At 42.5% G+C, this 144,179-nt stretch overlaps 3 protein-coding genes across 11 annotated transcripts; 1 reads left to right on the forward strand and 2 right to left on the reverse strand.

The window, feature by feature from the left end:
- Positions 1-1,956: 1,956 nt before the first annotated feature.
- Positions 1,957-74,919, reverse strand: Fyco1 (FYVE and coiled-coil domain autophagy adaptor 1). Of its 8 annotated transcripts, none has more exons than XM_057766978.1 (19): positions 74,825-74,919; positions 66,695-66,773; positions 61,940-62,073; positions 59,142-59,248; positions 57,330-57,455; positions 53,556-53,662; positions 52,149-52,292; positions 49,860-49,950; positions 46,423-48,789; positions 38,316-38,408; positions 37,833-37,951; positions 35,045-35,212; positions 32,818-32,967; positions 31,995-32,206; positions 28,571-28,715; positions 12,492-12,587; positions 9,491-9,701; positions 6,714-6,823; positions 1,957-4,947 (listed from the first exon to the last, which is right to left on the reverse strand). In XM_057766978.1, the coding sequence occupies exons 3-19, from the start codon at positions 61,992-61,994 to the stop codon at positions 4,872-4,874; spliced, it is 4,377 nt and encodes a 1,458-aa protein (XP_057622961.1). In that variant the 5' UTR covers positions 61,995-62,073; positions 66,695-66,773; positions 74,825-74,919; the 3' UTR covers positions 1,957-4,871. The 8 variants fall into 8 exon arrangements, with proteins under 8 accessions (XP_057622961.1, XP_057622963.1, XP_057622964.1 ...); XM_057766980.1 differs by having other exon boundaries at positions 66,627-66,773; XM_057766981.1 differs by lacking the exon at positions 74,825-74,919 and adding an exon at positions 74,390-74,480.
- Cxcr6 (C-X-C motif chemokine receptor 6) lies at positions 17,629-22,577 on the forward strand. The gene is made up of 2 exons (XM_057766986.1): positions 17,629-17,683; positions 20,819-22,577. The coding sequence occupies exon 2, from the start codon at positions 20,824-20,826 to the stop codon at positions 21,847-21,849; it is 1,026 nt and encodes a 341-aa protein (XP_057622969.1). The 5' UTR covers positions 17,629-17,683; positions 20,819-20,823; the 3' UTR covers positions 21,850-22,577.
- A 3,886-nt stretch (positions 74,920-78,805) lies between the features above and the next one.
- Positions 78,806-109,153, reverse strand: Xcr1 (X-C motif chemokine receptor 1). 2 transcript variants are annotated; one of them, XM_057768230.1, is made up of 3 exons: positions 108,840-109,153; positions 85,708-85,813; positions 78,806-80,902 (listed from the first exon to the last, which is right to left on the reverse strand). In XM_057768230.1, exons 2-3 carry the CDS (start codon positions 85,727-85,729, stop codon positions 79,875-79,877), a joined length of 1,050 nt encoding a protein of 349 aa, XP_057624213.1. In that variant the 5' UTR covers positions 85,730-85,813; positions 108,840-109,153; the 3' UTR covers positions 78,806-79,874. The 2 variants fall into 2 exon arrangements, with proteins under 2 accessions (XP_057624213.1, XP_057624214.1); XM_057768231.1 differs by lacking the exon at positions 85,708-85,813.
- Between the last annotated feature and the right edge of the window lie 35,026 nt (positions 109,154-144,179).

Below are 144,179 nucleotides of genomic sequence, written 5' to 3' on the forward strand. Positions count from 1 at the left end.
ACACACACACACTCACACACTGACTAAGTGACAGTGCTATGCTCATTTTCCCCACGACTCTGCCGACAGCCTTTCTTCAGGAGTTGTCTTTAGCAGAGCTGGTTGGTCAGTGTGATCGTTGAAAACCATTTTGCTAACCTAAGGCATTGGGGGGACTGACTAGGATCTTCATTGGTGCAGGACTTTTTTTAGTCCCCCTTTTTGGGAGCTTATTGCTTCATATGGTGGGGGATGATAAAGATGAATGTGACAGAGTTCCTTGTCCTCAGGGGGAAAACCAAAGAGTTATAGAAAATGTGAATGATTCAAGTAGCAACCATGAGGAAATCTAGGGTAGGGGAAGACTGGAGGAATGGCCTGGGACAGGTGCCTGGGGTGTTCTTTGAGGCATGGGACACTCAAGAGATGGGGGCTCTGGTCAACTCAAGAATTCAGGTACTTAAGAGCTCAGACCGTTGCTCCAAATTGAGTCTCTGTCTCTACCTCGATCCATCGCCAGATGAAGGTTCTAAGGTGATATGTAAGATATTTATCAGTATAGGATAGGGTCATTTCAGGTTCCCTCTCCTCAGTTGCCCAAGGTACCAGCTGGGGACATCTCCCTGGACACCTGCGAACCCCTCTAGAGTCAAGTTTCTTGCCTACCCTAAGATGGCTCCCTTAGTTAGGATATATACTTCACTGCTCCCGTATCCTCCCTTCCTATATCCCAACCATCCCAATCCCCCGAGCTCCTCCCATCCTCCCCTTCTCATGTTTCTCATCCCATTTCCCCTTTGCCCCTTGCCACCTCACCCGCAAGTTCCCAGTTATTGCCCTGCAATCTTGTCTACTTCCCCTCTCCAGGCGGATGACTATATGATTTTCTTTGGGTTCACTTTCTTATTTAGCTTCTCTAGGATCACAAATTATAAGCTCAATGTCCTTTATTTATGGCTAGAAACCGATTATGAGTGAGTACATCCCATGTTCCTCTTTTTGGGTCTGAGCTCTTAAGGTCCAAATGAGGAGCAGAAGGAGGGAGAACATGAGCAAGGAAATCAGGACCACGAGGGATGCACCCACCCACTGTGACAGTGGAACTGATTTATTGTGAGCCCACCAAGGCCAGCTGGTCTGGGACTGAATAAGCATGGGTTGAAACTGGACTCTCTGAGCATGGCGGACAATGAAGGCTGATGAGAAGCCAAGGACAATGGCACTAGGTTTCGATCCTAATACATGAACTGGCTTTGTGGGTGCTTAGCCTGTTTAGATGCTCACCTTCCTGGACATAGATAGAAGACCTTCGTCTTCCCGCAGGGCAGAGAATTTGGACTGCTCTCCAGTATCGAGAGGGAGGGGGAATGGTGTGGGGGGAGGAGAAGAGGAGTGGGGATAGGGGGAGGAGACTGGGGGGAGGGGGCAATATTTGGGAGGAGGGGAGGGAAATGGGAAACGGGGAGCAGGTGGAAATTTTAATTAAAAAAGAAAAATAAAAAAAAAAAATTCAGGTACTGAGCACCAGTTCAGGACAGAGCACGGGAGAGCAGCTCTCACTCTCTTGGCCTGTTGATAGCCCCCTAGCGGCTGAGCAGAGGCAGCGCACACACTGGTGGAGTGCTGTTCTCGACCTGCAAAGCATCAGCTGAAAGCTATCAGTGGCCTTTTTCATTATTTTGGCAGGTTAAAAAGTTTGTTCTTTGAGCACTCTGAAACCATTAGAGAGGAGCTGGAGCCTTATGAATGACAGAGGAGGGTAGGTGGAAGGTGTTGCAGGCTTAGGCAAGTCTCAATACTCCCCCTCCCCCCCCAGTGAGGACCAGGGAGTACGGAAGGCCAGAACAGGTCCCCTACTTACAGTCTCCTCTGCAGGGTTCCTGTAAGATGCTCTGCTTCCTGCAGGGTAGTTCTGTCACTCATTTAATGACTTATTCTTGTCAGAGGAATGAAAGACAGTGTTACTCCAAATGCCACAGTGTTTGCTTTATTTGAAACCTGAGGTTAAAAAACATTTCCAAATGGCACAGCAGACACTGTTAAAGGAGACTATTCAGTGATACCAAAGTTTCATCCCTTGTGCAGATCAAGTGCTGGTGTTTGATGTGCTTCTGAGTAACTCTTTGGCAGGTAAGAATGAGATGGGTTCCCTGACCCATTATCTCATAAGGCCACACAAAATGAGGATTAATGAATTAAAGTGCATTCCAATCATCACGCCTTCCCACAGAGACTCAGTGTCACTGCAGTCACCAAAAGCAGGGCATCTAGATTAAACACACCTCAAAAGGGTCTAAAAACACCCCTTGATCAGAGAAGTCTCCTGAAATTTAAAAGGTGTTTGAGAGGGGAAAGGAAATTTTGAATTAACTTTCTTGTGAGATGAGGAAATTGTGCTAAGTTTCTACCAAGTAGTGTTCGTTTATGTGAATGTGAGCAGCACTCAATGGTCTTTGTATTGCATTCCCTGGTTCTGAGCACCAAAGATGGCTCCTCTCTGCCTCCTTTTCCAAAACCTTTGAGCCAAGAATGTTTTCTGAATATAAAGGATACTCACAGGTAGAACCACAGAGTCTTAGTTTAAAAACAAAACTCCATGAATATCAAACTAGAGCTGCAAGATTTCTTTTTTGGCCAGGAGTGGCTTGATACTTGATGGACAACTGAACCTATTCAGAAATAACATCTTTATTTATATATGGTTCTTCGTTTCCACTTCCCAAACCGTATGGAGAGTTTCAGTTCCAGATTTCTGCTTGAGAATTCCTTTGCCTTCTTGGCCCAGAGCTAGCTGGAATCTAGGGTACTTAGTTAGCAATGCTCTCCGAGTCTACTGAGACATGGAGGGCCCCATCTCTGCCTCAGACATCCTTCCCTGTGTCTGGGTAGCTGGTTTGTTTCTTGGGTGAAGTCAAGTAGTGGCTTCAGTGTCACTGGTAAACAGGCAGCTGGCAACACTACTAACATGGCTGTTATGATTCCTTATAACATAGCTGAGTCATTACAGGAGAAGCTGTCCTTAGAAAAAGAATGACCCAGGATCTCAAGGATGTTTCCTTATGATTTGTAGTATAATTAAGTCCAGCTGGGCCACCATCTTTCTCAGTGATTCTTCAATTGTCATTTGCATTTTTAAAAGTTACTCCAATGAACTACTTAAAATAATAAAGCTATGTATGAAAGGCACACGTACACGGGGCCAAATGTTCTCTCGTAACCTAGTGCATGAACTGTGAGCTGGAACATGAACAGTGAACTAATATATCATACAGAACAAAGTCCATTCAGCACAAAACTAAATATACTATCAAACACAGAGAGTTGGTAAGTGCCTACCGGAGTACTGGGCAGTCAGCACTGAAGCCTCTCACCTCAGTTATGAGCTGGCCTCACAAGAGCTGCGTGGGACTCCTGGTAAGTGACAGAGGTTCAGGATTAAGTCAGATGGAAGGCCCCAGACCCCTCCCAGGCCCCTAACACAACAGTAACTCAGTGAATGGTCACTCTTGATGCAGACGGTGACAGTGATACCGGCAGAAAACCATGAGCTTGGCCAGTGTCTCCAACATACCCTGGAAAAGCCAAGTAATAAAAATGAGATCCTAGTTGGTGCTGGATCTGTTAGCCTCGTAAGCAAGCTGGCTTCAGTCTTCCCTTTGAAAGAAGAAGGTTCAAAGGTAAGATGATTTGGTCTTCAGCAATCTCAGGCCACATACAGACCTACAAGGAGCCCTGTCAGTCTTCCAAGACTCAGCTATATACGCTGGCCTCACATGGCAAAAAATTTCCAGCAAAGGTAAATTGGTGGTGGGAGTAAAAAGGGGTCACAGAGAACAGAAAGTTATCTAAGCTATCTGTCCTAAAAAAGGAAACAGTACGCTGTCTGCAGCATCAGATATGAGCTGATGAGCAAGAGGGGTGGCGGGCAGATGGAGGCCCAAAGGAAGTTATGCCCTGCTCTTCTGCTACATTGCTTCTTCGTTACCAAAGACTTTTTAGAAAGGTTCCAGGTATTCAAAGTGGTTCTTAATTGACTCTACTCACGAGTAAACAACTGTCTGCAGGTGAGACAGAAGCTCTGGTGTTTACAAACAAAGATGGGCTATGGGCTGACACATGAGCTCTGAGGCCAACCTGAGTTCACTGTATTTCTACTCCTACCACCCATATGCAGAGCTGAAGCCTTCAGGTAGTGGCTGCTCTTTCTTAGACCTCTGGTTGGTTCGTGTGTGTGTGTGTGTGTGTGTGCGCGTGAGTGTGCATGTGCATGTATTGTGTGTGATTTAGAGCTGCTGAGTGGCCAGGCTGAGCAAAGGCCCTGAATAGACAAGGGCTCTGAAGGACAGCACAGTTCAGCACCCTCCCCCAAATTGCTGAGAATGAGAAAGCAGCCCCTTCTTATGGATAAATTAAGAGATAGGTGCATCTCCTACGTGATGGCCCTGTGGTCTCCTTCTCTTGGGACTACACAAGGATTCACAAAGGGAATCCTTTGCCTGAAAAATACCACAGCAGACTGTTACCAACTATGATCCCAGGTAGAGGCCAATGGTGTTTCTAGAGTACAAACATTTGGCAAAGTGTCCCTTTGGGTGAGAAGATAGCTGAGTCTCACATCTGGTCCTTAGGAGCCCTGGGAACTGACAGTGACAGCTTCACGTAACCAAGCACATTGTGAATCTTGGCAGAGTAGTTTCTAAGGTGCAGTACAAGGCTCTGGCAGAGCTACAGAGCTGGTGAGCTGGGGTACAGCTGATTGCATTTCCTTTGTTTCTAATTTTTAGTTTTTAAAATTTTGTGAGTGAGTGTGGGTATATATGTTTAATGAGATGGGTGAGGAGGAGTAGTGTTTCCTGTGGATGATAAAGAGCTTTAAAGTTCAGGTACTGATGCTATGGGATATCGCTTCCATCGTAGATCACAGGCCGGTCAACAGTCAGATGGTAGAATACTTTTTTGGAGATAAATCTGAAGAAATAAAAAAATGGAAAATGCAGGTGTTACTTTTAGTGAAGACTGAGGCCTCGTGTCACTGACTGGGCTTTGCTAGGTGTAGAACTAAAGTCTCCAGAGAAACAGCTTCTGGGAATTGGGCAACTCATGGACCATTTTAGTGTTCCTTGGCTCCCTATCCTCATCTTCTGCCTGTCTAGTCTAGTAAAGTTCTCTCCCCTCAGAAGGTCCAAGTACTGTCCATCATGGGCTTCCTAGGGCCTCAGTGAAGGGTGGGGCTATAAAGTGCCAGTGGTCAGGACTGCATGGGAGGACGGACTAGGTGCCATAGGAGCTCACGGCAGAAGCCAGAATGTATGTCACACACACTGGACATTTGTGTCAGTTCTGATCTCCATGTACCATAGACAGAGATAATTTTCCAGAGCACTGCACTACCCTAGGTTTTCCAGGAGCCTGAGGCTGCATGCGGCCCTTGTTACACCTCTTTCTGGACCCACAGCCAGGCTCAGTGAGGCACTGACACTTCTGGATCACTACAGAAAAAGAAATGGTTAACTAGAGATGCAGCAGGAAGAACAGGGCTTGGCTACATAGACACTTCCTAACCCTGCTCCCTACAGCTATTGCTGCTCACCTAGATACGGACCACAGTCAGCTCCCTGGGAAGGCTGAGCACACTCCAAAGTCCTACAGAATTAGGCAGAGTTCTATTATCCAGGGCAACACAGGACAAGTGGGAAGGTCTCTTGCACGGTAGACAACCCTGTCCACAGGCCTGAGAGCTCAGGACCTGAGGAGCTGGGGTAGGGTATGGGAACACCTTTGCCTAGAGTATCCTAACAAGTTACTCTGCTAAAAGCCAAACACTTGTGATGAAGGGAGACAGCCATAGCCAAGACAGGTCTATTTCAAGAAAGAACCCCAGTGAAGAGGCTCCCTGGAAACCAGAAGCCTTCTCTAGGGACAAAGGTCTCAACTTGTGCATGTGACAGATGTTGTCTATCTGGCTGTTCTGCCTGTTCCCTTTTCTAGCCACCTGCTTACCATCCTTTTTATATTCTCATGATGATTACTCCTGAGATCAGACCCCCTAGAGCCTTTAGTTGACCCTCAGTACTGCCTGAAGTAAATGGAGAAGTCAAGATGGCAAAGACTGCTCCTGTAACATACAACATGGCTGTTGTGGAATATTAGTTTAAGACTTGAGTGGTTAGTATACGGTAAGACACGGTAAGTGTTGGTCCACCGCTGCAGCTTGAATAACCCATGTCCCCCACAGGCTCACATATGTGATCACATGGTCTCTGGTTGGTGATGCTGTGTAGGGAGGATGTAGCATTTTCAGGAGGAAAAGCTTTGCTGACAGAAGTATGCCACTGGGAGTGAGCTGTGAGGATTTGTAGCCTCCCCTACTTCCTGTTTGCCCTCGTTGCTTCCTGCATGTGAATAAAGATGTGACCTGTCAACTTCCTGTCCTGGCTGCCTGCTGCCATTATGGACTCTCTTGAAACTAAAAGTCAATTAAACTCCTTCTTCCTTTAGTTGCCTTTAATCATGGTGTTTTATCCCAGCAACAAAAAGCAACTGACAGACCTGCTTTATAAAACCTACCATGAGCAGTGAAGGCAGCGGAGGAGTGTAAATTATAGAATCACTAGCAAAAAACTTTGACAACGAAGTCTTGATTCTGAGTGTCTGCCTCAGTGCTAGAGAACAGGAGCAGTGATGCATAAAGACAGGTGGACCCATGAAATACCATGAACAACTTAGGTACCTACCTGGAAAAGGTGTTGTCAAAGATAAGCAAGTAGATACCAGGGGTTCGGACCTTTAGCTGGCCCCGGATACTCTCCTTGTGGGAATTGCATCGGGTAGTGGGAATGAGGACCTGGCGGGGAGAGCAATAAGGTGTCACAGAAGCTGAAGGCTGTGAGTCCTCTAGGCAAGCTGAATGAGGTCACAGCTGTAAAGGCTGGGACGAAAACTCAGCTCCAGCAAGGGTGGGGTGTCAACTATCCCACTCACTGTAGGCAGATGGTGCTTATGCATTTCTTCCACACTAGAGCCAATCTGTCCCATCCCTTGGAGAAGCTGTACTTCTATGCTTTTAGGAACATTCTAAGTGCCCATTTGACCAGCTGCCTCACGTAAGTCCTAGTGCTGTCCTTAGGACACAGTCCTCTTTCCGGATGATGACATTCAGGCTCTCTATAAAGCTCCTGGCCCTGCCTCCTCCAGGAAAGACAGCCCTAGCTCCACCCATGGCCTCTCACAAGGCATCACCACAGGCCCTTCTCTTGGATAGGTCCTGGCAAGTCCACGTGATTTTAATCTTTCCAAGCCTAAATCTTAGCCTCCTGTTTATTCTTTCAGAATCACAAATTTATCCCCTAAGTGCAAATCTGGGCATATAGTGTATGGATCAGAGCTAGTCCTTGCATGGTCAACCTCATCCCCATAGGGGCAAGGCCTTCTACCTGAATATCAGCTAAAGCACAGGCCTAAACTTAAAACTGAAGTTATATGAGCTAGCAAAATGGCTTGGTAGGTAAAAGAGCTTGTCTTGCAAGTCTGACAAATTGAAAACCATGTAAAGAGGTGAAAGGAGGGAAGAGACTCTATAAAAGCATCCTCTGGTCTCCATGTACATGCCATGAATTAATTCATCCCCTCCCCCAATGATAAAGTGAAACAAAACTGAAGGTGTGACAGGAAGAGACAACCAGTATTCTGTTTCCTTCCTACTTTCCTCCATCTTAGAGAGTCTTGTCCCCCATCCCCCAGTGCCTTACACTGTCTGCTTAGCAAAACCTATGCATAAAGGGTTATATAGATCACCAGCTCTGCAGAGCACTCTGAGCTCCTAATATAGCAAATGACATCAGAAGTGACTGTTTTTATCTACCCCTCTTACCCTGCAATGAGACAGTCTCAGCGTGGCCTTCTCTGTAGACACAGGAGTCCTTTTCCAGTTGTGCCTAAATTGCCTACCTACTCATATTGTGATTTCTAGTTGGAGTCATAGGTCTTTATTTCTCAGAACTCTCTCTCATTCAGAACGCTTCAACAACAGATTTGGGTGTCATCCTATATCTCTTTGTCCCAGTAGACTCTACAGAATGTGGGATACAGCAAGAGCTCAGCTTTTAACTGTTCAAGGATCCAGCAAGGTTCTCATGTGTTGTTATGAGATATGGCCATCTGTTTTCTGAAAGGCCTAGGCTGGTCAAGAGCTGCTCAAGAGCATATGAGAAGTCCCCTGGATAGGTACTAAACATGGGGACATAGAAATATGCTGTCTAGGCTCATGACTTTTCAGGGGACCATTGACAGAGAAAACAGCACTCTTCATCGCTGACTGCTGACCTGGGCCTGGAAGGGCAGAGGAACACCTAAATATTCTAGACATGGGCTTTTTCTGCCCCACTGTGTTCACTGTGGGAAAAGACAGTGGTGGTCATTAAACACAGGAAGGGCTCCTTGTAAGTCTGAGACAAGGATGGCTGAACCAGGCCCCTAAGCTCCATCTGTCATGAGGACTGATGGGTAGATCAAGGAGCAAGGGTGATGTCCACGCTCAGAGATGCTTATGGAGCTAAGGGCCTAGCACCTGACGCTTGCAGGACTCTGACAGCAGACGATCTCAATGGCTGGTGCCAAACTCAGAGAAATTTGCTGAAAATAAACATCAAAGAGCCATTTGCCTACTCATATTTGATTTCTAGCAAGGTAAAGCAAAAAGGCCCCTGCTAGTTAACTACCTAGGAAAATTAACTGCCTAAAATTCACTTTTTGTTGCAACCTCCTGTGTCTGAGCTTTTTTTTTCTCCATTCTTTTCTCTCATGATTCAAATACAATCTGCATTTCTACCCTTCATTCCTCCTCTCTGCCTTATAAACATGGGAACTAAGCTGCTGGGCACGGGAATCCCTCTTTCTCACCCCACAGTGAATCAGCATCCTGCGAGCTTCTACCCAGCCCTTTTGTGGCTTTGAACTACTCAATTTGGGCTGCCCAACGGAGTTGCTGAGGGTTGCCTGCACTGTATTCCTGATACCCTGATTTAGTGGTCTGGGATTTGGTTTTAAAGTCTCTCCCTGGGTTTCTAGTGTATAGCCACATGGTTGAGAACTGCAGTTCTTCATTGCCAACATTTTACACCTAGAATAGCCTGGATGTTATAAAGCTCAACTGACCATGTCATACTGGGGCTGTCTTTGCTGTTGTCTTTGCAGGTGACATTTGGGACATTCAAATTGAATAACTGGAGGAGCCCATAACTCCCAAGGTATCCCACCCTGCTCTGCAGAGTTCTGTGAGAATCCTATCTCTTGCATGTCTCTGAGATTTACCTACAGATCTATCCCAAGGTCAAATGGAATACGCGAGGCACAGAAATAACCTTCAGCCACATGAAGATAGTTCTCCTGAACTTGACTTCTGGGTCTTGTTTCCCCAAGGAAATCAAGTCTTGGATGCTTTGCCCACTCTGGGGAAGGTTTGCTCAGGCACCTGGAGCGTGTGATAAGGATGCTGGTAGGGAACCTGGCCTACCTTGCACTGGTCGAGTGGTGTGTCTTCTGTCTCTTGGAAGACCACACTGAAGGAGATGCTCTTGGGGTCAGAAGAGAAGACCCAGCAGATAGTGAGGCCAGGCTCAGTTACGGTGATAGGGATCAGGCTGTAGGTACTGGACCTCACAAACAGCTCCCTGTTACCCTCCCCAAAGCTGATGATCTCCTCCACTGTGAGGGGTAATTTGATCCTAAAATAAAAATGCAAAGAGAAATCTGGTTCAGTGGATTGTCTGAGGCCTTGAGGTAACTGGATATTTGAGACTCTTTGTAGGTTAAGCATGGGTACCCCTGACTGACATGTTTATAAGATGCTCAGCTCAGACAAAAGCTTTGGTTTGAGTGCTTACCACACAGCTGGCATAGTTTTTGCCAGCGAGTCAGAGCTGTGAAAGATACAGGGAGTCCTTGTCCACATGGACCTGAAAGCCCGTGGAAACTATGGGGACAACTGACCTGCTCTGAGTCTCTTATGGATAGGATTTGAGTGCACATCTGTGAGGCTGGTCCAGCCTTTATGTTCTGCCGCCTCCTCTCACCCTATTAGACACACCTCCCACAGTCTCTCCGCAGATTTGTGTGAGAAGGGGTGGAGGGGTTGAAAAGTCAAACCTGAGAGAACCTGTGTCAGATTTCACAACTGTCTTGTTTTATTTTCCAAATCTGTAGAATTGAAATGACCATGTTTTCTTCACATGACCATTGTGGTAACACTGAAGATTGTGGAGCTGAGGGAGGCCTCTGACCTCTTCCTATAGCCAATCATCCTTGGATCCACTTTGTAGGGGGACAGTTGATGGAGGAAAGTCATTGGTTAATTAATAAAAAAAAACTGCTTGGCCTCATAGGTTAGAACATAGGTGGGTGGAGTAAACAGAACAGAATGCTGGGAGGAAGAGGAAGTGAGCTCAGATGCAGGGCAGCTCTTCTCAGAGCCAGACGCGATGCAGCCAGCTGCCAGGTCAGACATGCTGAATCTTTCCCGGTAAGCTCACCTAGTGGTGCTACGCAGATTATTAGAAATGGGCTAAATTAATACGTGAGAATTAGCCTAGAAGAGGCTAGATATAATGGGCCAGGCAGTGTTTAAAAGAATACAGTTTGTGTGTTGTTAATTCGGGGCATAAGCTAGCCAGGCGGCCGGGAGCTGGGTGGTAGGAACGCAGCCCACAGCTCCTTCAACAGACAGTGCTGTGACAGTCTGAGGTTGAGGCACAAATACTGCATGAGATGACATCAGAGGTCGAGGCTGACTGTGCGGGAAGCCTTGCTTCCACTAATCCCCAGCGCCAACCAGCTGAGTAGATTTCTTCTTTCCTCAGTCACTCAAAGGCAGCAAGTTTAACCTGGGATTATGGTAACAGAACCTTCAAATGGAGCTGAATACCTTGGCTTAGTTTCTTACCATGAAGCAAGGCTTTTCCTCAGCTTCTTTTTTTTTCTGGTTTTCAAGACAGGGTTTCTCTGTGTAGCCATGGCTATCCTAGAACTTGCTCTGTAGACCAGGCTGGCCTCAAACTCACAACGATTTGCCTGCCTCTGCCTCCCAAATACTAGAATTAAAGGTGTGTACTACCACTGCCCAGCTAAACAACAAGTTTTAAAGGATATAAATTATGCTTTAAAGATAGAAAGTACAAACTGAAGTCCTAATGCAGTTAAAATAGACATCAGGGTTCAAATAGAGAGGCCTAAAACACATGGGAGGGGTAGAGCCAACCCGATCACATAAGGGGAAGGACAGGGCTCTGGGGAAAAGAGTCAGTGTCTGTATGCTCTGGCTGGTTCCCACGTCCACAAGGTCCTGCTGGAGGATATACTCAAGGCACTAGTTGGTTCCTACTCCACACAGCCCTATGGGGGACATACGTAAGTCTCTGGCTGGTTCCCACTTCTACAAGGGCCCAAAACTCACAGCGATTTGCCTGCCTCTGCCTCCCAAATACTAGAATTAAAGGTGTGTACTACCACAAACAAGTACACCACAAGTAGGTGGGGTTGGGATGTAGCTCAGTGGTAATATACCTATTACGCATGAGACTCTGAGTTCAGTTCTAAGCACTGCCTAAAACAACAAAATAAAACAATCCCTACAAATTGAACAAAGAGAAGAGTTTTTTTTTTTTTTTTGGTTTTTCGAGACAGGGTTCCTCTGTGGCTTTAGAGCCTGTCCTGGAACTTGCTCTGTAGACCAGGCTGGTCTCGAACTCACAGAGATCCACCTGCCTCTGCCTCCCAAGTGCTGGGATTAAAGGCGTGCGCCAAGAGTTTAACGAACTACCAACAGACTCCACCAAGTTCCGAGGCCAGCAACACCTGTAAAATCAACAACTAACGGACTAGCAGCCAAAAGACAGCCAAGACCAACAGTTAACAAAGCTATTCAGAGATGAACAGGAAACTTTGTGATTACTCCCCTGTGTGAGCAGCATGTGAATGAAGAGCACACGATCATCTCCTCAGTTGGGTGAGGAGACTATGCAGAGTTTGGGATTCTTCAATTGGCTTGGCCTGTGATATGCTCAGGAAATTAGCCTACGCCAATTGAAATCACCTCAGTCTTGTCTAGTTCCCTACTACAAGTCCTGCTCCCAGAAAACAGCTGGATGTTTTTTTTCCTTTCTTAGAACTCTTCCCCCTTTCTTTTACATTTTCTTACTTTTTGTTAACTTTTCTTAAGAAAGCCTGCTTTTGCTTTACTTACTCCTATATGTGTCTGTGTCTTTAACCATTACCCATTTGGCTGGATGTCTGTCCTTTGGTTACGACTGACTGGCATCTGAGTCTTTGAATCACATACATCTAGGCTGAGAAAGGCCCCATTGCCCTCAAAGATTTGCATTATTCCACTGGTGGTAAAACAGAGCACTGGGCGGGGCCAGCTCCTGTTGTGATTGGACCAGTGTCCCTCCTCCATACTCCATTCTCCTGGGACTCTTCTCCACTGGCACAAGAGGCCCACTCATTAGCTTGGCACTTACATCAGCTCTCCGGACTTCAGCAAGCAGATTTCAGCATCCTGCCCCACTGGCATGTCTTCAGTGTCTTCAGGGGTTAGTGAGTTTGATGTAGTGTCCCTGAAACATCATAAAGGAGAACAGGCCGTTAGTTATCAGCACACAAAGTTATATAGCTTGAGGCCTATAATGAAGTCATGTAAGGATTTCTGGGGACAGCAGAGGGAAGACAAAAGGGCTGCAGGAGTGCCTGGAAGGAGTGTGAGTATAAACACCGATGAGTCACTCTCCCCTCCCGCATCAGTAAATCCTTCTCTATGCTTAGGGGAGGCAGGCATGATACCAGCACCACTGCCTCTTTCCTCCTTAGTACTGGTCCTGTTGGTTCTGCAAAGCTGGTTCCAGCATCAGATACCCTGACGCGGCTCAGTCGGTACAAGAATAGGTCTAGGCAGAGATGGGACAAAGGGAATACTTACCTTTTCTTTCCTTCCTAATGTACCACTAGGAGTACAGAAGGAGCTGCTTTGGAACTGGGGCTGTCCCAGTCTCCAAAGTGTGCTCTGTGGACAACCGATACACAGGGAGCAAGGGTTACATACATCTCTCTCTTAGAAAGTCAGTTAGGCAGTTGTCTAGGTGTTTCTTCCTCATTAAAACATTCCCTTTCAGATGGAGAAGAGCACTCTTAAGACTCAGTAAGCTAGCCGGGCGGTGGTGGCGCACGCCTTTAATCCCAGCACTTGGGAGGCAGAGGCAGGCGGATCTCTGTGAGTTCGAGACCAGCCTCGTCTACAAGAGCTAGTTCCAGGACAGGCTCCAAAGCCACAGAGAAACCCTGTTTCGAAAAACCAAAAGAAAAAAAACTCAGTAAGCTAAAGACAGAAGTGCATAAAAGTTATAGAACTCAGTTTGCCTGGCATGGTGCAGCCTTCAGCACTTGGGAGGCCAAGGCAAGTGGATCTCTAGGAGTTCCAGGCCAGTCTAGTCTACTGAGTACTCCAGGGCATCCAGGGCTAGCTACATGGATAAACCACATCTCAAAGGAAGAAAAAAAGGAAGGATGGAAGGAAGGAGGGAGAAAGGTACAAGATTCACAAGTCCCATCCCCCTACTCCTCCACCCCCACCTTTAAAAGCAGGAATTACTTGCTGGAGAGAGGAGACTCTCTTCAGGAAGCTAACTGAAGGCTGTACAGAAAACTCCAGAAATGCAGCTATTATGAGTTCTCACCTATTCCAGGGTGTGCTTTTTGGTGAGGCAGTTCCCCATTTTACCCATACACCTGTAAGTAACACTAATTAAATTCACTGATTCATCAAGCTAGATTTGGATGGAAGTTTCTTTGGTTGTTAGTGTCTTATCTGGCGTGTTCTTGTATTTATCTGACCATGGAACATTATGAACACCTGCAAAATTACTGACCCTCAAAACACATGGGCAGATAAAAGTTCCTGGATGGGGACTTGAGTCCCAGCTGTTTCTCCAAAGCAGGATTCTTGCCAGAATTAAGATAATCTGACTGCAGCTCAGTGTGTTTCCATCCAGGACTCTATGCCCAGCCTGGCTAGTGGCTGTTAGGGGTCTCACAATCCAACCAACTTCAGCTGACAATTATGCCCAAGAAGACACATAGGCCCACGAAAGAAAATAGCTGGCTCCCACGCGACGGCCTTAGGAAGGTCTCCTGCCCAGGATGACCTCTTCCCCGGATGTTGTAACTAGTCTCAAGAGTTCTGGAGGACTCCTGAAATATCCCATGGGTATGGTCAGTATGTCTCAAACTTTCCTCTCACCAAAGGCTCCTTTCTGCCTGGACACCAGGCGCATTTACTACAGTTTCACAGGGTTTCAAAAGCCTTGCATCATTTTTGGGAAATTTGGTCTCTCCTAGGTAGTCATGTAAACGCATCAAGGGGTAAAGCAAACTTGAGAAAGGCAGGAAACATAAGCAGGACCACTAGAGGGCACCCTATCTCCTTCTATAGCCAAGTCCTTTCTTTCCTATTGAAGCAGTTTTCTCAGAAGGGAAGTCCATAAAGTCAGTGTTCTCAAGTGACCTCGCTCCAGCAGTAGGGTCTTCCATTAGCTTCTCTGACTTCTTAGAGTGACATGCCCACCGGTCCATTGATATGCTCTTCCCTCTAAGGCAGTGGCTCTCATGTTCCTAATGATGCAACCCTTTAATACAGTTCCTCATGTTGTGGTGACTCCAACTGTAAGATTATTTCACTGCTACTTCATAACTGTAATTTGCTACTGTAATTTACATGTTGAGAAACATGGCTCTTAGGTGATGATCCCAGTGTTCCTAGGAATCTCACTGCACAGTTGAAGCTTAACAAATGTCTGCATTATGAGCCTCAGTGTAAGGGACTTTCCCATCCCAAATGCTATCAAAGGTGCATGTAATCAATACTCCAATTTACTAAAGAATAAAAATGGCTCAAAGATTAGCAGTGTTTCCTATTTTTCCAAAGGACCCATGTTCAGTTTTCAGCATTCATGGTTGAGTTAGCTGTAACTCCAGCTCCAGGAGGTCCAACACCCTGCCTTCTTTTGGCCTCTTTCGGCACGTGCACTCACATGCACATGCACACACAGATGTACCTAAATAATAAATCTTTGAAGTTGGAGAGATGGTTCAGCTGTTAAGAGCACTTGCTGCTCTTCCAGAGGATTCAGGTTTGGATCCCAGTAGCCACATGGTGGTTTACAACTATATGTAACTTCAGTTCCATGGGATCTGACACTCTTTTCTGGCCTCCACAGGCACTGTATGCACATGGTGCACATACATGCATGCAGGCAAAATACCTACACACATAAAAAAAATCTTATGAAAAAAAGGAATAAAGAGGTGCAGAAATAAGGCAGAGGTTAAGGGCCCTACCCCCAAAGTGATCAGAAGCTCATACCTCTCTGGGCAAGGAGCCACCTGGGTACTTCCTGTGGGGCCTCTAGCATTTCTTTGTCACAAGTCTAAATATTGTAACTCACTTTTCATTTTATTATAGCTCTCTAGGCTACTGAGAACAGAAGCTCCACTTGAGGAATGCCTAGCAGCCGGTGATGTCCTGCTTATGGTCTTCCTTGGAGGTCTCTCTCCATTTTGTCAGTTACTTCAGTGAGTCCCAGGCTCCAGCAGGGGACTGGGAGTCTTCAGTTCAGACTGCACTGTCCAAACTTACACTAATCAAAATCAAATAAACTAGGATTTCAGATCCAAATTATTTGCACTAGCTATCCTTCAAGGGTTCAGTCCCCACACAGGCTGCTAACAGACCACGTGGCATAGGACACATCTACCATAGAAACTGACTTCCGTGCTGTAACAGCGAAACTAAAAACACTTCTAAGATGCTGGTTCTGAAGACTTAGTTCTATGGTCTAATCACAACACACAAGCCTTCAGGACCACCCTCGTGACCAGCAACAAGTGCCAACAAAGCAGCCACTCCTGGCTTATTTGTAAATGGTGGTGGCTATTCCCTCTGGGATATTCAACCATGAATTTGTCCTCCACAAGTGCCCTGTGCTAACCTCTTCTCCCACAAACAGTAGGAAATGTGAAAAATCTTGGGTCCTAAAAGTGATATCCCAATAGTTCTGGCTTGAGAATGCCAGGTTTCTAGAAAAGGTTAGCACAAAGTGACTTCTGAAGTAAGACTGCAGCAAAAGTGCCTACAACTTCCCTTACATTCTTTTCTCAATTCTATTTTAGATATTCAAATATTCCAGAGGAATGCAAGGCAAAGACAATTGGGCACTTATTCTTGAGAAGTTTAGATCTTTGATTCAAAGGAATTTAAGGACCTTGGGACAATTATACTACAGATATAAATAGTAAAGGGTTTGTGTGTGTGTGTGTGTGTGTAAAGTGCTCCCAAATGAACTAGTTCCTTGAATTTAGTTGAAAATCTTTTGTTTTACACAGAACTTTTCTTTGAGTGCTATGACAAAAGAACCACACATCCCAAATACACACATCCAATCTCCTTACATTCACCCATGCATGTTCCTATAGATGTTCACGCACAATCACAAAGGGTTGAGATGGGACTCTGTTCTCACTGGGGAAAACAAATGACTTCTGAGAAGAATATAGCAGAGCTGGACAAATCTCAGGTCATTCAAACAGTGCCCTGTAAGTGCAAATCTCGGTCTTCTGCAAGAACAAGAAGTGCTCTTTACCTGCTGAGGCATCTCTCCAGCCCCCAAAGTGTTCTTTCAGGAGAGGTGCTTCAACCATCTCCCTCTTGGTATTTGGAGAAGCCTATGCATCTATTCACTGTTCACTGCATTACTGAGGAAGTGAGGAAAACCCATTAGTTGTACATGGAAGCCTCTGGCATACCTGTCTTAGAGCAAAATTGATGATTAGCTTCTAGATTCTGGTCCTACTCCCAGGGTAATTTCCCAGAGAAGTTAGCAATACTAGCTCATGGGAACTAATAGCCAGACCACATTAAGATCATGTCTACTACATGGGGAAGGTCCAGGAGGGCAAGCCCAGGCAGGTTCTAGACAAGACAAGCCGGATAGATGGGCACTGCCTGCAAGAGGCCTGTGGGGCTGAGTGCAGGGCTGTATCTGGCCCTCCAGCACAGCCAGACAGCTAAAAGCGGCCTGGACCACTGGTCAGGGGATGACCAGAAACCCGAGCTTCTAGCTCTGAATTCATCAGTTATTTTGGCTCTGGTTTCTATGTTCTCATTTATAAACCGAGTCCCTAGGGCTGCTGTGAGACATCTGCGGTACATGTTGGACATTTGCACAGAGCCTAGTCCATAGCATGGACTTTGTGTTGGCCTAGACCCAAAATGTTTCAAAGATATGAGTGACCAGTAAACAAGGTAATTTTAATGCACAAAGTCCACCATCGTCAGTGGACAAAAATCAAATCTACTTACTGCCCGTCTTTAGGAAATGGAAACCTATCAGCTTTTAACAGCAGGATACATGCCAAGCCAAGAAAAAAGGAGCACGAAGCATCTGAATCGTGCTTCATCTTTGACTCTCAAATTAAGTGGGCGGGCTTGTCAAAACTGTCATGTGGATTCTGCCTGTAGGATAGAGAGAGGGGCAGGTCACTCACTAGCTGAAGGCTTTTAAGTATTTGACGGAAACACAGACCACACATCACAGAGAAGCAGAGGAAGACCTTGAGCGAGCACACTTCACTCTGGAACAAAGCTACTGGGGTTTCCCTATTGGTGAGTCATTTGCTTTTGTTGGTTGTCTCAGATTCCTACCTTCAGCATGACTTGTATAGAGGGTGCAAGCTACTGAATTCGGCTACACACGAAGCCCTAGAATTGCAGACTTTCACTTATTTCTCAGTGAAGGTCTACAGCTTTAATGAGATTCTCAAAGAGGTTTGTGATTACAAAGGTTTGGAAGCCAGGTGTGGCAGCGATTCCAAGTGGGAGGTGGAAGCAGGAAGATCAAGGCTGACATCTATTTGTTGTAACCATAAGAGCTCATACTTTTTTTTTGCATGTTTTTCTCATATTTGCCCTGTTTTCAGTGATATACTGAAATTTCAAAAATAATTAAAAGTACTTCTTAAATATTTGAGTTAATTTTATGCTTCAGATATAATTATGGTTTATTATAAGGCTTTTACATTATGTCCAAAGTTTTATTACTTTTTCATTTTCATAAATCAACATTTGATTATAGATGAAATATTCTTAACTTTTTATATAAGGGGCAGTGATTTTGTGTGTGCGCATACATACTTGTGTATTTATGGGTACATGTGCATGTGTAAGCAAATGTCTTTCCTCAGGACCTGTTCACCTTTTTTGTTGGCCTGGAACTCACCTCATAGGCTAGTAAGACTGCTGTGGCCAGTGAGCTCCCGGAATACATCTCTACCGCCTCGTGCTGGGGTTACAAGTATAGACCAGCATGCCCACTTTTTTTTTTTTTTAATGTGAGTTTTAGGGAACTAATTCAGGTTCTCATGGTTGTAAAGCAAGCACTTTACTGACAGCCATCTATCTCCCCAGTCCAATGATTTTCATTCAATACTCTATTTGTATGGTCAAGTCCCTATCTGCCAGCATAACACTGAATATGAATCTGTACATTTTCTGAAGAGTCATGCTAGGGTTGGATCCAGAAAAAATAGGACAACAAAACGGCAAATATAAGTCAGAGAACAACAGAGAACTAGATGACACTCTTAGGAAAGCAAAGCTGTTAATTTTTCATATTTTAAATGATGAAAAATAAATTGTCCCTATGTGAACCAATAACATATGCAACAGTATCGAACCTTATGTTAGCACCTCAGAAAGCTGTGGAACAGGAGGCCCAACTTCAGCCTATCAAGACTGGATAGCCTCGAGGTCTAGGCATGGGACTATGAGCAGCTTTACGGAGGTGAGAAAAAGCATTATGCCTCTAGGGAAGGTAGGGGCTGTAGAACCATCAGAGTGGACACTGTTTCCTCCTAGGACTCAGCTTCAGGGCAAGAAATGTTCACGTGGATTAAAAAGGGAGGATGTCGTCAACTCTCACATGCCCTCTTCTGGACTAGGGAATATTCTGTCTTGGTAAATCTTACAGAGGTTCTACCCAAACACTTGCTCATCTTAAGGCATCTTCTAGAACCTACACTAGTGGGATATGCATCCAGGACACTGGCAAGGTTAGCCTGGCTCCTGCAGTTACCCTATATCCTACCCGTCCTTGGTAAAGTGAGAGAACAGGGCAGAACAGGGTCAGAGACATGACAGTCAAGGAGGATGAAGTCTTGGGTAAGAAAGGCAGGCATGTGGTCATTGCTGCAAACCTATTCAGCAGCCACCCTACTTCATGCACCACTCCAGTTCTCCAGGATCTGAGGCTCCAGCACAGATGCCATAGACTGACAGAGATGATAAATGGGAAAGTTTGGTCTGGAGAGTCAGGACCACACCTTAATTCCCCAGTCAGTCAAAGTTCTGGGCACCTATGGGTTTTCTCTCCCTTGTTTCCTCATCAATTGCCCTTCACACTATTCAACTCAAGATGAGTAAACAGGAAGAATTCCCCAGTCAGACATAGTTCTTGTCATTCTCCAAACTCCTAAGGATATCAGTAAGGAAGCCTCCTAGAAGGATTTGACTTGGCTTTCATGGTTTTTAACACCAAGTGGGCCTATATTAGTTAGGGTCTCTGTTGCCGTGATAAAACATCACGACCAAAAGCAACCTGGTGAGAACATGTCCTGACATCAGTACATCAGGGCAGGAACTGAGAGCAGGAACCTAGAGGCAGAAACTGAAGCAGAGACCATGGAGGAGTGCTGCTTACTGGCTTGTTCCTTCCTAGCTTGCCTGTCCTGTTTTCTTATAGCACAGAGAACCACCAGCCTAGGGTTGTCCCCACTCGCAATGGGCTGGACCCTCACACCTCAATCACTCCTTAAGAAAATCCATTACAGCCAGGCAGTGGTGGTGCATGCCTTTAATCCCAGCACTTGGGAGGCAGAGGCAGGTGGATCTCAGTGAGTTCAAGACCAGCCTGATCTGCAAAGCAAGTTTCAGGACAGACAAGACGGTTATACAAAGAAACCCTGTCTTAAAAAGCAAAAAAAAAAAAAAAAAAAAAAAAAAAAAAAAAGGTTTAAAACAATGAAAATGCACTACAGACCTTCCTACAGGCCAATCTTATAGAGGCATTTTCTCAAGTGAGAGTCCTTCTCAGATCTATCTTGTGTCAAACTGACATAAAACTGATCAGCACAGGGCAGAGAGTGGTAGGCACCTGCTATGAGACCGAAGCAGACGGAGGCAGGCCTCCCTGACAGACAGCAGTCTGGAGAGATAGCTCAGCAGGTAAGAGTACCAGACAGTCTCCAGAGGATCTGGGCTTGATGCTCTGCTCACAACCGCCTGTGACTCCAGTCCCAGGCACTCTAATGTCTTCTGGCCTTGGCGAGCACTATACACACAGAGCTTACAGGCAGACTTGTAGGCAAAACATTGATGCGCATGAAATACATAAACACAGAAAAAACAAAACAAAATAAAACAAAAAACCAAAGGGCTACTATGTCCACTTGATTGTATGGTATTATTTTTTTTTCTTAAACAATTGAGCATAGTGTTTTATGGGACATGCATGGGAGGAGTCTGAGATTTTTAGGGTTAATGAAGATTCCCTCATACTGGGCGAGCAGTTTCCCCTGGGAAATGGCCACCTTCAACACACTGCTGTTACCGAGCAGAACGAGTGGGTTAAAGATGACAATTTGTTTCCTAAATGCAGTCAGTAATTAATAAGGGGACAGTGGGAAGAAAGAGTGTCAGTCACTTGGACAGAACCAAACATAACTCTTGGGTTTTGACTCACAGACGCCATGGACGACGAATACGATATAGATCCCTGGCTCTTCAACATTTCCAGTGATGACAGCGAGGAGCACGAACGTTTCCTAAAGTTCAAGGGGGTCTTTCTGCCCTGCATGTACCTGACGGTGTTTGTCTTTGGACTGGTAGGGAACTCCCTGGTTCTGGTTATATACATTTTCTATCAGAAGCTGAGGAGTCTGACAGATGTGTTTCTGGTGAACTTGCCCGTGGCTGACCTGGTATTTGTCTGTACTCTGCCCTTTTGGGCCTATGCAGGCACCTATGAGTGGGTCTTTGGCACAGTCATGTGCAAAACTCTTCATGGCATGTACACAGTGAACTTCTATGTGTCCATGCTCACTCTCACCTGCATCACGGTGGATCGTTTCATCGTAGTGGTCCAGGCTACCAAAGTCTTTAACCAGCAGGCTAAGTGGAAGATCTGGGGCCAGATCACTTGCTTGCTCACTTGGGTGGTCTCCCTGTTGGTCTCTCTGCCACAGATCATCTATGCCAGAGTTGAACGTTTGGACACACACGTCTGTCAGTATCACAGTGAGGCCATTTCCACTGTGGTTCTTACCACGCAGATGACCCTGGGGTTCCTCTTGCCATTGCTTACTATGATTGTGTGCTACTCAAGTATCATCAAGACCTTGCTTCACGCTCGAGGTTTCCAGAAGCACAAATCTCTAAAGATCATCTTTGTTGTAGTGGCTGTGTTCCTGCTGACTCAGACCCCCTTCAACCTTACCATTTTAATCAGGAGCACAAGGAGGGAGTACTATAACATGATCAACTTTCAGTATGCCATCATAGTGACAGAGGCTATAGCATACTTTCGGGCCTGCCTTAACCCTGTGCTCTATGCCTTTGTTGGCTTAAAGTTCCGGAAGAACCTCTGGAAACTTGCGAAGGACATTGGCTGCCTCCCTTACTTGGGAGTCTCAAGTCAGTGGAAGTCTTCTGAGGACAGTTCCAAGACTTGTTCTGCCTCCCACAATGCAGAGACCACCAGCATGTTTCAGTTGTAGTAGGCCTGGCCAGACTTGGAGAAGCTAGCATCGGAATTCTCAGGAGCATGGCTATGTCCATTGGATGCAACAAGAAAGGCTTTGCTTACAGCATGTGGACTCTCGTGGAGTTGTCACTGAAAACTGTGGTGGAATACAAAGCTTCTCAGATAGAAACATACCCTGTTCTTAATAGCTATACCTCAATGCTCAGAGGAGAATGTCTTGAGATTTGTAAGCACTTTTTCTTTTCCATCCCCAAGAATGCTAACTCTAGAGATCTCAGGTTCCCTTTTACCCAGTCTGGGGCTAAAAGTTGAAGAGGAGCTGCATCAACAAAGCTGTTGATGGCAGGTAACATGCAGGGCTCCTGAGTTCACAAGATTCTTCTATGGCAAGTGGTGGAGAGCTGAGAACCCTCCCACACAAGTGCTGGTCTATGTGGCTCAGACCTCACCAGGCACCTAATAGGGATGAGACCAAGCTCTGATTCACCCAGGGGGGTCTGACTTTTGTATTTATTGGTGGATGCTTATATTTTCTCAGATTAGTCTTTGAAAGTGCAGCATAAGAGACTGAAAACGGGCCAGAATAAACAGCTGAATTTCAGTGGTCCACATAATGCTAGAAAAATGTGTAAAAAGGAGCTTATGACTATAACAATTCTAAGCAAATTACAGGGACTCTGGTGGCTTTGCTCATCTTAAAAAAAAACAAAACAAAAAACAAAAAATGGAACTTTCCAATGCCTGCCACACAAATATATCAAATATTATGAGTTTCATAGCTAAGAAATAAAACCTTTATACAAGTTTTCAAACTGCTTTCATCTTCTACATTACACTTTAATTTGGTATACCTGGGACACAAAACAAATTAAACTCTCACAAATTGCACAAAAACAACCCAGTTAACTTCTAGCCTTAGAATAAAGGAAATAAGTTAAAATTATTTGGGGGCAGTGGTCTATGAAGGAAATAGACTATACCAATGGGAACAATCTTGTTTTCACAGTGGTTTCCTGCTCTTGCCCAAGATGTGGGGTACATTTGTTTAACTCTGTAATACTGCTCCAGGATGAGGTAATTTTACATGCCAGACTGGACTGATGCTGACTAGATCCTGATAGTCAGGTGAACAGCCCTATAGGTGCTTGCTGGGTGTTTGTACCACTAAATCACTTCCCTAAATATGGACATCTACTTAAAAAGGCTGACCAGAATGCATGGGAGGTTAGCTAACCCTGGGCTCAGGGGCTGGAGAGAGCAGGCTGCCTTTCTGCCCTTTACCAGGTGAGACTGGGAGCAAATCAATCTCAGCCTCTATTAACATGCTTGCACTCACACTATAGGTTCCCTCCTTTTTCTCCTTCCTTGCTATAGACCAGCCTGGCCCTGAACTCACAGAAATATGCCTGCCTCTGACTCTCAAGTGCTGGGTTAAAGACACAGGCCAGCATACCTGACTTGAACAAATCTCTTAACCTCTGCCCATTTCTTTTTAATGAGATAGCACAAGTCTCTCCGTTGACATGAGGAGGACTTGAGATAACACGTTTGAAACAGCTGGCACAATAGACTGGGGAGGAATCTCAGTTGGTAGATGCTGGCCCAGTGTGCATGGAGTCCTGGGTTTGGACCTAGCACCACATTCAAATTGGGCATGGTGAAACACACCTACAATCCCAGTGTTTGGGAGGTCAAGGAAGGAGTATCTAAAGTTTAAGGTTATTCTCATCTAGAGAAAGTTTGAAGTCAACTTAGGCTACATGAGACCCAGTCTCAAGATCAAATCAAATCACCCCACAGCACAATCTATTTGTAAGTGAAAGGTCCCCAAATTAGCAGCAGTCATTTCTTAGAAGATCTAGTAGTGGCTCCTTATGCCGTCCATATGGGTGGGTGTAGTCACATAGGCTGTTGTGTACTTTCTCCTGGACATGCAGGGCATGCCACATAAATCCTGGCTCATCAAAATGTGACCACACCTTGGAGTACCCATATGGTCTTTTGAACCGTTTTATCAAACACACACATAAGGACTACAGTACACTTCCTTGCTATGTAAAGTGACATGCAAGATCAAGTGCTTAAACAACTAGCCTGCTCTATGCAGGGTGATAAGGCTAACAACCTTAAGTGATTCTTCTTTATTTGCAACACTGCTAATGGATGGGACCCGAGTCCCTGATTTCCCTAATATTCCAGCTCAGGAGATATAGGCTCTAAATGGGAAGCAAGTTGACTCAGGTGAAAGGGCCCTGTAACTATCTACACAGGTATTCTGGAGAGAGGCAGGATTGGGCACTTAGCACTCAGAGACAGTGTCACCCTAGGTTAATCCCAGAAAGCATCTTCAAGGCCTGGCTCATCATCTCTCAGTGCCAGGTGACAAAGCTCCCTGGGCCTTCCCTGACCAACTGTCTGCCCAAATGAGATGTAAGAACCTGCTGGATCATGCCTTCTTCTAGGTTCCCCACAGAAATGTTTATACTTGGACCTTTCTTCTCATGCCTCCTAAGCCACTATTTGCCCCATTCTCTGGTCATCTACCTATTCCACCTGGGGCATGTTTCTATCTCTTTCTGTATCTATACCACCATTAGCAATAAATACACCCACCCACACCCACACCCGACCCCAGCATGTGTTAGTTAAAGAGAGCTTGTGTCTGACCTGCACTATGACCCAGGAGGGCTGTTGCTGTAGGCTCCCTTAGAGGTGTTAGAAGTCTCAAGCTCTCAGTGATCTCTTTTTTCTCACCTCTGACTCCCATTCTTGCTCAATAGCAGCAGATCCTATCAAAGGCCAGGGTGCTACAGTGGAGTTGGGGGAAGAGCTGGATGAACATGGACCCGGCTTGAGTCCAGACTGTCCTAGATATGCTTCAGAGCCTCAGAGCTAAGGCTGTGTGCTCCCCTCCCACTGTGTTCCTCATTTCTGAGGATCATGGACGAGCTTATGGGCTCTGGCTTCAGTTAGACATATGAAGGCCATGGCTATGTCTCCAGAGAGGTGAATGCATGTGACTCTCTTCTAGAGGCCATCTGGTCACCTGGGAATTCTTGGTGTCTTGGATGAGGAGATGGTGCCACAAGAAAGCAGAAGTGGGAACACAGAACCCAGCTCTCGGTTAATCCGGCTTCCATACAGCCTTCAAAGTAGCACCTAGGCCAGATGCTTAGTTAGTGCTGCCTTATAGGCAGCTTGGTACTGCTGTCTCCCTTTCTCAGAGGAGAAGTGAGTGAGGACTGGTCCTTGTTAGCAGCTTTTCTTCCCCCAAACACTGGCCACAGAGCTTTCAGGCAGGTGTGATACCACACAGAGAGCCTGCCTGCCCTGGAATCCTCTGCAGTCAGACGTCCTTGGTTAATACAGGCATAAGGTGGCTTTTGAACTTTAACCATGATCACCATATCCTGTCCTTGTTTCGTTTCTGTGACAGCAGGCATCAGATCTCTTGGCTGGTGACCACACTTCCTGCACTAAACACTCTGACCACAAAGCCCTGGTTCTGAAGCGATTGCTGGCAAGCAGACTCTGAGGGTAGGTTTCAGATCATTTCGTGTAATCTGGGTACCTGAAGGAGGCTTTTCTGGTTTTTTTTTTTTTTTAAGAAAAAAAAAAGATGAGGCTACAAGTTGAAGGTACTGAGGAACATGTGAACACAGAAGATACGTACATCCCAGGCTGACATCAAAACTCAGCATCAACCTGTCTCCACAGGAGGTTTCTGGCCCAGGCCCTATCTTCAATTGCCTTTCTTAAGGAGGGGTAGATTCTAGGCTCTCCCAAACAGCTAAAGGAGCTCATTTAGAGGCTGCACTGCATGGCCACAGGGCACGGAGCTGAAGTTCTTCACCCTGAACAGCCTGTATATCTCGTACTGAGAGAGGAGGCCAGACTGTGGAGACTTTGGCTGTATGTGAGCTGGGCAGAGGCCACGGGAGCCAACTACCTATCACCTCAGTTCTGAGAACAACTGGAAATCTGGGTAGTGGTGTCTAGGACACAGGGAGAAAGCTTGTGAAGGGCATCTATCTGCTACAGGTGAGGCTGCGTTCCTAATAATTATCACCAATCAAGATAAGATAGGAATGGGGGAAAGGCAGCTGCCAACAGGAGATCCTGTTAGGTTTCCCTGTGAGAGTGAAGCTGGATCTGGAGACTTTTCCTTGTTCTGCCATTTTCAGGAAGGGTCAAAGCTTAATTCCTCTTTCATTACTTTGTTCCTCAGATTGAGTACCTTTCCCTCTAACTTTCCTGTGAGGGGTACTGGTGCAAGTGTAGGGCTTCCTTTCCCATACTTTATCAGACTCTTGGTATCTTGGAATGCTAAGGAAAAACTACCATACATGCTAACACACACTCTATAGTGTAGAAAGGTGGCTCTTCATTCACACAGGTGAGATACAAGGACCACAGGTTCCCATCAGTCAATCCCAGATCTGTGTGGATGGCTGCAGGCTAACATATTGGCAGTTTTCTTTCTCTGGAACAGTTCCTGATTTCCCAAGACCAAAAACTACACATACTGGTCAGCAGTCTAGAAGCTTTTTGTTTCTGTTCCTACCAGGAAAGAGGAAGGTGAAAGATGAGGGAGGAAGCTTTACGCAGGTTACAGGTGTTTGTGCCAAGACGCTTTCAAGTCCATGGCATCCTTCTGGGTTCCTAGCTCCTGGTCTACTCACCTTTCTGGCCATGTAGCTTTCCAAGTACCAAGGACAGAATATAGTTTATTGCTAAAGGAAGAAAAGACATCTTGGGGACCACTGGATCATGGGGGTCAGGGTGAACATTGATGATTACTGACCAGTACGTCGGAGAAGTGTTTAAGGAAGGAGAGAATTGGTCTAGAGTCACAGGAGCAACAGCGAATAGGAGCCATCTTAGGTCTGACAATGAGAGGGGTTTGTCCATGAGCTGAGTTCAGTGACTTTAGTAAGAGAACACACCCGTGTAGAGATACACTTAAGCCTAAAATCTAGGCTAACAGCCTCATGAAGATTTAAGTTCACCCCTCCCATGAGGCAGAAATTAACACGATAAAGATAACAGTTAATTCCTGGTTCTGTTTTAGACTCTGAGCAGGAGAAAGAGATCTCACCGTGAGTCAGCATAAGCTCACAGAAATCCTTCACCAGAAGAAAAGGTGACCAAGCAATTTTGAGACTGTATTTGCTACTTTTCTCATTGCTATTACAAAATATCTGACAGGCACAACTTAAGAAAGGATTTATTTTGGCTCAGAGAGTATTAGTCCATCATAGCAGGGAAGGCATGGCAGAGAAGCTCCATTTAGACTTATTTATATGACATTGGGCTTGGAAGCAGAGAACTCATGCTGGAACCAGGGATAGGTAAAACTTTCATAGGCTGGTCCTCAGTAATTTCTCTGACTTATACTTCCACCAGTCAGGCTATACCTTCTAAATGATCCATAGCCTTCAAAGTAGTGCCACAAGTCTAGGATGAAACATTCCAAACAACCTTGCCAGGGACATAGGATTCAAAACATAACATTTAGTCCTTGACCCCTTTGGGTCAAGATGGCTCATTGCCATCTCACAACACAAAATCTACTTAGTTCAGCTTCAAAGTTCAAAGTCCCTTTTGAGAACTAAAGGTATGCTCAATTGTGAGACCCTGTAAAATCAAAATTTAAATTATATACTTCATATAAACATTCCCATTCTAAAAAGGCAGTATGAGGGTAGAACAAAGAAAGACATGACAACAGTGAAAACGTTAAATCCGAGTTTCATGTCTGGCATGAGGAACACATTCGATATTAGGCCTACCTTTATGGGCCTTCTTGCCAGTTACACATATAGGGTCACTTTTGGACTGGTTCTACTGGGTGCCTGTAGCTTTCCTTGGTAAATGTTCTACATTCCTGGTATCTCCAATATATTGGGGTCTCCGCTGTAATTTACCCTCAAATTTTTATGCATATCCCACTAATGGACTACCAGAGAATCTGACCCTACTACATATTGCTTGGCCTCCCAGGCCGTTCTCTAGAATCTTGGTACAAACCTCCATGACCTACAGCTCTTACATCTGCAATGCCTACAAAGACTGTAGACAATGTCAAATTCTGCTGCCAGCTTGATAAGTACCAAGTATTATCTTATCCAAGGTAAGTATTCTTGGATCACAGCTGAAGTAATGGAGTATCTGTGTAGCTAAACCTGGAAAAATACTTTCTAGGTGATTATTTCAGAGAAGACCATTCCTGTGGCTCTATCTTTTCAGACATTCTCTTTTTAAAGGAAAGTAAAATGCATTTAGATTTTCATATTCGGAAGCCTTTAATGAGAGGGCTCTTTTCCCTAGAGTCCCTTTCCCCTACTGCACCAACGCAAAGCAGCTATAAATGGTATTAATCTTGAACAGTTTTAACTACTTTGTCCACAGTTACTGTGGTCTCTTGCTGTGGCAGCCTGAGCTGGCTGATACAGTTACCTAAGCCAAAGACTGACTTTAGTGAAGATGTTGAATCAGGGCACCACACACACACACTTCCCAGGAACTTTCTGATACAGTACCTTCCTGAATGTTTCCTAAGCATTGTCACTTTTTAAGAGCCACCTGACTCTGAACACCGTTCTGAGGCATCTTCCCTTGGTAGAGATAGTTGATCCTAATTCTAGCATCTTATTTTCCTGGTCTTTTGATGAGGAAGTGCAAAGGACAGGGACTTAGTGAGTAGTTAGGAAATGGAGGTAACATCTACTCACTGCTCAGCCATATTTGGGTCCAATGAATCCGTTTCAGTGGGTGTTTCAGGCAAGGAGGAGCCAGATTCTTGAATCTGGCACAATTCCTCATCAGTGATGATGTCAAACACAGCATCGTCTGGTGGTCTGCAGACTGAGTTTGCTCCTGGGTGGTGGAGGCAAAGCAGGAGAGAAAAAGACAAACATACCATTAGGCATAAGACTAGGGATAACATAGGGAAGTGAGGGGTGCTGCTATGGAGAACAAGATGGAATACATTTTAAATGGTCTCTTAACTGATGCTATTCTATCTAGGTATAAGAGAAGAATATTCCAGGAAAACAGAGGGACTATAGAAAATTTTGAATATATAGCCTCAAGACCTCTTTCAAAGGCAGAGTAGAAGTTTCAAGGACTACCACATTCTCTAGAATCCTTATTTAGAAGGAAAAAAAAATCTATCAAAACTATATCAGATAAGAAACTAACAAAGAAAATCTATTGATCCAGTGAGGCCTTGCTCCATTAAACACAGTCAGAAATAATCTGAAACAGGAGATTACTTGACTCATACCCCCTCTTCTGGTCCACTGTTGGGCAGAACAGAACCTCTCTTTGTTCAGAAAACCGCAGGAGGCATTGAGTCTTGTGTTTGACCTTGACCACTCAACTGGCAGGTAACTGTGCCAGTCACCTACCCATAAACATGTTTCATATTTAATATAAGGGTAGGTCTGAGGCAGAAGAAAAAAAAGAGCAGACAGAAAATGAGAGAAATCAAATCAAGCAACCTCAGCACATAACACTGTTATCACTTTGTGTGCTGAACACCCACTACTGAGAGAGGGCAAGGGAATCTGGCTACTTAGTAAGAACAGTTTAGCTGTCCTCGGCTTTAGAGGTAATGTTTTCCCTCTCAAGTTTCTGTAAAATAGAACTAGAAGAAAAAAAATGATAAAAAGGACCCAGTTACACTCCTAAATCTGTTTTCTGAGGCTGATAAAGAGATGGGCAAGAGATACACAAAAGAATGTTTACCAGAGTAAATGGAAGCCATATCATGTTCATGGATTAAAATGGACAACACTTTATTAAGATGTCAAATCTCAGACAGGTAGTGGTGGTTCACACCTTTAATCCCAGCACTTGGGAAGCAGAGGCAAGTGGATCTGTGTGAGTTTGAGGCCAGCCTGGTCTACATAGCGAGTGCCAGGACAGGTTCCAAAGCTAAACAGAGAAACCCTGTCTCGAAAAACAAAATAACAAAAACCAACCAACCAACCAAAAAACAAAAACCAAAAAATATTAAATCTCTCCAAATTGCTCTCCAGGTCCAATGAAATCCCAATGAAAACCTCATTATGGTTTTCATTGGGATTTTTAGAAACTGAGAAACTCATTCTAGAATTTATATGTTCGATGAAGAACAAAATTGGAAAGCTTTCTTTGCCTGTCAGTCAGATGCATTAAGAATCTATTGTAAACAGCTAGACATGGTAGCACACACCTTTCATCCCAGTACTCAGGAGGCAGAGGCAAACTCATCTCTGTGAGGTCAAAGCCAGCTTGGTCTACAAAGTGAGTTCTAAGATAGCCAGAACTATTTCATAGAGAATCCTGTCTCAAAAAACCAAAACCAAACAAACAACCTACTCCCACCCCACAACCCAACAACAACAAAAGATTCTATAGTAACCATCTGTACATGGTGGCACATGTCTTTAATTCCAGTACTTTGGAGGCAGAGGCAGGTGGATTTCTGTGAGTTTGAAGCCACTTGGTCTACATAACGGGTTCCAGGACAACCAGGGCTACATAGAGAAATCAATTCTGTCTCAAACAACCAAAAATACCAAAAACCAAACAACACCACCAAAAAAACATAGAATCTATGGTAATCATACAGTAAGAACTGATGGAAAAGGCACACAGATGAACAGAATGGAGCAAAGATACAGACTCAAATATATGAGGTCAGTTTTTTGTTTGTTTGTTTGTTTTAGTTTGCTTGCTATTTTCAATTGGCTTTTTACAAATATACAAAAACATTGTGTGTGTGTGTGTGTGTGTGTGCACCCAAATGTGCCACTGGGAATTCAATCACTAGATTGAATTCACATGCAAAGCAATCACTCTAACATTGAGCCACAACTCCACCCTACACAGAAAGGCAATTCTGAGGAAAACAAAATAGACTTCAACTAATGATGTTGCAGCTCTAAACAAGAAGTAAAAACTAAACTATCCAATACTCTATATTATCACTTTACCCCCAAAACTAACTCAAAACAGGTTACACAGACACACACACTATCCTAAAAAAATAATAAAAACTAGAAGAAGCCAGATGTGGTGGCATGGTGGCACACACCTTTAACCTTAACACACTCAGGTGTTGGAGGCAAGCAGATTTCTGAGTTTGAGTCCCAGTCTATGTAGAGTAACAGGACAGCTTGTCTACAAAGTGAGTTACCATCACAAACAAACCACTCACACAACCAACCCCCAAAAAACCCAACCCAAAACTTTTAGAAGAAAAAAAACCTTTTGAGTACAGGTGTAAGCAAAGTTAGATACATAAAAAAAACTGACACATAGAACGTGATATAAATATTACTTTATCAAAACTACAGCTTCTGCTCTTCAAAAAGAAAAGCTGTAAATTGGGAGGAAACATTTATAAGACATGTTTGTAAAGAATGCATATCCAGACTATGTAGGACTTGCAAACTTCAGTACTGAAGAGACTGAGAAAGATTTGAAGACCCCAATGCTATGTCTAAAAAAGCACAAATCCCATTCCTGAGTGGTAGGGCCCATTGATCTATTTAAAGAAGAAAGGAATAGGATTCTGGAGGTTTCTTAGCCTGCATCCAGGCTGAGATCAAAGGAGAGTTCACAAGGTCTAACTGTAGCCAGCAGTGATGCCTGAACAGAGAAAAGCCCCATCTCTGCCATCTCTGCTCTAATCCTTGGCTCTACACCTACAGTGTAGTAGTGTCCAGTAGAGAGCCTGGGTCACCTATTAGGGTGGATGCAGAAGTAACAGGAATCAAACCCTTCGTCTGTTTCCTGGCTGAGTTGGAGGACGAGAAAGTGAGAAAGATGCTGACTATTGAAGGTACAACTGCTGGTCTTATGTTACCACTGGGCAGATAATGGATATCAGAAAGGAAGTCCTGGAGGACTGACTCTTCAAGGTACGGGGTATATTCAACTGGTAGTATGTGCGTATACACACTCATATTAAATCACAATCACGACAGGAGAAAGTTACTTGCTTACCCCAAAAATATAAGAAAGTTTTAGGCTGGCGGTAGTATATATTTAGCAACTCTTAGACACCTAAGTTTGGGAAGCATTGAATGAATGAGTCTTGCTCAAGCTAACTGGCCATAGTGAGAAAGCAGTGACATCTATGAACCCGAAAGGCAGGGGCCTGACCTTGGTTTCCTATGGCCTGGGGGCCTGCTTTAGCTGGTGAAACTGTGGGGCTGGGCTCTCCCTGGCTAGTGCTAGAGCCACTGCTATCAGGGGATCCAGGGCTTTCACTGAACTTCTGGAAGCAGGCTCGGCAGCAGCGTTCCTTCTTGCCACTGGGCTTAGTCATAACATAGTTGTTACAGCAGTAGTAACAGAAGACGTGGCCACATATCCTGGGAATGAAACAACAACAGGCTTTGAGAATGGTGTACAATCGACTGTGCATCATTGAGATCTGCTAAGCACCAGAACAGGTCTCTGTGTTGGGTTTCTGATGGCCCATGACTCTCCAGACCTCGCTCTGTCCTTAATGTAGAGTGTGCTGTAAGCCCATTTCATAAGAGTTCAACAAAACCATCATGGTGAGCTTAGCAGAGAATGACTTACTTCTGTAGGTCCTCGAGGCAGGGAGAAAATGTCTGACTAACATCAGGCTACAGGTGTGCATTTCACATTTACTGTCAGGATTTTAGGTAAGCTCCCAATCTGCCTTTCTCTTCACCCATCTTTCCTAGGTGTGGAAGGATCTGTGTTCTCTGGCACCGTCTACATCCCCCATAGGCTCAAGAGAAGCTAAAGGGTTGGTGTTCTCTGAGTGTACCACATGCCTGTGAGTCCCCTTAACCCCACCCACCCACATTTCCTTTCAGGGGGCCTTCAGTGTCCTGCTAGGACCCCAAATAACACACCCTTCTTCCTCTTCCCTTGGTAGATAGCTACAGCACCCACACTTGTCTCAGATCCCTCGTCCAGCTTCCACTCTGGTGAGTCGCCTGCTGCTAACCTGCAGTGGTGCCGCCGCACTATCCAGCTGAACTCCCGCTTGCAGTCATGGCAGTTGCTGGCTTCCATGTCCCCAAGACATTTCTCTTCAGCACTGAGCTTTTGCTGGAATTCCAGTGCATCGGACTTTTGCCAGAGAGCATCTTTGTCCCTGCAATAATACCACATTTTAAGAATCCAAGAGGAGCAGAGGATGACCCTGCTTCATTTCAGAAAGCTGATATCAAATGTTCCAAACCATAGAAGCTAAATAACTTTCCTTGTAAATGCTCTCTTCTCAGCTCAAGGTTTGTGCTGACCTCTCCAAAGGAACCCCAAACATTGATTGATTCTTTGACCCCATGTACGCGAGAGCATATACGAGGCACATGATATATACCAAAGGCTGTGTCATCCACAAGGAATTGCCAGCACTGATACATCACTGAGAGATCTTATACTAAAAACAAATTACTAATGAAAGTAGTATGCCACCAGGTTGATAATGGACATGCTATGAGCGTGCATGCAATATGCAGTTTGCTGAATGTATTGACTGTGTACCATGTGTGTGCAGTGACCTTGAAGTGTGAAGAGGGCATCTGATCCCCTAGGATTGTAATTAAAGATGGGTACTGAAAATTGAACCCAGGTCCTCTGGAAGTGGGTAAGGGTTAGGAATATAAAGATGACTGACTTTTTTCAAGGATGCCTAAATTGTAAGGAGACGGGCTGACTCATCTTCTGGTCCAGCTTGTTCTTCAAGCTAGTCCACAGCATCTGACCAATATGTCCCTAGGAAGCCAGATACTCACACCCTGGACTGTGAGAATGCTAGTTGGTTTCTCTACCACATTCCTCAAGAAGATACCTGGAATTCTAACAAGTGAGTAGATATAGGCATATTACAGTCATGACTCTCCCACCACAAATGCAAGTGAGTAAGATCTTATCTGCCTTGGGTTTTATCGATTGTCTCTTGACACATTCATTTTTCAAGGCGTAGTTGTGTAAGAGCTCTTGTCTTGGAAGCTGGTGTGATAGCATACATTTTTTAATCCCAGAACTCAGGAGGCAGATAGGCAGGGAGATTTCTGTGAGTTTGAGGCCTGACTTATCTACATAGGGAGTCTCAGGTCAGCCAGACTACATGGTAAGACCCTGTCTCAAAATAAAATACAGCCAAATAAAGCAAAAATATTTATTGACTTGGAAAGTTTGATATGGAATATTCATAGATAAAGTAATACTTTGTCTGGGTTTTGCTTCAAAGCAATCTAGAGGTGGGAAGATGTAAGTGGCCATGGATTGATTCCTGTTGAGGTTGAATGAAGTATAATTATTATGACTTGAGTTTGAAATAGCCCCTCATGTGTTTGATCTCTTGGCCCCACAAAGCTAGTGATGCCATTTAAGGAGGCCATGGAACTTTTGGGGGGAAAGGCATAGCTGGTGGAGGTGGGTCATGGGGAGTCTCTACTTTCTTATCTGCTAAGACATGGAGTATTATTACTACTGCCTTAAGCTCCTACTGCTATGGACTGAACCAATCCCACTGCCATGCCTTGTCTGCCAATACTGACTGAAACTATCTGGACCCCAAGTTCAAAAAAAACAAAAAAATCTTTCTTCCCTTAAGTTGCCTTTGTCAAGTGTTTTGTCACAGAAAGGAAGGGAAAAAGGAAGGAAGGGAGGGAGGGAGGAAAACAGTTATAATATTTTATCTTCCATATTTGATTCCTTTAAGAAAAAGTTAAAGTTGTGAGTGACTTGCATGCATTTACCACCAGGACATTTCACATCCCCATGTCTGTCTTGGAAAGTAAAGGCTGGTTTTGAGTGGCAAGAGTGGCACATACTGGGACCCTCAGAGTCCCCTCCAGTTTGGTTCCCACATGGATGCTGCTGCTGGGTCCCGACAGGGAGCCCCACTCTTAGGAAAGTGGGACAGTACAAGAAAAGGTTCACTGGAGATAGGCAAGGGATGGGGAAATGACCAGTTACTAAATGTCATTTTACTGTCATCCTTTGCCAGGCACTCAGAGTTTGAACATAAACCCACATCCACACAAAAACCCAGGGAAATCCAGCCTTCAAGAATGCCAAAGCCTAGTGGGATCCTGCAGGCATATGGCTCCCTGACAGCACACCATTGGACAGACCTTGAGGAGGAGGGTCCATTTCCAGAAATGTATTTTTTCCTAAGAAAAGCCAATCATAGACAGGGTCTTCCACTGCCTCACACTCACCTGAGCAGCTCTATCAGCCGTTCCTCAAGGTATTTCTTGGTTCTGTTCAGGTCGTCTAGGTCTGCATGCATCTTCTGGTCATTCCTTTCCCTGTTTGTCACCTCCTGGCAGAGTTTGTTATAATATTCTTGGATTTTTGATGTGGCCTTTTCAAGTTCCTTCTGAGTTCTGGGAGAGGAGAAATGCATTTTCCTGGTTAGTTCTGACATTCAGCTTCCTGGAATCTGTGGGCTCTTCTGGCCTTCAATTACAGGTCCTGCCGACCTCTTGGCCTTTCCCTCTCATGGTGAGACATGACCTCTTCACAGGTTATGCATTATCCCAGAATCTGAGACTCCCCCTACCTCCCTGTCAAATATGAAGGGGTATTCTGGAATGGCGGAGACATTCCAGGATGTTAACATACTCAGTGAGTGAGACACGGCACTCCTGTAAGGATTTCTAGATAGGACTTGAGGCTGGAAGGAGCCAGATGGGAAAAGACTTATGAAGTGGTGATGGATGATGAGCAGGGGTGATGAGTCAGGACATAAAGTAAAGGCATGGTGTCTCAAAGGTGGTTATGAAGAGGGTCCTTGCTCTCAGGTGTCTTTGGGACTCTGCTTTGAGGAGGGTGCTGGGTCTTTAGCAGGCCTTTTACCCGGTAAGTCCTCCAATCCCCTGAAATTCTGTTCTAGGCCCTGTGGAATCTTAGCATACAACAGAGGGGGCTGGTGGAGCTGGCTGTCTGCCCAATCCCATGCATTCCACATGCAGCTTAACTATCCCCTTAGATGGTAGTTTCTAAGAATGTTACAAACCCCAAGATCCAGCAAGGTGTTTGTAAGAACTCCATTAAACAGAAATTCTATGCAAAGAGTACATTGTTTGCATGCTTTCCAGCTAAGTCTTACACATAGCTATCAGAGCTTATTAAATAGTCAATGTCCACAAAATGATTTCAGAGTACACAACACAAAACATCAAGGGAGTCTAATCCTAGGAAGATGAACTATGCAATTCTGAGCAGCTAAAACAATCCTCTGAGATCTTCCATATACCATTCTTATAGCATTTGGCTTTGTTTTTTTGAAATAGGGCCTCACTATGTAACTCTGGCTGGCTTGGAACTTGCTATTTAGACTAGGATGGCCTCAAACTCAAAGAAATTCACCTGCCTTTTGCCCCCCCCCCCCGAATTCTGGGATTAAAAACATTTGCCACAGTAGAGTTGACCCTGTTGACAGGCCTGCAGGTGATTCTCCTCACCACCCCTGAAAGTGTGTGGGTGATCTGACTTCACCCCTCCCCTGCCATATGGTGGAGTAGGTGAGGAAGAGAAGAACTTACCCTCCCCTTGCCACCTGTGGTGGTGAAGAGTTGGCCCTGGGGTCATGAGAGCAGGAGAACCGGCCCTGCTCCTTGTTCCCTGCTGCACTGGGTGACTAGCTGGGGCAGTGCTGAAGAGCTCGCCCTAGTGGTGACAATGAGGGAAACCTGGCAGGCTGACCAACCCTGCTAGCACCTAGTCTCAGAGACAGGGCTATGACTTGGTCCATCCAAACACCCACGTCATTTATAAACTGCTGGAGGGGCTGGATCTACAATTCCACAAGACAACAACAGAATATCAAGAAGGAGTTCCACTGTATCTACAGAGTAGTAGAAGCCAGAGGCCTTGACCAGACCAATGATCCATTGCAAAGAACACTTGTAAGTAAAGATGTTTGGACTAAGGGGTGTACTGTATGACTCACTGGTACATACTATAGCTTCTATGTCAAAATTTTCTTTTCTTTCTTCTTTTTTTTTTTGAGGCTATACTTTTACATTTTTTGGGGGGGGTGGGTAGTCAGTCACAAAGGACAGAGAACAGAGGAGAGGAGATGGAGAGATGAGTGGGGCTGGGATGTATGATTTAAAGTCCACAAAGAATCAATAAAAAGTTTTAAAAAATGTGGCAGCATACCCAGCTTTTATTCTTATAGCCTTTAAAAATACCAGTCCAAGTGTGTCCTCTGTTTAAACCACATGACCAAGACCTGACTAGGAGCTGTAAGAAATGGGCCAATCTCTAGGCTTCACTGAATCCGGAGTCAAGCAGGAAGGCAGGTGGCAGGAGAAAAGGGATGGGTACAGGCTAAGGACAATCTGATATCCTTGCTTTTTTGGTGGCACCCAAGGGGTCCTCTCCTTGATGAACTTTTCTCAGCAGGTCCTAGCTACACTAGTTTGGGCCATCTGCAGAAGTGGGCTCAGTTTCACAACTCCACATGGCCTCAAGCTGAGAGTGATAAAATGGGGAGGAACTAACCCCTCTCACAGGACTGTTAGGAAGACTCAATAGGTAATTACAGGTTAAACATTCCTAATTTTGAAAATCTGAAATCCAAACTGCTCTGAAATATGAAGATAACGCCCTTCTGCTCTCAAGCGTCCAGCTTAAGATGTTCAGCCGGCAAAGCTGCATTTAGAACATGCCACACTGCAAGCAGGACTCAATGCTTGTTCTTATTCCCGTTATTTTCATGCTCTAACTATGCCTGCTTTCAGTTTTTTGGAAGTATGCAGTTAGTGTGTACCTTGCTGGAGATATAAAGCTGCACCAGATGGAAGGCACCTTGCCTCCTGTGAACTATGGCAGGAAGACAGCTGCTTTTTCTGTGCAAGCTTCTGGCCCTGTGCTTTCTGATGGCATGACTTTTGCTCGACTTCCTCATCTAGTACAAGTGGCTGACTTTCTAAAATGAGTGCACCTACCCACTCCCTGAAGGTCACCAGCGGCTGTGTGGGTGATCCGGTGACTGACCTTTCTAGGCTTTTTCGAAGAGTCGTGCTTTCTTCGTCTTTGTGCTGCAGAGTGGCCTGGCACTCTGCAAGACGGCTGCTGGTACAGTTCAGTTTCTCTTCCATGGCTGCCTTGGTGACCTGGTATAAGATATCCGGGAGAAGACACAAAGCGTACAAAGCTTACCCTCCACGGAAGAAGAGACTGGTATGCTACTCACACATCCTGACAGGGCCACTTCTAAGGGAAGGTTTTGTGCTGAAGTTGGAGTGCAATGGCACCGAGTGAGGCTACGAGTGGGACCAGTGGCACTAGAGAATGCCAACAGAGGTGACTAAGAACAATTTCCTTTTAGTTCAAAGTCTAAAGAGGGGAAGGGAGTCAACTGTCTGAACCAATGACTGTCTCAGTTTGAGAACTGGCAGCATTATGAAGAGCATCGACATCAATTCAGTAAAAGCAGATCAGACCCCCTTTCCTTGACAGCACACCTGCCAGGCCCACCTTCAGTTCGTGCACAGCCTCCTTAGTCACTTGCAGCTCCCGGCTCTGCTCTTCGAGCTGGACCCTGAGGCTCTCACACTCTTCATTGGCCTTCTGGAAAGGATGAGGAAGCATCGTAAGAGAGAGGTTCTTGCTCTGAGACTCCTTCATCTTTATCACCCAAAATGATTTCTAAAAACATAACTGCACTGTTTCCTGAAGTGGCTCCTCAACAAGCTTCTTCTCTACTGCTAACAAAATACTTGCAAATTTACAAGGGAAAGTCTCAGCTTATTCCAAGCAGAATTAATTTCTTTTTTTTTTTCCAGAGCAAGTGGAACTTTTATTTTTTATTTATTTATTTTTATTAATTAATTTATTTAATTATTAAAGATTTCTGCCTCTTCCCCGCCACCACCTCCAATTCCCCCCCTCCCCCAATCAAGTCTTCCTCCCTCCTCAGCCCAAAGAGCAAGCAGGTTTCTCTGCCCTGTGGGAGGTCCAAGGACCACCCACCTCCATCCAGGTCTATTAAGGTGAGCATCCAAACTACCTGGGCTCCCACAAAGCCATTACGTGCAATAGGATCAAGAACCCATTGCCATTGTTCTTCAGTTCTCAGTAGTCCGCATTGTCCGTTATGTTCAGCGAGACCGGTTTTGTCCCATGCTTTTTCAGACCCCGGCCAGCTGGCCTTGGTGAGTTCCCGATAGAACATCCCCTTTGCCTCAGTGTGTGGGTGCACCCCTTGCGGTCCTGAGTTCCTTGCTCGTGCTCTCTCTCCTTCTGCTCCTCCTTTGGATCGTGAGACTTCAGTCCAGTGCTCCAATGTTGGTCTCTGTCTCTGTCTTCTTTCATCGCCTGATGAAGGTTAATATTCAGGAGGATGCTTATATGTTTTTCTTTGGGTTCAACTTCTTATTTAGCTTCTCTAGAATCACGAATTATAGTCTCAATGTCCTTTATTTATGTCTAGAAACCAAATATGAGTGAGTACATCCCATGTTCCTCTTTTTGGGTCTGGCTTAACTCACTCAGGATAGTGTTTTCTATTTCCGTCCATTTGTATGCAAAATTCAAGAAGTCATTGTTTTTTACTACTGAGTAGTACTCTAATATGTATATATTCCATACTTTCTTCATCCATTCTTCGATTGAAGGGCATCTAGGTTGTTGATTTTCTCCAAGAACCAACTTTTTGTTTCATTGATTCTTTGGACTGTTTTCTGTGTTTCTATTTTGTTGATTTCTGCCCTCAGTTTGATTATTTCCAGTCTTCTACTCCTCCTGGGCGCGTCTGCTTCTTTTTTTTCTAGAGCTTTCAGGTGTGCTGTTAAGTCCCCAATGTATGCTTTCTCCTTTTTCTTTAAGTGGGCACTTAGTGCTATGAACTTTCCTCTTAGCACTGCTTTCATCGTGTCCCATAGGTTTGAGTATGTTGTCTCTTTGTTTTCATTAAATTCAAGGAAGACTTTAATTTCTTTCTTAATTTCTTCCTTGACCCAGGTGTGGTTCAGTAGTTGACTGTTCAGTTTCCATGAGTTTGTCAGCTTTCTGGGGGTAGCATTGTTGGTGCCTTCTAACTTTAATCCGTGGTGATCTGATAAGACACAGGTGGCCACTGATATTTTTTTGTATCTGTGGAGGTTTCCTTTGTTTCCAAGTATGTGGTCAATTTTCGAGAAGGTTCCATGAGCTGCAGAGAAGAAGGTGTATTCTTTCCTATTTGGGTGGAGTGTTCTATAGATGTCTGTTAAGTCCATTTGATTCATTACCTCCAACAATTCTCTTAATTCTTTATTAGTTTTCTGTCTGATTGACCTGTCCATTGGTGAGAGAGGTGTGTTGAAGTCTCCTACTACTAGTGTGTGTGATTTGATGTCTGCCTTGAGTTTTAGCAGTATTTCTTTTACATAAGTGGGTGCTTTTATATTAGGGGCATAGATATTCAGGATTGAGACTTCATCCTGCTGAATTGTTCCTGTTATGAGTATAAAGTGTCCCTCTCGATCTCTTCTGATTGATTTTAGTTTGAAGTCAGTTTTGTTAGAAATTAGTATGGCCACACCTGCTTTTTTCTTAGGACCATTTGCTTGAAAAACCTTTTCCCAACCCTTTACTCTGAGTAGATGCCTGTCTTTGTGGTTGAGATGAGTTTCTTGCAAACAGCAGACTGTTGGATCCTGTTTTCGTATCCAATCTCTTAGCCTGTGCCTTTTTATTGGTGAATTGAGACCATTAATATTAAGTGATATTAATGACCAGTGGTTGTTACCTCCGGTTATTCTTATTGCTTTTGGTAGAAGAGTTTGTGTGTCTCCCTTCTTTGAGTTGTGCTGTGATGGAGGTGGGTCATCTTTCTATCTGTTGTTTCATTGGTTAAGTAATAAAGAAACTGTCTTGGCCCCTTTAATAGGACAGAAAATTAGGTAGGCGGAGTAGACAGAACAGAATGCTGGGAGAAAGAAGCTGAGTCGTGAGTCGCCATGATTCTCCCACTCCAGACAGACGCAGGTTAAGATCTTTCCTGGTAAGCCAGCTCGTGGTACTACACAGAATATTAGAAATGGGTTAGATCAATATGTAAGAGCTAGCCAATAAGAGGCTGGAACTAATGGGCCAGGCAGTGATTAAAAGAATACAGTTTCCGTGTAATTATTTCGGGGCATAAGCTAAGCCATGCGGGCGGCCGGGTGCCGGGAACGTAGTCCGCCGCTCCTATTACAACAGAGTGGCATCCAACGTGCTAATGAACTCCACGTAAAACCTGAGAGGGCTTAAAAAGGACACAGAGAGAATTTAAGACAGCTTTTTGCTGTCTGTGGGTTGCGTGCGGCAAAGAAATTGTCCTGACTCAGCAACAGGAAAAAACTGGCTGTTTTAAAATTGCCTGCTTTCTGGGCTGTGCCGCCACTGCGATCTCTGTCTGGCTCCTGCGGGAGACAGAGTCTTTGAATGGATCTTTTGGAGTAAAGTGCTATGGCTTGCTTGATGGCAATGTGGACTGCTTTGTGCCTGGAACTGTGTGTGGCTCAGGGGCACCAAATGGCTCTGAGGCAGGAGCGGCTCAGCTCCGCCATGCTGAACTGTGCTGGTCTCAGGCAGGAACTACCATAATTACCATAATAATGGCGCAGTTAAGGTTTGGACTGAGCAGGACACAGGCGGTACCGTATTATCTGTACATGGTGCAACTTAAGTTTTTAAGAAGTGCTTAACATTTTAAGAAATGCTCCTGGATAGTAAAAAAATTACAGATTCACAATAGAACTGATTCAGACACTGTTGGATGAATGTACGTAGGCTTGAGAGAGAGAAAATATATATATAAAGAATAAAGTTAATGTCTTAAAAAAAGGGTAAAGTCTTTAAAGAGACAGTACAGATAGTTATAGATTAAAAGAAATAAAGAAAAATAAGCCACGTAAAAATGGAAAATTCACAGAGAGTCTGGATTCTTTGTATTATTGTGTTTTCTTTAAAATTTTTGACTGTAAAGGAGCTAAGTGCAGAGAGACATTTCATTATATGGGCTGCCAAGCTAAACCAGAATGGATATAAGGGTATTATGATTTCAGAATATGGGTCTAAGGATATGATGCTTTGGAGAGGGTCTTCTTTTGTTTTCACAGAGGATAAGACTCTGTGGATTGCGTCTATCCCAATATGGTATGATAGACCACGCCCTCCTGAAAGGTTGCTGTGAACACCTTCAGAAAATTACTTCACTCAACTGCTGACTGAGATGACCCTGACACACAGGTTACACCATGAAAGATCTGAATACAGCGCCCCCATTCAGCAGGAAGCAGTTTGGAGAAAAAAACTGCGCCCATGTTCCCAAATATGGTTTATAAATGTTCTTTTACATTTAAAGGGGGATATGATATAGATATGAATAATTTGCATTGGTATAGATTTTAAGGTCAATTTTGTTATATGTATATGTATTTCTAATCTTGATTAAGGTATTGTGATTGTATAGTTCATTTAAAAATGTAATGTATATAGGTTGTTAATGGATAATCATCGATAATTGTCAAGCTTTTAGTCATGTTAGTTAGATTTTCTAGATATATAGAGATATATTTCAGATAGGCATTCTTCATATCTTTCAAAGGCTACAGAATATGGCATTTAACTGTTTTAATAATTTAGGGCTTTTCATGATAATGAGACACGTCTGCTCCTGGCAGCACCAATCTACTTCAAGAGGAAGATGGGCACCGAAGAGGCTCCTTAAGGAGTTTGATAGCCATTTGGGCAAGAAACTGCTCTTGCATGGACGGATGCATAAACTGGATACAAAGAACCCGCAGAGAGAGGACTGCTGAACTTGCCTAAAGGTGAGATGGTCTTTCGGGGTTCCTGACTCATGAAAGAGTCTACGAGACATTCTGCAGGACATAGCAAAAAGTGACTGAACTGTCTTTGGAATTTCCTGCTTGATGAAAATGTCTGCTGGATACTATGGGCCTGAAGGCCAAAGATGGATGCCCCAACGGTACAAAAGAACTTTGGGTGACTGTCCAGGCAGCGAGATGTCTCTGTCATTTCTAGAGTTTGAAGTTTCTTATTTCTTGTTTACTTAGGTAATATTATATCCTTCTGGAGTCTTTGATGGAGTTGAAGAATGGATAGATAATTATAGTTTTCCTTAGTTATGATAAAAGATAAAATAGATATAAATATTGTAACTGTAATTCTTGCTTGATAACTGTTTTGTTATATGTAATTTTACTATGTCAAAGTGAACGCCTTTCTTTTTTGTTTAAACAGAAAAAGGGGAAATGATGGAGGTGGGTCATCTTTCTATCTGTTGTTTCATTGGTTAAGTAATAAAGAAACTGTCTTGGCCCCTTTAATAGGACAGAAAATTAGGTAGGCGGAGTAGACAGAACAGAATGCTGGGAGAAAGAAGCCGAGTCAGTGAGTCGCCATGATTCTCCCACTCCAGACAGACGCAGGTTAAGATCTTTCCTGGTAAGCCAGCTCGTGGTACTACACAGAATATTAGAAATGGGTTAGATCAATATGTAAGAGCTAGCCAATAAGAGGCTGGAACTAATGGGCCAGGCAGTGATTAAAAGAATACAGTTTCCGTGTAATTATTTCGGGGCATAAGCTAAGCCACGCGGGCGGCCAGGTGGCGGTGGGAAGCAGCCCTGCCGCAGATATTACAACAGTGCTGTTGAAGGGTCGCTAGATGCCTGGGTTATTGTAGGCAGTGTTGGCAATGTTGGATTCCTTGGGTTGTGATTTTCCTTCTATTACTTTCTGTAGGGCTGGATTTGTGGCAACGTATTGTTTAAATTTGTTCTTATCCTGGAATATCTTGTTTTCTCCATTGATAGTGAACGATAGCTTGGCTGGGTATAGTAGTTTGGGTTTGCATCCATGGTCTCTTAGTTTCTGTAGTACCTCTATCCAGGACCTTCTGGCTTTCATGGTTTCCATAGAGAAGTCAGGTGTAAGTCTGATCAGTTTACCTTTATAAGTTACTTGGCCTTTTTCCTTTGCAGCTCTTAATATTCTTTCTTTAATCTGTATATTTTGTGTTTTGATTATTATATGGCGAGGGGATGTTTTTTTTTGATCCAGTCTGTTTGGTGTTCTGTATGCTTCTTGAATATTCAAAGGAATATCTTTCTTTATGTTGGGGAAGTTTTCTTCCATAATTTTGTTAAAAATGTTTTCTGGACCTTTGAGCTGTGCCTCTTCTCCTTCTTCTATCCCTATTATTCTTAGGTTTGGTCTTTTTATTGTGTCCCATATTTCCTGAATGTTTTGTGATGAGAATTTGTTGGTTTTGGTGTTTTCTTTGATCAGTCCGTTTATTTTCTCTATGGTGTCTTCAGAATCTGAGATTCTTTCTTCTATCTCTTGTATTCTATTGATTATGCTTGTTTCTGTAGTCTCTGCTCGTTGACCTATATTTGCCATATCCAGCTGGTCCTCAGTTTGTGTTTTCTTCCTTGCTTCCATTTCAGTTTTCAATTCTTGGACTGTTTCCATTACCTGTTTGATCGTTTTTTCTTGGCTTCCCAGGGTATCATTTACGTATTTACTCATTTCTTCAAACTTTTTGTTATACTTCTCATCCATTTCTATGAGGGCGTTTTTCACATGTTGTTTAAGGGACTCTATTGCTTTCAAAAAGTCAGTTTTTTCCTCTTCTCCTGTGTTAGGGTGTTCAAGTCCTTGTGTTGTAAGATCATTGGGTTCTGGTGTTTTCATGTTGTTTTTCAGATTGTTGGGTGAATTCTTGCCCTGGTGTCTGCCCATCTCCTCTTACCGATGCAATCTATTGGGTTTGATTTAATTGTAGCGGGGCAATCTGCTCTCAGTGCGGGCTTCACTGTTTCTTGCCTGCACTATCCTGCATCCAGTGCCTCCGCCACCTGGGCCCGCCTGCCCGCCGGTGCCTCCGCCGCCCGGACTTGCCTGCCTGCCGGTGCCTCCGCCGCCCGGGCCTGCCTGTGCGCCGGTGCTTCCGCCGCCTAGGCCTGCCTGCCGGTGCCTCTGCCACCAGGGCCTGGCTGCCGGTGCCTCCGCCGCCCGGGACTGCCTGCGCGCCGGTGCTTCTGCCGCCTAGGCCTGGCTGCCGGTGCCTCCTCCACCCGGGCCTGCCTGCCGGTGCCTCCGCCGCCCGGGCCTGCCTGCGCGCCGGTGCTTCCGCCGCCTAGGCCTGCCTGCCGGTGCCTCCGCCGCCCGGGCCTGCCTGTGCGCCGGTGCCTCCGCCGCCCGGACTTGCCTGCCTGCCGGGCCCGGGCCTGCCTGCGCGCCGGTGCCTCCGCAGCCCGGACTTGCCTGCCTGCCGGTGCCTCCGCTGCCCGGGCCTGCCTGCTGGTGCCTCCGCCGCCTGGGCCTGCCTGCCGGTGCCTCCGCCGCCTGGGCCTGCCTGCCGGTGCTTCCTCCGCCTAGGCCTGCCTGCCGGTGCCTCAGACACCCGGGCCTGCCTGCTGGTGCCTCCGCCGCCCGGGCCTGCCTGCGCGCCGGTGCCTCCGCCGCCCGGACATGCCTGCCTGCCGGTGCCTCCTCCACCTGGGCCTGCCTGCCGGTGCCTCCGCCGCCTGGGCCTGCCTGCGCGCCAGTGTTTCCGCCGCCTGGGCCTGCCTGCTGGTGCCTCTGCCACCCGGGCCTGCCTGCCGGTGCCTCCGCCACCCGGGCCTGCCTGCGCGCCGGTGCCTCTGCCGCCCGGACTTGCCTGCCTGCCGGTGCCTCTGCTGCCCGGGCTTGCCTGCGCGCCGGTGCTTCCACCGCCTAGGCCTGCCTGCCGGTGCCTCCCCAGAATTAATTTCTGCAAGTGAAAAAAGTGGCCCATGAGGCTCACATGGCCTCATGGGCTGGAGAGGGCACTTTTAGGAAGGGCAGAAGAGGGTGCAGAGGAGGCTGAGAGCACAGAGGCAGGTTCAGACCCACTAGGGCACACACTGGGAATCACAGTACTGTGTCTACTTGTCATTGTTCTTATCTACCACTCTTTAGCCTCTTTTCTTCATGAGTATCAAAGGCTCATGGTCTATCGGAGGGGGAGAGGTCCTCAGATTTGTCTCCTTTAAGGGCCTTGCTTTTCTAAACTGAGCCAGTTCCCGGAGAAGCTGACTATTTATTAAGGACTAGTTAGGACTCAGGATGTCACAGACTGGTGACCAGATGGATGATAGGGCTCCAAAAGAAAGGGCAAGGGTAGAGGCTGAAACTTATGTGTGGAAGGGGCTGTACACAAACACACAAAAGGGGAAGCAGCAGAAGGGTGTGACACTCTTTGAGCTGCTGCCCCGTGCAGCCTGGTGGGGACATGGAATGGAGCTACTAGACCTGCTGAGAATCCAAATGAAGTCACAAACCTGAATTTGTGTTCATTCTGCTCTGTCAATGTTGACTATTAATTGTTAGAACGTTCTGTGTGGGCCGACATCTGCCACGGTCAAAGTGGAGGTTTCTAGGTGAAGCCATTATGCCCCATGTTCTACCTGATGTGCTTGTGTTTCTGCAAAGAAATGTGAGCTTTTCTTTGCTCACATTCAACCAAAGTTGAATGGGATCAGGACATTTCTTGCTGCAGGGCCACCTAATTGTGGAGCCACCCAGGAACACCTGGAGAAATGGCTAAAGCTGGGCTTACCTTCAGTCTGTTCTGGTGGCCCATGATCTCAGCACTTAGCTGGAACTTGAGGGCATCTCGTTCCTGGTGTGCAGCCTCTTGGAGGCTCTGGGTCAGCTGCTCAGCCTGGGCCAGTTGTGACTGTAGACCTGAGCACGAACTAGCTGCCTCCTCAGCTGCCTTTAGTTTTTCCTGTAACTCCTCCTTCTCTTGCTGTAGTCCCATCACTCGGAGCTCCAAGCCCTTTCGTTCCCGCAGTGCTGCCTCTTTGGAATCCTGGAGCTCCTGGGCCAACCTGGCCAGGGCCCCCTCCAACCGATCCTTCTCGGCAGTCAGGGCACAGACCTGGATGCCAAGCTCAGCTGTGTCTGTGTTGGCTCGGTGTAGCTGGTCCTGCAGCTCTGCCTGCTCCAGGTGGGCTCCCTCAGAGCTGCACCTCACCAGTGACAGCTCTGCCTGCAGGGCTTGCAGCTCTTGTTCCTGCTTCTGGACCTTATAGAGGCTCTCCTCCTGCAGTACTCCTTCTCGCTCTGAGCACAGCAGCAGCTCCTGGACATGGGCCCTGTTAAGGGCTTCATTCTGCTCCTTCAGTTGTTGCACCAGGGTCTTGTGCTCCCTCAGGACTGTCTCAGCCACTCCTAGCTGGCTCTGTAACTTGTCCCGGTCACCTAGGGCCACCTGGAGCTTGGCCTGGAGGTCCACCACCTCATTCTGTAACCGCTGGGCTTCCCCCTGGTGAATTTCTAGCTGTGCTTGAGACAGGGCCAGTTGGGTTGTGTTGACTTGGGGTAGGCTGAGTCCCTGGTGGCCTTTTTTTGCAGAGAGGGCCTCAATCAGCTGAATCTGCTGCTGGCACTGGTTCTCAAGAGCCCTGAGTTCCTGATCCTGGGCTTCTGTCCGAAGCCGGCACTGATCTGCCTCTTCCTGCAGCCGCCGGCACTCACCCTCCTTACTCTGCAGGGCAGCTTCCTTCTCTGCTACCTGGGCCCTCATGGTCTCTTTGGCTTTCCTCACAGCCAAGAGACTTGCTTCCATCTGGTCTCCTAGGTGCCGGATGCTGGCCTGCTCAGCCTCCAGAGAGGCTAAGGAGCCCTGGATGGCTGCCTCTCGCTGCTGCAGCGCTGTGTAATCAGTTTGCAAGGCTAGAAGTTTGCCCTCTAAGAGCTGGTTGCGCACAGTCATGTTCTGCAGCTCCTTCTGTAGCTCCTGGTTGACCTTTCGCAATTCCCTCTGGTCTTCCTCTGGCACTGTGGTATCGTTTACCTCTTCTTTCTGGAGGTGTTGCTGCCCATCTTCTGGCATCTCCCCAGTCTGTGGTGAGACAGAGCTCATGGAGGCCAGAGCCCCCCTATTCTTGCTGGCCCCATGCACTTCACCTAGCTGCTCTAGTGTGCTCACTTTCTGGCTGAGATGATCTCTGTCCTGTATAAGCTGCTTCTTCTGTTCCTCCAGGTCGCTCACAAGCTGGCTCACCTGTGTTAACTGGGTCTCTAGGAGCTGCAGCTGCCAGGTCAGAGACTTGGCCTCCTGCTCCAGCAGCTGCTTTTCTTCTCGATGCTGCTTTTCCTGCTGCCTGGCTTCCGCTAGCTCTTCCTCCACAGAGCTCAAGTGGGCCAGGGATTCCTGTAGCTGCTGTTGGAGCTGAGCTGACTCTTGCTTCTTCCCAGATAGCTCTTTCTGAAGTGGGGTCACATCCTTCACTAAGAGCTCTAGGTCAGCCCGGGCCTTCTCCTTTAGCTGAAGTTCCTTGGCCAGCTGCTCTAGCTTGATACTCTGCTGTTTGTTTAGTTCCTGGGCCCTGGTGTTCTCTCCTTCTAGGGCTTCAAGTTTCCCCTTCAGTTCCTGGAACTTCAGGGCCATGTCGGCAGGAACTGGCTCTTGATGAAACTTTGTGTCCAGAGCTGAATTTGCCTTCTTCTCTGCCCTGGCCAGGCAATCTGAGAGGCTGGCTAGAAGCTGATTTTTCCTACCCAGGGAGTTTCTCACAGCCTCAAGTTCCTGTGCCATGGTCTCAAGCTGCAGGGTTGAGTGGCTATTTTCTTTCTTGTCTACATTCAGCTCCAAGGCCTGCAGACATGTCTGAAGCTTCTTCACTGTGGCTTGGGTGATCTCCCCCTGCTTCTGGAGCTCTGCCACTAGGCCCTTGAGGCCAGTGTTATCCTCCACTGTAGGGTATCCCCTCTCCTTCTCTGCCTGAAGCTGCTCCCCTTGCCTGCTGATCATCACTCGAAGTGCTTGGTTCTCCCTGTCTAGTTGCTGTACATGTTCTTGAAGCTGTTTCTCCCGAACCTCCAACTGGTCTAGCTCCAGTCGCATCTCATCAAAACCTTCTAGTGCTTCATTGTTTAGAGGGCTGTTTAGGTCAAAACTGGAGGCCATCTCCTGAGTCTAAGGGGAAGTAAAAGACAGGAGGCTTTGGAATTAGGCTGCCCAGCTATTTGGATAAGTTTCTGCATTCTATGAAAGTAGAAGTAAAAACAAAGGGATTACCTGACCTAAGTACGGTAAGCTTTTAGAGCGATTCCAAGATTAGAACCTTTATGTTCCAAGCACCTACCATAAGGTCCAAACACATGCAGGGCCCCACAAGCCCCACTAATAAGCAGACTCACATCTCTAGTCAGCCTCCATCAGCTTTATGAGTTTAAAGGATACTGGTTCTTAGAAAATTTAAACTCAGTTACACTGAAATTATGGTAAACCCACTGTATTATATACACCAGTAGTACCATGACATGACAAAAATCACAAAATGAGGTCAAAGAGTAGATCTATCTATCTATCTATCTATCTATCTATCTATCTATCTATCTATCTATCTATCTATCTATCTATCTGTGTTTTGAGACAGCCTTGGTTGGAACTTGCTATGTAGGCTGGCCCCACAGAGATCTGCCTGCCTCTGCCTCCTGGGTGCTGTGACTAAAGGCATGTGCCACCATGCCCGGCTCATTTTTTTTTTTTTTTCTGTTTTGAATGCTCTTTGTACATAAAGAGCATTTTTGTACTGCAAATAAATTCCTATTATATAGTTACAATAGGTTCACATTTTTAGTACTTCCATTTATAGTTCTTAAGCAGCTTTTCACTTGCTCCTCCACTGAGGACCGGAATGATTTTATTAACCTCTATTATAGAAAAAAAGAGTTGAAGTTTCTAAATCAATTTCCCCTTCATTGGATGCTGGTAGGTAGCAGGGTCAATTCTATCTAATCTCAGTGCTAACCTAAATCTTGTAAGATACTTTAAAACTACTTCAAGATTTTAGTTTTAAAAGGATCTAAATTTTATCTGACTATAAAAATCTAAATTCCAGGACATAGAGGATATAGCTTGAGGGGTTATATTACTCTGCTTAGAACAACAAGTATTTGAAAGGACTACTCTTGAGTTGCTAGGGAAAAAGACATACCTTGGCCACCCTAACAGTCTGCTAACCCCAGCCTTCCCGACATTACCTGCAAATAGTTGCTCACTAAACTGCTCATGCTGGAACTTCGGCTGGGAGGTTTCCACATGTAAGCAGAAGAGCTGGTGGCCAGCGTCCTCCTGTGGGGGCACAGAAGAGACACACTTGTATTCAGATAAGAAAACACACACACACACACACACACACACACACACACACACACACACACACACACACAGGCAGTGGTGCTGACAGTTACTAGGCAACCATGTGACGGTAGGATATGGTCTGGATATCACTTGAGTATGTCTAATAAAGGGTTCTATGCTGGCCCTTACAATGGTGGTACTGAGAGATAGTGAAACCATTAAAAAGTTTGGCTAACATAAAGCCTTAGATCAATGCTATTTGAAGGCACTATGGGACTCTAACCTCTTACTATTTGGGACATATGATCTCTTACTTCTGCATGCAATACACCCCATCTCCTCTTCACAGGCCACCTACTCTGAAATGTTAGTAAAGGGGATCCCTTGCCAGAGCCTGGACCACGTTGTTCAGGCCTTCCACCTCTAAAACCGTGAACTAAACCAGTCTGCCCTCCTGCACCCAAAAAGAAGACTTTCAGACTCTTTTTTTTTTTTTTAATTTAAAGATTTATTTTTATGTGTGACGGGGAGGCAGAAGAGGATACAATATTCTCTGAAGAGTGGTTGTGAGCCGCCTGACATGGGCTCTGGGATCTGAACGTGGGTCCTCTGGAAAAGCAGAAAGCATTCCTAACTGCTGAGTCAGTCATGCCCCCAGACTAAAAATGTCTTTTTTTTATAAAGTTAGTCTGCCTCAGGTTTTTCATTACAGTAATCAATGGATGAATCCTAGATGGAGCATCTAAAGAGCAGATCTCCATGGGCTGGTGGCAGGTACTCCATTGGCATGGGAACGAGAGATGGTCTAGCAGTTAGGAATGCTTGTTATGCAATCATGGAGACTGGAGTTTGAACCCCAGCACCTATGTGACAAACTATGGATCACAGACATGCCTGAAATGCCATCTCTAAGAGAGGTGAAGACAGAGAGATCACTGGGGTTTTCTGGTTTCTAGCTTAGAGGAGAAAACTTGAACCTTAGTTTCAGGGAGAACAGGTGTAAGGTAATAGAGCGTAACTGGTGCCCTCCTCTGACGTCTCTTTACATGCACCCACATGCACACAAACAAATGGATCCAAATACTATAGTTTCCTTTCACTGTCAAAAAAAAAAAAATCCCCAGTAAATACAATTTCCAATTTTTAGTTCAGTTCATAGGAACATTGCAATCTAATCTCACTTTTACCCTCCAGAATTAACCTATAGTTATTGAACTGTCAAACCTATCAGTCCCCTCAACCTAGCAAGGACCTCAGTCAAGAGTGCCGCACAACCACACGTGTGTGTGAGGTAGGAGGGAGGATGGGGAAGGGACTCCTGGTAGATTAACACTGCGGAAAGGTGGGACAAGCCCACTCCATCAGAGCTGCCACACCTGGTATGGTTATTCAAGGAGTAGAATAGTATACACCGTGGGTCTGTTAGGCTGTAAATATTTTCAGCTTGTGAAATAAATAGTCTATATCACAACTACTCCTGCATGAAATCTGTCACAGAATATGTAAAGAGATGGGCAAAGTTGCTTCACATAGTGCTATGGTTTGCTTCTACCCCACAGCCACAGAATCGCAAGTGTAAACACAAGTAAAACTAAACAATGTGAAATGAAAAAAGGAAGTATGAAATAATAGCTTTCTCATGATTTACTGTGTATAACATTTTGAAAAAAAAATATAAAACATACTATCATAAAATATTCATGAATATATATACATATAGTGAAAAAAGCCTTGCTATTGACATGCCTCAACCATGGCGCTGTGTTTACTTTTGGAAAGGAAGAAGGAAAAAGATAACATCAGAAAGATGGGGTCTTAGTTAGAGCTACAGTATTTTGTTTCTTTAAAAAAAATAAAATATCATACAGAAGAAAGAAACCCTACATGATTCAGCCTGAAAGTTTTCCCTTTGGAAAATATGGTTAAGTTAAAATCAAAAAATAATGACAGAATGTAACCCATTGAACAACAACAAACCAAAACCAAACCAAAAACCCACCACCAACAAAAAAACCTCATGAGTCAATTCTGAGATAAATGAATAAATAAATAGGGACAGCAGAAAAAATAGTTATGAAGCTATATGTAATTTACTGAGTAAGAACAATTTCTGGGCAGATGGGTGACTGTCTTCAAAACATTGAACATCTCTTTCCTTTTCTTTTCAAAGAAAGCAGTTCCCAGAGTACCTAGCGAATGTTGGCCAGGCGGCATCCAGGTCGTAGCCCCTTGATGCTAGATCAAACTGAACCTCAGTCAGCTCATACAGTTGGCCCACAATGTCAGAGCTCATCTTTGGCTTCAGAAAAGGGCTTCTTGCATAATACCAGTCACTGTAGAAAACATACACTGTGTGAATTGAGGAGAGACAAGGATAAGCAAGGAATAAATCTACTCAAGACCATCCTGTGTGGTTCTGCCTTACCAAACCCAGTAACTTGTGGTACTAAAATCAAAAAACAAGCAAACCATTTTTTTCTTTCACTGCTGGACCACCGGTTCTTTAAATAAGCTTTCTTTGCTTAAAAGAAACTATTGCAATGATCTAGATGATTATTATTTATATAATAGCTCTTTCCTCCAAAGAATTTGAGATACTTAAATCTTTGCGACTTGCCAAGAAAGGGCGACTGTAGGAGACAGGAAAATTCCTCTGGGAAAGATAACCTCAGCTTTTATTCCTTTCACAGAATCCAACAAGACACACTGGGCTCATTTCTAACTTCTGTTCAGACATTAAAAGCAAAGGAGTACATGTCTATCCAGAAATGTTATATGTACATTGTTACTGTGGTTTATCCATCTCACATGAAGCAATAAGAAGTTAAAAAGATAGTACTGATGAGTTTAAAGAATCACTTGTTTCATATTTGTGGTCTGTGATGCTGACTTGTTTAAGGCAGTCTTTACAAAATGCCTACAACAACATACTCTTCAAATCAAATGTACAAATGTTTTTAACTCACAAGTCTGACACACTGGTAAGAATGTAGATCAGTCTTAAAGGTGACAAAATAAAGCTAAACATTTGACTGTTATTTTTTAATTCAAAAGTCCTTTCTTTCATTAACTTAAATCTCTAAGGAGAGGCAGAGCAGAAATAGAAAAGAAATGCTGGGCAACTCAACGAGGTTCGGCTGGTGAGGCCCCGTTCAGCAGCAACGACCCTGATGCTCCCTCACCTTCACTCACTCAGGACCACCTCTCTCCTTTTCTGACTGTTTCCTGGTGAGGCTGCAGACTTATGAGGTGCAAACGCTGAAAGAGGGGCAACCTGGATTCACAGCAGTCGCCCTTCAGTCACCAGGGAGCCTGGCTCTGTGGTAGGTGGGAGCCCAGACTGAGTAAAGGAGAACCACACCGGCAATTCTTGTGGGAGAAACACAGGAACACTGGCTCCAAGCTCCAGGATCCCAGTTGAGCATATGAGAGAGCTAGAGAAATATTCCCCCTCATCACTCCTTTTACCCCACATGCTCAAAGACTGGTAGGAAATACAAAGAATAATGACTATAAAAGAAACTGGAGGCCACTGACTGACATAATTTCTGTTCATTGGTGCTATGGGGTTAAGCGCAGCACAGTCTTGCAATTACCTGGTCACTTTAGCGTTCATGAAGCACTGCTGCAAAGTGTCTGCCAACCTCTGGTGCACCAAAGAGTAGCGAATGAAAGCTCTGCCTTTTCCCAGAGATGTTCGGAGCTGAAAACATAGATCACATCGAGATGAACACTTGCCTCACAAAGGAACAGCAAAAGCCACACATAGGACAAAACATGCCGTCCGACCCTACTCCGACACTGGTAGCCCTCATACCCATCAAAGGCCACAAAACATGTGGCACTGTCAGTCTAGAGTAAAGCCTGAAGTGGGCGGGCTTCTCCCAGGCCTCTATCTGAGAATACTCTGCAGCAAACATGTGAAGAAAGACATATGAATAGAATCAAACGCCTGTACATTGAATGGAGTCACCCTTGTTCTTCTTCCTATCATTATCTCTGAGTCAGACAGGAAACTCCTTGATTTAATCTGGAGTAAGGTGTGGAATCTGGAGGTAACTGAATGGCTTCTCACCCAGAAGCTACACAAGGAAGGGATGGTAAACTTGGTTGGTACAGGGGTTAAGGTTCTAGGGGGTGAGGCTCATGGAGAGAGGGGCCTCAGGAGCTTGGTTTGAACATGAGTAGAAAGGGGAAGAATAGACAGGGTGGAGTGGTGTAAGTGGAGCTCTGTAAAGGCTATGGCAGATATATAACAGTTCCCTTTGTTGCCAAAAACCAAACCAAAACAACAACAACAAACCAGTTTCCATGTATCTGTTTATGCTTTCCTAATTGGCTGGTTTCTTTTCAGATAACCCAACTCACTGCATTTAGTCAATGTGTTATGGATGAGAACAGGGCTTTCCAGGAAGTCCTGTCACCAGGAGTAGAAGTCATAGAAAAGCCCAGGTATCCACACCTCTACAATGACTTTGATGACAAAACCATGTAAAAGCATGAAGGGATCCATCTGAGGTTTAGTCACTTACAACATGGCATGCTGGGCAGACTCTGCAATGAGGCTGCAATGCAGGGCCCTACTAGCTGTTGGCACACGGCAGCCAGAGCAAGTGGATTGAAGAGAGCTGCCACAGAGGTCACCCGAGACAGGTTTGAAAATTAAGATTCATAATCCTAATATATCAATCCCAGAAGTAGTCAGGCATTCAAAATACACTGAATCTACCATAGGTATCTTGGCTCTGCGTAGAGAAAGCAGGGCCGACACTCAGAATGTGGTAGGAGAGGAATGACAGCAGTCTGGTCAAACAGGTTCTTACTGTTCTCTACTGGATTGCGAAAGGAAGTATGCGGCACACCAATAAGGCACCAATAGTGCTGTAAACATCCCAGTAGCAGCTAACATCTTTAACTCAGAGGTATTTCTTACTTTGAATCGTTCTTACTGATGACTCAAAGAAATAATATGAGGTGATTTTAAAAGACATGAAACCTCATGAACGATGGACGTCATAAAACATTTCTCCATGTATCGTCACATGGCTTAAACAGTGGCAGGCAGAAGACTGACCGGATATAAAGCACTAAGGGATGCTTCCAAATAGTCACCTCAATCGGTGTTTAGAGGACAACCTCGATGCCAACACCATGTTCACTTTCTCCTCTAATGAGTTAGATGACAACAAAGTGCTTAGTGGGGACAACTGGGCAGCCAAAGACAGCTGGCAAGGTGGCCACCCACATACACCAAAACTGGAGTAGTGGTGGAATCTAATCAGACCTCTGCCCTCAAAACTACTCCTGTCTGTAAGCTCTCCGAGCAGGAGTGAGCCCTTATTCCTCCTACATGACAGCAAAACTTCTTAAATGGTAACATTTGAGCTCATTAGCAGAACAGATGAATATAAAGGGAGCTAGCTACTTACTTTAAAGGGACTTTATAAACGTTCTTCAGGAAAAGGAATATTTCCTTTGTACTGAAAATGAAAGCAACTACAAACCCCCTTTAAAAAATGTTTTAGATCACAGGTCAGCTTTTATTACTCAACTCGTGGCATTCTTGGCATCCCATATATACCACGCTGAAAAACACATACAACAGCAGCACAGGATGGGAGACCTGCAAGGAACATGGCTGCCTCTGCTTTAAACCAGACCACTGTGCCATGAGCCTGGAGCAGAGCTGGCCCACAACACCTCTAAAACCTGCATGAGCAATCCAAAGTCAGCACACAGCTTTCTTAACTTCTTTATATTCTATTTGCGTGGCCTCAAAAGGTCTGAATGCATTATGAAGAGAGGAAAAAAAAAAAGCAGCTAAAAAGTAGATTGTTTTAGAAAACACTTCATGACCCTAGGAATGAAGTCTATCTTGTTGTTAGATTTCACTTGCCCAAAGTCATACAATTGAAGGCTTCAGTGATGACAAAATGGGTGAGGAATGGGAGAAGAGGGTGAAGTGGAAATCTTTCTAGATTTCTGATAAATTACACACTGCTCTACATCATGAACTTGGGTTTCTCACCAACCTCACAAGACCAAACCACACCACAGTGACATTAAAGACACAAGCAGGACAAACACTTCAGAACTGACATCTTTCCTTACTTGCCTAGAGTCAGAAAGTGCAGCTGGCAGAAATCACTGAGCCTCTGACGTTGCTGTGCTTAATACTGTTTCCATCCATAAGAACAAACACACCTTTAATCCCAGCACTTGGGAGACAGAGGTAGATGGATCTCTGGGAGTTTGAGGCCAGCCACAGGGCCTGTGGGCTGACTTTAAAGTGATTTCATACTTGGCAGAGATGCTAACAAGACAAAATGCACAAACTTTTCTAGCATTTCTCTAAATTTCGGGTCCATAAACCATGTATGTGTGTTTCACTTCTGGGTTGACTGGGCTGATGAGAGAGGGAGTCACTGGGATGGGGAAAGGAAAGAGGTATGAAGGAAACCATCTGAGGTTTAGGCACTCACAATACTCACCACATGGTGTGCTGAGAAAACTCTCTATGGGCCTTAACAGGATCTTCTAGTTTCTGGGGCAAAGCACCCAAGATAAATGGAGTAAAGGGACTGCCACAGAGGTCTCCAGACAGGACTGCAAATTAGGATCCACAAAGGAAGAAGGGTGTGTAGTGTGGTGTGGTGTGTTTGTATTTCTTTAGAAGTTTGTAGTAAGACAAACCCAGGGGATAAAAGAAGTTACTTAGCAGCTCTGCATGCTAAGACCCTACCTTACTCTCCTCACTTCAAATCTAAGTTTCCTGACCAAACTGCTGGAAAAGTAGTAGCCCGGAAACTTTAAAAATTTTCGAGCTTTCATTCATTCATTCATTCATTCATTTATTCATTTTGTGTGTGTATGTGTGTGGTATGTGTGTGTGTGCAGGTCATGTATGTGTCATGGCACACGTGGGGAGACCAATCTGCAGGAGTCTGTTCTCTCTTTCAACCATGTGAGTTCTAGGGATGACACTTTGGTGGCGAATGCCTTTACCTAAATAATTGTCATGTAAGTCCCCTGACCTAGCAACTCTAGAGAAAATGATTTTTTTAAAAAAGGGAAGTAGTGTTGCACACTTCCACAGGGTGCCATGAACAGACTTTCCAGTGTGGATAGCCCAGTTGGAAAGTAACATTGGAAATGGACCCAGCCCATTTCTGCTTAGTCCAATCTCAAGTAGTTTCCATGAGTCTGAATCATTTAACAGGCACCCAGTGTGCTTTGACGAGATTTCTTGTCTTCTTGGCCACCCATAGACTTCATGCTACATCTAGCTATTTATAGAAGAGGTGTCCACAAAGAAGGTTTAGGCAGGGCAGTGTTAAGACAGGTGTTCTTCTCTTCATGGCTTAGTGTACCTCAGAGATGGACTTGACGAATCGGATCCCGTCATTTGCTCCCTTCACCTTGGCTAGGCACGCACAGAAGTAATCCCAGTAGTCCTTCTTGCTGCCCAGGAGGCTAGCCTTCTCCTTCTGATCAAACTGGGCAAAAAAGGAACAGAGAGGAAGTCTGAGCCCACAGCTGTTCATGCTCTATTAACACAATAAATAAAACTAGTTTCCCGGGAACAGGCACTGAGGGAGGTCTCTTGGTGGTCTTACTTTAATTTATTGGCAAATCAGAGTATGTCAATATCAAAACAAGAGTATTTTAATTCGCCAACTTTAGATGTGTAAACTGAGGCTAGTAAATTTACCAGCTCAAGGTTATATAACTAGCAAGATTCAGGAATAATAGTTATCCCAAAAGATTTATCTCTTGGTACTTGCCTAGCATAGACAAAGCCTGAGTTGTGGTTCCAGTATAGCAAGCTAGATTGATTAATAGAAAAAGAAAGGAAGGGAGGTAGAAAAGAAGGGAGAAAGAAAAGCAAGAAGGAGAAAAGGAAAGTAATAAAAGGCAAAAATTATCTTAGTTTGGTAGAAAACCTCCAATATGATAAGGACATTCAAGTGAAGAGTCTTTTGTTAACATTCAGAGAATTAACTGTGCTGTAACTTAGGGAACTGAGGCAATGACATTTTACCCATTACTGAACTCTCAAGAGCCAATACAATCTTAAAATACATGGAAAATTCAAATGAATGTCAGTGTTGAGTACTTTCAAATTCAAAATCAAAATGGGCTTACCTGGAAAAGAAAAAAAAAAAAACAAAATAAAGTGAACTCTCATAACCAGCAGGTGTCAAAGAAACAGGTGGAGGCATAAAGTGAGTCCTTCCATGCCTGTCTTTATTCCTAGTGGCTCTCTCACCCTATGTCCTTTGGTGGGATGTGATACTACAAAGTATGGTAGCTATCTTTCTATACCATTTATAGAATTTCTCCCTGGTTATGGAGTAAGATTCAAATCTAGGTAATAAAACAAAACCCAGAAAAAAATAGTAATGCCTCATACAATTGTAAAATAACTGCAGGTCCATTTCTTTCCTGCCTATTTCAAAAGTATGTGCTTCCTAAATCAGCAGAGCTGTCTGGGTCAAATTAAGCAGACACAAAAGTCACACCATGAAAATGTTGAAAGAATGTGGCCGGGCAGGTGTTGGCACAAGCCTTCAATCCCAGCACTTGGGAGGTGGAGGCAGGTGGATCTCTGTGAGTTCAAGGCCAGTCTGGTCTACAGAGCAAGTTCCAGGACAGGCTCCAAAGCTACACAGAGAAAACCTGTCTCGAAAAACCAAGAGAGAGAAAAAAAAGAATGTTTGCCTGACTAATCCTGACTCGGCCAGCTCCACAGTAACCATGCTTGAGGAGCAAGGCTCTGAAATGGGCCTTAGATGGTCTTCCAGAGTCTGCACTCTTGGAAATCACCTTTATGCCTGGCTCGTGTACATACATTGTGTCTTCTATAAGGGTGACACTACAGGGTTCAACAGGTTCTCAGAGGGTGTAAGTAACCCTACCCTACAGTTAAGAGCTTTGTTGGACGGGCCTGTTACTTGTTTTAACATGGTTTAAATCTTAGGGGAATGTTTTCAGTTCCCAGAACGTGCTGACTCGCACAGGAGGACTGAGCTCTGACGACTGCTCTGACTCTTGGTCTTACCACAAGGGCTTAATCGCTCCACTGTGCTTTCTGAACCACATCCTGGAAACCAACAGAAGTCACTCACATAGGGAACAAAAGACTACTGTGACAAAACCAACACATGACAGATGCCACTTACTTGCAGAAGATACTCAAGTTTATAGGAAAACTTGTGCAAGCTGGTGCTGTCATCTGTGATCGGTTCTCCTCCTTCTTTAAATTCATTGCTTAGTTCTGTCACTGCATCTTTAAGACAACAGACAGAAACATGTGACTAGAGAGACATATATGTTTACTTTACATTTCCACAGTCCTAAAATTAGCATGCATCTGAGATGTACTGAAAAGTAAGTCTGAGAAAGCAGAAATAACACCAGGAAGCACTAGGATAAGTGGTCAATGGTGGTCACCTTAGAAACACACAGGGTTTGTAAATACTCATCCCCGTGAATCCACCACCAAGCTAGCACTCACTATACGTATACACAGCCAGTTACCAAACGGTTGCTATGTGGATTAATCAACTGCAGTGTCACAAAACAAGACAGACTTGGGACAGTGAAGGGCAAGAAAACGGCCAGGATAAAGTCTGTTTTGCTTTGTGATTAAAAAACAAACAAACAAACAAACAAACAAAAAACAACAAAAACAAAAAAAAACAAAACAAAACACCCAATACTGGGTATTCACAAAGTAAAAGTATTTATTTAACATTTTAGCAGCTCTGGATTGGGATTCATATTATATGTGTTGAAAAAAAAGGCAATACTTTCTATGCAATGATGCATTAAATGAGAAACATACCTAAAAACAAGGTATCAGTTTTGGAGGTTCCAAATGGTAGCCTCTGGCATTTAATAGTGTGACATTCTGTTTTATAACTTGCCCCCACAGGAATTAAATAAATTAAATTAATTTAGGAATTAATACCTAAAAGACCGCTCTTTGAAGACAGCATTGAGTTCTTTTCAGGGTGGCCATGACTCAATCAACCTGTCACTAGACCCTAGAAAGGTTCCATTTCTCTTCAACAGTGGGAGCCAAGTTTCTAGCACAAACCGCAGCATTCACTACAACCCTATCAGCACAGGTTAAATGCAGGTTTCAGAGCATCAGCAAGTACAAGTAACAGTAACAATGGGTGCCCAAGAGGGCTCAGACCTTTACATGTATTCTTCATCAGTAGAGTGTCTGTCTTATTTCAACAAGCCAGAGAAGTTATGCAATATGCATTCTAATTTTAGCACTAAGATGAAAAAATTAAATACAACATAGAATCCAGGAAATCTCTTATTATCACCCCCATTTTACAGATGAAGGATCTGGCTGGGGAACAGCAGAGCTCTAAGCAGACACTGGTCCTTTTACCTCTCCAGTGTGCGGACTGCTTCCTTTGTTTGTTGGCTGGGTTTGATGACAGGATGTAGGTTTCAAGACTATTGAAACAACTGTGAAATTTCAGTGAAGCTAATACAGATTCATAAAGCTTTCTTTGAAAACTAGCCACTGTGACGTAGAAAAGACCATTTTGTGATGAAACTTCTAAGGACCAATGGCAAACACAGATTTGCACAAACTGTCATTTATTTTCTCTGTATGTCTGTATAAATTAAACAAAAGAAAACAAAAATGAAAGTCTAATGTGGTCACGTGCTAAGACTGATGGTGTATAATCCCAAGCTTTGTTCTGTACTGGTTCTGTGATAGTAAGAAAGTCAGATACTCCACTGTGCAAAATGGTAGCAGCAATGGCGCCTACCTCATAGGACCAAACAAGAAGATTTCGTAAGTTACTCCCAGTATCATGTATCTGTACTCACAACGGTGTCTTATGTAGATGAAACACCATTCAAAATATGACTCAAAAAATATTGGATTTTAGTGCATTTCACTTATCAGAGTTTTAGATTAGGGATGTTCAACCAGCATAGTGTTCCAAAATTGTAAAATATCCAAGAAAATTACAAAATATCAAAATCAAAATCAAAATCTGGAACACCTTTCAGATAATGGACACTCAACATGAATCAGCCATGAGAGGTCCCAAAGCACTGTAAAGAGCAAATCTGAGAAAACGGGTTGGACCTTGTTGGGTTTTAATCTCAGATGCAAACTATGGACTGCACTGAGGCTATCCCAGACCAATAGTCTTTACTACAAGATTTCTACTCGTTTGTCAAGTTCAAGCAATCAGGAACCCGGACTTCTAGGCTGTCAGGGAAGTGTCACTGTGACCTCTGCAGGCACAGCTTACGGTAAATGTGCTGGAACTCCAGAGGCTTACAAAAATCAACCCTGGCAGAGTGGGGGATGAGACACCTACTAAAATCTGGTCCTTGGGAGACCATCTGAAAGGGTAAAACCTGGGTTTCTGCAATCCACAAAAATGCTGTTATTCTGCCAAGGTCTATCTAGCTTTAGGTTTGTCCGCTCCCCTCTCTTGCCTTTCTCCAATGGGGAGAGCCACAAACCCAAGTGGCCCCCTTAGGAGTCCCGGAGGTAGGAGGCCTGGTACTAAAACGCATGGGATAATGGCCACCAGCGGCCAGGGCTGGTGTGGGGAGATACAACATGAAACCTTCAAGTACCTCATCTGCCTTCCTGCTTAAAGAGAGAGAATGTTCCTTTCCCTAAAAGCCTAGCTCACCAAAGCCCAACAAAGGCAACTAAGCAACATAAAGCACCAGTAACTGAAACCAGCCCCAGTCCCCCTAGTGTTATTTGATTTTGTTCACAAACCAGAGGTGCTGCTCTGAGAGGAATGTGAGGTGAGCCCTCCCAGCTGCACAGAGGCTGGATATCTGAGAACCAAATATTTCAATACGATGTATACTGTGTGTGGAAAAGAGGAAAGGGCTGAATTCTGACCATCAACAGTCAGGGCACAGGTCCAAGTTCCTTAAAACAAAGCCCAGTTCACTAGCCACTCAACCAGACCTTGAAGATCACGGATGATCCTCTGGAGCTGGGTCTCAGCACTGCTAGAAGCCATGGTGTCCCCCTTTCTTGGATGTGTAGGTCCAAGACAGACTATCACTTCAGTCAGCAGTGGTCAGACTCCATGCTGGCACCTGTACAGGGAAGAGGCCACAGTTTAAAGAATGTAGAGAACCTTTTTGTGTGAATCTTGTTAGAAGGCACGCTCAGGTCTGCTTCTGACATACTTATATTCTGACACCATGACATGCTCTAGGTTGTTCTGATTGGCTTTTTTGTCAACTTGACACAGCTAGAGTTATCAAAGAGGGAACCACAAGCATGAGAATGCCTCTAATGACTGCCCTGTGGTCAAGCCTCTAGGGCATTTTCTTATTTAGTGATTGATGTGGGAAGGCCTAGCCCATCCTGGCCCTGGATGGTGTAAGACAGCAGGAGGAACAAGTCACGAGGAACAAGCCAATCAGCAGCACTCTTCCATGGTTTCTGCTCCAATTCCTGCCTTGACTCAATGTCTGGAGAGTTTTAAGATAAAATAAACTCTTTATTCCCCAAGTTGCTTTTGGTCAGTCTTTATCACAGTAATAGAAATCCTAACCAAAACACAGACTTACCAAGAAGCAAGATCGACTTAATAGCATAGCTGGTTCTCTCTGAACTGCCCACCATGTCTCTTGGGACAGAACTGCCTCATATTTGATCCTCAGAAAAGTCTCCAGTGGCTCCCTTACCACTTCCCACAGAGTTCAGACCTGCTTACTTCAAGTTCTGACATCCCTAAACCCTGAGGAGCCAGCTCTGTTCAGAGCCATTTTTTTTTCTTATTTCTTTCTAAGGAACACTCAGAAACTTCTAGTCAGGCAATGTTGAGAGTTGGAGGGGCAATGGGTAGGGATGCATACCTGAGGGTTGGAGGGGCAATGGGTAGGGATACATACCCTAGGACTTCTGACAGGGACAGTCTGGCCTGCCTAGTAGAATGTAGCTCCTTCACTGTCAGCACTTTGAGCCTCTTCTGCTCTGAGTTCCGCTAAACCCGAGGGTGATACTCCCTGACCTGTCTGTCACCCAGGAGCCTACATAGCCCTCCCTCCAGTCCAGGGACAAGGTACTATTTTAAGCTCATTTATAGTTTTCTCCAGCTGGAGAGTCCCCTACTTAAGCAGCTGTTAATGTCATTTAAGGACATGGGAGTGTTTGAAGATTAACAAAAAGGAATGTGAACACCTGAAAGGAAGTTATGACCATGCATTTGGACAAAAAGGCTTTTCAGAAGCTTTAATCCACCCTTTAGGTATCCTGTGTGAAGGTGCAATGTCTGCTGTAAGGACACTAGCTGTCACATTACTGACAGACTGTCCAGGGCTCTGGTTCATATTGTACATAGAGCACTTACTTGTGAAAATCATTATGGTAAGGTAAATACCTTTCCTGTTTACAAAGGAAAATCAGATGTTTTGTAACATAAGGCCCAGGGTCACTGAGTAGAATTGACTTGATTAATGTTCTATGTATTTCAAACCTGCTGAACCCTTAGGACATAGCACAATCATCATTGCATTACAGAAAATGACGCAACACTCTACCAGCTCCTAGGAACCATCCTGAACTTCAGTGCTTCCCAGTAACACGGCACCCTGGTGTCTAACATGTGCCAGCTCTCTCACTCATTCAGTGCTATGGCTTCCTTCTGCTTCAGGAGGTGGGGCAAGGAAGCCCTGGAAAGGAAATGGCCCTAGTCATAAACAACTCCAAATATTTATAAGCATTCTAGTGACTGGTCAGGTCAGCATAGGCTTGTCACTCAACAGATGCCTAGGGTCTATTTTTAACTCACAAGCCAACACAGTTGTGACTCAGTGGAAACACACAGAGCTTCTCAGGCCCAAGAAGAAAGAGCCAGGCACCCAGCTAGACCACAGTCTCACTAATGCACGAGGGTCAGGGTTCAGGAGTTATAGAAACACTGTCTATAAAGGCCCCCTAAAAGTACTGGTACCGTTTATCAAGGATAATAGACTGGGGACAGGAGTGGTTTATGAGAGGCCTGCTTTCCATCCCAATGTTTTCCCCAGGTCCCATGCTGAACACAGAGACCAGGTAGGGAACAGTCATAGCATCAGAGAAGGCCAGAGCCTATGCTCAGTCAGCCTCTTCACACAAGGCCCAGGCAGACAGACTGAGACTCTGTCTTAGTTTGCTTTCTATTACTGTGATAAAACAGCAAGACCAACCTGGGTTGTAGTGGCCCACACCTTTAATCCCAGTATTGAGAAGGTAGAGGCAGGTGGTTCTCTGAGTTCGAGGCTAGCCTGGTCTGTAGAACGAGTTCCAGAACAGTTTGAGCTACACAGAGAAACCCTATCTTGAAAAATCAAAAACCAAACCAAACCAGACCAGACCAGACCAAATCAAACCAAACCAAACCAAAAACCCCTATCAAGACCAAAAACAACCTATGGAGGCAATGGTTATTTCAGCTTACAGCTGCAGTCTATCATGAAAGGAAATCTGGACAGGAACTTGTGATGGAAATCCAGAGGCAGGAACTGAAGGAGAGGTCATAGAAGCACACTGCTTACTAGCTTGCTCCTCATGGCTTGCTTAGCAACTGCTTTCTTATTCAACCCAAGACCATTTGCCCAAGGGTGGCAACTGCCTGCAGTAGGCTGGGTCCTTCTCGCACCATTCATTAAGAAAATGCTCCTATAACTTGCCTCTGGGACAATCTGATGGCGACATTTTCTCTATTGAAGTTCCCTCTCCCCATGTAACTCTGGCTTGTGTCAAGCTGACAAAACAAACAAAGAAACAGAAAATGAACTCTAACCAGGACAGTTCCTAATGGTGAGGTAGGGATGACTGTATCCTCCCCATTTACTTGTGGCCCTATCATCACCCTTTATTAGATGCTTTGTGAAGGCAGAGAGCCTCACAAGGTACAGTCTAGTTTTGTTGAAGCTGAGCTATTGTGCTGGCTAGTTTTACGTCAATTTGACACAAGTTAAGAGTCATCTGAGAGGAGGGAGTCTCAAATGGGAAAATGCTCCCATAAGATCAGGCTGTAGGAAGCCTGTAGGACATATTCTTAATTAATGACTGATGTGAGAAGGCCCAGCTATCTGTGAATTACTGGTGCTGGGTTCTGTAAGAAAACAGATGAGCAAGTCAAGAGAAGGCAGGAAGCAAAACTTCTCCATTGCTTCTGCACAATTTCCTGCTTCTAGCTTCTTGCTTTGCCCAAGTTCCAGTCCTGATTTCCTTCAATGATGAACAGTGATGTGGAAAAATAAGTCCCCAAGTTTCTTTTGGTCATGGTATTTCATTACAGCAATATTAATCATAAGACAGAAACTGATACCTGGAGTGGGGTTACTGTTTTGCCCATGCTGTTTTGGGGAGGTCTGTGGAAGGACTTTGGAACTTCGGGCTGGAAAAGTCATTGACTGTTGAGACTTCAGTGGGCTGTTCTGTAGGACCTTGGAAGACAATGCTGATGATGGAGGCTGTTAAGGACTCTATTAATCCCATTTGCTATTTTGAACCAAGAACCTGTGGTTCTAGTCAGCTGGGGCTGAAGTATTGGCTGTGATTAACAAGGGATCATCTGAGAGACTCAATTTAGAATCTCAATTTAGAAAATGCCTCTATAAGATCAGGATGATGACAGATTTTAGGGTATTTTTTAAATTAATGATTGATGTGGGAGGGCTGCAGGCATTGTGGATGAGGACACTTATGGGCTGGAGTTCTGGGTTCTGGAAGAAAACAGGATAAGCAAGCCAGGAGGAACAAGCCAATAATCAGTACCTCTCTGTGGCTTCTGCACCAGCTCCCACTTCTAGTTTCCTGCCCTGCTTGAGGTCCTGCCATGACTTCCTTTGGTAAAGGACTATAATGCAGAAGTATAACCCAAATAAACGCTTTCCTCTTCAAGTGGCTCTTGATCATGGTGAAACACTATAGCAATAGTAACCCTATCTAAGAAGCTATCTACCAAGGAGAACAAGAGAAAAACATCTGGTATCCTGACAGAATACAAGTGGCCCATGCAGGGCTATGGATAACAATTCCTGGATACTTGGCAATAAAGAGAAATGAATCACAGAAATTACAACCAGGCATTGAGCCTTCAAGGTGTTCTGAGTTTAAAGAAACCCCTAGAAAGGCTAAATATTTTATGCTTATGTTAATACAATGTTTTTGCAAAGAGAAATCAGAATACTTGTTGCAGAAAATGGGGAACAAATGGGTATAACTGCAAAAGGGTAGGTGATGGTAGAGGAAATGGAACAACAGTGCTTCATGTCTTGTTTATAGTGGCAAGTGCCAAAATTCACATAATGAGCTGGACTTGGTAGTATAAACCCATAATCCCAACAGCTGGGAGGCTGAGACAAGAGGACTTCTGTGAGTTCAAATCTAACCTGTTTTATATAAACAGCTGGGCTATATAGCAGGACTCTATCTCAAACAAAACCAGAGGGCTGGAGATACAGTCCTACTGGTAGTGCTTGCCTAGGATGCTCAAAGCCATGGGTTCAAAGCCCAGAACTGAAAAACAAACAACCAACCAACCAACCAACAAATCCAAAACCAACCAAACAAAAACAAAACTCCCCAAACATCAACAATTTAAAACCAGGGAAAAACCCACAAACCCCAATAATAATAAATAAAAACTCACCTAACTGTGAATTATATCTCCCCTTAAAGTAGTAGTGTGATAATTTTTTAAAACATGACGGAACTCACATAGGGACAATTTGCTTCTTATGCTGAAAGGAGTGAGTGACAGACTCTCTGTGATGACCGCCAAGTTGCTAGGATGTCTCTGAAAAGAAGCAGGTAGAAGTGAGGCCAGATGGAGGTATAGTGATGGTAAAGGTTACAGCTTTCCTGCACCACTTACTTCATTGTTGCCAACTCGGGATGTGGCTTCCACATGCACCCTGATTTCATGAAGCCCATGGCTGTGTGCACAGGCAAAATAAGGGCTAAATGAGGCTGAGGTGCATGCTTCTGGGGGAGGGGTGCAGGGGAAGGAGGTAAGAACAACCGACTGTGGCTAACATCCAGGCTGAGGATGGGACCATGTGTGTATCACACAGCCCACTGAATTTCCTGGATTCTAGCTATTTGGAATCTGGCCTTAAGGAAAAGATGTATGTCAATTAAACCAAGATCTTGGCACAAGGAGGCTTTATAAACACAAAAATGTGCTCCTGTATGATTATGCAGCTGAGCTGGGTGTGGTGGTGCACACCTTTACTCATAGCATTCAGGAGGCAGAAACAAGTATATTTCTGTGAGTTAGAATCCAACCTAGTATATATAGCAAATTCCAGGCCAGTCAGGACTACATAGTGAGATCCTGTTCCAAACAGACAGACAGACAGACAGACAGACAGACAGAACAACAACTAAACTTTGTGGTGCTTGAGAGCTGCTGCCCATTGTTCATGGCACAACAACTTGTCCATGGCATTCTCTATGGGACCCGATTTTGGTTGTACTTGGTTGGTATCAAGTTCCCAGGTCACAGGATGAGCTGGTCCCCACCACTGGTTTCACACGCTGATGTTCCAGAGTTTATGACAACCTTCCTAATGCTATGACCCTTTAATGCAGTTCTTCATATTGTGGTGACCTTCAAACGCTTTAAGCTATTCAATTTTCTGGCAAAGAAGAGACTAAATACATATAAAAATCATTATTTTTCCTAGGACCAAGTACTGAGTTTCTGGACATGACCAAGGTATTCTTTAGAGATAAGGATGATCTCTGATTTCCAAATGAACGCTACACCTGCCCAGATGCCCTACATGCTATACACATCCATACAATATATTAATTCCAAACTAAGAAACAAAGATACTCCCTCAGCCTAAAGCTTACTTATACTATGGTTCAAATGACTAGTAGTCACAGCGTTGCCCGCCAACTGGCTCAGGTGTGACTAACACAGTATCTGAGGAGCCACACCAAGAGGAATCATAAGGGGAGGTTCTAGGATGTGGGGAGTCAACCTTGCCATGCTTTCCTAAGACAACAACTAAGAAATGACCCAGACAGAACAGGGTATAGCTGGATTCCTCCCCAGTCCCAAACAAAATGAAACAATTGTAAATTCCACTTTGATCAAAAGAAATAAATGATGTCAAAAGGCAGCTGGCCTTTATGGAAGAATAAACAGCCTTGACCTGGTTCAGCACACCCAGCAGTGTGTATCTGATCACAAACCACAGAGATAGGCGCCTTTGATTGGTACCTGTACCTTTCAAGGCCAGGAGGTCCCACTGGCTTGAATTGGAAACTATCTGTGAGCAGGCAGGTCGCCCTCATCAGAACTCCACTAAGAGACTATGGTACTCTGTAGGGTTTCCAGGGCCCAGCACAGGAGCAGGCATTACAGCACATATGAGCAAAGGTTCATTGGGTGACCCAACTCCTTAGACCTATAATTAAAGCCTTTCCTAGCTGCATGCCTGAAACACCTTTTCTGAACCCTCCCTCTTGCAATCTTTTTTTTTTTTTTTTTTTTTTTTTTTTAGAGGGAATGAGGATTTATGACATTGCCATCGTTTCTTGAATCTTCTCTTGGCCCCATCCCTCTCAACAATTATAAGGAGTTCCTTAGTCATTTCCCTAAAGCACAAACAAACCAGCTACAATATGGCCCATGGATTCAGAACAGGGTCAGAAAGATCTGAGCCCAGGACAGTTGCTTTGGACTTGAGAGAATCCAGGTGTCTTATCTATTTTTGTTGCACTGGTGTTTCGCCTGTATGTATATCTTTAGGAAGGTGTCAGATCCCCTAGAAGTGGAGTTACAGACAGCTGTGAGCTGCCATGTGGATGCTGGGAACTGAAACTGGGTACTTTGAAAGAGCAGCCAGTATTCTTAACTGCTGAGCCATCTTCTAGTCCCTCCAGGTGTTTTTTTTTTTTTTTTTTTTTTTTTTTTTTTTTTTTTTTTTTTTTTTTTTAAAGAAAACAGACAGTGGCTCCAAGGAAAAGGCTACATGTCTGTCCTTGGGGCCAGAGCCATAGTTCCACTGCTGAAAAGCCCAGAGAAAACAACTAGGAAGTAGGGATGAGACACGTTCCCAGAACTACTTCAACAATGAACAATGGACTGGCCCCTAACAAAGATACATGTCACCTAGGTGAGGGAACGGCAGATGGCAAAGGCACAACCTCCAGGGTCTTTGCTCGACCAGAATGTCGAAGGGTCAGTGTAGATGACTGCAATTTAAGACACTGTCCCTCATAGTTACTTTCCTCATTGCTAGTAGAAGACACTGGACAAAAATCAACTTAAGGGGGATTGATTCTGGATTACAATTCAGGCAGACATATTCTATCATAGCAAGGAAGGCATGGCAGGATGACCTGAAGGCTGGCTGGTCAGCATCTGGAAAGCAGAGTGAACAGGAAATGAGCACCTCGAGTTTTGCCTCAGGTGATCTACTTCCTCCAGTGAGATTCCACCTCCCAAAGGATTCACAACCTTCCCAAACAGCTCTGTCAAGTAAGGGATGTGGGTCCAAACACCTGGCTATGGGGTACACGCCACATCCAAATGACAGCAGCCACTAAGCATGGCCTTGAGGAGGCTCAGGTAACCTCTGGTGCTACCAAGTAGTATTTTGGGGGCACAATTATTAAGGAAGAAGGTCTCATTCAGGAGTAGGAGTGTTGCAACTGTGAACAACAGTGGTGGTGGTGAATCTTGGCTTTTAGGAATTTAGAACAATGGAAAAAACAGACACGTCTCCATGTCTTATAAATGAGAAAAATCATTTGAGGCCTGATAAATACTTTGATGAAAACGAACTGTCCAGTGCTCCCTATTCTAAGCCTTTGTTGCAGAGTCTCATTCTTCTTCTATGGCTCTTTGTACTATTTATATTACAGTACTTGACCTGTTAATCATTATTCTTCCTACCTGTCCTATAAGTCCATTGTTAATAGTTCCCCAGTTCCTACTATAGTTCAGGTATATGAAGAATTCTCAGTAAGTTACTTGCCAAATATGAGACAATATAGATCTTCAGTACATAAATCAAACAAAACCTTGGGGAATTAAAATATGCCAAAAAGTAAATAATAATATTTCAAATAGTGGAAACAATCTAGACATTTGTCCTTATACAAAGGATAAGCATAGTCTTGATCCCTCATCAAGGAAATTTTTACAACAGATGGAGACCACTAGAGAAAACTACAACCAATTTAAATGCAAAGTTCTGGAGCCCAGTTCTAATGGCTACATCTACCAAACAACTCTTGGACATAAGGCTCAGGGTACATTGTAAGAGGCAGGGGATTTGGGACTGTGTCTCCTAGCTACACCAAGTTTCACCAACATGTCTGTTTAAATGTGAGCTGAAAAAGCACAACTACAAAGAACATGTCAAAGTGGACATGGGAAAGCCCATGAGGCCTCAACTGTACATACTACAGGCAATTAGAGAATGCTGAGAGTGGGAGAAACAGTCTTTCCCAGGGAAGAGCATACCAATTGGTTATTCAATACCAAGTGGTCAGGCCGGAAAACATTCATATGAGTAATGTCATTCAGACTGAGCGGGTTATATTTAGGAACATATGTCACGTAACAACAATCAATGAAAGAAGAGGTCATGAATTTGAAAGACAGCAAAGAGGGGTCCAGTAGAGGGTTTGGAGGGAGGAAAGGGGAAGGAAAAATGTTGTAATTATATTGTAATCTCAAAATAAAGTAAAAACCAGAAAAAAGTTCTACTTCTTCAATTTTAAAATGTTTTCTTGTTGAGCACAAATTATGTGCATAAAAAACCCACCATGTAATTGTGGAGCTTATATTGTCCTTATTGTGAGACTCTTACAGAACTACTATTCCCAGAATGAGTGGAATAACATAACTCAGGGATGGACTAGGAGCATGTCCTCTACCCTAGCCTGTATAAAGACCCACAATGTTCTGAGTGCTTAGGGGATTTCTGTAAGACCTGTAGTTCATATCTCAGCCTGAGACATATGATCCCATTTTCTGGGGTGACAGGACTGTCCACTAATCTTAGCTGTGTTGGCTGAACTACCCAGAGTCAAGGCTCTAGCACCAGGTCTCAATGCTCTGTGCCCTTTATCAAGACTGAGCTCTGCCTAATGCTCCCTAAACCTTCCCCCAACCAAATCCTCTAGTCTTTCTGGTCTTACTTTGGACAGAAAGAAGTGTGTATCACAGTTTGTTCTCTAAAAAGTCTTCCTCAGAAATCAATACTTGATCCAGAACAATAATTAGTATACCCACTACTGGTCCCCAGCAACCTAACCTTCTTGTTAGGGGCAGTGTTGTTAGGATGAACATGATTGTATTTGAAGACAGGGTCTTTAGTAGAAAAATATCTGCAATTAAATGAAGTTTTGATGATAGGTCTTGATCCAATTTGATCTGTGTTTTTTGTAAGGGGAACTACAAACACATAAAACACTACAGATATGTGAGTATAGTGAGAAAGTGACCAGATGCAAATGAAAAGAGGCCTCAGGACCAGTCAAGTCTTTACCTAGGACCCCAGAGTTGTAGCAAAATAAGTTCCTGTTGTTTAAGCCTAACTTGTGGCATTTTGTTGTGGTGGCATAACAGACAACACATTCCGCAGAGTCATTTTCCATTCCCAGATGTGTGGATCTAACAATATCCACTAGGCAGACTGGGGTGGGGTGGTATCTGGAGTCTAGGTTCTGGTGTGTCTCTGGGATATGACAGGAAAAGAATAAAACCAAGACCCAGAGTGGCTGAAGCTTGAACAAGGGGCAATTGACATAGCCCTTTCCCTTATCAGGCATAGGTGGGTTCTATCCATTTGTACCCTGCTCAGAATTTTAGACTGTTTATGTGAACTTTATTATTCAACAAATAATATGATGAGGATCATGGCATGGTTAGATGAGACTCAATGTACATTTAGCTCACTTGAAGTTATCTGACCACTTTGTATCCTGTTTTTCAGATGCAGTGTTGTGGGGGTGAGGGGGTAACCTTTATCTTCTTTCTCATGAAGATTAAGAATTGCTATGCTTGGAGAAGGTAAAAAGGGAGAGAATAGATGTTCACAATGGCTAACTTTGGCTAAGATTTAAAGCATCTTCTCTATGTTCCTGACCAAGTCTTCTGTTGTCCTGGAAAAAAAAAATTCAGGGCTAGTTGGTGGGGTAGCATATGCCTTTGATTCCAACCCTTGGGAGGCTGAAGCAGGAGGATCTCTGTGAGTTCAAGGCCAACCTGGTCTACAAAGCAAGTTCCAGGACAGCTAATGCTGTTACATAGAAAAACCCTGTCTCAAAAAATCAAAACTAAACCCCATCCAGGGCTATAGCTTCAGCCTCAACAAATTCTTTACAATTTCATTTCAACTGACCATCACTAGTTTCAACTGTACAGACTTACACTGAATCTTTTCGGGAATTCTGCTCTTGGCCTAGCTTCAAGCATATGAAAAATTTGCTTGGACGGCTTTTTTGGGTCAAGGTTTTGGGATGCTAAGAAATCCCTGAATGTGATGTCCCCCTCAGGCCAAAGGTGCAGTACCTCAGGCTACTCGTTGGGTAGGCCAGCCCATAGGTACTGAAACCAACCACTAGGCCTCAGTATTAGTAATGAAACCACAGATTCTCTTATGTTTTTCCTCTGACCACAGTGTGCATATATTCTCATCCTTACCACTACGACCTGAACCAAATGAAAATGGTCCCTTGATGATGTTCAAATGCCCGAGAGCCTCATGAACAAAAAGGACCATTGGTGGCCACTATAAGCACAGGTTAAGTGGCTCCCATGTTGGGGAATGGGAGTTGGATGAGCCATGTTCTTAGGATGATATAGACACTTCAGTTAATTCTAGTGACTCATCAAAAAGTAACTAGAAAGTAGACAGTATTTTTCCATGTGTAGACCCACAGAAACATCCTAACTTTTACCCTACAGGACTGCTCAAATTGAGATTCAAATGCTACTTGAGAGAAGCAGGAACATAATAGCCACATAGGCGGTCAGATGTCAACATGAACACAGACAACTGTCCTCTGCTTATAGGTACCTCTGATTGGTACCTATAAAAGTATAAACCCTAGATATGACCCTTTCTGCTGCCAGGGGATACTTGCAGTGAATGTGACTCTGAATTCTTGAAATCTACCAGTGGTTTCCACCATGACATCATAGTCAACATACTTCTTCTAGCTCATGTTGATACATTCCAGTTGTTGAGTTATCAATATCTTGCTTTTGGAATCTCCAGAAATCAGAGATGACATATCACTCAACCCTCCCCTGTAAAGCAAGGGAAGCCAGGACTAGGGGCTGACATTTCTTGAGTACTCTGTGTTCTGATGGCAGCAGGCCTCCAGTCTCAAGGACCAACATAGGTCAAGGCCACCAGATGTTATTGATGATCTTGCTATTACAAGTGGTGTCTTTTATCTCACCCTAAAGAACTGGGCTAAACATTTGGCTCTTAGCCATTCTGGTATCCTAGCTCCTGCCTTAAGGGGCAAAGGAGACCGAGACCATTTCCAAATTCTAAAGCAACTACAAAAATAAAGTAAAATATTAACATATAGATACACACACACACATATGGATGACACACATATGGACTGTATACGTTACCTACTTTCTTATAAAATAATTAATTTTCTAAATAAATGAAGTGGTACATACAGAGATGAACACTAAACAACAGCAGATAACCCCTGCTTCCTGAAGCAATAGTCTTTTCAGGTCCTTTTAGAAAAAGGAGGCCAAAAGTCAGCACTGTGCTGATTTAAGGATGCTAACAATCCCGACCCACAACTACTATTCTGCATTTCAACACAGAACTGGTTGTCAAAGAGCCAGAGGGTCAGGGGGCAGCAATTCCATCCAGAAGGTTACAACACTAAAGACACAAACCTGAGGCTCAACATCCTTCCCCTGCATCCAGCAGCAGCAGGCAGATGGCAGAGGAATTAACCTTGCTTCAGATCACAGGGCCCATTGCTGAGAGAGGCTTGTAAGTAGATTAAGCCCTGATCCTCTACCTCTAAAAGCCCCTGACCCATTTCTCTGTCCAGAAAGAAAACTGCCAAGGTAAATCAGACAAGCAGAGGGTCAGAAAGACTCTGATCAACATAGGCAATATCAACAAGTGCTGGTTTTCTGAGGAGAGACAGCAGTGGAAACACTCAACAGTGACACAAGGAATCGTTAAGTGCATTAATAGGAAGCTATGTGGCTTCAGTGTTACCACATGTTCTACTCTTTTATAAAAATAGGATACCGCCCCGCCTCCACCCTCATCCCTAGCCTGGGTGCCAACAGGACAAGCTCTCACAGCCTGGTGCCACCACACTAGATACACTAAAGTTGTCCTACAGGTGTTTCCAGAAACTTCACCGCAGAGCTACCTTGTGATCCTGTACCTGAGCACAAGGGCAGTGGGTTGGATCAGCGAGGACACTGAAAGGAACAAACTGTCCTTCCTGCAGCGAAGGGACATCAGCAGTCTTGCAAAGAGGAGGAGCTCGCTTCCTGAAGGCTAAGCCCCAATGCCCGCGAGAACTCTAGGCTTTTGCTCCTGTGCCAGGGGTTTGGGGGTTCTGGCATGACAGGGTGGCCCCTCTGCTGGTTCAGGTCTTGGAATAGTGTTGAAGGTCTTTTTTAGCCGACCACACAGACAGCCCGAGTACTAAAACCAGGTCCTCTGACCAGAGAGTTCTCCCGAGCGACAGACGCCCTGGGTGGGAGGGGACAGCCTCGGCAACAGGTGACTACCCACGCCCCCGAGAAGCCTCCGAGTCGGGGTCCAGAGCGGCCCCAGTGTACCCGAAGTCTCTCCGGCTGCCCGCGGCACTTACACGCTCGTGGGTCCACCGCCGGGCAGAAACGAAACTTTCTAGGGCCGAGCGAAAGAGTAGGACAGCGTAGTGCCAGCGGCCATGAAGCGTACAAAACACCGAGAGAGCGCGCGGACTACGACTCCCGGCATGCTCCACGGATGGCCTACAACTTCCATCGGGTGTCACGGGCCGGTGGACTCCTACTACGACTCCCGGCATGCTCCACGAGATGGCGTCCCTTTGGGGTAGCCTGAACAAGCTTTGCATACCCGGAACAGGGCCTGAAGTCGTCTTTCTGGGCTCCTGAGCTAGAGTTGTTGGCTACTGTTGATAAGCACTTGTAATATGGCTGATTGGCTTTAAACTGTGTATGAGCCATTCATATAAAATAATGTACCTGATTCAAAAATTCCCCAAACAATGTAAAAATAGCGCATTAACATTTTTGTGCTATTAATTTTTACTTATTGAACTAAGAAAATGAACCCACTACGTATCGCTGAACCTAAATTCTCAGATTTTGATTCTTCTAATTAACAGAGACATAAAATCAGTGTTTGAAATTATGTGCTATTGAACTACCTGCCATGCTTAGCTTCCTCAATTGTATCGAAACGCACCCTGAAGCCTGATGCAATGGAAGGCAGCATTCCAAGACCAGTATCAGTGAACATGCTAAAGAAAGGAGAGAGTACAGAAGATCAGCCTGAGGTTAGGTTCTGCTCCTTCGCTCTGGCTGGCCAGCCCTCCCTCTGCCTACTTCTTGCCATTTAGCTGGAAATTCCTGTCTGCCTCACAGAACTCAACTAACTAGTGGCATCTGCCAGACCTCAGTGGTTCAGGTTTTCAGGATAGATTCACACAGGTTTTTCAAGACAGGGTTTTTCTGTTTAACATTTCTGCCTGTCCTGGAACTTGATTTGTAGATCAGGCCAGTCTCAAACTCACTGAGATCGCCTGCCTCTGCTATCTCAGGTGCTGGAATTAAAGGTGTGTGCCACCACTGCCCAGTGGACAAAGATTTCTTAGTTATTTTCATGTTTTACATGAGATGTATTTGAGATAACATACTAACTTGATGGAGTAGGCAGGTTGTGGATGGGAATAAAAAGGAGCCTCCTGACAGAAGTGATTCCCTTTTCTGTTAACAAAGAACAACAAAAAAGGGAGGGGGGAGTGGGAGGAGATGACAATGGAAACAAAGAATTATCAGGCTAGCGAACAAAGAAAAACTTGCTCCAATCACAGTCTGAACTGCTTTGGCATGTTAAGGATGAGAGAGATTTCAAGCACCCTTGCTTAAATCTTAGAAACTAAATAAGTTTACAAAGAAGAGGAAGACAGGCCTTGAACAGTGGTATGTTTTATAAGGGTAATGATGCATTTTGAGAATTTCATAGTTAGGCAATTTATCTGGAGTATAGTTACACAAATTAAGATGACTATGACATCACTAGACAATTTAGTCTTAAGGGATCACAATCACACATGGTCCAATATTGACCAAAATATTGTGCAGCAGATGACTGTATATATTAAGAACCTAATATGTCATACCCTCACCAAAAACCTATACAGCATTGTGTTTAAAACTCAGCATAGCTCTGTGGTGTAGGTAGGATTCATTTCTGTACTTCAAAGCGTAGGAGACTGAGGCTCAGAGAGGTAAAAGAGTGGCAAATTCACTTGGCTAACGAACAGGGCTCTAAACTAGGATGGAGTTGAAGGTTCCTGATTCATTTCTGCCCAAGACATTGTCAGATACACAAAATGCTCAGCTTTATCTACAAAGGAAAGGAGGCTAGAAGAAGGCAATGGATTCCCCTAGAGTATAACTGGTCTTTTTTTGAACCATCAGCTCCCAAATAATGACACGGAAATTTTTTTTATTAATTATGAAAGCTTGCCCTTGTTAATAATCTATTTTTTCCTAGCAACTTGCTGTAAATCCTGGTCTCTGGCCTCCATCTTTGGAGGCCCCGCCCCTGTGCCTGCCAAACTTTGACCCCTCCCCTGAGGAGGGGCAAGGAAACCTGCCAAACCTTGACCACTCCCCCAGTCTATTTAAACTATCCCAAGTCCCTGGGTGGTCTCCCCCCTCCCACCCCAGTGGTCGTGTTTGCCGGCAAAGCGCAGGAATATCATTAAACCTGGATACCTTTTAATTCCATTTGTTGTGATTTGGCTTGATTGGGATTTTTGTGTCTGCAGAGAGCTCGCGTTAGAAAAATTCCTAACACTTGCATTTTCTGCTTCCTCAAGAAACAAATGCCTGAGGTCTCCAAATAGGCAGTTAAACAGATGTTTCTCCACCCTCACCTCCTGCTGAGTGTGAGCCTACGGACTCCTAACTCCCCCACTCCACATAATCCATGCCCACAGGAAGCAGCCAGACAGGAACTGGGGTCCCCATACCCAAAGAGCCTGTAATGTTCCAGTGGAAGCGCCACTAAAGCACTGTTCATAAAAACTTAGAGACAGAAATTGGGGTTCAGTCTGAAGACCAGAAAAGCAAAGCAGCCAGCGGCTGGCTCTTACCTCGACCTTGGTCCAAAATGGCAATCCTGCCTCCAGGAATATGAGCATGAGACTGAGAGTTGTCTCCTCCCATCGTATAATTCTCTCTAGTTCTGAGATAAAAGGTGTGTACTACCTTCGCCTGGTTTCTAGGGCAAGCTAGTGGGATTAAAGTTGTGTGTTATTGCTGCCTGGTCTGTAAAGTTGGCCAGTGTGGCTGTTTTACTTTTCTGACCCTCAGGCAAGTTTTATTTATTGAAATACAAATGAAATGCCACTATACTCCACCTCAATCCCCATCCCCACCTTTCTCTCCCCAAAGGCTGCCTCATCTTAGAAAGCCCACAAAGCATGACTTCTCCTCTAGAGATGCTCATGACCACGCCCACAGGGTATTTAAACTGCCCCCCAGAAAACAGATACATGGATTTTGGTCTCTCTTCCCCATCTCCTCTCTGGGGGAGCTGGAAATTCACCCAGACTCATTTTACTCATTAAACCTGGACTTTTTCTAATTTAGTTTGATTTGGTTTGATTTGGATTGCTGAGTCAGAGGCTTATCAGGGTGGAGAAACTTTTCAGGCCTTAGCTTAGACTTGTTCCTAACTAGCTCTTTTTTTTTTTTTTTTTTTTTTTTTTTTTTTTTTTTTTTTTTTTGGTTTTTCGAGACAGGGTTTCTCTGTGGTTTTGGAGCCTGTCCTGGAACTAACTCTTATAGACCAGGCTGGTCTCGAACTCACAGAGATCCGCCTGCCTCTGCCTCCCGAGTGCTGGGATTAAAGGCGTGCGCCACCATCGCCCGGCTCCTAACTAGCTCTTAAAATGTAAATTAACCCATTTATATTAATCTAGGTTCTGTTATGTGGCTCCTTAAGCTCTCATCAGTACCATATGCCCTACTTCCTATGGGTCTCCTGGAGAATGCCCCCTCATCAGACTCTTTCCCAGAGTTTCTTTCTCTCCCTGGAAGTCCCACCTATCCTCTCCTGCCTAGCTATTGGCCATTTAGTTCTTTATTAAACCAATCAGAAGGTGCAGCAGGAAGGACAGAAACACATCTTCATGCAGCATACAAAAAAATTATCCAACACTCGAACTGGTGATTAAAAATGGTTGTGAGCCACCGTGTGTGTTCTGGGGACTGAACCTGGGTCCTCTGGAAGAGTAGCCAGTACTTTTAACTGCTGAGCCATCTCTCAATCCCCTTGAAAGTTGCTTCTTCCTGATAAACCATAGCTATTTATGGCTTTATTTTTATTTTTCATTAATTTTTTAAAATCTACTGTTGTATGATTTTATTTATTTATTTTTGGTTGAAAGAACAGGATCTGAGTTCTACCTCTGGCCGTGGATGCAGACATAATAGTCCAAACTGCCCCAAGGGCATTGTGGTGGAGTCACCTTATATTACCAGGGAAATCTGGGTTCTCTCTTGGGGTTCTTAGTTTCAGTAATAAAAGAATTTAAGAAATAACTCAGAAGGAGTCTTGAGGACAATTTTATTAAAGTTTCAAAGAAAAACCTGTAAATCAAAGGAAAATCCCAGGCAAGCAGTTTTCCAGAGGAGGAAGATGGAACAGAGGGGGGAAAAAGCAACCAACAGGAAGACACTGTGGAGTAGAGGTCCTTGTAGAGATGAAGTCATGGGTTTGTGATCATGAGAATAAGCTGGAGAGATGCTGGAAAGGCAGAATCTAGAGGATGTGGCTCTGGCAGCTTAGGGATAAGGGATTCAGTGCTTGAGGAAGATTCAGCTTTGGAGAATGATCAAAAGGGGAATGTTGGCACTATCATCCAGATGGTAGGAAGTCAGCTTTCTCTCAGTCTGGAAGAGATGAAATGGCAGTGGAATCTTCAACTTGCATGCCTTTTTAAAGTGATCTTTGCTTTTTCCAAACTTTCCTGGATGTATTGGTGTCACCTGGAAGTTAGCAGCAATATCTTATTCATCTTTGCATTGTCTAAACAATTACTTAGTGCAGATGGTAGCACATATTGCATTCAATTATGGGGTAAATATTTAAAAACTAGTTTGTGTGTTAGCAGTTGTTGCCAGAATACGGAACTTTTTTCAATTTAATGGGATTTTATGGTCTAGACTTCTTTGTGACTGTACTTCTTTGAGGATGTAATTATTCTTGTCCTGAAGACATTTTCTCCAGAAGTTGTAAGAAGCACAGAACCAGACACTGCCATAAAAAAAAAAAAATCAGTTGGGACAATCTTATGTGTCAGCAACCTCATTGCAGTTAACACACACTGAGAGTTTGAGCCTTCCCACTGTCTGGAATTCCTTATATTTACGATCTTCTGATCAATCGCTGATAAGCAATCTATGTCTAAGTGAGAGAATGAATGATGAACCAAGTCCAGGAAGTATTGCTCTGGATTGCCCAGCTGGAAGACACTTTCCCACAGCTGTCATGTCTTTCCTCCACACCCCTGGCATCTCCAATGTTGCGTCTTCTGCAGCGTTCCTTTCTGATCCACTTCTTGTTGCCTTCCTCCAACTTCCCTAGTCACCTCTGTGCTGTGTGCCCATCTTCTCCTCTCAGTAGAAGGAGGGGCCCTCATATGTAAATGCACCAGGGGAGTAGGAGGGTGGGACGGGGCTGGATGTCTTCTGCCAGCACAGCCGGACTTGCTGGAGAAGACTTTTTAGGTGTCTGCGAAACTTGACCCCAACAAAGACATAAAGCACTGGGTTGAAGCAGCAGTGGGAGAAGGCCAAATTGCGGCTGATGAGATTAGCTATGTCTAGCTGCTGTCTGCTCTTACAGGTCTGCAGCATGACTTTAGTTTTATACAGTGTCTCTAGGAAGAGGATGAGGTTGTAAGGAGCCCAGCTGAGGAAGTATGCCACCACGATGGTGAAGATGAGCCTGACTGTCCGGTGCCTCTGTCTGGACTTTGAACGAAACAAGGTTCTGAGAATCTGTATGTAACAGAACAGGATGATCCCCATGGAGAGGAGAAAGAAGATGTTGTGTTGGTAGACTGAGGCCAACAACCCATGGAGTTCAGAATAAGAACATTGTGACTCAATCACCTTGTGGAAGATAGCTTCAGGGATGGAGGACAGGATACTGACTGCCCACACAGATGTGATCACCAGCATGCGGCAGCGGAGGGAATGGATGCCCAGAGTTGATATGGGGCTCACTACAGACAGGTAGCGGTGGATGGTCATAATGGTGAGAAAGAAGATGCTGCTGTAAAGGCTGATGGAGAAGATCAGGTTGAGGAGCTTGCAGAGAAAGTCACCTAGCAACCATTTCTGAAATTGTGCTGAGATCCACACAGGCAGCAGGCAGGAGAAAATAAGATCTGAGAGACACAGGTTGAGGATGAAGATATTGGTGAGTGACTCTAGATTCTCATACTTCACCAAGACCCAGAAAACCAGGCTGTTACCCATCAGGCTGAGGAATAATACCAGAGTGTACAAGACAGCGGTGAATGATCTTGCAAAGTGGATCTTCCTCTCACATAGCTCACTCTGAAAATCATACTCATACTCATACTCAGAGATTGTAGAGGACTCCATTTGGACCCAGGAGGCAGGGATGCTGACAGCATCTGAAATGATAGACATGTGGGGTTTAAATCCATATGGTTGGAATAGAGATCATTAGGACCCATGTTACAATAAAAGTAAGGTCTATGGGCCAGATTCTGTTGGTGAGCTATTTATAACAAGATTGAGAATTGGGCCTTTACATCGTCATTATGGAATGTTTCTCTTTCCCATAGAAAAATTTTCTTGACCAAGGACATACAACGCTGATTTATATTCTGCCATAAGCCCCCTTCTCCTGGTAGATTGGCAACTGTGAAGTTCTAAGATCACTCAAGCTCACAGTAGAGGGAGGTGAAAAGAGAAGTTGAACTGGACTGAAAGACTTGAAACCTAAGCGGGTCCCACTATTGTGCCTTTGTGCCAATGTTTAAAACCTTTCCAAGCCTTAGTTTCTTATATACAAAAGGGCTCCTGTTCCCAGATTCATTCATTCAATTGCTCAGTAGAGGACGAGAGAGCATTTACTCAATGTCATTATTCAATAAACGATGAGAGAGTGTTGTGTCTGTCTGTCTTCACTCTCTTTCTCACTCCCCTCTCTGTTTCCTTCCACTTTTTCCATTCTCTCTCATTTTTCTGTTCATAAGGTGCATAGATCTTGATAAAAGGCTTGCACTGAAATTTTTTTCTTTCTTGGGACAGCCTGAAAAGGCGAGAGTACAGGCAAATAAAGCAAAACAATACTGAGGTTACATTCTGGAAGGCAAACATTCTGGAAAGTCAAATCCTTGCTAACACAGAGGATTAACTTCAGGGAAGAAAGCTTCTTCAGTTGAGAGTTTCATTTACAGGTCTTAATGAGGTGAGCAAGTGTCTGGAGCAGGCAAGGAGGAAAGCGGCTCAGAAAACTGTACTGAGTCAAACGTATTCAGCTTTATGTGGTGACTGGTTACTAGAAACAGTGAGATGAGAAGGCTGGAGAAATGACTGGAAGGGCTGGAATTTTCATTTTGATATGTTGTGGAAGCTGCTGGGTCATACAAGAAGAAGAGTGGAAAGCTTGAAGCAGCAGCTATCTGAGTCAGGTAAGCATGTTCTCACCACCTGCTGTGTGGGGGGTATTGTGCCTATATACCATAACAAGTCCCCATGATCCTGCAACTTGCTGTAAGATATATCTACCTCCATTTCATAGGATAGGAAAGTGGGCCAGACTGGTGAAAACACCTTCTCAGCATTATAAAAACCAGGTAGCTGGAGCAGCTAAGACTGCAACTCAGATTCCTATGTTCTTGTATTTTGAGGAAAATAATTGGAGAAATAGTCTGAACTTCTCAAATATTAAAGTTGAAATAGGCTGGGCATGGTAGTACATGCCTATAGATTGACTATTTGGGGACTAAGGTGTGTTGTGTCAGAAAAAAACAGCATGGTTGGGCAAAAAAAGAGACATATAGATCAATGGAATAAATAGAGAATCCACACAGCTATAACCACAAACCAGATTTTTGTCAAAAGTATGAAAATCATATATTGGAGAAAAGTCAGTCTTTTCAACAAATTGTTCTGGGAAAACTGGTTATCTACATTTAGAAAAATAAGCTAGGTGGTAGAGGTGCACACCTTTAATCCCAGCACTCAGGAGGCAGAGGCAGGCAGAGCTCTCTGAGTTCCAAGTCAGCTGGTCTACAAGGGCTAGTTCCAGGACAGGCTCCAAAACTACAGAGAAACCCTATCTCAAAACAAACAAACAAACAAACAAACAAACAAACAAACAAACATAAGACAAAGCAAAAAAACCCCAGAGCCCCCCGAAACAACAACAAAAATAAACTAGATCCCAATAAAAAATGCTTCAAAGTGGATTAAATACTTTAATGTAAGACCTGAACTTCTGAAACCATTAGAAGAAAACAGAGAAAATACTTCAAGATTTGTTGTAGGAGACCTTTCAGAAAAAGACTTCAGTAGCTCAGAAAATAATATAATAGATAAATGTGGTTGCATGAAATTATAAAGCTTCTACATAGCAAAGAAAATAATCAGAGGAAGAGATGGTCTATAGAATGGGATACATTTGACAGAAGATTAATGTATGTGTGTATATATATATATATATATATATATGGAACTTTTAAGAACTAAATACTAAAAACCCAAACAACTCAATCAATAAATTGGCTAATGAAACGAGCAGACAGTTCTCAAAAGATGAAGTATGAATGGCCCAAACCATACAAAGAATATTTAACATCATTAGAGATCAGAGAAATGTAAATTAAAACCATATTGATGTTTCATCCCCAGTCTGAATATCTATCTTTGTGAAAACAACAGACGGTGGTGAGGGTGTGGGGAAAAAGGTGCCCTTATTCACTGCTGATGGAGATGTAAAGTGTCACAGCACTATGGAAATCATTATAGAGGTTTCTCAAAAATTAAAAGTAGGACTACCACATGAGCCTTTCCTGAGTATATGCTCAAAGAACTGTAAGTCCGTACAACACAGAGATACCCACGCATCTATGTTTCTTGTAACACTATTTAGAATCAGCTAATTGTTATCTATTAATTGATGAACTAGTAAAGAAATATATGACTTGTATAGTATTGTGGTTTGAAAGAGAATGGCCCTACGGGCTCATATATTTGAATGCTTAGACACCAGTTAGTGGAAGAGTTTGGGAAGAATTAGGAGGTGTGGCCTTATTGGAGTTGATGTGTCAGTGGGAGTAGGACTTGAGTTTTCAGAAGCACAATGCAGGCCCAGTCTCTCTCTGTCTGCTACCTGCGAATCAGAGTATAAAACTCTTAGCTATTACTATAATACCATGCCTTTCTGCTTCCCACACTGATGATCATGGCCTTGCTCACTAAAAGTATTAAGCAAGTCCAAATCAAACACTTTCTTTTACAAAAGTTGTCTCCATCATGGTTTCTTTTCACAGCAATGGAACAGTAACTAAGGTATATAACACAGTGGAGTTTTAGTCACCCATAAAGAAAAAATGATATTAAATCATTTGCTGGAAAATGGTTGTCACTGGAGATCATTGTACAAGCAATATTGTATAAACATTGCTTATATTTTCTCTCCTGTCCTGAGGAACCAGATAGCTAGGGTTGGGACAACTAAAAAGAATACTGGAAAGTGAGGAGTATAAATCACAAAAGAAAAAAATGATAGAAAGTCCCATATTTTGTCTATATATTTTGCTCAAATGGCATTTTTTTAACAATAATTTACTAACGGTATCTGAAAGAACTGAATTGATAGTTGAAGTGCTGCCCCCTGCAGGGGAGGCAGAACTTAGTGTTAGGAATTTTTTCAAATATTTGAGGAAGAAATAACACGAACCTTCCACGAATATTGAAAATTTATGAGGCAAGTATAAATATGATACCAAAATCAGACAAAAATTTACAACAAAAACTACAGATTAATAGTCTTCATGAACATAGACACAAAAATTCTTTTACTTTTTTGAAAGAGACTGGTCTTAAACTCATTATATAGCTAAGGTTCTTGAACTTTTGATCCTCCTGACTCTTCTTTGAGATTGGTAGGATTCAAGGCCTATGGACCTATGCCAGGTTTATGTAGTGCCGGGCGGTGGTGGCGCACGCCTTTAATCCCAGCACTCGGGAGGCAGAGGCAGGCGGATCTCTGTGAGTTCGAGACCAGCCTGGTCTACAGAACTAGTTCCAGGATAGGCTCCAAAAAAAAAAAACCACAGAGAAACCACAGAAGTTGCTGTGTAATGGAGACTGTAACTCTTTGTCCTTAGTTTACTAGCCTTTTTAATTGTGGAGAAATGGAATGTTGCAAATAAAGAGCCAAAGTTATCTGTACTCTTGTAATAGACATTTTCTATCAGCTTCTGTATTTGGTGTAATATCCCAACTTCTACCAGCACTAAAGTTAAGAAGGACACACAGTCAGATCTGTATAGGAAATCCCCATGTCATGCTGTAGTTGCCTACCTGAGGACATAGCCATATAAAAGTCAAGGCTATAATTTATGACTTTCTTTTGTTCTGTGACTATAAAAGCTCATGTAAAAGTTTGATGTGTTGGTATATGCCTGTAATCCCAGAAACCATAAGGTAGAGGCAGGAGAATTAAGATTTTTTGTTGTTGTTGTTGTATATAGTTTAACGATGTTCTTTTTTATTTTTATTTTTATTCTTTTTTAATTAAAATTTCCACCTGTCCCCGTTTCCCATTTCCCTCCCCCTGAGAATTAAGATCTTAAGGCCATCCTCAGAAACATAACAGGTCAGTCTGGGTTATCTGAGACTCTGTCTCAAAACCCAAAATATCATGTAACCTTATCCCCAGTACACCTGGTGTCTCAAGATAACTTGACTCCATTTTCTGGGTCATGGATACTCATATTTGCAATAAACTGCTATATTCTTTAAAATGAGCTGTTATTTTATATTAACAGATTCTATGAATTAAATTCCGTGTTTCTGTTGTGCCTCCTCCTCACCATCCCCATGACTTATCTCAACTCTAAGGGAATGAATTTAGTTTTTGTTCCATGGGATAATTTAGATTGAGAAACAGTTCTAAGTTATCCAGTCATAAGAAGTAATAAGAATTTACATAGCAACTTGGAGTCACTTCTTCCAGCAAGGAAAATATTATATCTTTGTTCTATTCAAGGAAAGAATCACAGATTGCTGATTCTTGGGGAAGCCCAGATGAAAGGAATCTGCATCCCAGATGCAAGCCTCAGAATTCTCAAGCCTCATTAGATTGACAAGTGGTTCTGATGATCCACCAAACTTCAGAGCCTCTGGTGCAGGCTATTAAAAGAAGAAAACGTAAGTTTAAAATGTATGAAAAGGAACTCACCTGAGTATGCACCACTTTCCATGTTACTCTTCCAAGCCTGTGTGCTTTGTGTGTCTCTTGTTTGCCTCTTCCGGTGCTAGAGCCTCACGTATGCTCGGCAACAACCCTGTGATGGATACAGGTTCCAAAAAATTGTCTAACCTGACTCCTAACTTCCTCTTTACTAGGTAGGATCAAGTTTTGGAATTAAATTTTTATTATGCTTGGTTTCAGTATGAACAAGATACAGTTTCTCTAGTCTTAAATGTAAAGCTCTAAAACAATGTTTAGACATGGACTTGGGATCTTTTTGTCTTACTGTCCAATCAGGCAACACCAACAAGATCCAAGGCTCTGTTTGTGCTGCAATTCCGTGCAAAATGAGATCAGATGTAGACATAGTGTCACAAAGCAGTGCAGTTTTCTAGGTGTGCTGGTACGTTCCCAGTAATTCCAGAACTTCAGAGATAGAGGTAGGAAGACCAAAATTAGGGTAAACGTAGTTATATATTAAGTTGATGGCCAGCACGGGCTATAATAAGACCCTGTTTGAACATCCAAACAAATGACCCCCAAAGAAAAGGTACTGATGCTGCACTGAGAGCTCTGGAAATGGCATCTTGGCCTGACTTTTTTGCTGCATTCACAGGGGTCTCTGGTTTCCAGATGAGTCCACATGATATGCCGGAATTTACCGAAATGTGTTAGGTCAGTGCTACAACTTCTTTTTTGGAGAGTGGTGAAGAGAACTGGTTCTAGTGTGAAGAACCTGAAACATTGCACCTGGTTTTTCATTATTTGTGAATGAATGAATGAACAAATGAATGAATGAATGAATAAATAAATAAATAAATAAATAGAAAGAACACCCAGACTCTCAGTTGGTTTGTTTATGAGTTCAAACCTCCAGATTTCAATCAATTGAATTTGCTGTTTGATTTAAGAAAGTCTTAGCTCTCAATTTCAGTATCAGGGATAGTTAGGTAAAGAACTTTTACAGTCACTTCTGTATAGCACAGTATGCAGCGCAAACACACCATTTCCCACTTTTATGAGAAGAAGAGGAAAGGGTCCCTGATGTCTTTTCACTTCTCTCTGAGCATTCTCGCTCTTGCTCTCTGAAGAGTTCCCCTACCTATCCTGCATCTGCTTTCCAATTTCTGTTACTGCGGTTGTCTGTTTTCCTGATCTCTAACACAAATACCAGGACCTCTTGTGTTCCTTTTAGGCATCTTCTCGGAAGTTACCAAAATCTACAGATTACCTGCCATGTTGTTTTTCCTCTCAAACCCAAAAATTGTTTTCAAGTTTCCTTAAGTTCTTTTATCTACAAGACTAAGAACCACAAAAGAGTACTTGTATTCTCTGCTAACACTGCCTCTATCTCCTACATGCTGGTATTACAGATAATGACATTGTCTTAGGGTTCTCTTGCTGTGATGAAACACCATGACCAAAAGCAAGTTGGGAGGGAAAGGCTTACACTTTGGCATTGCTATTCATCACCGAAGAAAGTTAAGACAAGAATTAAAACAGGGTAGGGACTTGGAGGCAGAAGCTGATGCAGAGGCCTTGAGGGGTGCTGTTTACTGGCTTGATTCCTCTGACTTGCTCGGCCTGCTTTCTTATAGAACCCAGGATTCCAGCCTAGGGATGGCACCAGCCACAAATGGCTAAGTCTTTTCCCATCAATCAATAATTAAGAGAATGTCCTACAGGCCTGCCTACCTCCAGATTTTATGGAGGCATTTTCTCAACTGAAGTTCCTTCTTCTTAGATAACTTAGTTTTTGTCAAGATGAAATAAAACTAGACAACAAAGCTACCTGTTGGGCTTATGGCAAAATTTGTATAAAAATTATAGCCAACATTTTATTTTTCAGTTCTCATCATATGCCAGGCACACTGTAGCTATTCTTTTTTAAAATTTATTTATTTTTATTTTATGTGCACTGGTGTTTTGCCTGCATGTATATCTGTGTGAGGGTGTCAGATCTTGGAGTTACAGACAGTTGTTAGCTGCCATGTGGGTCTGGGAATTGAATCCAGGTCCTCTGGAAGAACAGCCAGTGCTCTTAACTGCTAAGCAATCTCTCCACTCCTTAGAGTAAACTATTCTTTTAGCCTATTCTAGTCTATACTCTCCATGACCTTTCCAAACAGCTATACTATTCTTGAAGTTGTCTTACTCTCCCCCTCTCTCTCTCCCTCCTTCCTTCCCTCCCTCCCTCCCTCTTTCTCTCCTTCCTTCCTTCCCCCCTCGCTGTGTGCATCTTTATTGCATAGGACCATGGGTGACTCATATCCTCAAGATGCAACACAAATGTGGAGAGTAAAAAAATCCAACAGCAAAACTGACATAACCTTCCTAGCTCTACTGCCCATATTCCCAAATATTGTTTATAAATGTTGTTTTACATTTAAAGTGAAATATAATATAGATATAAATAATTTACATTGGTATGGATTTTGCTTTAGTGATATAAATTTAAGGTAAGTTTTGTTATATACATGTATATTTCTGGTCTTGATTAAGGTATTATGATTGTGTAGTTCATTTAAAATGTAATGTATAATTAAAAAATATAGGTTGTTAGTAAATAATCATCAATAATAGTCAATCTTGTAGTCATGTTAGTTAGATTTTCTAAATATATAAAGATATATTTCAGTTAGTTAGGCATTCTTCATATCTTTAAAAGACTACAAAATATGACATTTAAAATGTTCTAATAACTTAGGGCTTTTCATGACAATGAGACATGTCTGCTCCTGGCAGCACCAGCTACTTCATGAGGAAGATGGGCATTAAAGAGACTCCTTATGGAGTTTGATAGCCATTTGGGCAAGAAACTGCTCTTGCCTGGACTGATACATAAACTGGACATGCAGGACCCACAAAAAGATGACTGCTAAACTTGCCTAAAGGTGAGATGATCCTTTGGGATTCCTGCTTCATAAAAGAGTCTATGAGACATTCTACAGGACATAAAAAAGTGACTAAACTGTCTTTAAAATTTCCTGCTTCATAAAAATGTCTGCTAAATACTATGGGCCCGTAGGCTGAAGATAGATGCCCCAATGGTACAAAAAACTTTGGGTGACTGTACAGGCAGCGAGATGTCTCTGTCAATTCTAGAGTTTTGGAAGTTGCTTACTTCTTGTTTACTTAGGTAATATTATATCCTTATAGAGTCTTTGATGGAGTTAAAAAATCAATAGATGGTTATAGTTTTCCTTTGTTATAATAAAAGATAAAATAGATCTAAATATTGTAACTGTAATTCTTGCTTGATACCTGTTATATGTAATTTTACTATGTTAAAGCCTTCCTTTTTGTTTAAACAGAAAAGAGGAAATGGTGTAGGAGGCCCTTTTGTATTTGTGTTGCTTTCATTGGTTATTAAAGAAACTGCCTTGGCCTAGTTGATAGGGTGGAACTCAGGTAGGCGGGAAAGACAAAACAAAATTCTGGGAGAAATAAAGAAGAGACAGACAAGATGCCATGGTTCTCCTGCCCAAAACAGATGCTGGTTAGACTCATGCTGGTAAGCCACAGTTAAGTGGCAATACAGATTATTAAAAATGGGTTAAATCAAGATGCGAGAGTAGCCAATAAGAGGCTAAAGATAATGGGCCAGGCAGTGTTAAAATGAATACAGTTTCTGTGTTATTATTTCAGATGTAAGCTAGCTGAGCAGGACAAAACACAGGGCCCTGCACTCCCTACAACAAATGTCATATCTCTAGAGTTAATTCTCAATGTTTGAACTTAGACTCCAGGACTCTGTGCTTATATAATTTTGACAATTCTGTTTCTCTGAACTGCAGATAATGACAGCACCACCCTCACTGAGTTGTGAGGATTGAATAAATTAATATGTCAAAGGAAGTTGATGATATTGGGATATAGACATGCCAATCCTTTGGACAGAAATTGCCATTGGGCCCCTTACTTTTTTCCCAGCTCTGGCATACTTTGTTCCTTGGAAGTTCTCTCTTTCTTAATGAATGGTCTTTCTTTCTACCACTATCCATGTGTCCTTGGTTAATTCCTTGTTCTGACACAGAAAAGCCTGGAAATCCTAGTAAGTGCCACTGGACCCTGATATCTACCTATAGCAAATTTGTGTATATTTGTTGAATGAAGTCCAAGAGTCTTGCCGTTGGATGGTATACCATAAAATTCATCTTCACAACTGAGCCTGGCATTACTTTATGTCATTGTGGTTCACAAGGGATAAAGCATGGACCCTTATGGTGCTCACAGACTCAAAGGTGTGGAAGTGGAAGGTTCAGAGTCAGTGTACTAAGTGCTCTAAGAGGCCTTGAAGAAGCAGAGTAGGCTTCTTGGGGGAGGTTATATCAAAGGACAATCAGAAGATGAGTAAGAGTTATCTAGGAAGAGTAGGCTGAATGTTAGGGAAGGGGGTAACTTTTGCATGCAGGTTTACTCTAGACTACAAAATGTGTGGGTTAAGTGTGGGGTATAAAGGGCACGGGGACAAGGGTTGTGGCTGAAAAGAAAAGCAGCCTCTGCTGACTTACGAGAGTTGGGCTGGTTCAGTCTTGGCCAACTTGACTTACCATTGCAAGGTTCAGAACAACATTCCTTCCTAGACTAGTTAATCATGGACTACTTTGATTCCAGAAAAGTCACCGAGGCCCACATTCTTAATCAAAGAGTAAATGACCACTCTTAATGTTTTCCATATTGGGTATTGCCACATGGACACTCAGAGAAGACTTACTGGACTGTATTGAAAGGCAGGAGGTAGGAACAGGAGGGAGGAGGAGGAAGAATGTGACATAGAATCAACAAATGAAAAAAAATCAAGGATATTCCAAAGGATTCTAAGGTTCAAGAGGTTTTCTGAATAGTAGTAGGTAATAAGGCATGGTTTGCTGATCTGGAAAACTGACAAAAGAGAATTGCCAAAGAGTCCTCATGATGTTGAGCACCCGGGCCTAAACTGATCTAGTGTTTTTAGCTTAAATGGGGGAATTGAAGTTGGAGCCCAAATATCTAGTATCACATTTCAGCTGCTGCTAATGGACATAAGACACAACCAGATACATAAATGTTTTTGCAAAGCTATGGATCTGTGATATTTCAGACTATGATGGTAAACCTTGATTGTCAACTTGACTGGTTTTGGAGTCACTTTGGAGACACACCTCTATGTGTGTCTGTGAAGCTGTTTCAGAGAGGTGAACTGAGGAGAGAAGATCAAATCTGAATGTGGATGGTGATATTTCACTGCTTGGGGTCTTGGGCTGAATAAAAACAAGAAATCAAGATGAGTTGAAGCACTCATCCTTGTACCTCCTTAACTGTGAATGTAATGTTTCCAGTTGTATAATGCTCCTACTGGCACGCCTTCCATGCCATGGTGGACTACATCTCTTCTTAAGCCTTGAGTCAAAACAAACCCTATATTTCTTAAATAACCAATACACAGCTAGACAAAACCAGAAAACATTAGTAATTAACAGTTTGAAAAAGAAAGATTGTAAGAATTTATATGTTTTTGCAGGCTGCATGTAACATCTTAGAAGAGCAATGCTATTATCAGCCACTAAATTACTATGCAAGGTCCAGTTTTTTTTTTTTTTTCATTTTTCCTCTCCTCTGCTGATTTGTTTTCTTCTTAATACAGCATTTGTTCCTGGACTTTTCACCTTGCTGTTGTACTAAATGTGGGGTCTTTTTTCCTTTTCAGACTTTAAAAGTAGAATCAGTTTAATTAACTGTTAAGATGAGGTGGTGATGATAGGAAGTGGTTACTGGATTGGCTTAGAAGGTAAATGCTGTCAATTTAAATGCAGTGTTTCTGCTAACCCAGACTCTGACACACTGTCTCTGACATTTCCGCTGCAAGTTTTGGTTTGGCCTAGTTCTTTTAAAGATGTGAAGCTGACTTGGTGCTTTCCCTCCCAAACAGCTTCCTTTTCCTGTTTCTCGTTTACCGTACTGTTTGCCATCAGCTTTGTGTTTGAAATTTGAGCTCTGCTGATTAGGTGTGAGTATAAGCATACTATGGGCATATATGTGTGTGCATGTGGGCATGTATGGGCATATTATGTGCTTGTGCATGTGCCAATTAGTGCACAGTTCATAATATTTTCATGAAAACACAAGTTAACTAGTAAAGTTCTAGCCTCCTTAAGTAGAAAAGGTGTATGTTGTGGAATATTCCTTTACATTGTGTGGAGATATATCACTGTGGTAGGTTTAATAAAAACTGATTGGCCAATAGCTAGGCAGGATTTTCAGGCACAGAGGACACTGTGAAGAAGAAGGGCAGAGAAATCAGACAGACATGGAATAAGTCAGGTGTACAAAATGGAATAGGCATAAAAGTTACTTGGTAGAAAACAGATAAATAGAAATGGGTTAATTTAAGTTATAAGAGCTAGCTAAAAACAAGCCTAAGCTATTGGTCAAGCTTTCATAATTAGAAAGAAGTCTCCATGTTATGATTTGGGAGCTGGCTAGTGGGACAGAAAAATCTGAATACAAATGGCACCCAACATCCAGTCCTGTATATCCACCTAAGACATGATACTGCTTTAAGAAAGGTTCTAAACACACAAAAATGGAGCCAAACACAGCTTATTAGCCTCATGTCTCTCATATCAACTGTGGTACAGGGAACATTTTCTGGCAGCTGCCTGTATGCTTGAGCTGCCAGTAAGACATGAGATAAGACATGTGGCAACTTTAAGGTTTTGCTCATGCAGACAGAACAGGTTATAAATATGCAGTAAAGTAGGTTCAGATGTGAAAAAATTCCTCTAAACAGGTTGTAGTGTATTTATCAATGTGTGTAGGTTTAAGAAAAAAAAATGGGTATAGACAGCCATAGAAAAAATAGTTTAAAACTAAAAAGACTTTAAAGAAAGGGTAAAGTAATAAAAAAAGAATAAGTCACAGAAAGATGGGAAATACATAAAAAGTTTGGATTCTATATGCTTTGTGATGTCTTTGAATTTTTTGATTGCTGATGAAGAAACAATAGCTGTTGAGAGACATTGGATTATGGAAAATACTAAATTAAACCAACCTATATATTTTAAATATGTCTTAACTTCAAAATGGAAGTAAAATATGGTGCATTAGAGAAGAGGTTATACTTTTTTCCCACAGAAAATGAAAGGCTGTGGATTTATTCAAAGTTAAAGAAGATCAAATATGATTGGGGAAGACCCCCTGAAAATTTGGCTGGAGAAGTAAAGAAATAAACCTAGAAAAACTACAAGGCAGGTGACATATATTTTACCTGCTCAAACATCAAACAAAAAAATCATCTTTGGCTAGCTTGGGTACAATGCATAGTCGATAGTTGTGTTAATGTAGACATATATGTTACCCTTGAAATTTTATGTGTTTTCACAGCATAGGGACCAGACACCAATGAAAATGGGTAGCTCAGGTGATCTAGCCTCTTAGAACGCCTCTGTTGCATTCTAAGTTTCCTCAGAGTTCTGCAAACAGAATAGTTTCAAGGTAACTGGCTGAGATAGAATAGCCAGACTATTCTAGCCAGGATTTGACCATTATCATAATTTTCTCAGGTTCTTCCAAAAATGTCAGTGGTCCAGACAACAGGAAGCAGTCTAGAGAACACAACTCTCACATTTCCAAGAGATGGGATGACTTTTGGTCATTCAATGGGTTATGGATATTTGTTATTGTTTAGAGGGGTTGGTTACAAATTGTTATTGGTCATGGTTAAAAAAAGACTAAACAAAAAAAAAGATTACATTCAGGTATCTCTTTCTGAAGAGAAAAAGGGGGAATATAATAAAGAAATAATGAGATAAAAAGGTGCATTGTTGAGTCTATTTTTGAACCACCATTAGTCTCAAATATTTTACATTGGTATGGATTTTGATATATTGATACAAGTTTAAAGTTATTTTTGTTATACTTAATGCATGTTTCTATTCTTGTTTGAGGTATTGTGCTTATGTAGCTCTTTTAAAAATGTAATGTGCAATTAAATACAAATTAATAGTCATTTATCATAATCAAACTCATCATATTAGGTATGTTTTCAAGGTTAAACAGATATATTTTAAATAATTAGGTGATCTTCAAATACTTCAAAGGCCTACAGAATATGACATTTAAGATGTTTAATAACCTGAGGCTTTTCATGACAGCGAGACACATCTGCTCCTGGCAGGACCAATCTACTCATAAAAGGATCATGAACATCAAAGAGCCTCCATATAGAGTTTGTTTTCAATGTGGCAAACTAGCCATTTGGGCAAGAAACTGCTCTTGCCTGGACTGCTGACAGTATACTGTCCAGACTGGATAAGTAGAACACAAAAGAAATATAAATGGACTAGATGTTGTAAATGTAATTCTTACCTGATAATTGTTCTTATTGTGTATGGTTTTATTACGTTAGAGTTAAAAACCTTTCCTTTTTATTTAGACAAAAGGGAGAAATGCTATGGAAGATTCCTTTACACTATGTGAAAATATGTGATTGGTTTAATAAAAAGTTGAATAGCCAATAGCGAGGCAGGATTTCCAGGTACAGAGGACACTGGGAAGAAGGGTGGAGAAGCCAGACAGACCCAGAACAAGTCAGACACACAAAATGGGATAGAGGTAAAAGTCATGTGGTAGAATGTAGATGAATAGAAATGGGTCAATTTAAGTTATAAGAGCTAGCTAAAAACAAGCTTAAACTATTGGCCGAGTATCCATAATTGAAAAGAGATCTCCATGTCATGATTTGGGAGCTGGCTGGTGGGACAGAAAATCCATCTACAAGTGTGGTTCTCCTTCTAACACTATGAAATTATCAGAAGAAAAGAATGATGTGTGTGTGTGTGTGTGTGTGTGTATTGTTAAGATTATGAGAGTCTTAGTGGGGATGAAAGGATAAGTAATGGAATAAAAATGCAAGGCTGGGTATCAAGTTCTGTGGGAAATAGTTATGTCATGTTGATAGGAAAATTCACAGCACTAAAGGCTTACATTAGAAAAGAGAACATGTTTTACGTGTAATCTAAAGTCTTATCTGAAAGATTTAGATAAAAAGAAGAACAAAATAAAGTAGGTTAAGTAGAAGAAAGGAAAATGTAAAGGGTAGAATTAACATAAAAACAAAGGAAACAAGTATTTGTTCCTTAAACATGAAAGAACGTGACAAACCTGTAGAAAGACTGACAAAAACGGAGATAGAAAAATGCTCAGTAAAATGCATGAAATGGGTTATTACTCTGGATCCCTTAGAATTCAAAGGATAGTTGTAGTGATATTTCATGTGTATTTTAGTGAATAAAGCTTACCTGAAGATAAGAGAGTAAAGCTGCTGCCCTGGTCAGCCTTACAGGCTGGGCCGTGTGACACACACCTTTAATCCCAGAAGTCACACTGGTTTGTCAGTGGAACCAGGCTGTAGCAGTGCACACCTTTAATCCCAGCATGAGAGAGGAATATAAAATGGGAGGAGACAGTCTCATTCTGAGATTCCTGGAAGCAGTATCACCATTTCGGACTGAGGTAGAGGTAGGAGCCAGTGGCTGGTGGTTTTTCTTTTCTACCTTCAGGTTAAACCCCAATATCTGTCTCTGGGTTTTTATTAATCATGCTACAGATATTTATCAAATATTGTGATATAGGCATGGTATATAATTATGGAAGATATAACCATCAAAGGAAACTGGCTAAAGTTTATTATTTTCAAATTGTTATTTTTAATATTATTGTCATATTTTATTTATTATTTATATGCTAACAATTTTATTTATTTTTAAATTTTGTAGAATGATGTGTAAATTGTTAATATTTGTGTATCTTAGGCTGGTTTTGAACTGACCATGTAGATAAAAATGACCTTGTACTTTTGATCCTCTTGACTCTGACTCCCAAATGCTGGAATAACAGACAGTCCTGGGCATAGAACCCAGTGTTTTATGAATGTTGGGCAAGCATCCTACTAATTGAGTTACAACCTCAGCCAGAAACCAGGTAAAGTTTAGATGGAATTTCTCTATATTTGTAGCTTCCTGTTAATGAATATTTGTTTTGTAGTTAACTAGAAGGACTTGATTCTGTAATTAATTAACTAAAAAGAGCTTCAGCAAGAGCTGGAGAGATGGCTCAGTTAAAAACACCGACTTGGGATCAGCACCCACGTGGTAGCTCAGAACTGTCTTTAGTTCCAGGGGATCCAACACTCTCTTCTGAACTCAGTAGACACAGGCACTATAACAAACCAATGTCTAAACACTGGTGACAGGACCAACAACTGTAGTGTAACTGTACGAAGAAATATTCAGTGATTGAAATGGACAAGCCACTAATACAAGTCACAGTGCAGGTGACTCACATATGGGGAACATGTGGAAGAATGCATACTTTGAATAAAACTTGGGAAAATCTGGGAAAGATGAATCTAATATATAGCAAGAGAAATTCTGAAAAAGGCCACTATCATATATACTAACAACAGACATCAGTGATTGCTTGAGTAGGTCATTGTCTGGGAAAGTGAATAATTATAAGGGGATTTTGGGGATGATGGATATATTTTGAATCTCGATTGTGATATTTACACTGATCTATACTCATGTGAATCTGCTTAAAGCAAATGTGTATCACTGTCAATTATACTCTAATAAAGAGTATACATACAAAATATGTAGAATAATAATATTTATATACATATAATACACCTGTAGAACAATACATAAAAATATGTAGAACAATGGGAAATTTTAAAGACACTTGGATCTCATCATCCTCAATTGCGGGACAGAGATGGTGTTCATCTCTCATTGGGGAGAGACTAGGGTGATGCCAGGTACTGATTGCAGCTTGTAAGAGTGCCAAAAATGGCAACCATTGTCTTATAAAAAAAACTAGTAGATCATGGAATGATGGGCAACAAAGTTACAAGATAGAACTGAGTCCTGAACAGATGAATGACCCATTTCCACGGCAGAAAGGAAAACAAGGAACAAGACTTCCTCAGTCCTAAACTGTCTCCAAGGCCAACCAGATAGTTCTGATTAGAAGATTCTAGAGAAATGTGGTTTTGGGTACTAACCTCTATTAAAATCATGTTGCCACACTCTCTGAAACAGTTCTGGCTGTCCTGGAACTTGCTCTGTAGACCAGGTTGGTCTTGAACTCACAGATATTCACCTGTCTCTGCCTCCAGAGTGCTGGAATTAAGGCGTGTGCTACCATCTGGCTTTCATGTTGCCACTTTTGTGGAGAGAATAGTAACTCAGATTGCTCTTGAACTTGAACTCTGGGTAAAAGCTGACCTCTGGTGAGCACTCACAGAAACGCTGCTTTCTCCAGGGATTCCTGTGGTGGTAGATAAGAGCTAAGAACTGGACTTCTCATTGTCTGCTTTCAGCGTTTGACATTTTATCTTTAAAGCACAACTAACTTTCACCACAAATAGTTCATCACACTGCCAATGCAAAAAATGGTCGCTGTTAAGATCTTTGCTCTTGGTAAGGAGACTGAAGTACAGGAAGGCTAGATTCTTGTCGAAATCACACAATCAGGAAGTGACAAAGCTAGTTGCAGGCTTAGTGCTCCTAACCAGCCAGGACACTTCTCAGTATTCGCCCTTGTGATCATGAGAAACATTCTACAGCCCGAATTATTATCCAAGCATTTTATTTTCTCCATTGGATTAATCTCAACAATACCAAGGAGACTGAGGCAAGAGGATTTCAGAGTTCACAGGCTTCCTGGGTTACACAGCAAGAGACTATTTTCAAAATGAACAGAGCACACACACACATGCACACACACACGTGCGCGCACACACACACACACGTGCGCGCACACACAACACATGCGCGCGCACACACACACGCACACACACGCGCGCACACACACGCACACGCACACACACGCGTGCGCACACACACACGCACACACACATGCATGCACACTCCCCAGACTCTGACCTGTGGGCCTGTCCTTCACAGTGAAGGAGATCCTCGAGGGTAGTACCCACTCACTCTTCTCACAACAGAGAGTCAACCAGTTTTTGCTGCTGTCCTGGTCCTCACCTGTGTGCTTCCCTGGTATCCACACTCATTTCTGTGCTTCCTAAACACATATTGTCTTGCTGGCAAGGAGAAGTCCAATGTGGTAACAGAGGTGGCAGCAGCAACAGCGGTGGTTGGGGGTGAGGTAGTAAAAGTTTTCACCATCCCAGAGCTGACATAAAAGTTTTGAGTATAAACACTGTGGACGGAAACATAGTAGGTGAGTGCTCAGATAGAATTCTATCCCCAAGGAGAAATGGAGTTCTTTGATCACCAGTTAAGGGAGTATAATAAAAGTTACCCAGGCTATATGTGTGGGGTTGTATTTGAATAGGTAGGAGGTGGGCAGTTGGCTATCTTGTCAGGTAGTAAACTTTATAACATCATTGTCTCTTCCTGGGACTGGTCATTTGGGGTGAGGCACTGGCACGTTAAAAGTTGGACTATATGGTATTTGTGAATAGGGAGATCATAAGCCCTTGGGGGAAATGAACTACTATTAGTTTGCTAAATGGACATAGTATCAAAATATCTTCTAAACACTACCTTTATACTCATACATCAGTGAAGCTCTTGCCTTCATTAGAGAAGCTTCTGCTTGCAGTGGAAAGAAATACAGAGACTCACAACTGATCAGAGTGGAGAAAGAAGTGACTGTGGAGAGGTTGGTCCCAAATGAGACACCTGTCACACACACACGCACACCTGGTCAGAGTGCAGAAAGTAAGTTGATGGAGGTGGGTCTTGCATTTATCTGTTGCTTTCATTGGTTAATTAGTAAAGAAAACTGCTTGCCCCTGATAGGACAGAAAATTAGATAGGCGGAGTAAACAGAACAGAATGCTGGGAGAAAGAAGCCGAGTCGTGAGTCGCCATGATTCTCCCACTCCAGACAGACGCAGGTTAAGATCTTTCCTGGTAAGCCAGCTCGTGGTACTACACAGAATATTAGAAATGGGTTAGATCAATATGTAAGAGCTAGCCAATAAGAGGCTGGAACTAATGGGTCAGGCAGTGTTTAAAAGAATATAGTTTCCGTGTAATTATTTCGGTGTAAAGCTAGCCGGGTGGCGGGACGCAGCCCGCCGTTCCTCACAACAGTAAGTGACTGTGGAGAGCTTGGCCCTGAATGAGACACCTGTCACACACACACACAAAACACACGCACGCACACACACACACGCACGCCTGGTCAGAGTGCAGAAAGTAACTGACTGTGGAGAGCTCGGCCCTGAATGAGACCTCTCTCTCTCTCTCTCTCTCTCTCTCTCTCTCTCTCTCTCTCTCTCTCTCTCACACACACACACACACACACACACACCACACCTGGTCAGAGTGTAGAAAGTAAGTGACTGTGGAGAGCTTGGCCCTGAATGAGACACCTATATCACACACACACACACACACACACACACACACACACACACACACACACTCCTCTCACTAACTCAGGGACATTGTGGATGGGGTGGGGGATGGAAAGACTGTAAAAGCCAGAGTTTGTGGAAGACTTCACAGCAGTGTCTTCTGGATACAGCAGGACCATCGCACTCATGAACTCACAGCATAAGTTACTTGCCCAAGATCAAGCCAGTCAGCTTTCTAGAACGGATGGGGAAGGAGTGCATGTGGCCCGGCGCCAAGCTGAGGAGCTATGGGTAATTTATGGCTGCTTGGGAAGAGCCTTTTCTTTTTTAAGGGTTTGTGGCTCCTGGTAGATTGCCCATGCTCTAGTGGACGGTCATACGACAATATATATACACAGACATTACTAACTGGCCTCAGCAGGTTATTAAAAATGAAGAGAAGAGGATATGATGTTGTAAGGGTTATATGAGAGGGTTCAGAAGAAGTTGGATGGTAGAAGGGAACTGATTATAAACGAAGTATTTTGTATAGGTGTATGAGAATATCAAAGGATAAATTAGAATTTAGATTCTGTTTTTTAAAGGTTTTTAGATTTACTTTATTATTTTTTGCTTATGGATGTTTTGCCTGCATGCATATATGGGTACCATATTGGTGCCTAGTACCCACAGAGGTCAGAAGAGGGCATCAAATCCCCTGGAATTGGAGTTACAGACGGTTGTGAGCCACCGTGTGGGTGCTGGGACTTGAACCTGGGTCCTTTGTAAGAACAACGACTACTCTTAACTGCTGAGGCAACTCTTTAGCTCAATTTCTGATTGTTTATATAATTCATCACAAGCCATTGGTTTAGGCTCCAGGCATTCAGTGTTCTGTTTGAGGGGGACTTTTGTTTCTTTATTTAGGACCTTTTTCCCTCTACATACACAAACCAGTACACTCAGCCCATAAACTTAGTACACACCCCGTCTTGTGCTACAGCCCTACAGTGGCTAGGCCTTAGCACAGAACCTTCTCATTCATCAGCATCAGTCTTATGACCACCAAAGCTCATTAGAAATGCAGTCTTAGGCCCTCTGAATCAATCTCTGTATTTAGTCCTATTTTTAGATAGATTTCTTTTACCTTTATTTATGTGTCTGTGCATATGCACATGTGTGTTTGTGTCCACTGAGTCTGGAAGAGGACAACAGATCACCTGAAGCTGGAATTACAGGTGAGCCCTGTTGTAGGAGCCGCGGGCTGTGTTCCTGCCGCCCCAGCTCCTGGTTGCCTGGCTAGCTTATGCCCCAAAATAACAACACACAAACTGTATTCTTTTAAACCCTGCTTGGCCCATTAATCTAGCCTCTTCTTGGCTAATTCTCACATATTAATTTAGCCCATTTCTAATAATCTGTGTAGCACCCCAAGGTGCATTTACCAGGAAGATTCTAGCCTACGTCCATCCTGGGTCAGAGCTTCTTAGCGTCTGCCCTGGCAATGAGCTGCATGGCGTCTGAGCTCACTTCCTCTTCCTCCCAGCATTCTGTTCTGTTTACTCCACCCACCTATGTTCTAACCTATGAGGGCCAAGCAGTTTCTTTATTAATTAACCAATGACCTTCCTCCATCATTAACCAATGACCTTCCTCCATTAAAGCCCCTGAAATGTGGATACTAGAATTGAACTTGGGTTCTATGCAAGAGCAGAAAGTTCTATTGATCCCTGAGTCAGCTCTCCAGCTCCCAGACTCTGCATTTTAGTGCGTGTCCACAACCACAGTAGATTTTTAGTGTATTACAGAGTCTAGCAGTGCTAATGGGGTGGAGTGTAACAGGCATTGGAGTGATTTCTAGTTGATCACACCTGTACCCTTCTCTAAGGACAGCTCTGATTTCAAGCCTTCCTTTGAACTCCAGTCATTTGGGAATCCTTAGAAATTCCAAAACCAGATCATACTTCACACAAAGTGAATTTGGCCACTGAGGGAGGGACATGAGCCTCCAGAGTCCCTTACATGGTGGACATGTTTGGGCTTACTCTGTATCTGACAGGCACTGGCTTGCTTGGAAGGTCCTGGAAGGTCCATTCTGCTCTCCCTTGCACTGAGCTGAGGGTTCTGTTGTAGACTCCTCTTGATCCATGTCTGAGAAGGGGGATTGTAGGAGGAGACTGCTCATTTGTTTTCCTGCAGCTCAGACCCAAATAATCACACAAAACTATATTAATTACAATATTGCTTGGCCAATGACTCAGGCATATTTCTCGCTAACCTTTACATCTTAAATTAACCCATTTTTATTAATCTGTGTATTGCCACTAGGCTGTGGCTTACTGGTAAAGGTTCTGATGGAATCTGTCTCCTTAGATAGCTACATGGTGTCTCTCTGGCTCTGCCTACTTTCTCTCTATATCTCTGTTCAGATTTCCCACCTGGCTTTACTCTACTAAGCCACTGGCTGAAAAGGCTTCTTTAATAACCATGGTAATAAAACATATTCAGAGCATACAGAGGTGAATCCCGTATCATCTCCCCTTTTCTTTCTAAATAAGAAAAGGTTTTAATTTTAACATAGTAAAGTTACATATAACAAAACAGGTATCGAACAAGAATTACAGCTACAATATTTATATCTACTTTATCTTGTATCATAACTAAGGAAAACTATAATTATCACCATTTATTTTTCAAATCCATTAAAGACCCCAGAAGGATATAATACTACCTAAGTTAACAGGAAGTGCAATTGTAAGTAACTTCCAAAACTCTAGAATGGACAGAGACATTTCATTTCCTGGACAGTCACCCAAAGGTTTTTGTAACATTGGGGCATCAATATTCAGCCTACAGGCCCATAGTATCCAGCAGGCTTTTCCATGAAGCAGGAAATTTGAAAGACTGTTTTGCCTCTATTGACAGTTTGTCAATCACTTTCTTCTGTATCCTGCAGAATGTCTGGAAGACTCTTTCATGAAGCAGGAACCCTGAAGAACTGTCTCACCTTTAGGCAAGTTTAGCAGTCATTTTTCTGTGGGTTCTGTATATCCAGTTCACACAGCATACCATCAAGCAGTCCAGGCAAGAGTAGTTTCTTGCCCAAATGGCTAACAGATGCCATAAAGAGCCTTTTTGCTGCCCATCATCTCTTGAAGTAGATTGGTGCTGCCAGGAGCAGATGTGTCTCATTGTCATGAAAAGTCCTAAGTTCCTAAAACCTTTTAAATGCCATGCTCTGTAGGTCTTTGAAGTGCTGAAGATTATCCATCTAACTGAAATATATCTCTGTATAACTAAAAAACCTAACTAACGTGACAAGTTTGACTATTATAAATGACTATCAGCAATTTTAAATTATACATTATATTTTTAAATGAACTATCTAAACATAATACCTTAGACAAGAACAGAAATTCATATAACAAAATTGACCTTAAATTTGTATCAATAGGCCAAGATCTATACCAATGCAAAATATTCATCTCTATGTTATAGCTTCCTACTTTCTTTTTAGAAATTGATTGTGACCATTAATCACTTCTAATCAACCCTTTTAAAGTGAAAATAAGCATTTATAAACAATTATTTGGGGAACTTGGGCATTGTTTTCTTCAAACTGCTTCATGCTGTTTGTTGGGTGAAGTATTTTTAGGGCTCGTGGAGCCCTTTTAGGGGGTCTTGTTTCATCAAACTACATTAGCCTGGAAGGAATCCACAGGTTCTCATCTTCTGTGGAAACAAAAGCAGAACCTCTTTTCCAAAGCAGCTTAGCCTTAGACCCAAATTTTGAAGACAAGGTATCTTTATGTTGATTGTACTTATCAGCCCCCAGAATTGACTGTTTCTTGCAGTCAAAATATTAAAAGAAAACACAGCACTATACATAATCCAGACTCCCTGTGCATATTCCATCTTTACACGGCTTATTTTTCTTTACTACTTTAATCTATGATTTAATTTATAAAATTTAATCTATTAAATCTATAATTTAATCTTTTAATTATTTTTACTTTCTCTTTAAAGACTTTGTTTTATTTTTTAAATGTCTATACTCTTTTTCTACTCTTTTTCTTATCTCTCCCAAAGCCTACATACATTTCTTAAATACACTGTATCTCGTTTAGAGGTCTTTTATGTCAGAACCTTTCCTAGATTCAAGGGAAGGAAAATAGACTCCAGATCTTGGTTGAAAGAGCAGCAGAGATGTACATAGATGGGTGGGAAGTTTGATATGCAGATTTATAGATGTGCAAACTGTACCAGCTTATAATAGAGTGAGTGGTAGAACTGGACTAAGACCCAGCCAATGAGTTCTACAGCTTCTGTTTTAGGGCACTAACTGATCGTCATCTTTTCGATGATGGAATTCCATAGTCCAGGCAGGCCTTAAATTCAGTTTGTAGCCCAGTCTGGCCTTGATCTTACAGTGAGCCTCCTTCTTCAGCCTTTGGTATTGCCCTAGCATGCTTAACTTTCTACTTTTCATTTTATGGCTCAGGGTGTAAACAAGCCTGATTGTAGAACAGAGTTTCTCTTGGTTTTTAGTTTACCATATGAGGATATTTGTAGAGAAATTGGTGTTACAAATGCCACATGAAATAGAAGGCCAAGTGTTCCTGTTGATATACTCCTCCAATTCACTGTACTCAGCATCCTGAACAGGCTTGGTAGGTTTCCTTGCCTTCCATCATTTCGATCTATGGAATCCTTTGATTCTTCCTGCACTTTCTGATTTTCCCACCAGGGGGAGATCATCTCTTTTTTAAAGGACAGTTCTTCCTCCCTTTTCACAGGTTGGGCTGTTATGCATTTGTTAGTGTGCTGATTTTAACTACAATGTGTTTAAGTACAAACAACACATCATGCTTTGAAGCTAGCATAATAAAAATATGTAAAGTTTCTTATTAATACATGTAATAATAGTTTAGGTATGTTAAAGATATCATTAATTTCTCAACCCCTTCCCCACCCCTCCCTAGTCTCTCAGAGACTGTACCTAGAGCAAGTCTCACCATCTCAGGTCTTTTTCGATGAGACCTTTGAAGATTGGCAGTGCGCTGCTCAGAACTTTTGTCCTCCTTGTCTAAAACCCTTTGACTTGCTCAATTCAGGTTGTGCCTAGGGGCCATAGTAACTTTTGATGGAATATGTTCAAGGATGAAAAGACAGAACCAACAGGACTTGCTGCTTGCTTCCTCAGTGATTATACATTCTGCCCACTCCTGAGACCTCAAGTAATCTATATTTCTGCCTTTGCAGGAGTGATTGGGGTTCACATGACCAGTGAGTGACTCAGAATTTCCCTTAGCAACTTCTCAAAAGTTCCCATAAATCAACAATGGGAGAGTTGGGAAGCAAGGCCAGAGTTGTAGGACAGAGTGATTCTAGGTGCAAGCCCTGCCCTACAACCCTTCTTGAATACAGCTGACAGAGTTATAGTCATGAGAGGCAGAGGTTATTCCTTACATGGAAGCAGAACAAGGTCAAAGAACAGATGCATGGAGTCAATTGATCTGTCTACGTGAGAAGAGTTCTGTGCATGGAAGCTCCAAACAAGAGGAGAAAAGAATCTGCGTCACCTTCTGTTACCTGAGATTGGCAGTTAGGGGACCTGAGCTGGTGGCCCACCTTGCTTGGGAATGGCTTCAGAGTACCTCCAACCTTACCTCTCTCATCTGTAGTTGACTGGAGGACTGCTGAACCATGGGACTTTGAGAGATCCCAAACTGATGTGTTCTGAAGTCACAGGATAAGGGTGTTCTCTATTGTGAAGCTTTGGTTGCTTTGATGAAAATATTACATATAGCTAGTAAAGATTACCAAAAGACACCAGGACTTAAACAAGAGGCATATTGTGTCATACAGTTTTTGTGGGTTGGGAATTTGAGACAACTTAATGGGGTAGTTTTGCTACAATCTTTTTTTGACGATGAAAAAAAAGTCTACTCCATCACTAGATGACTTGGCTGGAGGTGAGACTTGATTGCTTACAGGTGTTCATTCCTCTGGCTGCGAGCAAAGATCTAAGTTCATTATCTCATGAGCCTCCCAGCTACTGCCTCATAGTCCTGTGACGTGGCCGCAAGCAACAGCAATGTAAGACAGCAAGACAGAAAACTGTTCTTCCTGTGCTCTCTTTGTTACAAAGTTCAGTTCAAGTCAAGAAAATGCCTACCATGAAGTGCAAGACACCATGAAGGCTGCTACACACATTGAAGTAATACTAGTTCTGCCTATTTCATTGTAGTGCTTTTCAGTTATTTGTTTGTTTTGAGACAGGATATCATGTAGCCTAGGTTGACTTCAAACTTCCTGTGTAGGCAAGGAGGCTCTTGAACTCCTGATCCTTCTGCTACTACTTCCTGATTGCTGGAATTACAGATGTCTAACACTATGCTTGGTTTATGTGGTGCTGAGGATGGGACTCCAAATTTTGTTGGTGATACACACTCTATCAACTGAATTATATCAACAGACCCCTTGTGAAGCTTTGTATACATACTCTGTGTTAGACTGTTTTTCCCACTGTGACAAATATCTGAGAGGAACAAATTAAAGAGGGAATTTATTTGGGCTCATAGTTTCAGATGTTTAGTCCCTGACCCTTTGCTTAAGTGTTTCTAGGCTGTTAATGAGGTGGAACACCATGGTGGAAGGAGAGTGTGGTGGAGATTGTTCACCCCATAGTGGCCATAAGTCAAAGAAGACAGGAAGGACACAAAAAGGAAGATGGTAAGATACACTCTTCAAGGGCACACCCCTAAATGACCTGCTTCCTCTATCTGGGTGCCACTTCCTATTTTGACTACCTCCTGATAAGGCTATCATATTATGAATTTACCAAGGAATAAGTCCATTGATTATGCCAGAATCTGAAGGATATAATTACTTCTCAAATGCCTATCAGCTTGACACCTAAGACTCTAATACATGAGTTTGTGAAGAACACTTCATATTCAAACCTTAACAAACCCACTGCAAAGAAAACCAACAATCAGAGTGTGCAATTGCTAAAAACAGCTGCTAAGGGGACTGCTGGAGCTGGGCCCAGAGACGTCAGAGAAAGTGTCACAAAGGGCTTGTGGACAGACAACTGGGAAGCTTGGAAGCTCAGGGATCTCTAGCTCTCTTTGCTGACATTCTGTGAGGAAGATAATATGAAAAGAACTAAGATGATTTAGAAAATCTGTCCATCACTTTTGAGTGTTCACCCAAGGCTGGTTTTGATAATTTATTAGTGTTCTTTATAAATTTCAGGTATTCTAGGAGAAAGTCTGACCCAAGGTGGAGAATGACTTATGTATTATCCCTTAGCTCTGAGACTCAGAGGGGATCATGTGCTCTTTGTGAATACCAACAAGTATAGTTCCATTATCAAGACTTGGCAAGATTCCATGTAATTTCCCAATATCACACAAAGGAAGTTTTAGGTTTTAAAAAATCTCTTTGCAATGATAAAATACTTTAAAAAAAAATAAAAGACAGGGTCTATCTTTGAAGCCTTGGATGTCCTGGAACTTACTATGTATATCAGGCGAAACTATGTTTTAAAGTTTATTTTGAATCTTTCCTGGTTAATTTTTACATACTCTTCTATAATAATGTATCAATCATCTCAGTTGTATAACAAATCACTCCATATCACAGGCAGATGTAATAGCAATCATTCTCTTATGTTTATGATTTTATGGAATAGGAATTCAGGAAACTTGGGGAGTTCACTGTAGGATTTCCCCCTGCTTTCTGTCCTTTCTCTTCCAACCCCTCTCCTTTTCTTTCCTGTTTCCTCCTTCCCTCCCCCCTTCCCTCTTTCTTTCTTCCCTTTCTTTCTTCTTGGCAAAGATCTCACTATGTAGTCCAGACTGGCATGGAACTTGTCATGTAGTTCAGGTTGGCCCTAAACCTGTTGTTATCTTCCTGTTTTAGATTTCCTGGTGCAGGGATAACACGCGTGTGCCTGCCAAATTCATCCATTTGTGGGATTTCTCACATGGTTACAGTAGAATGCCAACTTAGGCTTCATTATCTGCCAGTCAGACTGGGTTGGATATCCAAATTGGCATACTTCCATGTAGCACGGAGACTCAAATTCAGATTAATCTCACCTTTGCCAGAATGGCTATCATTAAGAAAACAAATGACCACAGCTGCTGATGAAAAGCTTGACTGGGAGACTGAAGGAACTAGAGGAAGAGGGTAGAAAGGAAAGGGCATGGGGCAAATAAAATCAATACATGACTTATGAATGTATATATATATATATGGTGTGAAAAAACTTGTTCAGGTATTTACTATACCTGTGGCTTGTGTATACTCAGATACCCTGATGTGCAGATGTATCCACATCCGAGGTCAGCACAGTGAATCTCATTTGCTACCAGCCTGCAACCTATCAGCCATCCTGAGAGAGGCCGAGTCAAAGCAATCACGGGAAAACAGCGTTGGGACAACTGGATGAAGCTAGCCGCAGGCCTGTTTTGCCAAGTTCCCATTTTGTGACTCAATAATCCCTTCACTGTTTAAGCTACTTGAAGTTAGTTTTCTGAAAATGCTGATGGAAATGCTCCTACTTCTGGGATTAATTTCGGCTTTAAGAAGGGACGTTTAAGGGGACTTATCTTAATACTCTGGGCCTAACCTTCAGGTATTATACATGTGTTTATGATTTGAGTCTGGTTTCTGACACCTTAATTTCCTCCCAGTCCCCCTATTCATATTGGAGAGTGGCTGGGTCTCCCCAGAATCTGTTGCTTTTATTCGTATCATTCTCAATGGTTACACACGGCTGGAGTCTTACTCTTCCAAAGTATCACCTCAGTGGTTCCAGCCCCACCACGGGCTATGTCTCAGATGTCTTGTTAGATTTGAGAGAATGAGTGCTTTCTTATGAGCCTCCTTCTTGAGTTATTTCTTTTTCAAATCCATGGCTTGGTAGACTCCACACCACCTGGTTTTGGCCTGTTATTGTACTATGAAGATTCCAGACACCTGGACCTATATGTTAGACCATTATCTTTCTGGTGCCTGCAGCTGGATGGATGAACCCTGCCTCACTCACAATTATCCCTGCTTCTCCTTGAAGGCATTTTGGTGCAGAGCTTCCTGGTAGAAACCTCACACACCTTGGATGGATATGTTTGGTTCAGGAGACACAAAGCATACCTCCACTTGTATTGTTTACGTGTTCTCTGAAAAAGAGTCATCTCTATGTTTTTCACTGCATAAATCTCCTTGGTATACACTCAGGGATCAGACTTGAACTTATTTCTCTGCTGTTTGTGGTGCATAGATTACATGGGGACTTTGAAAGAATAAATAGTAGATCCCACTTCCTATAGATTTCTGACTAAAATATCAATTGTATATGAGTAAATATGTTTAAATCAGCTATGTCAATTACAACTAACACACACACACACACATCTTTGCTTCGGGTTTGTTTGAGTCCTCCCCTTTCTTGTACTTTAAGGTATTGTCTGTTCGTTAACAGCTATCTGTATTTGGGACAGAATTCATTGAGACTAGCTTTTGGGGTAACTTAGAGTACAGTTACAGAGTAGTAGGTGAATTTATATATGTCCAGAGTGGTTCTGCTCGGTTTCAACACCTTGGTAGTAGGACGGGAGGACACACAAGTGATCAGTGGGAATTTCCAAAGGTCTCAGTAAGGAGACCCAGGAAAAACAATTTTCAAAACTATAAGTCCCAGAAACTCCTCAAAAAATTTCTGATTATGGCAGGATCTCCTGTGGCCTTTTACCTGCAACACCAGCTCTGCTCCTCCTTCCTCCTCTGCAGTGAAGAAATGCTCCTTCCTTCGGCAGAAAATCTGAGAGCAGTCCAAAGCCTCGTCTGGGAGTACCATTCAGGAAGTGGATTTCCCAAGGTCCTTTCTTCTTCAAATTCTCATGTCAACAGCTACAAAGATTTTTTTTCCCTCATAGACTGTGTAATAACCTTGAAACATTGGTCATTACAGAACGGTGATAGCTCAAGGTTTTTGATTAAGGCTAGGCATCTCAATTTCTAATCTCTCAGCATTTTCTTATGCTAGTTCTAGGTACTGCTGTGATGGAGGAGTTACTTTCATTTAATAAAGAAACTGCCTTGGCCCATTTATAGGCCAGCCCTTAGGTGGGTGGAGTAAACAGAGAGAATGCTGGGAGAAAAAAGCTAAGTGAGGAGTCGCCATGATTCTCCCACTCCAGACAGACACAGGTTAAGATTCTCCCTGGTAAGCCAGCTCGTGGTACTACACAGAATATTAAAAAATGGGTTAGATCAATATGTAAGAGCTAGCCAATAAGAGGCCAAAACTAATGGGCCAGGCAGTGTTTAAAAGAATACAATTCCAGTGTAATTATTTTGGGGCATAAGCTAAGCCATGCGGGCGGCCGGGTGCCGGGGACGCAGACCCGCCACTCATATTACAACAGAGTGGCACCCAACGTGCTAATGAATGGGCCAGGCAGTGTTTAAAAGAATACAGTTTCCGTGTAATTATTTTGGGTAAAGCTAGCCGGGTGGCGGTGGGAAGCAGCCCTGCCGCTCCTATTTCAACACTGCTGGAACGGCTGGAAGATTTGGCTTCCTGTTTCTACAGCCTCCTTATCCACACACTGAACGCTGTTTTCCTGGCTGTGGCTTATGAGACCCCATCCCAGAGCTGAGGCTCACATCTATGAAATTCCCTGCATCTTCTGTTCCAGATCTATGTTTCTCTGTTTCTTACCCCTGTCTTCACCACTGAATCGCTTCTTTCTGTCTCTCTTGAAAACTGCTGATTACAGGCACTTCATTAGAATGGGCTCTCCCTTGAACTTTAAACCGTTTTGCCTCAGACCTTAAGCCCAGTAACTGGGAAACTGAGTTCTGACATCTGACAGGACCTTTTGATGAAATCGTTGGTACTGTGGGCTTTTGAGACTATCTCTTACTTTCTAGTTTGCTCAATGTGAGGCCCTTTCAGTTAACTCTAGCAGCTATAATTACTCATAGAAGGGCAGTGCCAGCTTTTGCTAGTGGCTTGGCTCTAGCTACCTAACATCACATTCAGACTGATTTTTACTTCTACAGTACACAAATTTATGAGCAAACAGGCATAAATCTGTACCCATCTACGAGATGGTTAGAAAATCCTTACCAAGAACCAAACCTGCTATCACTATGCCGGCTTCTGGAGCTTTGAGAAATTAATGTCTGTGGTGGAGGCCACTAAGTCTATGGCACTTTGTTATGTGAGGCTGAGTTAAAGATGTAGGTACACAAAAAGTCCTGACAATAATTAAATCTCCAAGTCCATCTGCATCTCTAAATTCTGTGTGGTTTGGTTATGTAGTCCACAGACTCCTCTCCCCCCCGCCCCCCACCTCATTTTTACTTTTTTGTTCAGTCTTGTCAGAGTTGAGTTTCTGATGAGTTTATTTACTGTCACGAGTTATTTCACAGGGTTGAATTTTCACTCATTGCTGAAGTTCTATTCAGTTGCTACTTATTGTCAAGGACCACAGTAATTCCCACCCTGACCTGACTTCCTGATGCTGCCTGACATGTTTAATCTTGATCTGAGGGCCATCCAGGACCCTTAGTACTCTGATACAATATGCTTCTGGCTTAGCAGATGCCCATTCTTAAAGTTAACAGAGTTTCCATATCTCTGAGTTTACCCAATATTAGCTCATGCATATTGCCAATCCAATAAAGTCCATTAAATGATTTTGGATTTTTATTTTCAAAAGTATCCATGTTTTGGACAACTGACTGTTTCTGGTCAATGATTCCTGTTAGTTGTAGCCTTCAGAAACCATTTTTGCCTCTTGAGAGGATTTTCTCCCAGCAACCCGAGTTTATCCCCTTGGAGCCAGTTGCATGTCAGGTCTTAGCCTCAATCCCTACTTTCCAACTGAGCTGTGAACTTAAACAGTGCTCATATTCAGGGAGCCTGAGTGGGCTGTGTATCTCTCTATGCTGTACACAATGAACTATCCTTGTCCCATAGTTCATCTATTGAAGTATTATTATGGCCCACACATCCTGAGCTTGTGGTCTTAGAGGACCCTCACGATCTCTATCTGCACTTTCCACACAAAGGAAGCTAGATAACATCACTTACTGGTTTATTTCTATACCATTGAGTGAACACAAAAAAACAACAGATTCTGATAAAGTTTTTCTTTAATTTACTAAGGCCAAAGGCTTGAAGACAGGTGATGAAGTACTTAAGATTCCATTTTCCTATCTATACAAGGCACCAGTGCCCAATAGGACTGAGTTTCCTAGATTCAGTCAAAATTTCCGGGTATTGCACCCTTTAAGACTGGGGGCAGGGGCTTTCTGTCATAATGCCACTGGTAAGAGCCATGCTGAGTGATGTTTGACCTCACAGGATGTTGGGGTTTGTTCATGGTCTCTTCCCTCATAAACCTGCAGCTATAGTACTTTTTGTATGACATCCCTCTATCTTATTTTTCAAAAAGTCCAAAATTTGATTTCTCTAGCAGAAACTAGAAAAGTTCTCTGTCACTTTCTCCCTCTCAGAGTAACATAACTCTGATTTTGAACTGGTTATTCAATTTCTTAGATTAGAATTAATAATTTCCTGCATTTCTCACACTTGTAGAGGGGAGGAACTTGTCCACATTATCGTTTCTACTTGATGCACTGTGGATATGCTGAGACACCTTTGACAGTGTAGATAAGAATAGTACTGTAATTGTCAGAGCAACAAGATGGAAAGAACCTGGGATTCTGACACTTTTGCAGAATGGGACTGTCTGTCATTCTAGCTTAGATTTTACGTGAGAAAAAAGTGAACACGTCTGCTTTAGCCATATTCTTAGTGGTTTGATTATGATGTTTAAATCATCGTGACATTCAGGAAACCACTAATGCCTTCAAGCCATCAGCTTCAACTGAAAATATTATAGCTGAGCTCCTTTGAGTTGATGCTCAATCAACTTGATCAACGTCACCTTTGTTCAGAAAGCAGGATGACATTTCTTTCCTATGTTATTGCTGCTGGAAGGGCCCCCTCAGCTAGGAATGGATAACTAGGACAGCAGCACCAAAATTAGCACCTTGCATGAACCAATCGCACACATTCTGGGATGTCACACATTATTTCAGGATATGAATAGAAAACAATAGTTGTTTTTTTTCCTGATCATTACAGGGAGTTTGGAGGTATTAGATATGGAGGCACATGCCTGTATAGCATTCAAGGAGCTAAGGCGTAAGTTTGAGACCCTCTGGGTTCATGACAAGATATTGTCTCAAGGGAAATAGTTTGTAGCACTATTAATGTAATTCATTGTGACTTCACAATCTGCCTCTTTTTTGTACTGCTCCTGACAAATAAATGTTTTTCTGTGACTTTTTGTTGCATTCCCTGGTGAGGGACTCCAGTTATCTTAATGTGTTCATCTGTTTATCTTGCTATAAAAAATAACCTAGACTGGATACTTCATAAAGAAAGAGATTTTATTATTTAGGTCATAGTTCTGGAGGCTAACATTGGCTTTGCTCTCTGGTGAGGGTCCTCTGGTGGCTGACATAAAAAGAGAGATCATAGCGAGAGACAGGAGGCGGGGCTTGCTCTTTTCTAATAACCCTTTCTGAAGAATGTAGGAGGACCCCAAGAGGATTGCATCAGTTCCTTCCAGGAAATCATGGCCAGTACCCCTAATGACCTAATTACTTTCCGCTAAAATCCACTTCTTAAAAATCCACTTCTTAAAAGTCTTGTCCTCTTCCACATCACTACACAGAAGTCTGAACCTTGAATGCACGAATATCTACAGTTTAGATACCACTTAGTTGATGCTGCCATTTGGTTTAGGCAGCTTCCTTTGTACTAGTGGCTTATAAGAGCTCATCACTTGTCACATCAATGACCCCCCAAAAGTTATCCTAGAACTTCCCTCCTTAGGTGGGAAGACAGAGGCTATAATACAATATAAGACAGTTTTAGCTAAAACAAACATTGAGCATAGAAAAAACATACCTAAAGCATTAAGGAGTGTACACCAGATCTTACTAATAGTTCAGCCTTAGCTGAAGTCTTAGTGCCCAAGATATTGTATTGAAAGTAGAAGGGAACCATGGATATATGAGGGAAAGTGGCTGCAGACTTTAGATGGAGTAAGCACAGGAATTATTAAGTCTTTGAAAGGGGAAAAGAAGCAGGTAGTCTAGCCAGAATGTTTCAGAGGATGATTCCCTTCTAGCCACCAATAGAAGCTCCCAGACCCAGAAGAAAAGGCTTTTGAGCATAATATGGTCCTCAAATCTTAAAAATAAGACCAAAACCAGTTTTCAAAGCAGGGCCCAATGTCTTCCAATTTCTCTGTATGATTCTAACAGAAGAGGCCAAGTCTCTGCTTGGTCCATTTTCATGATTAGGTAGCCAATGACAGTGGAGCCCAGCCTTTTCCTTCTCAAACTGATGGTTGAAGAGAAGTGCCAAAGCCACGCTCCTTCTGGTGGCTGGAAACCTAAAGCAGCAGGATAGGGAGATGGAGTTGACATTGTAACTTTACATTTTTAAAGCTGAGCATGTCGGTTCCAGAGAAAACCTAACTTTTCTTAGTCTCTCCAAGCTTTCTTGGTTGCCAAATGATGAAGCAGCAGGCTTGAAACCATTACAAAAATAACCTTTGCAAAGGAGCTGCTATGGTTTGTAGAATATCACTTTTCCTTCTCTTGTTGCCCCTTGTCCTTGGAGCATGAGTGTCTGGTTTTCCAGGTTTCACTTTGATTCACAAGGTGATCTTAAGTATGGAAGTCACAAAATGAAGATGAGGAAACAGAAGTCAGATTTCCCATCTTTGATATTTCTATTGATCTGCATATTTCCAGGAGGGTCAGACTTTAGGTTTCTTGCACCTAAGTGAGGAAAGAACATATGCCTTGATCAAGAGCCAGCAACATAGGCACTGGTAGGAGCTTGTTAGAATTCCAAACCTTAGAGACAACCCAGACTTTTGAGTACTAGTTTTGACAAGATTCTCAGGTGTTTCATGCATATATAATGACTTTAGCAGCACTAGTTTAATATTACTTACAACTATTATTAGAATTTTCTGTTTCTAGCAGCTGCTTTTGTTTTTGAGTCAGGATCTCATGCATCTAAGGCTGGCCTCATACTCATTATGTAGTGAAGGATGGCAGTGAACTTCTGGTCCTTCTGCCTCTGTCTCCTAATGCTGGGATTACAGCTTTCACAAGTTTGCTCAATTTCTTCAGTGCTGGGGATCAAACCCAGGACTACCAACTGAGCTATTCCATCAGTCCACTGAGTATAATTATTGAAGATGGAATATTTGATACCCATGTGGGGTCCCTGAGAGTATGGGGCTAGAGGAGGGATTGCTGAATAGTTCATTCCTGAGTCCTCTCATGTCTTCCCTCTGCACATATGCATGACTTTCTAGTAAGGTTTCTGGGTGTCTGATGATATTTAGCTTGGGGTAGGCAGACTGAGGTCTAGCTAGTCATTCTGAAACTTGAGATGTTCTTCCCAGAAGCCACGACTTCTGTCTTACAACAGGCATTTCTAGGTTAGACTCGGGCTGACTGTCACATCCACCCCATCTGTGACTCATTCTGATTGCTTAAGTGGCTCAAACGGTCTGTTGCAAAACCCCAGCAAGTGACTCTTCCAGGATACCTATACCCACCCAGAGGAGTCATGTAAGGAGCGGGCAAAGAAGCATCTCCTAAAGAGAGCACTCTGAAAAATGTTATTGACATTATATGTGTACATGTGTGTGTGTCAGTGCATACATGTATATGCGTACCATTACACATGCATAGAGGTTCTCATTTCACTATGTGATTCAGTGATGAAACTCAGGTCATCAGGTTGGTGGGGCAAGTGCTTTTACTCACTGAGTCATCTTGCTGACATGACCTTGAACTTTTGATCCTGAATTTAAGTTTTCACTCTGTGCTCTTTACCTTTAAATAAACAGCCCTTCAGACAAATGCCTGGATTCACATCTCCCTTGGTGCTTTATTCTGTGCTCAAGTATGAGGTCTGGCAGTAGTTTGGGTTGTGGATAGACGTACTGAGTCCCCAAGTCTTCCACACCAGTGCCTCTGACACTACAATTTCCAGATGGATCACTTAGAGGCTTTGAGGATAGGGTGCTGCTGTTTCTGCAGGTATGAAAGCTTCTTTATGATGTTTCTCATGTCGCTTGGAGGTTACTTCTCCACATAATAAATCTGTGGACTCCAAAATTTGACATACTTCTAACTGCATTTGACTAATCAAATGAAATGTCCACCCCTGACATTTGACCATAGCAGACAACAGCATGAACAGAAACTTATGGGTACTTCTTAATTTTTACCCCTTATCTTCACACCTTGATCCCACACTTTAGATAACAAACTGCCATTTATTATACCATCTCACCACTGTGCTTCTTGTTTGGTAGAAGTGAGGTTTGAGGTTTCTTTGCCTTTATTCTGTTAACGACTTGCTGCATATAGATCACCATTTTGTATGATCAGTGATTTCCTAACCTTCCTAATGCTGCAACCCTTAATACGGTTTCTCATGCTGTGGTGACCCCCAACCATAAAATTATTTCATTGCCACTTCATAACTATAATTTTCTTACTGTTGTGAATTGTAATGCAAATATCTGGCATGCAGGACATATGATCTGCAACCCCTATGGGGTCATGACCCACGGGTTGAGAATTACTGGATTAGATGATTACATTTTGGCCAAGGTGTATTTAGACATCTAATCCTACAGGCAGTGATATTTGATCCTATCTGGGTCCTTGGTGTTAAGTACTATTAATATTTAGGGTGCCTCTGCTAGCCTAATATGGCAGTTTGGCTTATTTCCTGCTTTGCTTGCAAAACGTAGATTGCTTACCTCTTTGTGGGAGGCCACAGTCCAAATGCTTGCAAGTTTCTTCAAGCTTCATTGTTGCCCCTCAGTGTATTGGATCTATATGTATGTCAAAGTTAATATGGGTAGATTTCAAAATAAATTATTGCGATGCTGTTAAAGAAACATGAAGCTTGCAGAACTTCACAGCCTTGGATTTAAAGCAGGGATCTTGTTCACTCTCTCAACAACTGAAAGTAGGACTCAGCTGTTCTTGTAGCCAGAATGGTTTGGGTCATATTGTTTTATTGGTAATGCTCGCACTTGACAGAAATGCAGGTTCATGTAAGTTGCTAGAACTGAACAGGGCCCAAGAGCTCTAAAACCCATTTAGATATGCACACACAGCCACACAACCACATGGTCACACACAGTCTCACACACACTCACACACACTCACACACATACACAAGCACACACTCACACATGCCTATACACGTATACATTAGCATGGCACAGTTATAGCTTATGGCTTTGGAGAACATTTTGATTAATAGATTTATAATAGAGGAATACATCTTTAGAACATTGTAAATACCTTCCAGGTCTTGAGTTTTATAATTTATCAAGAGTCAGAAATGTCCTAATCTGTGTTGAGGTTGATTGTCCATCTATACTCTTTCTTTCTTTTCTTTTCTTTTTTTTCTTTTCTTTTCTTTTCTATTTTTTTTTATTGGTTATGGTTTTTCAAGACAGGGTTTCTCTGTAACTTTGGGGTCTGTCTTGGAACTTGCTCTGCAGACCAGGCAGGTCTTGAACTCACAGAGATCTGCCTGCCTCTGCCTCCCAAGTGCTGGTATTAAAGGTGTGCACCACCACTGCCTGGCTGTTTTTTCTTTTTTAATTAAGAGTTTTTCATATAATATATTTTGATCATATTCTTTCCTCTTTCCTAAATCCTCCCAGATCTGCCTCACCTCTCTACCCACCTAACTTCAAGGTTTTTTTTTTTCTGTTAATAAAAACCTAAACAAAAATCACTAAGACAAAAATTACCAAACCAAACCAATCAAGCAAACAGAACAAAAAGTGCACAAAAAATGTAGTCCTTTTTTTGTTTTGGTCAACTACCCCTGGGCATCAGGCCTGCTCTGAAGAGTGATTGATATACCCACTGACATTCTGTTGGAGAAAACCAATTTTCCCTTTTTAAATATTTACCATTTTCAAATATCTTCTTGGTTAGGGATGGGACTTTGTGTCTATTTCCCCTTCCTGATATGATTTCTGTTGAACTCGTTGCATGTCTTATACATGCAGTCACAGTCTCTGTGAGTTCATATTTGTATTAGTTCAGTTGTGCCCTTTTAAATTTGCATATCTGCCTTATTAAGGGCTAGTATATCATCAAAAGTTTTTATTTTAGGAAAGAAATGGGAGGAAGCCAATTCACTGAACTTTTGTGTGTCTAATAAACCTTTCTTCTCTTCCAAGTTGGACTGATTGCTCATCAAGGTATCAGATAACTTCTTCCTCTTGTGAAGGTGAAAGTTCCCTTGGGTACACCTGAGAAGAACAAGAATCCTCGTTTGTTTTTTATTCTTGTTTCTGTTTCATGCCTTCTTAGACCACTGAGGTCCTCTTTATTATCAGTGCTCTAGAGTTCCATGAGTTTGTCTCACGGACCATTTTTTCCCCATTTGGGTGTGGTTTGGGGTTTTATAATCTGGAGGTTTTTTCTTCCTTCTGTGCTATGGGATTTTCATCAATTATTACCTTAAACATTTAAATTACATTTTGCTTATTTGTTCTCTCTGTGTGCATGTTTATATGTATGGGTGTGTGCACGCCAGGGTATTTATTGTGTGGAGGTCAGAGGACAACTTTAATGAGTTGGTTCTCTTCTTCCTAGGAATGGAACTTGGGTTATCAGACTTGGTGACAGGTGCCTTTATTCACCGAGTCAGACATCTCACTAATCAATTCTTTGTTTGGTAGTTTCTTTCTCCTCTCTGTCTTCACTGTTTTCCTTTCTTAAAAGTCCTGTTATATAAATGCTATCCTAACTGAATTGATCCATTATGTGTTTTTCTGTAATTAACCATCTTTTTTCACATTTTCTCTGTGTTTCCAAGATTAAATGACTTTGTTTTTTTATTTTGCTTTTTTGCTTGACTTTGTTTTTCACTTTTAAGATTTAAAAATAAAGTGAAATAGAATTACATCACGTCCCCCTCTCTTCTCACCTGCCCAGCCCCCTCCTTTTCCTTGACCTCCTCCCATGTACTCACCCACTCTTAAGTTGATAGCCTCTTTTTATTTAATTGTTATTGTTACATACATATATCAATGTATTTATGTGTTTGCAAAAATTTTCTGAGTCCCTTTTTGTTGTGTGTGTGTAAATGACTTCAAGACTGACTACCTTGCATTGGACAACCAATAGGAGGTTCATTCCTGGGAGAGGCTAATTCTCCTTCTCCCTGCTGTCATTGGTTGTCTGTAGTTATTTTCCTAGGGGTGGGATCCCACAAAATTTATCACTTTCTTGTTAACATGTGGGTTGATACTGTCATTGTTCCAGTCTTGTTTATGCAGCCATTTCCAGGAAAGACTGTTCTACAACCTACTTCTTGGAATCCTGGTCCTTACTGTCTTTCTACCTCCTCTTCCTCAAAATGTTCCCCGGGCCATAGATGCAGAAGCTTTGATGTAGATGAATCCTTTGGATTTGGGTTCCCCATAATCTGTTGATCTTTGCATTCAATTGGAGGGGAACTCTAGCTGGGAAGGAGGGAGGGAAGTCAATACAGAAGAGGAAGGATAATGGACTAGGGAAAATAACACCAAAATTACTTGACAAATCCTCATATTATACACATACCTATTTACCATCTCTATTATCTCTCTCTATATACATATATCTATGTATCAATCTATGTATGTATGTATCTATCATCTATCTATCGGTCATCTATTTAACATTTATCTATTATCATCTACCTATCTCTATCATCTCTATCTATCTTAAAGGAAGTTAAGCTACTTGGGCTGATAATGCTCTTTACAAGAACCACAAACTCATAAAAATTCCAGTACCCATAATAAGAAATTGCCTTTCAAATAGTTGGTAATGGCAGATCAAGTGACTCCCCCCAAAACATAGATTATAGATGTAGCCTTTAGTTGCCTATCAGAGGTTGAGAAGGGCCCCTATTGCAGAAAACACCACATACTTAGGACACAGGACTGTGATGATTTGATCTGGATTTGACCTAAAAGACTCTTTCCTGCAGTTTGGCTTCCATGGTTCCAGAAATACTGTATAAACTGGCAAGGGAGAGAAGCAATTAAACAACTGCTACACTTATGAATCTCAGCAATTACCAGCATGACAAGCTATGCATAAAAATGTAATAAATGATATTCACATGATGGCAACCAGCAACTGCCTAATTGAAGTTAAAGCTTGCTCAATAGGAGGGAAATCACATCTGGTACTGGACATTATTCTAAATCTTATCCTTATACCCATAGATAAAAGTAGCTGCTACCCCTCATCAAAGAAATCTAGAAAATCATAGAATTATGATTTTTTATTAATTCTGTGTGGATTTTACCTCATGTATTCTGATCCCACTTATCTCCCCATATCCTCGAATCTATCCTCTTCCCTTGCAACTCCCTTCCAAATCAAAACCAAAAACAAACAAAACAAATAATAATAATAAATAATGATAAATCTTGTTGTGGAAGCTGTAGTGTGGTGTGTTGAGACACACAGTTTACCCCTTAGTCTGTTCATCTTTACATGCAAGTGTTCACTATCATGAGTAATTGATCTGGCTCAGGGCTGCTGGTTTCTGCTACACCACCAATAATTGGCTCTTACTGGAGCTCTTCTTGGATAATCTGTTGTTGTGTGTCATAGAGAGCCTGCTGTTTTGGATCTGTAGGTTCATCCGCTTCACATGCTCCAATAGTTCATAGATTCTGTGGATGCTGGGTTGGGGTGGAACAACTCAGCCCTGGTTCTGATCCTGGGTGGTAGGTGAGTTGCTCAATTCATTACATTCCCTCATTGTCTTTACCCAGTGGAGCTATCCAACACTGCCTTGGTTGGCTCTCCCTGAGCAGCCTACAGCAAGGAAGAGGGCCAGTTCTCCTGCTCTTCAGCCCTCAGATCTGGGTACCACTCACTCATATTTCCAGGGCCAGTTCTACTGTTTTGCCAAGGCAGGGTCCAGGGCCCTCTCTCCCAATTGCTGTATGGGGCATATAAAAGTGGGTGGGTGGGGTCAGCTTTCTAGCTCTCATGCCCTTAATGCTGGCTCACCTGCATCCCTACAACAAGGGGCTGGAGAGATGGTTCAGCCATTCAGAGCACTGGCTGTTCTTCTAGAGGACCTGGGTTCAATTCTCAACAACCACATGGCAGCTCACAGTTGTCTGTTCAGTTCCAGTGAATCAGCCACCCTCACACCAATGCACAAGAAAAAAAGATGGTAAAAATATGCTTCAGTTATTTTGGGGTGTTTTCAAAAATGTCTCTGAAGGAAGTATAAGGTTAGAAAAGATACAAAGTAGTTTCTTTAAATTTTTAATTTTAAAATTATTCTTTTATTTTCTGAGATTATGAAAATAATCACATAATTTTCCCTTCCCTATACTCCCTCTAAAATCTCCCATATACTCCTTATTTGTTGAGAGAGCTGTGGGCTGTGTTCCTGCCGCCCCCGCTCCTGGTCGCCTGGCTACCTTATGCCCCGAAATAACAACACACAAACTATATTCTTTTAAACACTGCTTGGCCCATTATATCTAGCCTCTTCTCTCGCACCTGGACTAGCCCATTTCTGATAATGTGTGTAGCACCCCAAGGTGTGCTTACTGGGAAGATTCTAGCTTACATCCATCCTGGGTCGGAGCTTCATCGCATCTGCCCTGGGGAGGAGAGTTATCGAGTCTGGCTCTGAGAGGAGCTGCCCTGCATCTGAGCTCACTTCCTCTTCCTCCCAACATTCTATTCTGTTTACTCCACCCACCTAAAGGCTGGCCAATCAAATGGGCCAAGGCAGTTTCTTTATTAGCCAATGACCTTCCTCCATCACTTCTTGCTCTCTTTCAAATTCATGACCACTTTTTTATTCATTGTTGTCTCATACAAATAAACATATATATGTTTATTCATTCCAAATACATAAATACAACCTGCCAAGTCTCTATAATATTACTGACCATTTGAATTGATTAATCAGTTTGGTATGCTCTTTCTTGGAGAAGACTTGTTTTTTCCATTGCCTGTGTTTCTTCTTATTTTTTTTTTTAAGGTTTGAGGCCTCATGGAATGCCCCCTCCACATAAGAATATCTACTGCTGTTGTCTTTGTTCAGTTCATATCTAGGCAGTCAGGCTGGTTGGACTTTATTGGTGTAGCTTCTAACACTCCTAGGAAACATCATCTCACAGTAAACTCACTGTTCATGGCCCTTTCTGATTCCTCTTCTGCAATGATTTCAGGAATTGTATTGTAGATGTGTCAGTTGCTACTGGATTCCACAATTCTGCATTTTTATTGGTTGTGCTTTTCTGTAATGGTCTCTTTTTGTTTCCTTCATGGGGGTGAGGACTACATTTACCTGTGTTTATAAGGGCAAATATTTATAATGTAGTTAGGGATTAGTTAGTAAAGTGTAGATTTTCCTCTGAGATCCAAGACTTCAACAGTCCTAGATAGTTGGCTAGGTTTCCAGTACTAGGTATGATTTCTCTCTTGTTGAGTAGCTCTTAAGTCCAACTAGAGAGCTATTGGTTTTTGCCAAGGTATGTGTCTAAATTTCCTATTTTTAATTAGTGTGTGTGTGTGTGTGTGTGTGTGTGTGTGTGTGTGTGTGGTGTAGGTCAGAGGATAACTTGCAGGAATAGATTCTCTCCTTCTACCTTAGAGTTTGAACTTAGGTCAGGCTTGATGGCCTTTGTCCACTGAGCCATTTAACTAACTCACAAAAGTCATTTTTAAGGCATTACTTTTACCATTGAAAACACTTGGGGAAAATATTCCACAATAGAATTGTGGATTTAAGTAACACTTTTCAGAATCTTCTCACTCAACTTCCTGTCCACATTTTCCACCTCCTCCCCATTCCCATCCACAGGGGAAGGCAGCTGATGATGCTGGTAATTCTCTACTTCTGCTTTTGGCTGCACTCTGCAAAGCAAAGTATGATACCTTTTTGCTCTTTGGTTTGAGTTTCTGGAAGAGTGTTACCTTCTCTTTGCTCCTTCTCTCTCTTTCTTTCTCCTTCTCTTCTCCTCCTCTTTCTTCTTCTTCTTCTTCTTCTTCTTCTTCTTCTTCTTCTTCTTCTTCTTCTTCTTCTTCTTCTTCTTCTTCTTCTTCTTCTTTTCTTCTTCTCTCTTTCTCTCCTTCCTTCCTTCCTTCCTTCCTTCCTTCCTTCCTTCCTTCCTTCCTTCCTTCCTTCTTTCTTCTTTTCATTTATTTTTTTCCTTTGTTGGTGACAAAGGCTCCAGCACAACTCAGGCTGAACTTGAGCTAACTGTGTATCTGGAGATGGCCTTGCACTCTCAATTCTTCCTGCCTTCACCTCTAGAGTGCTCTGTGACTGCCTCCACCTCTCTCGTATGGTGATTACAGGTCTGTGATACCAAATTTAAAGATATTTCTTTTTAAAAGATAATGTGTCTTCTGTGCCATCTTTAAATCTTCATTTTACAAACTTTACTTTATACTAAAGGTTATTTAATGGTAAAATATAAATTATTAATTAAGAACAGTCTCTGCTGCTTCTTAGCATGTTTTTTTTTCTTGAACTTTGCTCCTCATTTTGTATTGTTCTTCAAGCTCCTGCTGCAAATCTGTCTCTTGCTCTTGACTGGGAGTTCTGGGGCTGTCCGTCCTAGGTATGCTTCCTTGATTCATATTGCTCTGGTCTCAGAGATACTTGTGATTTGAAGTGGAAATAGGGGTGTTGCTGGAAACCTCTGAGGTTTGCAGAAGCTAACTGGATATGTTTGCAGTTTTCTACTTCTGGAAGTATGCATTTTACTATGGCCTAGGTATCAAGAAGGGCTTCCACTAAGGGTCTTATGAGCCCATAAGAAAAGATCCCAAAGTTGGTCAGTGTGGGTTTTACATATGTCAAACACTTCTTATATTTGAGTTCCTGACTAGAGTGTTTCAAAGTCCCTCTTAGAGATGGTGCCAAAGTGTACTTGTAGCATTCTAGAACCTTCCCCACCTCCGTTTGAGTCAGACACTCCTTATTAGGACAGCACCCCATCTCTTGAAGATCAGTGCTTTGCCTGATCTCAAGTGAATCTTTCTGGAAATCTGAATGTCTATGAATTTCCCACAGAATCAGAACACAGACTCATGCCTTACCACCCACTGTTTATCTCATCATCATGTGCTATGGTAAATTTAAAACAGTAAATTTTCCAGTGTACAAATGGGAAGGATCTTCCCCTTTCCTTTCTTGGAGAATTTCCCTGGAAAATCAGCTGTTTGGGAACTCTTCTGTTAGTTCATTGACTTGTACTTAAATGTTTGTTGAAGCTAAATAGGCTTCTTACCAGCTGGAATACTTTCAGGGTTTGGTAGCCAGTATCTTCGAAAGGTAAAGAAGATAGGTCTGTATCACCCCAAACCATGGGAACTTAGCCTGGGTCTCTTTCTCTCAGCTGTCAAAGAGGGAAATGATACTGTGCTGGTTCTGACCACAGAGGCATCACGCCTTTGTTCTTTTGGAATCTAACAGCTACCTTGTTAATAAGATCAAATGAGCCCATTGGATGGTAAGACTAAATATCTATCACCCCACCTAGCAAACCTCCCTTAACCTGAGACTAGATGGTGTTCTATGAGTGGGCTCAGCAAAAACTACAGAAATGTCCAGGTAACTTGGCACAGATAGTAAACTTTGAAACACTCAATGATAATAAATAGTTGTGCTTTAAATCGTTAATCTTGTACTGGTTTATTAGACAATGATATTTTAAAGCTATGTCTTGTTAAAGAGCATCCTTTCTGCCTTAGAAGCCGAGGGTCTTCTATATTCTCACACTTTCTTCATTTTGCCTTTTTATTTAGATGCATAGTCAATCTGAAATTAATGTCCACAAATGTGAACCTACTGGATATCTTTTAATATTTTCTGTAGTTTTAAATGTGTGAAACATTGTATAATTTACTATTAAAATTATTTTAATATAATTACTATAGAAAAGTCAGAGAAATGCAATAAATAGAGACACAGAATTTCACCCATTGTAACTCAGCAGGAACCATTTATGTTGTGAGACATTTCTGGTCTTTTTGGTGAAACTGAAACAAAGCTGTCTGTTTTTCATTTTCATCACTTGACATTATATTATTTGGACTTCTATGTATTCTTTCAATTCTCCAAAAGTTTTTAAATGATGATCATAGTTTAACAAATGAGTATATCATAACTCCTATGTACCTGCTGTTAGGCATTGTCCCTGTCTCCACTGTTCCATGTGAACATTGACAGAACATTGGATATTCTTGTACAGATATCTCTGGTTAGTGCTTCAGAATTATTTCTAGAAGAGATGCTCCTGGGTCAAAGGTGTAAATAAGTTTAAGATCTAGAATAAAAAGTCTTAGTTCAAAAAGGCCATTCTTGTCCTGGAGCAAAATAGAGCTATACAAACCAAATTCAGGACTAGGCAGAGAAGCTGGGAATATCAGAGTTCTGACTGTGCTGATATTCAGAGCAAAAGAATATTTTGGAACATTTGCCTCTGTTTGGGAGAGGCCAAAGAAGCACACATGTCTCTCAGTGTTTGTCACTAACTGCTCAGTGCTCCTGGAGCTGAGAACACACACAGAGATGACCAACTTAGAGAAAATGACAATTCAGAGAACTCAGGGCTCTTACAGAGCACGTTTGAGAACACAGATGGAATAACTGTGTGACTGTGGGTTTCAGGGACACTTCCCTATCCAGGGTGTGTTCAATAAGAAGGCCTGGCCAGACAGAGAGAAGTGTGTGTTCTAGTTTACTGTAGGACTGTCCAACTGAAGAATATATGGTTGGGAGGACCATGGAAGGAACCTGAGGAAAAATTTGTAAGCAAGAGATTCTGATAAGAAAGTCCAAGTCATGAAAGGTTTAGAATAACTTTGCACAGAGTTAATACCCATTATAAGAACCCGGATGTGGTCTTATCTTTCTGGTTATATCTTCTGCACATTCTCACAGCCAAACCCTCTACTCCAGCCACATTGGTCTTGCTGTTGTTTTTCAAGTGTTTTTCCATGTTAGGACCTTTGTAACCTTTGTACTAGGGCTTCTCCCTAATCAGATTGCTCTTTCTTCAAGTATATGTATGGCATTGTTCTTTTTTTCTCAGGTCTCTGGCTGGTTTTCACTGAGGTAGGGGCATTCTGCATGGACTGTTGTTTCCAGAATCTTATGTTTTATTCAAATAAATTGAAAAGGTGTACACAAATAGTGCAAGGGATTTTATTGAGAAAAAAGTAAAGATATAGAGGTCACATACTGTAAGGGAGCAATGGGCTCTAAGGAAACATAAAGCTCAAGAGGGCTTGGCTACTGCCTGGGTTTTCTTTTTCTGTGTCTAGAAGAGTTTATTGCTAAAGGTTGGGTGTGACTAATTTTCTGTTTTGATTGACTTAGTTTACTGCACATGTTGTTTTCTATGCTACATCTTATTTTAATCACAGGTATGCCAAATCACGTATAAGAATAAAACCATTCATAGGGGTTATCTCAGAAAATTCACTCAAAGGATGCAGTTTTCTTCTTTGTGTAAAACAAAAACTAGTCCAGAGTGGACTGATTCATTGTCCACTGTTCTCTGATATAGTCCAGAATGCATTTAGCCACAAAAATGGTGTTATTAAAGTTTCCTAGGGGAGCTATAGGTTAGAAACACCTGTTATTTTGTTTGGAGAGGAGCATAAATGCAACTTAATACAAGTGGGACCCTATGTTGTTATGCTATCTCAGTATTTTCTTGCTTCACAACATTGTGAGATAGTGTTAGTCAACTTGTAATCACTGGGATAAAAACCCAAACAAAACAATTTCAAAAGAGAAAGTATCTGTTTTGTCTCATGGTTTTAGATGTTTTAAGTCATGAGCCGGGCAGTGCTGGCACACGCCTTTAATCTCAGCACTCAGGAGGCAGAGGCAGGCAGAGCTGTACAAGAGCTACTTCCAGGACAGGCTCCAAAGCTACAGAGAAGAAACCTTGTCAAAAAAAAAAGTTTTTGGTCCATGATAAGACCATCATAGTGGAGGTGCTAATGTGATACGTGGCTCACCTCATAGTACCCAGGAAATAGAGAAACAGAAAGGAAAGGGCTAGGGACAAATCTACACTTTCACTGACCAGTTTCCTTTAACCAGACCCTATGTCTTAATAACTCGTTCGTCTATGAAGTTGTTGTTGATCAACCCATTGATTAGGTCAGAGCCCACATGATCTAGTCACCTCCAGTTAGTGTCACTAGCTAACCCTTCAGCATATAAACTTTTTGGGGAATATTTTATATCTAAATTATAATAGGTGTCCAATGACAAATTTGGATAACATATCCAGGCCTTGTAACCCAGGCATGCAGCACCAGTTGTTTTAGAAAGCCTAAGATAGGAGGACTGAGAACTATCAGCTTGAGTAACTTGGTGAGGCTTGTCTCAAAATAAAAAGTAAGGCGGAGTACTGATCTCAGTACTAGAGTGCTTGTAAAGAATGTGTGAGGACCTGGATCCAACCTCCAGTACTTTAAAAGAAAGGAAGAAAGGAAGGAAGGAATGAAGAAATAAATTATTTTGTTTAATATAGTATGCTATTTTGCCACTTCTGTGTTTTTAATTCTGGTTTAATTTTCTTCTGGCATTTGTTTTCTATCTCTGATCTTGTTATATAGTAAAATACAAACTCCAAGAGGTACAAAATATTGACTTGTTGTTTTAACAGGCAAAATCTGTCAAGCAGTCCATTCACACATCTAAAATAGTTTCTGAGGCATGGTAAGTACTTAATAAAATTTTGTGGGATAGGATTAGAATTTAATCAAATTGTCAGGAATATTGGATTAGAGGGGGTCAGTCAGATTTTTACTTTAGACATTTCTTTTTGGCTTCTGGATGAAGGATCAGAACAACAGACTTGACCAAGAGAGCCCCAAAGCCATGTATCTGGGCTGATGTAGTAGAGTGGAGAGAAGGGTAGAACAGAGGAGGAGCTCCAGAGGATTTAAAAAGGAGGTAGAAATGCTTGATCTAAATGAGTATGGGGAATAAAAAATATCTAGACTATTGATTTGGGCATCTGGATGATGAAACCCTGATCAAGGTTAGAGGATACTGGGGAAGAGCACATTCAAGAAAACTGACAATGACTTCAGCCTAGTTTAGAACATCTGAATTTGAAACTCATCGGGAGCCAATTGGAATTGCAACCCTGTGTGGCTGAACTTACTAAAGGAAGCTTTTGGAATGAAGACATGGGAAGGCAAAGAGCACAGGGCTCACCAGGTTGGGTAGAAGGAATGTAAAAATAAAGAACAGCAGAAGGAAAGCAAGGAGGGATGAAAGTATCATGGTAGTGTGCTGTAGTATTAGCTAACAATAATCTGAGAAAAACAGGGCCTGAGCAGTTTAAATGCACTTTGCAACTTTCAAGTTGCCATCAGACTGCCTAGCTGAGTGGTGGGAACACCTATAGGTCATGGTGTGGAGGTAGAGAGTAGACAGCACAATTTAAGGAGCAAAAATGTCAAGAGAGACAGAGTGTCTTAGGGTATCTATTGCTGTGAAGAGACAACATGATCAGGGCTATTATAAAGGAAAATATTTATTTGAGGTAGCTTACAGTTTCGGAGGTTTAGTCCATTATCATCATGTTGTAACATGTTGTTGTGCAGTGCAGTCAGACGGGTGTTGGAGAGGTAGCTGAGAGTTCTACATCTTGCAGGAAATAACAGGAAGGGAACTGAGACACTGGTCATAACTTGTAAGAATTTATTTCTGCTTATAGTTTTAGGGTACTAGCCTTAGTGTGTGGCTTCTGTGTGCAAATGTAATTTCTTATAAGGAAGAGGAGGGGTCTCTCATGCTCTCTTGGGAAGTTGGAGAAGAAGCAAACTCATTCGGTTGTTCACAGCTCCTGGGGCAAGAGTGGCAGGATATGGTGGTCGGACCCAAAGTGGTTTCCACCTTGCCCTGTATTTTGTGAGTCTGTATTTCCCTTTGAATCCCCATAATAAAGGCTTTTATAAATTCACACTATGTTTATATGAGACCTCAAAGCCTGCCTCCACAGTAACATTCTTCCTCTGACAAAGCCACACCTACTCCAACAAAGCCACACCTCCTAATAGTGGCACTCCCAGTGAGTATATGGGAGTCAATTACATTCAAACTACTATGTTCCACTCTCTGTTATAATCATATAACAACATCATAATGCAAAATACATTTATTCCAACTTCAAAAGTCTCTATCACAGTCTCAACGATATTTTAAAGTCCAAAGTTCAAAGTCTCTTCTGGGATTCATGCAATCTCTTAACTGTATCCCCTATAAATCAAAATCAAAAAACAAATCACACACTTCCAACATATAATGGCAAAGGATACACACTCCTCCTCCAAAACGTAGGGCAGGGAGCATAGGGCGGAAATACTGAACCAAACTTCAAACTCTGCACCTCCTTGTCTAATGTCAAAACACTCTTCAGATTCCCAACTCCTTTCAGTTTTGTTGGCTGCAATGTGCTTCTTTCTCTTGAAATGGTTCCACTCCCTGCTAGCAGTTTTCTTTGGCAGGTTTCCCATGACTTTGGCATCTCCAATATCTTGTGGTCTTCAAGGCAAATAAGGCTTCAACTTCACAGACATGGAATGGTCTTTGACACACCTGCCATATGCCTGGCCTCAGTGACTTTCCTTAGCTGTGGAGGCAATTTCCATAGCCCCTTTCTTCTATACTTCACTCTCTAAAGCCAGAACTACATGGTCAAAACTGCTAAGTTCTTTTGCTTGCTGGGTGTGTAATATGGCCCCATTGTTCAATTACATCTTCATCAGCTTTTTGTTTTCCATGGTTTTCTTCAATGCCTAAGCTTGGCTGTCCCTGAACTTTCTCTGTAGCCTAGACTGGCCTTAAACTCAGAGATCTGCCAAACTAGAATTAAGGATGTGTTGGAGAGGTAGCTGAGAGCTCTACATCTTGAAGGTAAAAGGAAGTGAACTGAGATACTGGGCATGACTTGACCATATAGGAGACCTCAAAGCCCACCTCCACAGTGACACACTTCCTTCAACAAAGTCACACCTACTCCACCATAGCCACACCTCCTACTCTGTCCTTCAGATAATCCATATTATACTGTATCTTAGTAGCCTAATCTTTCTGATCATTGAGTGAAATTTTATAGTTGGATATATAGTTTCTTATTCGAGTTTACAGGTGAAGGACATTGGAACTGGTTTCAGGTTTGGGGCTATTACAAATAAAATTGTACAGAGGTTTTTGTGTGAATATGTTTTTGTTTCCCTAGAACAAATGCCCAGGGTTTCAGTTACTGTCTCATAAGGTATTTGCACATTCAGTATTTAAAGAGATTGCCAAAGACATTTTTACAGAGTGCTATTCACACTTTACTTTCTTGATTATAATTGGTATATGGTTGAGGGATGGGGGAGGAATTTTATAGGCTCAGGGATCTTTTTTTTTTTTTTAAAAAAGAGGGATTCCTGGGGGGTAAGGGGACATGGGGAGAGAAAAGTGAGAAGGGGAGGATGGGGGAACTTGGGGAAACAGGATGATTGGGATAAAGGAAGGGTGGATAGGAGAGCAGGGAAGCACATATCTTAATTAAGGGAGCCATCTTAGGATTGGCAAGAGACTTGAACCTAGAGGGGCTCCCAGGTGCCCAGGGCATTTTCCCCAGTTAGTTCCTTGGGCAGCTGAGGATAGGGAACCTGAAATGGTCCTATCTTATAGCCACACTGATGAATATCTTGCATATCACCATAGAACCTTCATCTGGCGATGGATGGAAATAGAGACAGAGTCCCACATTGGAGCACCCGAACAAGCTCCCAAGGTCCCAATGAGGAGCAGAAGGAGGGAGAACATGAGCAAGGAAGTCAGGACCGTGAGGGGCACACCCACCCACTGAGACAGTGGAGCTGATCTATTGGGAGCTCACCAAGACCAGCTGGATTGTGACTGAAAAAGAATGAGATAAAACCGGACTCTCTGAACATGGCGGACAATGAGGGTTGATGAGAAGCCAAGGACAATGGCACTGGGTTTTGATCCTACTTCATGTTCTGGCTTTGTGGGAGCCTAGCCAGTTTGGATGCTCACCTTCCTAGACCTGGATGGAGTGAGGAGGACCTTGGACTTTCCACAGGGCAGGGAACCCTGACTGCTCTTCGGACTGGAGAGGGAGAGGGAGGGGGAGAGTGGTGGGAGGGAGAGTGGAGAGGGAGGAGGGGGAGGGAAATGGGAGGCTGGGAGGCGGCGGAAATTTTTTTTTCCAATAAAAAAAAAGAGGGATAATTGGATGATGGGATAATAGATTGGTATTTGTGAGTTATTGTTTTTAGACAATTATATTGGTATCAATTCTTTTATTTTGATACAAAGTTAAATTATATTGAATATTGTATGCATGTATGCTTCTACCTCTGTTTAAAACATTGTTTATGTATTGATATATATATTTACCATATTGCAGTGTACATTACTACCTCTGATCAAGATACTTATACATTGTTTAGACTTGAAGGTCATTGTCCTCATTTATTGCACAGTTGTTTATTGTCTTAGTCTTTAAGCTAGATAGGTATTGAGAATTATAGATCAATAGTCATCTATGTTTGTCATATTTATAATTAGACTAATCAGGTTATTTAGATACATAGAGATTATATTCAGTATAGATAGATAATCTTCAACCTCTTCAAAGAGCTGTAGAAAATGGCCTTTAATCTAACTTAGAGTTCTGTGGTAGTGAGACACAATTGCTCCTGGCAACACTGATCTACTCCCGAGAGAATGTTGAGCACCAAAGACACTCCATCTGGAGCCTTTCTTCTTGGTAGAACTGGCCTTTGGGCAAAGAAATACCCATACCTCAACCACTGACAGAGATACAGAATATCTGTAAATGGATAAAACAGGACTGTCATATCCTGCCAAGACAGGGTAAGATAGTTTTGAAAAGTTTCTTGCCCTTGAAAATGGTATGTCAGTTACGTTAGGCCTTAGCCAAAGTTGGTTGCTTCAACACTGCAAATAAGACTTTGGGTGATTGCCCAGGTAGTCAGTTGTCTCTGTCATTTGTTGCACAATTTAGAAGTTTCTGGATTGCACTTCCTGTTTACTCAAGTAATATTGCTTCTCTTCTCAGATCTTCGATGGAGTTAAAGATTAGATAATTGTAGTTACCTTCCTCATGATTTAGCCAAGCTTAATTTCAATGCAATAGTTAGACTCCTTAAAATAGAATGTTCAGTAAAACTTTTGTTGTGTGCTTCTTGCTTAATATTGTTTATTGTTTGTAATTTTATATTTGGTATCTGTTCCTATTGTATACAGTTGTATTGGGTTTGGATCGATCTTGTTTAGACAAAAAGGGGGAGATGATGGGGAAACTCTATCAACCAATCACATCTAGTTAGCGTGTGGCTACCTGGGGCCCAGGTAGAAAAACTGGGAGGACCCAGGTGCGTGCCCTCAGTGCCCACTGGACAGATAAGACGTTGGACCTCCCATTCTTGTAGCGTGGGTTTCCCCTTTTTAACCATTAAAATATAACTGTTGTTCTTGAGCTGGCCTGATTATTTATTGTACTGACCTAATTCACAACACTTTCTCACCAGCCTTTGGCCAGCAGGAGGTAAAATGCAGCTGCATTTCCCCAATGACTAGTGCTTCTGAACATATTTTAATGTATTTACTGGTTTATCTTTATGATTTCTTTTTAAACTTTTAAGTGTATTTCTTATCTTGTGCATATGGTGTGAGTATAGGTGCATGTATGCCAGTGCATAGAGGTCAGAGGTCAGCTTTCTGAACTTGGTTCTCTTCTTCTGTTGTAATAAAAGCGGCAGGGACTGCGTCTCCGGCACCCGGCCGCCCACATGGCTAGCTTATGCCCCGAAATAATTACACGGAAACTGTATTCTTTTAATCACTGCCTGGCCCATTAGTTCCAACCTCTTATTGGCTAGCTCTTACATATTGATCTAACCCATTTCTAATATTCTGTGTAGTACCATGAGCTGGCTTACCAGGAAAGATCTTAACCTGCGTCTGTCTGGAGTGGGAGAATCATGGCGACTCACTGACTCGGCTTCTTTCTCCCAGCATTCTGTTCTGTCTACTCCACCCACCTAACAGTTGGCCTATCAAATGGGCCTAGGCAGTTTCTTTATTAATTAACCAATGAAAGCAACAGATTATAAAGAAATCGCTCCCACATCATTTCCCCTTTTTCTGTTTAAACAAAAAAGAAAGGCTTTAACTTTAACATAGTAAAATTACATATAACAAAACAATTATAAAGAAAGAATTACAGTTACAATACTTATATCTATTTTATCTTTTATCATAACAATGGAAAACTGTAACTATAACTAACCATTCTTCAACTCCATCAAAGACTCCAGAAGGATATAAATGCCATATTCTGCAGTCTTTGAAAGATATGAAGAATACCTATGTCCAGAAAATCTAACTAACATGACTACAAACTTGACTATTATCGATGATTATCCATTAACAACCTATATACATTACATTTTTAAATGAACTATACAATCACAATACCTTAATCAAGATCAGAAATACATATACATACAACAAAATTGACCTTATAATCCATACCAATGCAAATTATTTATATCTATATCATATCCCCATTTAAATGTAAAAGAACATTTATAAACCATATTTGGGAACATGGGCGCAGTTTTTTCTCTCCAAACTGCTTCCTGCTGAATGGGGGCGCTGTATTTAGATCTTTCATGGTGTAACCTGTGTGTCAGGGTCATCTCAGTCGGCAGTTGAGTGAAGTAATTTTCTGAAGGTGTTCACAGCAACCTTTCAGGAGGGCGTGGTCTATCATACCATATTGGGATAGAAGAAATCCACAGGGTAGCATCCTCTGTGAAAACAAAAGAAGACCCTCTCCAAAGCATCATATCCTTAGACCCATATTCTGAAATCATAATACCCTTATATCCATTCTGGTTTAGCTTGGCAGCCCATATAATGAAATGTCTCTCTGCACTTAGCTCCTTTACAGTCAAAAATTTTAAAGAAAACACCATAATACAAAGAATCCAGACTCTCTGTGAATTTTCCATTTTTACGTGGCTTATTTTTCTTTATTTTTTTTAATCTATAACTATCTGTACTCTGTCTCTTTAAAGACTTTACCCTTTTTTAAAAACATTAACTTTATTCTTTATATATATTTTTTTCTCTCTCTCAAGCCTACGTACATTCATCCAACAGTGTCTGAATCAGTTCTATTGTGAATCTGTAATTTTTTTTACTATCCAGGAGCACTTTGTTTTGTGCTTTTAAATCACTAAGCCCTTAAGAATCTAAACTGTGACATTCCTAGGTCAAAAACAGGTACTGCCTGCTTGCCCCGCCCAGTCCAACATGGCGGAGCCGCTCGTGCCTCTGATCCTTGCACATTGCACCAGTAGCATGGTGGAGCTGCTTGTGCCTCTGAGCCGCAGCACAAAATGACTTCCTTTTAGGCACACAGTGAGTCTAGTTGCCATCAAACAAATCGTAGCACTTTAGTCCAAATGCTCCATTCAAAAGCTCTGTTTCCTGCAGGAGCCAGACAGAGATGGCAATGGCGGCACAGCCCAGAAAGTCGGCATTTTAAAACAGCCAGTTTTTTCCTGTTGCTGAGTGAGGACAATTTCTTTGCCGCACGCAACCCACAAACAGCAAAAAGCTGTGTTAAATTCTCTCTCCTTTTCAAGCCCTCTCAGGTTTTACGTGGAGTTCATTAGCACGTTGGGTGCCACTCTGTTGTATTAAGAGCGGCAGGGCTGCGTCTCCGGCACCCGGCCGCCCACATGGCTAGCTTATGCCCCGAAATAATTACACGGAAACTGTATTCTTTTAATCACTGCCTGGCCCATTATAATGTTCCAACCTCTTATTGGCTAGCTCTTACATATTGATCTAACCCATTTCTAATATTCTGTGTAGTACCATGAGCTGGCTTACCAGGAAAGATCTTAACCTGCGTCTGTCTGGAGTGGGAGAATCATGGCGACTCACTGACTCGGCTTCTTTCTCCCAGCATTCTGTTCTGTCTACTCCACCCACCTAACAGTTGGCCTATCAAATGGGCCTAGGCAGTTTCTTTATTAATTAACCAACGAAAGCAACAGATTATAAAGAAATCACTCCCACATCATTCTTCCACCACGGAGTCTGGGATTTAAATCAGGTTGTGAGGCCTACATAACACTTGTTTTCTCCTGGTGAGCCATTTTTTCAGTCTTTTTTATGATTTTGCCAGTAAAATATCTCCTTATACATTTTTCTTATTTTCTAATTAGATTTTTAAATGTTAAACTTAAAAAAATTATTTTATTTTATGATCCTGGGGGGTTGAACCCAGAGCTTTGTATATGCCAGACAAGTATTCTATCACTGAGTCACATTCTCAGCCCTAATATTAAGTTTTGAGATGTTTAAATGTATTGGGGATAGGTGTTTTCAGATACGTAGTTTACAGACTTTATTTCAAACTGTATAAAGGTAAAAGAGTTTTGATTTTGATGAAATTAGATTTATTTTTGTTTCATGAAACAGTTTACAAATACACACACACACACGAGTGTTTGGTCTGCATATATACATATGCATGTGAATTCCTTTGGAAGCTAGGCGAGGACATCAGATCCCCTAGAACTGTACTTATAGGCAATTGTAGGTGCCTGATGTGGGTTCTAGGAACTGAACTTAGATCCTCTGCAAGAGCAACAAGTGTGCTTAGCTGGTGAGCCATTCCCTTTGTTGAGTTTTGAGTCCATGAGTATAGAAAGTATCTGTTTACCATTTGGTTTCTTTCACATACATTTTGTAGTTTCAAGGTTTATTAAATCAGAGAATTATACACAAAGTTCAGAATGGTGAACCATAGGATGTGATGCTGAGTGAGATAAGCTAGTAACACAAAGAAAAGTCTTGTGCTATTATTCTATTCATATGAGGCACCTCTAGTAGGCTCCACATTCCTAGAAACAGGCGGCTGAATGGTGGTTGTGGGAGCTGATAAGGAGTGAGAAAACAGAGGTTCGGTGTGGATAGTGAAGAATATTCTGGAGAGAAATGGTGCTAAGGATTTCCTTTTAAACTCTACATTTGAAAATAGCTAAAATAGTAAATTCTATGTATGTTTTCCACGCAAAAATTCTGGAAGGGGGCTGGGAACGTTGCTCCATTAGTAGAGTGCTTGTCTTGCATGTACAACATCATGCATTTGATTCCCAGAACTGCATAAAATAAACGTACATGCCTATAATCCCAACACTCAGAAAGTTGACACAGGGGGATCAGAATTCAAAGTCATCCTCCATTACATAGTGAGTTTAAGGCCAGTTTGGGATACATTGTCTTAAAACAAACAAACAACTATACAAACATACAGACTAAAAGGCAGATGTTCCCCTGTCCTGAGACCTAAAAAGTTAGTGCATCATGTTAGGAGATTTTGGCTCTCTAACTTTTGTTTGCTTGAGCTAAACTAGGGAGGGGAGAGTCCAGCTAGTTTTGATATTACATAGAAGTGCATGGTTCCTAACTATAGTCCAGTCCTCTTGGGTAAGAGTATAAATTTGTGGTGCCTTCACATCTTTATCTAGTAGGTTTGTCAAAACCAAGAGGAGTTCAATGGTTAGAGAGAGCTAGGCTGCATAATCCTGGACAAGTATGTTAGTCGAAACAGAAAGTGCACAGAGTAATGAGGCCATTTCACTGTCTCTGATTGTCAGGGAGAGTATTGGCATGTTGGTGGCCTGATCAGACAAAAAATTAAGCCATGCATCAAAAGGTGATAATATTCAGGGTAAATAGTGGGCTAGAGCTGCCAGAGGGTACTCCATGAGAAATAAAAAACAAAACAAAACAAAACAAAAAACCAAAAACAAGCAAACAAAAAAAACACGTGTGTGTAAGGTAAGGAGATATTTGAGAATAGAAACTTTAGGAAGCTCAGGTCAGAAAGGGTGATTGATGGAGGTGGGTCTTGTATCTATCTGTTGCTTTCATTGGTTAATTAATAAAGAAACTGCCTAGGCCCATTTGATAGGCCAACCCTTAGGTGGGTGGAGTAAACAGAACAGAATGCTGGGAGAAAGAAGCCGAGTCAGGGAGTCACCATGATTCTCCCACTCCAGACAGATGCAGGTTAAGATCTTCCCTGGTAAGCCAACTCGTTGTGCTACACAGAATATTAGAAATGGGTTAGATCAATATGTAAGAGCTAGTCAATAAGAGGCTGGAACTAATGGGCCAGGCAGTGATTAAAAGAATACAGTTTCCGTGTAATTATTTCGGGGCATAAGATAGCCATGTGGGCGGCTGGGTGCCGGGGACGCAGCCCTGCCGCTCTTATTACAACAGGTGATGATAAAGACTGCTTGGTAAGGCAGATCCTGGAGATGACAAGGTTTGCAACAGGCGAAGATGAAGCTTGAGAAAGGTAAAGATTTCAACTCAAGAAAATTGACACTAGAAAGATAGACCCACTTGCATAGACCACAAAGTCACTTTGAGTGATGAGATTTGAGCCAAATTTGATATCTGTAAAGATATTTATAACATGGGACAAACTCAGCAGAGTCAATGGTTGTGAGGAAGAAGAGGAAGAAAGCTATGCAGGCAGCTGTCATGGTTTGCCATGGAAAAGTCTTTATAAATAAGTCTTGCAGAGAGGGTAAAAGTGGGATTCGACTTTACAGCTGTGTTATTAACCTCCAGATGTTTGGGCATCTCTTTGCACTGTGTCTGGTACTGGGGACAAAGAAATGAAACACAGGTTCTGTTTTCAGTAAATGCTCAGACTAGTGGGGAAGGCAGACCCAGAAGTTATTCTACACTACAGAGTGGGAACAGCTGTTGGAGCCATGAGGGGATGACCTGCTTGGTGGTGAGGTCAGGGTCATGAAAGATGTAGAGGTTAAGTACTCAGGGAAGACTCATCAGATGGTTGCCATAGCAAGGAGTAACCTTCTGCATTCAGCAGAAGTTGTGTACTAGGAGATGAGGGCAGATGGTGCACTGCTGCAAGAGCATTTTAGCCTGAGTGTTATCTGTGAAAGAGAGTGAGTGGTAAGGGACAGTCTATATTTTAGGGACTGTGAAAAGACCAAATGTGGTGGCTTATGCCTGTAATCCCAGCCCTTGGGAGGTCAAGGTAAGGCGATTGCTACAAGCTCTAGCTCAGTTTGGCTTACTTGGAGAAGGTAGGCTAGCCTGAGCTATAATGAGAGACCTCAACTCGTAAAAACAAAAACAAATAAAATGAGAAAGAGGGAGAGGGAGGGAGGAAGAAAATGAGGGGGATAAGAGGAGAGGGAGGAGAGAGAGAGAGAGAGAGAGAGAGAGAGAGAGAGAGAGAGAGAGAGAGAGCATGTTAACAAAGTACAAAGGCTTTCGCCATGTAAAAATGTATCTTTGGACCTATGTATGGAAAAAAGGCATGTTCATATTATGTTCTCCTCCTTTTCAGGAAGTTTCTTTGATCATGACTGGTGTGATGTTTTATGGTAAAATGTGGTTACTATAAAGGGAACAAGCATGGAGTTACTGGAACCACATTTTCCTGGCTGTAAAGAAGTCATAAGAAACACCAGAGAATATGCTCTCTGCTCAGCAGCTTCCTGCTAGAGTGGTAAATGTATGCTTCAGGGAGGACTAAAGAGAAAGCCAGGAAATGAACTAGGGAAGAATCAGGTGTGGTTATGAGGTGAAGGGTTCTGAGCACCCCTGTCTATACCATGAAACAGGGCAAGCAAGAGTTTCTCCAGGGGAAGGTGCATTGGAGAAAGCTTGGGAAGGAAAGCAGAACTTGATGGAGGTGGGACTTGATAGAAATCCAATAGAGTTTGGCAGAGGGGTTAGAGAGTTTGATATAGAGACAGTTGAATGAAGACCCTATGTAACTTGATGGAGGGACAGAAGTGTAGTTGTACCAAAGAGTTCCACAATAGTCTGGAATGGCATATAACAAAGGTTAATTTATTTGGGGATAAACACAGAGTAAAGGTAGCAATTCGCAGTTCTCTGTGTGTGCTGGGACCTGGAACAGAATCCAGCAGCCAAGAGGGCTGATCACTCTTTATCTGCATTTATAGTACATAAACCATGCCCAAAGTGGATGGGTATCTTAAAGGCTATTGGCTGAAGGAGTTCCCACAACACTTCCTTTTGTCTAAATAAGAGAGTTCTAAGCCTATTACAAAACTATATACAATAAGAACAAATATCAAGTATTGTCCAGGGAAAAGAAGAGGCGAAAACATACATAAAAATTAGAATTATGACCAGCATGAACAACACCAATCACGAAACATATGTTTCAATAATTATCCTATCCTAAGGAGTCTAAGTCTTATATTAAAAATGGTGTGGCTAAGTCATGAGAGGAAAGTAACTATGACTGTCTAGTCTTCAACACCATCAAAGACCTGATGAGAGAAATATTACCTGAGTAAACAGGAAGTGCAATCAGGCAACTTCCAAATGGTGCAAGAAATGACAAAGACAACTGGCTTCCTGGGCAATACCCAAAGTCTCATTTGCAACATTGGGGCAACCAACTTCAGCCTATAGGCCCATAGTATCTGGTAGACTTTTCCATGAAGCAGGAAATTTGAAAGACTGTTTCACCTCTAATGACAGTTTGTCAGTCACTTTCTTCGGGGTCAATCATTTTGGGAATGTGGGCATAGTTTTCTCCAAATTACTTCCTGCTGTTTCTTGAGTAAAGTATTTTTAGGGTTCACAGAGACCTTTCTGGGGATCTTGTTCCATCAAACTACATTAGCCTGGAAGGAATCCACAGGTTCTCATCTTCTGTGGAAACAAAAGCAGAACCTCTTTTCCAAAGTAACATATACTTAGATTCAAATTTTGAAATCAGGATACCTTTATGTTGGGTTAGCTTAGCAGCCCGTACAATGAAATGTCTCTCTGTACTTAGCTCATTCACAGTAAAAAATTTTTAAAAACCACAATAATATTCATAATCCAGACAAAAATTCAGTCATTCACAGTCAAAAGTTCAAAGAAAAAACAATAATATATATAATTCAGACTCTCTGTGTGTACTCCATCTTTATGTGGCTTTTAAAAACTCTATTACTTTTTAACATTTAATTATCTTTACTCCTTTAATCTATGCCTTTCTGTACTCTTTCTTCTCTCTCATAAGCCCATTGTACATTTATTCAACACTGTGACCCATTCAGAGGTCTTTTTTGTCTGAATCTGTCTTATTGTGCATTGTGTTCCCACAACCCAGAAGAGCTTAGTAGATGGATGGAACAGTTGGACTCAAAGTCCTCACTCAGGTTAGACATGGAAAGACAGAGCTCATGGAGGACGGTTTCAGGGTACTGTCAAGAGTGTTGGACATAGACTTTGGAACAGAGCATCTAATGGATTTCATCTGGATTTCATGGTTTTGATCATTATTCTATGACTGTGTTTGAGAATGTCTTTGTACTTAGTAAATGTGCACTGAAGTATTGATAGGGAAACAATCATAGAAGTGAAGAAATGATTCTACTAAAAAGTACCTATCTATGACTACTATTGCCTGATCTATAACTTTCTGGCCTGCGCCTCAGAGATGTCAGGGCTGGAAAAAGTTTAAGAGATCATTAACTCCAATGGTTTCATGTCATATATGGAAATTGAAACCCAGAAAGGGAAAACTATCTGCTTGAGTCACAAAGCTGGTTGTAAAACTAGGCCTAGGACCACGGATTGAAATAAGGCTCCCTTTTCCCTACTTTTTTTTTCCTTTTTGGGAAAAACAACCAGTCTTGCTGGATGCCCCAAACCATCTCTTTCTGATCCTCCCTACAGCTGAGTCTCTTCCAAAACTAACCTACTGTCAGAGAACTACAGGGCTGACAGAAGGTGAAGTGGGTGCCCAAGGTCACATAGAGACCATGGAATCTGCAAGATTAGTGAAACAGGCATCCAGCATCAAGGGTACCATTCTCTTTTTTGCTTCACCTCACAGGGTGAGTTCAGGATTCTGAATTGAATTTGACCTTCATGGTATACCTTTGAGTCAGCTGATTGGCTGTTTGAGATGAAATGGGAAAACTTTGCTACACAATCCACAATGGTCAGTTAACCTGAACACTCTTATTAAAAAAAAAAAACTCAAGGTACAGCTAGGTGCATCAGAAATACCTGTGCTAGGGTGAAAATTCTAGTACTTGGGAGGTTGAGGGAGGAGACTCTCCAGTTTCCTGACAGTCTGGGAGAGTCATAGCAAGACACTTAAAAAAACAAACCAAAACAAAAACCACGAAGTACGTTGTATAGCATACCTGTTAAAAAGTATTAGTTAAAAGATGAGATTTGATGAAAGGGCTCTTGTTTCTGCTTTGTTATTTGTTTGGTTTAGATAAGGTCTTATCCCAGGCTGGCCTAGAACTAACTGTGTAGCCTGGCCAAGGTGGCTGTCTTAGCTAGGGTTTCTTTTCTTTTCTTTTTGTATTTATTTATTTGTTTGTTTGTTTGTTTGTTTTTACATCCAGACCAAAGTTTCCCTTTCCTCCTCTTCTTTCATTTCCTCCCTCACTTTGCCTCCCCCATCTACTCCTCCTCCATTTCTGTTCTGATATCCAGGTCTCACAAGGATATCAACCAATCATGGATATCAAGTTGCAGTGAGACTGGGTACCTCCTTTCCTATTAATGCTGGATAAGGCAACTAGGTAGGAAGAAAGGGTCTCAAAAGTAGGCAATGAGTCAAATACACTCCCTGCTCCCTCTGTTTGGAGTCCCACAAGAAGACTGAACTATGTAACCGTAACACATTTGTAGAGGGCCTAAGTTAGTCTCATAGAGGCTTGCTGGTTGTCGATTCACTGTGAGCCCCTGTGAACTCAGGTTATTGATTTTATGGATTTTCTTGTGGTGTTCTTGACCCCTCTGGCTCCTACAATCCTTCTGGTCCTCCTCCACAGGGGTCCCCAAGCTCCACCTAATGTTTGACTGTGGTTATCTGCATCTGTTTCCATCAGTTCCTGGGTTAAGCCTATTTGATTACCATTGGGCTAGGTAACAATTATGAGTATAGCAGAATATCATTAGGATTTATTGAACTAACTTTTTTGCCCATCTTATTTGGTTCTATCCCAGGTCCTTGGGTTATCCTTCCTCTGGGTCCTTTCCTTCCAGCCAGTGTCAGGGGTGAGATCCCTTTCGAGGTCTGGATCTCAAGCTGGAGCAGTAATTGGTTAGCTTCTCCCCAAAATTTCTATGCTACCTTTATTCCAGTGCATCTTGTAGCCAGGACAAATTTTAGGTTGAAGATTTTGTGGCTGGATTTGTGTCCCAATGCTTCCACCGGATGTCTTGCTTAGTTACAGGAAATGGCTGGTTCAGGCTCTGTATCCTCCATTGCTAGGAGTCTTAGCTAGGGTCATTGCTAGGATTTCTGAGATTTTCCATTGTATTAGGTTTCTAGCTTTTCCCAGAGATCCCCCATTTTATTTGTCTTTCCCAGTACTTTCTTTCTCCATTTTCCCTACACCTGATCCCTCCTGTTTCCATTCACAGGAAACCCTTTTTCCCTAACCACTGGTAATGTCTATTCTATTTCCACTTCATAGCAAGATTCATTCATCCCCCCTTGAGCCCTATTTGTTATGTATCTTATCTGGGCCTACAGATTGTAGCATTTTTTTTCTTTATATATAATATCTACTTATAAATGAATACATACTGTGTTTGCCTTTATGGGTCTGGGTTACCTCACTCAGGTTGAGTTTTTCTAGTTCCATTAGTTTCCAGTGAATTTCATGATGTCATTATTTTTAACAGATGCGTAATTCTCCATTGTATAAATGTAACATACTTTATCCATTCTTTGGTTGAGGGACATCTATGTTGTTTCCAGTTTTTGACTATTATGAATAAAGCTGCTATGGACATAGTTAAATAAGTGTCCTTGTGATATAGTAGAGAGTCCTTTGGGGATAGGCCCAGGAGTGGTAGAACTGGGTCTTGAGGTATATTGATTTCTAATTTTCTGAAAAACTGCCATACTGATTTCCAAAATGTCTGTACAAGTTTGTTCCCCTTGCTCCACATCCTCACCAGCATGAGCTGTCACTTGTGTTTTTGTCTTACCTGTTCTGACAGGTGTAAGATGGAATCTCAGAGTCATTTTGATTTGCATTTCCCTAATGGCTAAGGCTTTTGAACATTTCTTTAAGTGATTCTCAGCCATTTGAAAATCCTTTGTTGAGAATTTTCTACTTAGGTCTGTACCCCATTTTTTTTTTTTTTATGGTGAAAAAGTGTATATTTAGAATTAGCCAGCTGGGCTCAGTTTAGATGATTCCAATTTTGTTGGCAACATCCAGAGCATCATAATCAGGAGCCAACCGAACATATGCCTTCTTCTCTCCGTCGGGCCTTATGAGGGTGTTGACTTTGGCCACATCGATGTCATAGAGTTTCTTCACAGCCTGTTTGATCTGGTGCTTGTTAGCCTTGACATCCACAATGAACACAAGCGTGTTGTTGTCTTCTATCTTCTTCATGGCTGACTCGGTGGTCAGGGGGAATTTGATGATGGCATAGTGGTCAAGCTTGTTCCTCCTGGGCGCACTCTTCCGGGGGTATTTAGGCTGCCTTCGTAGCCGCAGGGTCTTGGGCCGCCGAAAGGTGGGCGATGTGCGGATCTTCTTCTTTTTGTGGCTGTGGACGCCTTTCAGCACTGCCTTCTTGGCTTTCAAGGCCTTCGCTTTAGCTTCGGCTTTGGGAGGGGCAGGAGCTTCCTTCTTCGCTTTCGGCGCCATCTTGACGAAAAGCCTGTACCCCATTTTTAAATTGGATTATTTGGTTTTTCGATGTCTAGATTCTTGAGGAGATATATATATATATATATGACATTAGTCTTCTGTCAGATGTGAAGTTGATGAAAATCTTTCCCCGTTCTGTAGGCTTCTATTTTGTCCTTTTGAGGAGACCTTTACCTTACAGAAACTTTTCAGTTTTGTGAGGTCGCATTTGTTAATTGTTGATTGTAGTGTCTATGCTATAAGTGCTCTGTCTTCTGTCTAGGAAGTTGTCCCCTGTGCCAATGTGTTCAAAGCTACTCCCCACTTTCTCTTCTGTCAGGTTTAGTGTATTTGGTTTTATATTGTGGTCTTTGATTCACTTGGAGTTGAGTTTTGTGTAGGGCAATAGATATGTATCTATTTACATTCTTCTACATACTGACATCCAGCATCACTTACTGAAGATGCTTTCTTTGTTCAATTGTAAAATTTTTACTTCTTTGTTATGGTAGTTTGAATGTAATTGGCCCCCATAAAGCTCATAGGAGTGGCACTATTAGGAGGTATGGCCTTGTTGGAGGAAGAGTGTCACTATGAAGGCAGGTTTTGAGGTCTCTTGTGCTCAAGTTGTACCAAGTTCACGGGTGCGGGAAGTCCTTCTGTCTATGTGTTGCTTTTATTTGTTAATAAAGAAGCTACATTTAGTGAATGGCTTGACAGAATATAGCCAGGCTGGAAGGAATATATATATATATGCCATGTAGCCCCCCAGAGACAGACATCATTCTGGAACCTTGCTGGTAAACCACAACCAAATGGCGATACACAGATAAATAGAAATGGGTTACCAAAGATATATGAGCTAGCTAGCAATATGCTTAAGCCAATGGCCAAGCAGTGATTTAAATAATATAGTTATTATTTATATTAATCAGAGGTAATGTCAGTCTTTGATGTTAAGGTATGTTTCTAGTATGCAGCAGAAGGATGGATCCTGTTTTCATATTCATTGTTTTATCCTGTGTCTTTTTATTGGGGAATTGAGTCCATTGATATTGAGAGATATTAATGACTAATGATTGTTAATTTCTGTTATTTTGTAGTTGTTGGTGGTATGTGTATGTGTGTTTTCCTTCTTTGGGTT

The sequence above is a fragment of the Chionomys nivalis genome, chromosome 4 (genome assembly GCF_950005125.1).
Source record: "Chionomys nivalis chromosome 4, mChiNiv1.1, whole genome shotgun sequence".
Lineage (NCBI taxonomy): Eukaryota > Metazoa > Chordata > Mammalia > Rodentia > Cricetidae > Chionomys > Chionomys nivalis.

Excerpts from the sequence above, each read along its gene's own strand:
- Cxcr6 (XM_057766986.1), top strand. The coding sequence starts at position 20,824 with ATGGACGACGAATACGATATAGATCCCTGGCTCTTCAACATTTCCAGT.
- Fyco1 (XM_057766979.1), bottom strand. The coding sequence starts at position 61,994 with ATGGCTTCTAGCAGTGCTGAGACCCAGCTCCAGAGGATCATCCGTGAT. Across the intron at positions 52,293-53,555 it reads ATGAACGCTAAAGTGACCAG|TGACTGGTATTATGCAAGAA; the intron begins GTAATTGCAAGA and ends TGTTTTCTACAG. Across the intron at positions 37,952-38,315 it reads AGGCTGTGCACGAACTGAAG|GTCACCAAGGCAGCCATGGA; the intron begins GTGGGCCTGGCA and ends ATCTTATACCAG.
- Xcr1 (XM_057768230.1), bottom strand. The coding sequence starts at position 85,729 with ATGGAAAGTGGTGCATACTCAG. Across the intron at positions 80,903-85,707 it reads GGAAAGTGGTGCATACTCAG|ATGCTGTCAGCATCCCTGCC; the intron begins GTGAGTTCCTTT and ends CTATCATTTCAG.